Source organism: Scyliorhinus torazame, chromosome 9 (assembly GCF_047496885.1).
Source record: "Scyliorhinus torazame isolate Kashiwa2021f chromosome 9, sScyTor2.1, whole genome shotgun sequence".
NCBI lineage: Eukaryota > Metazoa > Chordata > Chondrichthyes > Carcharhiniformes > Scyliorhinidae > Scyliorhinus > Scyliorhinus torazame.
This window is the reverse complement of record NC_092715.1, coordinates 113,657,387-113,801,565: the sequence shown is the minus strand read 5'-3', so window position 1 is coordinate 113,801,565 and position 144,179 is coordinate 113,657,387.

The window sequence follows — 144,179 nt, the reverse complement described above, 5'->3', positions numbered from 1 at the left end:
GCACAGGCTGAGCGGCTCTTTCGATCATTAAAACAGTGATTTTACATTTTTAAATAAAAACAGAGGGTGCTGCAAATACTCAGCATGTCAGGCAATATTGGCCTCGACAATATCAGTAATCCCTGTGGTTAGTTTATGTTCCATTTCTTGGCCATGTCTTTAAGAATAATTACATCAAGTTTCCTTTGTGGCTTGACTCTGTGCCGATGGGCCTTCAATTTTACATTCAAAGACACAATTGGCTGGATTCTCCATTACAGCGGCTTCATGTGTGGTCTTTTACGACCAATAAATCGCTGCCGGGCCCTCACCGATTCCGGGACCAGTGAGGGGCTCGCACCGGCGCCGGGTGAAACTCCTGCCTCCTGCGCCGAACACGGGCTGGTCCTGGGCCATGTTTGCGTACGGCTGACTACCTGCAGCGGTCTCGCTGTACAACATGGCAAAGAGCATGCGCGGACTCGACCCACCATCCGTGACCCCACAGCCCACCGCCTGGCCACTTCTCACCAGTCCCCGCAGCCCTCTCGGAAGCGCCCACCTCCCCGGCCGAGTGTGGTGGCGCTGGCCACAGACACAGTCCGCAGTCGTCATGCCGGATTCCCGCACGTCTGAGACCGAAGGTGGAATTCTCCGACCCACCGCCGGGTCAGAGAATCGCCGGGGGGTGGCGTGAATCCCACCCCCGCCGGCTGCCGAATTCCCCGGTGCCGGGGTTTTGGCGGGGGCGGGAATGGCACTGCACCGGTCGGGTGCAGTTGGCAGCGGCCCCCCCGGCGATTCTCTGGCTCGCGATGGGATGAGTGGCTGCCCGTTTTAGGCCGGTCCCGCCGGCGTAAATCACAACAGGGGCGTCATTCTCCTACCCCCCGCCGGGTTGGAGAATTGGCGGGGGCTGCCGTGAATCCCGCCCCCGCCGGTTGCCGAAGTCTCCGGTACCGGATATTCGGCGGGGGCGGGAATCGGGCCGCGCCGGTTGGCGGGCCCCCCTGCTGGATTCTCCGGCCCGGATTGGCCGAAGTCCCGCCGATAAATTGCCTGTCCCGCCGGCGTGGATTAAACCACCTTTTGAACGGCGGGACAAGGCGGCGTGGGCGGGCTCCGGGGCGCGGGGCGATCTGGCCCCGGGGTGTGCCCCCACGGTGGCCTGGCCCGTGATCGGGGCCAACCGATCCGCGGGCGGGCCTGTGCCGTGGGGGCACTCTCTCCCTTCCGCCACTGCGCACGCGTGGGAAACTGTCAGCGGCCGCTGATGCTCCCGCGCATGCGCCGCCCCGAGATGTCATTTCCGCGCCAGCTGGCGGGGCAACAAAGGCCGTTTCCGCCAGCTCGTGGGACAGAAATTCCTCCGGCGTCGGCCTAGCCCCTCAATGTTGGGGCTTGGCCCCCAAAGATGCAGAGCATTCCGCATCTTTGGGGCGTCGCGATGCCCGTCTGATTGGCGCCGTTTTGGGCGCCAGTCGGCGGACATCGCGGCGTTTCGGGAGAGTTTTGCCCCAGGTACTTACCAGCGGGACCTGGCTCCACGGGCGGCCTGAAGAGTCCTCGGGGGGGCCGATCTGGCCCCGGGGGGTGCCCCCACGGTGGCCTGGCCCACGATTGGGGCCCACCGATCCGCGGGCGGGCCTGTGTTGTGGGGGCACACTTTCCCTCCGCACCGGCCGCTGTCAACCTCCGCCATGGGCGGAGCAGAGAAGAACCGCCCTGTGATGTGCTGGGAGGACACCAGCACACGCTGGCGCTCCCGTGTATGCGCCAACTCGTGCCAGCCGGCAGAGGCCCTTCGGCGCCAGCCACTCCGTCACCAGCCTAGCCCCTGAAGGTGCAGAGGATTCCGCACCTTTGGGGCGGCCTGACGCCGGAATGGTTCACGCCACTCCTCGGCGCCGGAGTAGCCCAACCCGCCGTTTGCATTTGCCATCCACCTCTGGGAAGAACCTGCTTATTCGGGTTCTGGTTAAGTGGGCTCTGTGTACCACTTTCAGCTGCATTAGGCTTAGCCTTGCGCATATGGAAGTGGAGTTGACCCTGTGCTCCAGAGTCCCCACCCTATTTCAAACCTTAAGTCTTCCTCCCACTTTTCCTTTGATTCATCCTGTGGTATACCTGCCCAACCTATTAGTCGCCCATACAGGTCACTGCAGTTCCCCCTCCCTAGGATGTCCGCGTCCAGAATGTCCTCTAATAGCGATTGTTATGGTGGTCGTGGTTCGTTTTTGTTTCCCTACGTGGGGGGCGCAATTCTCCCAGCCCCGCGCTGGGCCGGAGAATCACCGCAACCGCGCCATGCCAGCCCGATGCCGGCATCTCCGAGGTGCGGAGAATCGGCACCATTTGCGCCGGCGCGTTTGGCGCGGAGCCGGTCGCGGGCCGCTGTACGAGGCCGGGCTGCCGATTCTCCGGCACGGATGTGCCGAGCGGCCGCGCAGAAAAAGCAGAATCCCGCTGGCACCGTCCACACCTGCTCGCTGCCGGCGGGAACGCTGCGCGAAGGGTCGGTGGGGTGGGGGGGGGGTGGGGGCTCCGTCCCCGGTGTCATAATATGCACTCATGCACATCATGAGGTAAAAGCAGGCAGTGACAGACACCCAGGCGAGCCAATCAATGTACAGAACAGAACACGACCAATCACAAGACAGGACACCAGAGGGGGTGTCTGGTATGCAGTCCTCCAGCCTCCTGGCTAGGATTTTGGCCAATATTTTCATGTCCATGTTTAGCAGTGAAATGGGTTTGTAGGATCCACCATAGTATGATCGTGTAATAAGTCCACGGAGTCAGACGTCCCATCACCAGAATTCCTTTTATTTACAAACTCAACAACTGAACAACCATGACCATTCAGTCTGCTATCTACACCGGGAGTGCAGAGGATCTGACACTCGCTGTTATATACACAGAAAGGGGTTCCCTGATTGGGCCACTAATCAGGGAACTCGTATTCTAATTGGCCAATCTCAAAGGCCTGGCCTAAGTCATTACACACCTCCACCCCCCGCCCCCCCCCCCGCCCCGCAATGTCCGAGGAGCCTCCATGGTCCTCGTGCCATGGTTTTTGTGCCATGTTCGGCTCCTCCACTTCAGCCTCCGATGTAGAGGGGGATATAACAGCTAGGCGCCCGTCTTTGCCGATGTGAGCGCCCGCCTCTTTCCTCTGGCGGCAGGGGTACAGCTGCAGCATCATCCACGGTGTCCATATTCGAGTCCGATGTCCTCACCAGTGGTGTCGGAGGGGCGTGAATAGTTTGTCGGGGAGGACTCTCCACGGTCCTTGGTATGCTGGTCTGAGTCAGCTTCAGAGGAGGAAACAAATCGGAGGCCCGCACCTGGTCCAGGTGTTTCCTTATTACATGTTTTCCCACATGTACCTTATACGACACAGGTCCTGTCCTGGCCTTGAGTGTTCCTGCTACCCATGTGGAGCCATTTGCTTTATTTCTAACCCATACATTTTCACCCGTGTTGAACTGCGTTTCTCGGCGAGTGTTGTTGTGGGCCCTGCATTGGGCCTCTTGGTGTCACTCAGTTCTGCCACCTAAATTCGGGAATAGTCGACTCAGTCAGTTTCGGAGTCGTCTGCCCATGAGTAGCTCCGCCGGTGCTATTCCCATTGTGCCTTGTGGGGTTGTTCTGTAGTCAAATAGCCAGTTGGACAGTTTAGTGTCCAATGATGCTGGATGTTTCTTCAACCCGACATTGTTTGGATGCCAAACCATTCGATGCCGGGTGGTATGGTGCCAAATGCCATTCGACTTCATAAATTTTGTGAAGTCCTGGCTGGTGAAAACCGATCCATTATCCGAAACTAACACCTCTGGGATACCATGAGTTGCGAATGAGGTGCGGAGGTTTTCAATGTTAGTTGTTGAATTTACAGAGTTCATTTTTTAGATGTGTAGCCATTTGGAATGGGCGTCCACTATTATAAAAAACATTGAACCCATAAACGGGCCTGCAGATTCGACATGAAGTCACGACCATGGTCTACCCGGCCATTCCCATGGGTGCAGCGGGGCTGCCGGTGGCACCTTCTGCCCTTGTTGGCATTCTTGGCACCGACCTACCAATGCCGCTATGTCTGTGTCCAGGCCCGGCCACCAAACATAGCTTCTGGCCAGCATCTTCATTTTTGAGACTCCAGGGTGCCCCTGATGTAGTTCCGCCAGTATGGCTCGACGGCCTTGACTTGGAACTATTATCGAGCCCCCCATAGCAGGATCCTGTCTTCCACGGTGATCTGCTCTCTTCTGCTCCAGTAAGGGTGGAATTCCGCCTGGACCGGTCTTTCCACCTCCCCAGTTAGCACCATGTGTTTTATTTTTGATAAAACCGGGTCCATAAACAAATGTTTTGCGCAGCCACTGGAAGGGTGTCCAGGAAGTGTAACGTCATTACCGTTTCCTCTATATTGGGTACTAATGGTGGGGTGTCCGGTAATGGCAGCCTGCTTGGTGCATTGCCGTTTGCCATCTGGGTTCCTGGCCAATGCTCCAGTTGATACTGGTACGCCGCCAGTAGTAAGGACCAGCGTTGGATCCGGGGCGAAGCAACTGGTGGTATTGCTTTGTCTTCTTTCCACAAACCCAGCAATAGCTTGTGGTCTGTAATTAGTGAATTTCCGCCCGTACAAGTATTGGTGGCATTTCTTCACCGTGAAGATCTCAGCCAGTCCTACCTTTTCGATTTGGACGTACTTTCGTTCTGCTGCTGCCAGCTTCCTGGAAGCAAACGCGATAGGTCGTTCTTGTCCGTATTGCCCTCTGTGTGCCAAAACTGCATTAACGCCATATGGAGACACGTCGCACGTGAGCACCAACTCTTTCCTGGGGTTGTAGTGTGCCAAGATGTTCTCGGAGGAAAGTTGTTCTTTTATCTTCTTGAAAGCCCTGTCTTGGGGAGCGGACCACTCCCAGGCTTGCCCCTTTAGTAATTGGTGTAGGGGGTCCAAGATGGAAGCTCAGGGGCGCGATTCTCCGACCCCCCACAGGGTCGGAGAATCGTCGGGGACCGGTGTGAATCCCGCCCCCACCGTGTCCAAAATTCTCCACCACCGGAGATTCGGCGGGGACGGGAATCGCGCCGCGCCGGTCGGCGGAAATCCCCCGCCAATTCTCCGGCCCGGATGGGCCGAAGTCCCACCGCTAAAATGCCTGTCCCGCCGGCGTAAATTAAACCACCTACCTTACCGGCGGGGCAAGGTGGCGCGGGCGGGCTCCGGGGTCCTGGGGGGGGGGCTATCTGGCCCCGGGTGTGCCCCCACGGTGGCCTGGCCCGCGATCGGGGCCCACCGATCCGCGGGCGGGCCTGTGCTGTGGGGGCACACTTTTCCTTCCGCCTTCGCCATGGTCTCCACCATGGCGGAGGCGGAAGAGATCCCCTCCACTGCGCATGCGCGGGGATGCCGTGAGCGGCCGCTGACACTCCCGTGCATGCGCCGCACGGCAAAGTCATTTCCGCGCCAGCTGGCGGGGCACCAAAGGCCTTTCCCGCCAGCTGGCGGGGTGGAAGTCAGTCCGGCGCGGGCCTAGCCCCTCAAGGTGAGGGCTCGGCCCCCCAAGGTGCGGAGAATTCCGCCACTCTGGGGCGGCGTGATGCCGGACCGATTCCCGCCGTTTTTGGCGCCGGTCGGCGGACATCGCGCCGATTGCGGAGAATCCCGCCACTGTTCTGTGTGAACTTTCCAGAATATGTCATCAGTCCTAAAAAAGACCTTGGGCGAAATTCTCCGGAAACGGCGCGATGTCCGCCGACTGGCGCCCAAAACGGCGCAAATCAGACGGGCATCGCGCCGCCCCAAAGGTGCGGAATGCCCAACATTGAGGGGCTAGGACGGCGGCAGACGAATGTCCGCCCCGCCAGCTGGCGGAAAAGGCCTTTGGTGTCCCGCCAGCTGGCGCGGAAATGACATCTCCGGGCGGAGCATGCGCGGGAGCGTCAACGGCCGCTGTCAGTTTCCCGCGCATGCGCAGTGGAGAGCCTCTTCCGCCTCCGCCATGGTGGAGACCGTGGCGGAGGCGGAAGGGAAAGAGTGCCCCCACGGCACAGGCCCGCCCGCAGATCGGTGGGCCCCGATCGCGGGCCAGGCCACCGTGGGGGCACCCCCCGGGGCCAGATCGCCCCGTGCCCCCCCCCCCCCAGGACCCCGGAGCCTGCCCGCGTCGCCTTGTCCCGCCGGTAAGGTAGGTGGTTTAATTTACACCGGCGGGACAGGCATTTTAGCGGTGGGACTTCGGCCCATCCGGGCCGGAGAATCGCGGGGGGTGGCCCGCCAACCGGCGCGCCGCGATTCCCGCCCCCGTCGAGTATCCGGTGCCGAAGACTTCGGCAACCGGCGGGGGTGGGATTCACGCCAGCCCCCGGCGATTCTCTGACCCGGCGGGGGGTTGGGGAATCTCGCCCCTTAACTCCTGGATTGTGGTGGGGGCCGGGGCATCTTTAATCGCCCTCACCCAATCCTCCAAAGGGTGTAGCCCTGATTTGTCAACCTTGTACCCCAGATAGGTTACCTGAGTTGCTAGGAGAATACATTTCTCCCTCTTGGCACATGCCTGCTGCTTAAAACCTCCTAAGGACTTCCTCCAGGTTTTGCAGGTGTTCTGCCTTTGTTTTTCCTGTACTGAGGACGTCGTCCAGGTAAATGGCGACTTGTGGTGTCCCTTGCAATATATTCTCCATTGTCCTCTGGAATATCGCACAAGCTGACGATACCCCGAAGGGTAATCTTGTACACTGAAAAAGGCCCTTCAGGGTGTTTATCGTTGAGAATTTTTGGGACTACATCACATATACAGCTTTGAGAATAGGAGTCCTCCAGCCAGCTTCACATACAAATCCTCAATCCGGGGAATTGGGTATTTGTCCAGTTGTGAGTAGCGATTAATAGTTTGTTTGAAATCTCCACAAAGGCAGACCGAGCCGTCCGGCTTAAGGATAGGCACTATGGGTGCCGCCCACTCTGCAAACCGGACCCTTTTTATTATTCCCTCATGCTCTAATCATTTTATTTCCATATCGACTTTCTGCCTTAATGCGAAGGGTACTGGTCAGGCCTTGTAGAATTTTGGGACTGCCTCTGGATCTCCCATGCAATGTCGCCTTTGCTCCCTTTATTGTTCCGAGCCCTTCTCGGACGCTCAGACGGCCATTTTCCAGCTGGAAAATGTTTACCCAATCCAGCTGGATCTCTTTTAGCCAGTTTCGTACCAATGAACTTGGCCCCACACCTTTCACTGCCATTAAAAGCAGCCTAACCAGTTGCTCCCCATGATCGACAGTTAAATGCGATGTGCCCAACACTCAGTGGTTCCCCTGTGTATGTCCTCAGTTTTGCCGAGGTCCTGGTTAGGAATAAGGGTTGGAGTCCAGTGCGAATTTTATTGAATACTGTTTCCCCTATCACTGATGCGGCTGCTCCCGTGTCGACTTCCATCAGTGTGGGACGTCCATTCAACCTTATGGATAGTTTAATGGGTTTTGATTACACCATTGTTACACAATTTAGTTGTTCCTCATCAGAGGTAGGTGGGGCTTCTAGGGTATGCATTCTCCTGTACCCCGGCCTACATGATTTCTCCAAGATGGTGGTTTTGGGCTTCTATTTCTCCTTTCTGGCTCTTATCTCTGGCAACAACTACAATATTTTGCCGGGCAAAAGGCTGCAGGGGCTGCCGTCTCTCTAGACTTAATTTTCCCTTGCTTGGGAGGGCTTCTGCGAGTGGGCCTGGTTAACTTAGTATCCGAGTCATTCCTGAGGGCGGCTATGTAGTTGCCTATCCCCCAGCGGTAGTCCCTTAACTCAGCTTCACTGGTATGAGCGTCTACCTCCATCGGAGTACCCTTTAACTCATGCGCTCCGCTTGCCGCTTTTTCCAAGGACAAAGCCAGCTGCAATGCTTGTTTGCAATCCAGCTCGGCCTCGGCTAACAGATGTTTCTGTATTGCTAAATTATTTATTCCACCTACCAAACGGTCTCGGAGCATCTCATTTAGCGTCAGGCCAAATTCACAAGCCACTGCAAATCGCCTTAATCTTGTTAAAAAGTTTGTAACTGACTCTCCAGTGTCTCGGAATGCTGAGTAAAACCGGTACCTTCGCAGGATCAGAGGTGGCTTAAGGTCATAGTACTCTTTTACTAAATCCGTCAATTCCTGGTAAGTTTTTGTGTCCAGTGCCTCCGGAAAAGTGAGACTGCGCATAATGGCAAAGGCTGCTGGCCCACACGTGGTCAGCAGAATGACCTGTTGCTTTTCGTCTGGAATTATACCGTTTGCTCGAAAGAAGTACTTCATCCGCTCTACATATTGGGCCCGGTCTTCCACTGCAGGGTCAAAAGAGTCCAACTTTCCAAATAAAGGCATTTTGCCTGTCAGTGGCTTACCCTCAATATGCAGCAGCTGCTGACGAGCAGGTTTCTCCAGGTCATTCCGTTTTCCTCATCGCCACTGTAATAAGTCCACGGATGCATAAGTCCCGTCACCAGAATTCCTTTTATTTACAAACCCAACAGCTCAACAACCACGACCATTCAGTCTGCTGTCCACACCGGGAGTGCAGAGGTTCTGACACTCCCTGTTATATACACAGAAAGGGGTTCCCTGATTGGGCAACTAATCAGGGAACTCGTATTCTAATTGGCCAATCTCAAAGGCCTGGCCTAAGTCATTACAGGTAGTATTCAAGATCCAGCTTGGGGCAAGAAAATGGAATCCCACACTAGTATTCTGGAATTAAATAAAGGAAATTACGTAGGCTTGAGAACAGATTTGGCCGTATCGACTGGGCAGGAAGGCTAAAAGGTAGGACAGCTGATGAGCAGTAACAGTTGTTGAAGGAGAAACTCAATTCCTCACAGCTAAAATATATCCCAGTGAGGAAGAAAGGTGGTAAGAGGGGTAAAAACACGACTAAATAAGGAGGGAAATTACAGACCAGTTAGCTCAACATTGGAAAATTGTTAGAATCAATTATCAAGGACCTAATAGCCGGACATTTGGAAAGCTAAAGCGCTAACCATCAGAGTCAGCATAGTTTTAAAAAAAATTTAGAGCACTCAATTCATTTTTCCAATTTAAGGGACAATTTAGCGTGGCCAATTCACCTGGCCTGCACATCTTTGGGTTGTGGGGGCGAAACCCACGCAAACACTGGGAGAATGTGCAAACTCCACATGGACAGTGACTCAGAGCCGGGATCGAACCTGGGACCTCGGTGCCGTGAGACAGCAATGCTAACCACTGCGCCACCGTGTTGCCCTGAGTCAGCATAGTTTTATGCAGGACAAATCGTATTTGACTAATTTGGTTGAATTCTTCGAAGATGTAACAAGCAAAGTGGATAATGGGGATCCAGTAGATGTAGTATATCTGGACTCCGTAAGGCGTTTGATAAGGTGCCACACAGAAGGTTAATTCACAAGGTGAGATCACATGGGATTGGAAGTAACTTATTAGCTTAGACAGAAGACTGGCTGATGGACAGGAGTCAGAGAGTCGTGATAAATGGGAGTTTTTCTGGATGGTAAGGTGTAACTAGTGAAATGTCACAGGGTTCGGTCCTTGAGCCCCAGCTATTTACAATCTATATTAACCACTTTGATACAGGGATAGAAGGTTCTATAGCCAAATTCGCAGATGACACCAAAATAGGTGGGACAGTAAGTTCCAAAAATAGGTGGGAAAGTAAGTTGGAAATAAGGGGCGTCATTCTCCGACCCCCCGCCGGGTTGGAGAATCGCCGGGGGCTGCCGTGAGTCCCCCCCTCCCCTGGTACCCTAGACGTAAGTGTGCAGAAGGTACTCACCCCCTTGCTCCCCTTCAGTGTCCCTGGTGCCTGGTCCCTGCTTTTAGGGGCCAGTAATTTGCCCTTGGGTGACTACATGCTTGAGGGCTGGGGGGGGTGGGTGGGTGGGGGGGGGGGGGGGGGGGGTAATACTGGGAGGCCTCGGCATTCGACTTTAACCTCGTCAATGAAGTTAAAATGAATGCAAATCAGGGGCGAAATTCTTCCAAAACGGCGCCAATCAGACGGGCATCACGCCGCCCCAAAGGTGCGGAATGCTCCGCATCTTTGGGGGCCGAGCCCCACCATTGAGGGGCTAGGCCGACGCCGGAGGAATTTCCGCCCCGCCAGCTGGCGGAAACGGCCTTTGTTGCCCCGCCAGCTGGCGCGGAAATGACAGCTCGGGGCGGCGCATGCGCGGGAGCGTCAGCGGCCGCTGACAGTTGCCCACGCATGCGCAGTGGAGGGAGTCTCTTCCGCCTCCGCCATGGTGGAGACCGTGGCGGAGGTGGAAGGGAAAGAGTACCCCCACGGCACTGGCCCGCCCGCGGATCGGTGGGCCCCGATCGTGGGCCAGGCCACCGTGGGGGCACCCCCCGGAGCCAGATCGCCCCGCGCCCCCCCCCAGGACCCCGGAGCCCGCCCAAGCCGCCTTGTCCCGCCGTTCAAAAGGTGGTTTAATCCACGCCAGCGGGACAGGCAATTTAAGGGCGGGATTTCGGCCCATCCGGGCCGGAGAATCGAGCGGGGGGGCCCGCCAACCGGCGCGGCCCGATTCCCACCCCCGCCGAATATCTGGTGCCATTGACGCCAGCTGAAACGCTCCGGTCTTTACATCTGTGTCAACACTTAGCTGCCGTTTCAGAGAATCCTGCCAGCAAATTTCTATAAAAATCATGGGTGGGATTCTACTCCAGCGTCGGGCCACCCGGAAAGTACGGAATCCTCCGCATCTTCAGGGGCTAGGCCGCCGCCAGCGGGCTTGGCACCGCGCCAGCCGGCGTCAAAGGGCTTGGTGCTGCGCCAACCGGTGTCGAAGGGCCTCCGCCGGCCGGTGCAAGTTGGTGCATGCGCGGGAGCGGCAGCGTGTGCTGGCGTCATCCCAGCACATGCACAGGGCGGTTCGTCTCCGCACCGGCCATGGCAGAAGTTGACAGCAGTTGGAGCGGAGGGAAAGAGTGCCCCCACGGCACAGGCCTGCCCACGGATCAGTGGGCCCCGATCACGGGCCAGGCCATCGTGGAGGCACCCCCGGGGCCAGGTCCCCCCGCCAGTACGGACCTGGTCTAATTTACGCTGGCGTGACCGGCCTAAAATGGGCGGCCGCCCGGCCCATCGCGGGCTGGAGAATCGATGGGGGGGCCGCTGCCAGCAGCCGCAGACCGGCGCAGCGCGATGCCCGCCCCTGCCAAAACCCCAGCGCCGGAGAATTCAGCAGCCTGCGGGGGCGGGATTCACGCAGCCCGGCGGGGGGGGTCAGAGAATACCGCCCAAGCTGCCTTGCATTAGTGAAGTCAGGTAGCTCAAAGTAACCTGACAATAAATTTCACCTTGGATTATATTTTAATAACACAAAATATTAATGAACACTTTAAATCAAAGCATTAAACAGCAGAAAGAAAGCTATCTCTGGTTTAACCAGCAATTGCATTTCATTAGTGTTGGATTAAACCAATGAACAGATCCTGAGATAAATCCTAGTTGCATTGAGAATTTGGAATTTAAACCAGGGCTCAATCTCCATTGGCAATTTTTGGAGATTCACTGGCAGGATCTGCACTTGTCCCAAACAATAAGGATGACTCTCCTAATTTCCCTTTATACCATGGATAACCCAGCTGAGGCTGAGAAATATCTTCTTCTGCTATTATGTAGCCTATTTATACTACTTTGAAAGGAAAGGAAATTATTTCTTCATGTTTTAATTACAAATACAAAGGAGAAATTATTTTTCCAAAAATTTTGAGAAAATAATATTTTGATATCTGTCCCATTTTGAATGTCAGGCATTGTTAAGAATGATCTGACCTAGAGGAGTACCTTGCCTATAAACTGTGATATGTTTGAGAAAGACGAGAGGAGGAACTGTTATCCTAGGGCAAAGTGGATGTACAAAGATCTTATGATCTTTTATTCTGTTTGGTTTGTGAATGTCAGTCTCTTGAGAACCAACTGTTCAGACAGATCTAAGTTTGACAGTGCTTAATAATAAATAGCAGGGGGTACCATCCGACACAACTTTGCAAGTGTTGCGGTTAACTGTGTACTGGAGATCCTTGACAGCTCTTGAAGCATTGCCCTGCCAGATAATTCAATGAAGAAAGATTAAGGAATTATATAGGACCCCATAGGATAGACGGCAAAGAAACAGGCTATTTGGCCCAACCAATCCCTGACAACATTTCTATTCCATTTGCGGCCTCTTGCCATCTTTCTTCATCTAAATCTATCATTATTACCATGCATGGTGCTAATGTATCAACCTCAAGATCAGATTTTTGTCCCCAGGTTGAGTGGTCTCCCGGGTCTGTGAAGCCAACCGTTAAAAACATCTGTCTGTAGGTCAGATTATTGCTCGGGATGGGGGGGGTGGGGACACCCTATTACAGATCTTCTGGGGAGTCTTCCCTCCTTTTCCCTCTTAACCCGCCCCTATGCTTGCTTAAAACTTGTTTTTTCTGATCCTTTTTCCAGTTCTGTCACAAGGTCACAGATCTGAAGCAAGTGTTCCTCTCTCCACAGATTCTGAATCAACTGCTGGAGTATTTTCAACATTTTTGTTTACATTTAATTGTCTAATGGCATCTTCTTCCAGCATTGCAATCATCTTTTTATCCTGTTTCCCACCTCGTAGTTCTTTCACAATTCTTTAAGTTGGGAGCCGTCCCAAGTTCCTTCTTTTGTGAAGGAAATCCCTCCTTAATAGACTTGTCTGTAACTTGGCATGCTTTTCACTGTGCCTCCTGCTTCATTGTGTTAGCCAAGCATAAAGCTGAGCACTGGCGTATGTGCTGAGCTGTCTTGCAAGATCGGATAATTCTGGCTCATCAGTCCTTGGCTGAGTCTCCACCTGGGGGAATGGTACAGCTGGTGCCATGACAGGGAGAGAACCAGCTAAAGATACCAGACGGCATTCTTAACCCAATCTGCTTGCTCCCAGCCCATGAGCCTCCCTCCTATTTCCCTTCCTGCTGCAGAATCTCTGAGCATCTGTTCCTCAGTTTGGCCAGCTGGATATTGCCACATTCAGTACAGCTCCCTTCTTAGTGAGAGAAAGAAAGGGAATGCTGTTGGAAAAGGGGGCTTTCCAATTCTCCATAGTGAGAATGTACGTACTGTGCAAGAAAGTCTGTGAACTCTAGTAACCATAATGCTAATACAGCTTTTTCATTTGATCCAGGCTATGTGGTTCGTGGTGCATTTTTGTGCCACTCTTCACTTGTAAGGAGACAGGAATGTACAGGATTGGAAAAGACCACGGTGCCCTATCAAGTATCCAAAGTTCAAACATATCAGTTCATATTCTCCACCCCTTTCAGTCCATTTTACAACCTCTTAAAATTACGCCTGTCAACAAAAATAACTTGTAACAATTATAGTTGATTCAACTTGGGTCTACAGTGGTGTCTATTCAATTCCTTCACTCCTGCCAGATTCTCTGGTGCAGGTGGATAGAATATCTGATATCCATGAACAAATCACTCGGTTACCATGAAGCCAATTGAGAAGAGTGCTATCCTGATACTTTGCTGGAAGTGATCAAACTAGTTGCAAATACCCATCGTCAGGAGTTTACCACATTCTGTCAAATTCCAGATTTATAACTCGTTTTTAAAAATGTATCTACACTTCCAGCCCCACACTGCACTGCCCAGTTATTTTACCAGTCATCTTAAATCTGTATTGCATGTTTACTAACCTTCTGCCAATGGAAACTGTCTCTCCCTATTTATTCTATCAGAACCCCCTCAAGATTTTGAACACTTCTATTAAATGTTCTCTTAGCTTTCTCTATTCTCAGGGAAATAATCTCAGCTTCTCGAGTTGCTTCATATAACCAAAGTCAAAGGTGTCATTCAAATAAATCTCCTCAGTACCCTCTCTAAGACCCTGATATTTTTCTAAATAATAATACCCAGCATTGGATGCAATACTCTGTTTAGGGCTAACTGATAATTTGTGAAGGTTCATCATAACTTCCTTGCTTTTGTACTCAATGCATCTATTTATAAATGTCAGGGGTACATAACATATTTTTGTAGCTTTATCAAATTGCCCTGCCACCTTGAAAACCTTGGGCGGGATTCTCCACTCCCACGCCGAAGTGGCCGCGCCGTTGTGAACGCCGTCGATGTTCACGACGGCGCGGAATGGCCCCGGTCCCGACCGATTCAGGCCCTGACAGTGGGCCAGGATCGGGGCCGTGTCATCTACATGCGTCAGGCCTTGTCGCCCGCGTAAAAGCGGCGCCGCATAGATGACGCGGCCGGCGCCGCATAACAGGCGTCATCCACGCATGCGCGGTTGCCGTCCTCTCTAAGTCCGACCCGCAAGAAGATGGGGGACGGATCTTGCGGGCCGCGGAAGGAAGGAGGTCCTCCTTCAGAGAGGACGGCCCGACGATTGGTGGGCACCGATCGCGGGCCACCCCACATTCCAGGTAAAGCCCGGTGCAGGATCCCCCCTTGCCCCCACACAGGCCGCCCCCCCAGCGTTCACGCACCGCCCACGACTGCAGCAACCAGGGGCGAAATTCTCCCCAAACGGCGCGATGTCCGCCATTTTCTCCCCAAATTCTCCCCAAAACGGCGCCAATCAGACGGGCATCGCGCCGCCCCAAAGGTGCGGAATGCTCCGCATCTTTGGGGGCCAAGCCCCAACATTGAGGGGCTAGGCCGACCCGGAGGGATTTCCACCCCGCCAGCTGGCGAAAACGGCCTTTGTTGCCCCGCCAGCTGGCGCGGAAATGACATATCGGGGCGGCGCATGCGCGGGAGCGTCAGCGGCTGCTGACAGTTTCCCGCGCATGCGCAGTGCAGGGAGTCTCTTCCGCCTCCGCCATGGTGGAGACCGTGGCGGAGGCGGAAGGAAAAGAGTGCCCCCACGGCACAGGCCCGCCCACGGATCGGTGTGCCCCGATCCCGCCCAGACCACCGTGGGGGCACCCCCCGGGGCCAGATCGCCCCGCGCCCCCCCAGGACCCCGGAGCCCGTCCACGCCGCCTTGTCCCGCCGTTCAAAAGGTGGTTTAATCCACGCCGGCGGGACAGGCAATTTATCGGCGGGATTTCGGCCCATCCGGGCCGGAGAATCCAGCGCGGGGGGCCCGCCAACCGGCGCGGCCCGATTCCCGCCCCCGCCGAATATCCGGTACCGGAGACTTCGGCAACCGGCGGGGGCGGGATTCACGGCAGCCCCCGGCGATTCTCCAACCCGGCGGGGGTCGGAGAATGACGCCCCAGGTGTGGACGGCGCCGGGGGGATACCGTTTTGGCCTGGCCGCTCGGCCCATCCGGGCCTCAGAATAGCGGGGGTGCCGGAGAATCGCAATTTTGGGTGTCTCGGGCGATTCTCCGGCCTGCGGCCCGCGAAACTCGACCGGGCCGTTCCCGCAGCTTGGGAGAATCGCGGGAGGGCGTCGGACCGGCGTCCCCGGAAATTTTGGCGGCCCAGGCGATTCTCCCAACCGGCGTGGGAGTGGAGAATCGCGCCCCTTGTGTATGAGCTGTATGCATTGTATAAGCGTGCCAATGTGGGGAGGGGAATTGTGTGTTACTGCAGATATAGATGGCAATGATACCTAATTCCATTGCTGCAATACCTCCTTTCTCCATGGTCATCTCTGTATGCTCAGAGTACCTGGCATCAAAACATGGATGAACCACAACTTCCTTCAGTGTAATGTTATGAAGGGCATGTTTTTTGACCTTTCGTTTCAACCCATGGATAGCAGTGCAGTCTTGTTAAATAATCTAAAAGTTACCTAATATACTTTTACAATTGCTCACATTTTCTTTCTGGGTCTGGGGAAGGTCGGTAAAAACATTTCAAAGGTTGGATTTTGGGACTTCAAAGAAAAATAGTCCCAAACTTGCTCTTATCATCTACTCAAATTGATCTTTAACTTTGACACAGATTAATTATGCAAACTGATGCATAAAAGATTTAGGGAAGAGTTTCAGACGATGAAATTCAATAACCTCTCCTGTGGTGAATTTGGTGCATAGGGCATTTTAATGACTCAAAGGAGGCTGGCGGTAAACAAACATAGATTTATTTAATCTATTTACAAATGTTCTTATAACACAGCATGTCGTTCCCAGTACAATCCTAGCTGGGAGGACTAACCCAGTTTTGGGCCTGCTTTTTCAAGAGGTGATTCGCCTCCGCCCCCTGTCGAGGAAGCTTGTACTCACGACTCCAACGGGTAGATCAATGCTGGTCTCCCCGTCATCTTCATGGGGTTTTAACAGGCATTCAATCAGGCATGGCAGATGGGGATCGCATTGCCTTCCTGCCTTCACCTTGATTAAATCTGTCGTGTTGGGTGTTCTGATGCACAAATGATCCAACACGGCTGTAGATGGTACAACTCTGTTTTATTGTCTAATCAACAGTTATAAATAACTACTGGCTTGGGTACGTGCTTCACCAGCTAACCTGTGGACCCAGCCCTATCACTATCTTAGTGAGGCACTCAGCACATGGTGTATGTCTGAGTGGCGCGCTGTGAGCTCTGTGCTCTGAGCTATCTCCTGGTAGAATGAGCGGGAACTGTGGTGTTCCCTGTTTTACAGTGCGTGTGCTCTCACTGGTGATTGGCTGTGATGTTATGTGTGTGCTGGTTGGTCCAACTGCCTGTCCATCAGTGTGTGTGTGATTGCACCATGATATGCTGATGTGGATATCATGACCTCCCCCCTTTTCGCAAAGGATATGTGCCTACATGATAATAAATAGAAATGTGTACTGAGTGCATCTGAGTATGTGTGTGCAATATTTACAACATGTACATGAGGCTGAACTATATACAGAGGAAGGTGTCAGGTGCAACAGAACAACGACATTGTACCAATAACAGAACAAATGCAATCAACAAAGGACGAGAGAAAACTTCTGGAACAATGAACGACAAGAAAAAAAAACTTGTTAACAGTACTGTAAAACAATTCAGTGAGTCCAATGTGCTAACAGGCTCATAAGTCAAGTGCTAACAGGGTCATAAGTCAAGTCTCTCAGGTGGGCGATGGATTCGGGTTGACCGTGAGGGTGGCACACCACACATCGCCCGGATCAATGCTGCGCACTGGCAGCGGCTGGTGGTTCCGACTTGGGGACATCCGGTTCTTGTGGATTACCGCAACGCAGAAGGGCTCCCTGTCTTCGGTATCGCTGGTCTGCATACTATCTGGATATGACTCAGTGTAGGGGGGCTGAATCGCCCACACGTCCCTGCGAGGCTGGCAGAATTGTTGGGGGTTGGCAGGTTGAGCTGCTCGACAGCAGGCAGCATAGTGGCCCATCCTGCCACAGCGGAGGCATTGTCGCGCTTTGGCCGGACATTGCCGCTTTAAGTGGGCAGAGCCACAGTTGCCGCACGTCGTGACATCATGGCGTTCGTTGTGCCACCGCGCATGCGTGGTGCGGTCCTGCGTAGAGCGCGCCTGCGCATCACATTCCCCTGCGTCAACGTCCCCTCTTTTGGCACGTACAAGCGCAGGAGGCCTCGGAAAGTGCGCAAAATGGCCGCCCTCGTCCGGGACGCAGGCTGGGAGGAACTCGATCGACTGGACCCGCTCCGCCTCGTGGGACCCGTGCCGTGCCATTTCGGCCGCCTTGATTTGGGACTACCGGCTGGTCGCATTCTCATGGAGGACGCATGTCTCGATGGCAGTCGCCAGGGTGAGACGCTTTATTTTAAGGAGCTGCTGGCGTAGGGTGTCCGAGATGACCCCAAAAACTATCTGGTCCCGTATCATGGAGTCGGAGGTGGCCCCATAGCCGCAGGACTGCGCGATGATTCGGAGGTGTGTTAAGTAAGATTGGAAAGGCTCATCCTTACCCTGCAGGCGCTGCTGGAATAGGTACCTCTCGAAGCTCTCATTGACTTGCACGCTGAAGTATTCATCGAACTTCAGAAGCACCGTCTTATATTTTGTTTTGTCCTCGCCTTCCGCGAATGCCAGGGAGTTATAGATGTGGATGGCGTGTTGCCCCGCCATGGAGAGGAGGATGGCGATCGTCCTGGTGTCCGATGCATTCTCCCTGTCTGTGGCTTCGAGGAAGAGCTGGAAGCGCTGTTTAAACAGCTTCCAGTTTACGCCGAGATTACCAGCGATTCGGAGCGGCTGCGGCGGACTGATGTTTTCCATGGAGCAGGATGGCGGATTTCTGAAAGGGTGCAGGTAGGTCTCACAGTCGCTGGTTTGCACCCAGCACCTGGTACCATGTCGTGTTGGGTGTTCTGATGCACAAATGATCCAACACGGCTGTTGATGGTACAACTCTGTTTTATTGTCTTAACAGCGACAACTGCTAACTGCTGGCTTGGGTACGTGCTTCACCAGCTAACCTGTGGACCCAGCCCTATCACTATCTTAGTGAGACACTCAGCACATGGTCTATGTCTGAGTGGCGTGCTGTGAGCTCTGTGCTCTGAGCTATCTCCTGGTAGAATAAGCGGAAACTGTGGTGTTCCCTGTTTTATCGTGCATGTGCTCTCACTGGTGATTGGCTGCGATGTTGTGTGTGTGCTGGTTGGTCCAACTACCTGTCCATCAGTGTGTGTGTGATTGCACCATGATATGCTGATGTGGGTATCATGACAAAATCTATGGTGGTAAGGCCTCTAGATGGCCTTACTGCCCCATCGCCTTACTTAATGTCTACTTAAGAGCTTCACCGCCATCACTGTTATTAACCCAGGTTTCAGCGGCTCTTGATCCTTGGGAAGGCCCTTCGCTATCCAGTGATGTGCATGAGTGGTACTCAATATGGCGGGCCTTCCTTAAAAAAGGCAACACCGGGTTCTTGCTGGCTCTCTAGCCAGTGGTCAAAACTCCCTCCCCATTGCCTTCATTAAATACCACCCAGAATGTATTGATCCTTCCTCCTGCCTAATCCATTCTCTCACTTTAAGATTAAAAATACCGATGTTGAATTTTTTTTACTGTCTGGGCATTAAGGGTACTGAAACGCAGAAATGAAAATCAGGCCAGGAGAGTGTATAGTGGTAATAGCACCACCTGATTTTCCTTCCATTGATTTAATATGCAATGCATGCAGCCTAATTTTCCTCCACCCATCATGTCCAGAGAATAAAGAGAAAAACCTATTCCATTTGATCTTACTGATATTAGATAGCTGGGAGCAGAGAGATGTAAAAACACTAAGCAGGACAATGGAATGAGTGACAGATTGGGGCTAGTCCGACACAAAGGAATTTGGGGGAATTGGAGACACACAACTTCTGAAGAAAATGTTTGGAAGGCTTTCTTGTGTCAGAGAAATAATTAGTAGCATTATGGTGGGACTTCTGAAGATGCTTAGGTCCATTGTCCCCAAGGTTCCAGCTGGGCCAAAGCTGGGAAATTGCTTACCAATGGCTGGTATTTGGAACAGAATTTGTTCTGTTGAGATTCTTGGAAATGGACATTTTCAAGTGTTGGGAAGGGTGGAGATGACAATTCTTCATCCCATGTCCCCTACATTAAGGCACTGTTTCTGGAAGAGTTCGTTGGCGTCTCCAAATATTCTGGCCCTTGGTGGAACTCCTGCTGCTTGAAAGGTCAATACCTTTAGGAAACAAAAATGAATCTTGAAGGACACAAATTACTGCATTGTGAAAAATTTAGCTTCACATTGGAGTTGAAGATGAGTTTGATGAATTAATGGGAGGCAGTGGCAAATGTAAGCGAACGTCTAATCCAGCGACACTGGTTCAAATGCCACCATAGTGGAATTTAAATTCATTGAATTAAACCTGGAAGTAAAAGCTAGTCTCAATAATAATCACCATTAAACCATTGTTGATTGTCATAAGGTCCTATCTGGTTCACTAATGCTCTTCAGGGAGGGAAGCCTTCTGCCCTTACCTGACCTGGTCTACATGTGATTCCAGACCCACAGCAATCTGGTTAACTCTTAAATGCTCTCTGAAATGGTCCAGCAAGCCACTCAGTTGTAATAAATGGCTACAAACTCATAAAGAAATGTAGCCTGATTGACCACTCAACATAAACTGGGGCATTGGAAATGACAATGTCAAACCCAACCCTGTCGACCCTGCAAAATTCACCTTACTAATATCTAGGGGTTTGTGCCAAAGTTGGGAGTGCTGTCTCACAGACTAGACAAGCAAGTACCTGACATAGTCATACTCACTGAATCATATCTGACAGACAACATCCCATACACCACCATCAGCATCCCTCGATATGTTCTGTCCCACGGGAAGGACAGACCCAGCAGCGGTGGCAACACATCTGGGATCTGGGATGGAGTTGTGGGAGAATCTAGAACTTGGCGTTACTATTTCAAAATAAGAGGCTGCTCATTTAGGACAGAGATTAGGAAAAAAATTCTTGAAGAGGGTTGTGAGTCGTTGAGATTCCCTTCCTCAAAAGGTGGTTAAAAAAGAGCCTTTGAATATCTTTAAGGCAGCTGTAGATAAATTCTTGATAAGCAAGGGGGTGAAAGGCTATTGGAGTTCGGCAGGAATGTGAAGTTGAGGTTAAAATCAGATTGACCATGATCATGTTGAATGGCAGAGCAGGCTCGAGGGGCTGAGTGATACCTTCATACCTGCTTCTAATTGGTATGTTCATATGTATGCAGTGGCATAGCGGTATCGTCACTGGACTAATAATCCAACGACCCAGGTTAATGCTCAGGGGACCATGGCAGACACTGAAATTTGAATTCAATAATAATCTGGAATTGGAAGCCTAATGATGACCATGAAATCACTGTCGATTGTCGTAAAAACCCAACTGATTTACGAATGTCCTTTAGGAAAGGAAATGGGTTGGCTTTACCCGGTCTGGTTACATGTGACTCCAGATCCACAGCAATGTGGTTGACTCTTTTTTAAAAAATATTTTACTGAGGCATTTGAATTTTAAATTTTAACACTACGAATAGCAACACAACCCCAAACCAGCCAACATGGCTATACACTACCAGCACCACAAAAAACAATTCCCACCAGCCTGCTCCACCTTATCCAATTCCCCCTGCGCCCCCCCCCCCCCCACCCCACCCCTCCACCTCCCACCCCACTGCTGACAGCTTAATATTTCCCAAAGAATTCGATAAACGGCTGCCACGCCTGGACAAATCCTTCCACTGAGCCCTTCAAGGTGAACTTTATTTTCTCTAGCCTGAGAAACCCTGCCAGGTTACTCACCCACACCCCCAACTTCAGGGGGTCCGAGTTCCTCCATTCTAGCGAGGCAAAGGCCAAGACATCTGGGCGGGCAGCACGGTAGCATTGTGGTTAGCACAATTACTTCACAGGTCCATGGTCCCAGGTTCGATTCCTGGCTTGGGTCACTGTCTGTGCGGAGTCTGCACGTTCTCCCCTTGAGTGCGTGGGTTTCCTCCGGGTGCTCCGGCTTCCTCCCACAGTCCAAAGATGTGCTGGTTAGGTGGATTGGCAATGCTAAATTGCCCTTGGAGTTGGGTGGGGTTACTGGGTTATGGGGATAGGGTGGAGGTGTAGGCTTCGGTAGGGTGCTCTTTCAAAGAGCCGGTGCAGACTCGATGGGCCGAATGGCCTCCTTCTGCACTGTAAATTCTATGACTATGACTATGACATCGGCCTCTCTCACCCCCTAGACTCCCAGATCTTCTGGCACACCAGAAAACGCCACCTCTGGACTCGAGACAACCCTCACTTTCAAAACCTCCGACATGACGCAGCAAACCTCTGCTGGAAACCCCCAAGCTTTGGACACGCCCAGAACATTTGGACATAGTTTACGGGCCCACCCCCGCCCATCTATCCTTCACCCCCTCAAAAAACCTGTTCATCTGGGGCAGTCATATGTGCCCTGTAGACCACCTTAAACTGAATAAGTCTAAGCCTGGCACACGCGAGGACGCATTAACCCTCCTCAGGGCATCCTTCCACAGCCCAGCTTCCAGCTCACTACCCAACTCTTCCTCCCCCTTATGCTTCACCTCCCCTATCAGGGCTCCCTCCCAGTCCATCAGTTCTGTATAAATTTCCAATACCTTCCCCTCCCCTACCCCTGCTTTTGACACCATCTTATCCTGTAACCCCTGGGGCGGCAGGTGCGGAAAAGTCGATACTTGCCTCCGCACAAAGTCCCTCACCTGCAAATCCCGGAACCCATTTCCACCGTGCAGCTCAAATTCCTCCTCCTACTCTTCCAAGCGTGGAAAGCCGCCATCGAGGAACAAATTCTCAAACCGCTCGATCCCCGCCCGCTGCCATCCCGAAACCCCCCACCCAGCACCTCCGGAACAAACCGGTGATTGTCACATATCTGTGCCCATACCGAGGCCCCGCCTGCCCCATGCGCTGCCGCCACTGTCCCCGCACCCTCGGGGCCACCACCACTTCTGGGCTTGTGGAGTACCTGGCAGGCGAGAACAGCAGAGGGACCGTTAACAGTGCCCCCAAACCCGTGTCCTTACATGAGGTCGCCTCCATCCGCTCCCATACCGACTCTTCCCCAACTACCCATTTCCTGACCATCTCTCTGTTTGCCACCCAGGAGTAATTTATAAAGTTCGGGATCCAAACCATCCCCGCCCCCCGACCCCGCTCTAGCAGCACCTTCTTCACCTGCGGGGTTTTACCCACCCACACAAGTCCTGAAATCACCGCTTTCACCCTCCTAAAAAAAGCCTTGGGAATAAAAATCGGGAGGCTCTGAATCACGAACAAGAACCTCGGGCGGACTGTCATCTTTACCACTTGAACCCTCCTCACCAATGACAACGGGAGTACATCCCACCTCCTAAAGTCTGCCATCATCTGCTCTACCAACCGAGCCAAATTGAATTTCCGCAGCTGCTACCATCCCCGCGCCATCTGAATGCCAAACACCGAAAGCTCCCCCCCCACCACCCTAAACGGAATCTCCCCCATCTCTTCTCCTGCCCCATCGCCTGGTTTGGAAAGACCTCACTCTTCCCCATGTTCAATTAATACCCCGAAAACCGGCGGAATTCCTCAAAGATCCCCATGATCTCCCAATACCTCCCAGCGTGTCCGTAATGTACAGCAACAAATCATCCGTATAAAGCGAGATGCTATGCTCCACCCCACCCCCCCCCCCCCCCGAACTATCCCCTCCAGTCCCTCGTCTCTCTCAACGCCATCATCAGTGGCTCGATAGCCAAGGCAAAGAACAATGGGGTGAGTGGACATTCCTGCCTCGTCCCCTGAGCTCACCTGATTTGTCCGCACACTCGCCATTGGAGCTTGATACAGCAATCGGACCCAATCCACAAATCTCTGTCTAAACCCAAACTGCCCCAGTACCTCCCACAAATATTCCCATTCCTCCCGAACGAAGGCTTTCTCCGCGTCCATGGCAACCACCACTTCCACATCCCATCCCTCAGACGGCATCATTGTCACATTCAATAATCTCCTAATATTGGCCAACAGATGTCTCCCCTTCATGAACCCCTTTTGGTCCTCCCCTATCACCCCTGGCACACAGTCCTCAATTCTCGAGGCCAAGATCTTGGCCAATAACTTGGCGCCCACGTTCAAAAGCCAGATCAGCCTACAGGACCCACACTGCTCCCAATCCTTGTCCCATTTTGGAATCTAGGAGATCGAGGCCTGCGATAAAGATGGGGGGAGCATCCCCCGCTCCTTCGCCTCATTAGACGTCCACACCAGCAAAGGCCCCAGGGCCTCCAAAAACCTTTTATAAAACTCCACTGGGTATGCATCTGGGCCGGGACCTTGCCCGACTGTGTCGCCTCAAGCCCCTCCACCAGCCCAATGGAGGCGCCCAGTCCCTCCACCAGGTCCTCCTCCACCCTCGGGAACTGCAACGCCTCCAAAAACTGCCTCATTCACTCCACCCCAGCTGGGGGTTCCGACTGTAGAAATCCTGAAACATCCCATTCACCCCCACCAGGTCCAAGACCGTGTTCCCCCCACCCCCTGTCTTTCACTTTCCCAATATCCCCCGCTGCCTCCTGTCTCCTCAATTGATGCGGCAGCATCCTGCTCGCCTTATCCCATATTCGCAAAACACCCCCTTCGCTCTCCTCAACTGCCCTACCGCCTTCCCCGTAGATAACAGCCCAAACTCCATCTGCAGTTTCTGCTGCTCTCTCAACAGCCCCTCCTCCGGTTACTCTGGATACCTCTTGTCCACCTGCAAGATCTCCTCCACTAGCCTTTCCATCTCCACCTGCTCCGCCTTCTCTCTGTGTGCCCCTATCAAGATAAACCCACCCCTCAGTACTGCCTTCAGTGCCTCCCACAATGTGGCCGCCGAAACCTTCCCTGTGCCATTCAGCTCTACATATCCCCGAATGGCTTCCCTCATCCGCTCACAACCTCCTCATCCGACAATAGCCCCACATCCAACCTCCACTGCAGGCACTGAATCCCTCCCCTGTTTACCCGCAAGTCCACCCAGTGTGGCACATGGTCCGAAAGAACAATTGCTGAGTACTCCGAACCGACTACTCCTACCAACTGCGTCCTATCCAGCACAAAAAAGTCGATTCGGGAGTACACCCTGTGCACATGGGAGAAAAACAAAATTCCTTCACCCTTGGCCTCTCAACCCTCCACGGTATGTTGGTTGACTCTTAATTGTCCTCAGGAATGGGTAATAAATATTAGCCCAGGCAGCGACACCCGCATCCTATGAACAAATGAAAGAGAAGTCCGGTGTTTTTCCAACGGTGATTACAAACAGATCTAGCAACTCAAGACTGGGCATCCACGCGGTGCTGAGGGCCATCAGCTGCAGCAGAATTGTTGTATTCACCCACAATCTGCAACCTCATGGCCCAACATATCCCCTACTCTACCATTACCATCAAGTCAGGGATCAACCTTTGTTCACTGAAGAGTGCAGAAGGGCATGACCAGGGCAGAACCAGGCTTACTTAAAAATGAGGTATCAACCTCGTGAAGCCATAACATAGGACTACTTGTGTGCCAAGCAGCAAAAGCAACATGCGATAGACAGAGCCAGGAGATCGCACAACCACAGGATCAGATCTAAACTATGTTTCTGTGAATACGAGTGGACAATTAAACAACTACCTAGAGAAGGAGGCTCCACAAATATCCCCATTGTCAATTTTGGAGGAGCCCAGCACATTAGTGCAAAAGAATAGGCATTTACAACCATCTTCAGCCAAACGTACTGAGCAGATGATCCACCTCAGCCTCTTCCTGAGGTTCCCAATATTACAGATGCTGGTCTTCAGCCAATTTGATTCACTCCACATGATATCAGAAATGCTGGAAGCACTGGATACTGCAAAGGCTATGGATTCTGACAACATTTTGGCAGAACTATCTGCACCCCTAGCCAAGCTGTTCAAGTACAGCTACAACACTGGCATCTACCCAGCATTGAGGAAAATTGCTCAAGTATGTCTTACATAAGAACATAAGAACTAGGAGCAGGAGTAGGCCATCTGGCCCCTCGAGCCTGCTCCGCCATTCAATGAGATCATGGCTGATCTTTTGTGGACTCAGCTCCAATTTCCGGCCCGAACACCATAACCCTTAATCCCTTTATTCTTCAAAAAACTATCTATCTTTATCTTAAAAACATTTAATGAAGGAGCCTCTACTGCTTCACTGGGCAAGGAATTCCATAGATTCACAACCCTTTGGGTGAAGAAGTTCCTCCTAAACTCAGTCCTAAATCTACTTCCCCTTATTTTGAGGCTATGCCCCCTAGTTCTGCTTTCACCCGCCAGTGGAAACAACCTGCCCGCATCTATCCCATCTATTCCCTTCATAATTTTATATGTTTCTATAAGATCCCCCCAGGTTCGATTCCGGCTTGGGTCACTGTCTGTGCGGAGTCTGCACATCCTCCCCGTGTGTGCGTGGGTTTCCTCCGGGTGCTCCGGTTTCCTCCCACAGTCCAAAGATGTGCAGGTTAGGTGGATTGGTCATGAAAAATTGCCCTTAGTGTTGGGTGGGATTACTGGGTTATGGGGCTAGGGTGGTGGTGTTGACCTTGGATAGGGTGCTCTTTCCAAGAGCCGGTGCAGACTCGATGGGCCGAATGGCCTCCTTCTGCACTGTAAATTCTATGTATCCTTCTAAATTCCAACGAGTACAGTCCCAGTCTACTCAACCTCACCTCGTAATCCAACCCCTTCAGCTCTGGGATTAACCTAGTGAATCTCCTCTGCACACCCTCCAGTGCCAGTGCGTCCTTTCTCAGGTAAGGAGACCAAAACTGAACACAACACTCCAGGTGTGGCCTCACTAACACCTGAGACAATTGCAGCATAACCTCCCTCGTCTTAAACTCCATCCCTCTAGCAATGAAGGACAAAACTCCATTTGCCTTCCTAATCACCTGTTGCACCTGTAAACCAACTTTTTGCAACTCATGCACTAGCACACCCAGGTCTCTCTGCACAGCAGCATGTTTTAAAATTTTATCATTTAAATAATAATCCCTTTTGCTGATATTCCTACCAAAATGGATAACCTCATATTTGTCAACATTGTATTCCATCTGCCAGACTCTAGCCATTCACTTAACCTATCCAAATCCCTCTGCAGCCTTCCGGTATCCTCTGCACTTTTTGCTTTACCAGTCAACTTAGTGTCGTCTGCAAACATGGACACATTGCACTTGGTCCCCAACACACCCATTATTCCTCACACTTTGCTTTCTATTAATTAACCAATCCTCTATCCATGATACTACTTTACCCTTAATGCCATGCATCTTTATCTTATGCAGCAACCTTTTGTGTGGCACCTTGTCAAAGGCTTTCTGGAATTCCAGATATACCACATCCATTGGCTCCCCATTATCTACCGCACTGGCAATGTCCTCAAAAAATTCCACTAAATTAATTAGGCACAACCTGCCCTTTATGAATCCATGCTGCGTCTGCCCAACGGGACAATTTCCATCCAGATGCCTCACTATTTAGAACATAGAACATTACAGCGCAGTACAGTCCCTTCGGCCCTCGATGTTGCGCCGACCTGTGAAACCAATCTAAAGCCCATATACACTATTCCCTTATCGTCCATATGTTTATCCAATGACAATTTAAATGCCCTTAATGTTGGTGAGTCCACTACTGTTGCAGGCAGGGCATTCCACGCCCTAACTACTCTCTGAGTAAAGAACCTACCTCTGACACCTGTCCTATATCTATCTCACGTCAATTTAAAGCTATGTCCCCTCATGCTAACCATCACCAACCAAGGAAAAAGGCTCTCACTGCCCACCCTATCCAATCCTCTGATCATCTTGTACACCTCAATTAAGTCACCTCTTAACCTTCTTCTCTCTAACGAAAACAGCCTTCAGTCCCTCAGCTTTTCCTCATAAGATCTTCCCTCCATACCAGGCAACATCCTGGTAAATCTCCTCTGCACCCTTTCCAATGCTTCCACATCCTTCCTATAATGCGGCGACCAGAACTGCACGCAATACTCCAAATGCCGCCGCACCAGAGTTTTGTACAGCTGCAACATGACCTCATAGCTCCAAAACTCAATCCCTCTATCAATAAAAGCGAACACACCATATGCCTTCTTAACAACCCTCTCAACCTGGGTGGCAACTTTCAGGGATCTATGTACATGGACACTGAGATCTCTCTGCTCATCCACACTACCAAGAATCTTACCATTATCCCAGTACTCTGTATTCCTGTTACTCCTTCCAAAATGAATCACCTCACACTTTTCTGCATTAAACTCCATTTGCCACGTCTCAGCCCAGCTCTGCAGCTTATCTATGTCCCTCTGTAACCTGCAACATCCTTCCGCACTGTCCAGAACTCCACCGACTTCAGTGTCATCTGCAAATTTACTCACCCATCCTTCTACGCCCTCCTCCAGGTCATTTATAAAAATGACAACAGCAGTGGCCCCAAAACAGATCCTTGTGGTACACCACTAGTAACTGAACTCCAGGCTGAACATTTTGCATCAACCACCACCCTCTGTCTTCTTACAGCTAGCCAATTTCTGATCCAAACTGCTAAATCACCCTGAATCTCATGCCTCCGTATTTTCTGCAATAGCCTACCGTGTGGAACCTTATCAAACGCTTTACTGAAATCCACATACACCACATCAACTGCTTTACCCTCGTCCACCTGTTTGGTCACCTTCTCAAAGAACTCAATGAGGTTCGTGAAGCACGACCTGCCCTTCACAAAATCGTGTTGACTATCCCTAATCAAATTATTCCTTTCTAGATGATTATAAATCCTATCTCTTATAAACCTTTCCAAGACTTTGCCCACAACAGAAGTAAGGCTCACTGGTCTATAGTTACCAGGGTTGTCTCTACTCCCCTTCTTGAACAAGGGGCCAACATTTGCTCTCCTCCAGTCTTCTGGCACTATTCCTGCAGACAAAGATGACTTAAAGATCAAAGCCAAAGGCTCAGCAATCTCCTCCCTAGCTTCCCAGAGAATCCTGGGATAAATCCCATCCGGCCCAGGGGACTTGTCTATATTCACACTTTCCAGAATTGCTAACACCTCCTCCTTATAAACCCCAAGCCCTTCTAGTCTAGTAGCCTGAATCTGAGTATTCTTCTCGACAACATAGTTTTTTTCTAGTGTGAATACTGACAAAAAAGTATTCATTTCGCACCTCGCCTATCTCCTCGGACTCCAAGCACAACTTCCCACTACTGTCCTTGACAGGCCCTACTCTTACCCTAGTCATTCTATTATTCCTGATATACCTATAGAAAGCTTTAGGGTTATCCTTGATCCTACCTGCCAAAGACTTCTCATGTCCCCTCCTGGCTCTCCTTAGCTTTCTCTTTAGGTCCTTCCTAGCTAACTTGGAACTCTCAAGTGCCCTAACTGAACCTTCACACCTCATCTTTACATAAGCCTCCTTCTTCCTCTTGACAAGTGATTCAACTACTTTAGTAAACCACGGTTCCCTCGCTCGACCATTTCCTCCCTGCCTGACAGGTACATACTTATCAAGGACACTCAGTAGCTGTTTCTTGAACAAGTTCCACATTTCAATTGTGCCCACCCCCTGCAGTTTCCTTCCCCATCCTATGCATCCTAAGTCTTGCCTCATCGCATCATAATTGCCTTTTCCCCAGATATAACTCTTGCCCTGCGGTATATACCTATCCCTTTCCATTGCTACAGTAAACGTAACCGAATTGTGCTCACTATCACCAAAGTGCTCACCTACCTCCAAATCTAACACCTCTCCTGGTTCTTGACCCAGTACCAAATCCAATGTGGCCTCGCCTCTTGTTGGCCTATCTACATACTGTGTCAGGAAACCCTCCTGCACACATTGGACAAAAATGGACCCATCTAAAGTACTCGAATTATAGCTTTTCCAGTCAATATTTGGAAAATTAAAGTCCCCCATAACAACTACCCTGTTGCTTTCGCTCCTATCCAGAATCATCTTTGCAATCCTTTCCTCGACATCTCTGGAACTTTTCAGAGGCCTATAGAAAACTCCCAACAGGGTGACCTCTCCTTTCCTGTTTCTAACCTCAGTCCATACTACCTCCGTAGATGAGTCCTCATCAAACGTCCTTTCACCATAATACTGTCCTTGTCTAACAATGCCACACCTGCCCCTCTTTTACCACCTTTCCTGAGCTTGCTGAAATATCTAAACCCCGGAACCTGCAACAACCATTTGTGTCTCTGCTCTATCCATGTCTCCAAAATGGCTACAACATCGAAGTCCCAGGTACCAACCCATGCTGCAAGTTCACCCATCTTATTCCGGATGCTCCTGGCATTGAAGAAGACACACTTTAAACCACCTTCCTGCCTGCCGGTACACTCCTGCAATCTTGAAACCTTACTCATGACCTCATTACTCTCAACCTCCTGTATACTGGAGCTACAATTCAGGTTCCCAACCCCCTGCTGAACTCGTTTAAACCCCCCGAAGAGCATGAGCAAATTTCCCCCCCAGGATATTGGTACCCCTCTGGTCCAGGTGCAGACCATCCCGTTTGTAGAGGTCCCACCTACCCCAGAATGAGCCCCAATTATCCAGGTCTGTGAAACCCTCCCTCCTGCACCATCCCTATAGCCATGTGTTCAACTATTCTCTCTCCCTATTCCTCATCTCGCTAGCACGTGGCATGGGTAATAACCCAGAGATAATAACTCTGTTTGTTCTAGCTCTAAGATTCCACCCTAGCTCCCTGAATTCCTGCCTTACATCCCTATCCCTTTTCCTACCTATGTCATTGGTGCCTATGTGGACCACGACTTTGGGCTGCTCCCCCTCCCCCTTCAGGATCCCGAAAACACGATCCGAGACATCACGGACCCTGGCACCTGGGAGGCAACACACCAACCGCGAGTCTCTCTCGTTCCCACAAAATCTCCTATCTATCCCCCTAACTATGGAGTCTCCAATGACTAATGCTCTACTCCTCTCCCCCCTTCCCTTCTGAGCAACAGGGACAGAGACCTGTACCCCATGGCTTACCCCTGGTAAGTCCCCCCCCCCCCCCCCCACCAGTATCCAAAGCGGTATACCTGTACTGACTGCTTCCTCCCAGCCCCTCTCACCGTCACCCATCTATCTTCATTCTTCGGAGTAACTACATCCCTGAAGCTTCTATCTGTGACCACCTCTGCCTCCCGAATGATCCGAAGTTCATCCAGCTCCAGTTCCCTAACGTGGTTTCTGAGGAGCTGGAGATGGGTGCACTTCTCACAGGTGAAATCAGCAGGGACACTGATGGCGTCCCTCACCTCAAACATTCTGCAGGAGTAACATTGCACTACCTTCCCTGCCATCTCCCCTCGATAACTTGCAGTAAAAACAAGAAAAAGAAAGAGCTTACCTGATATTCACTCAACCTCTTAGGTTAGAGGAGGTGGAAGGGTGGGAGACACCACAAGTGTAGTGTTTCGGGTTCAGCAACTGCCTAACTTATATACAGGTACTACACACCTGCCCAGAGATCCCCACGGCTGACTTCCGTTTTCCTGCTGCTCTGAAACCAAAACAACTCTGAAAAAAAGTTAGTTAAAAACAAAAATTCAGCTTACCCTCCGCTCTCCTTACCAAAAAATCACTCCCCTCTCTGCCTGCTCAGCTGGAAGAATTTCTTACTTGATGATAGATTCCAGCATCTTCCCTACTACCGAAGTTAAGCTAACTGGCCTATAATTACCTGCTTTCTGCCTACCTCCTTTTTTAAACAGTGGTGTCACGTTTGCTAATTTCCAATCCGCCGGGACCACCTCAGAGTCTGGTGAATTTTGGTAAATTATCACTAGTGCATTTGCAATTTCCCTAGCCATCTCTTTTAGTACTCTGGGATGCATTCCATCAGGGCCAGGAGACTTGTCTACCTTTAGCTTAATTCGCTTGCCCATCACTACCTCCTTCGTGATAACAATCATCTCAAGGTCCTCACCTGTCATAACCTTATTTTCATCAGTCACTGGCATGTTATTTGTGTCTTCCACTGTGAAGACCGACCCAAAAAACCTGTTCAGTTCCTCAGCCATTTCCTCACCTCCCATCCCTTCTCATCCTCTAAAGGACCAATATTTACCTAAGCCGCTCTTTTTTGTTTTATATATTTGTAGAAACTTTTACTAACTGTTTTTATATTCTGAGCAAGTTTACTCTTATAATCTATCGTACTCTTCTTTATAGCTTTTTTTAGTAGCTTTCTGTTGCCCCCTAAAGATTTCCCAGTCCTCTCATCTCCCACTAATCTTTGCCACTTTTTTCTTCAATTTGATACTCTCCCTTATTTCCTCAGATATCCACGGTCAATTTTCCCCCTTTCTCCTGTCCTTTCTTTTCGTTGGTATAAACCTTTGCTGAGCACTGTGAAAAATCACTTGGAAGGTTCTCCACTGTTCCTCAACTGTTTCACCATAAAGTCTTTGCTCCCAGTCTACCTCAGCTAGCCCTTCTCTCATCCCATTGTAATCTCCTTTGTTTAAGCACAAAACACTAGAATTTGACTTTACCTTCTCACCCTCCATCTGTATTTGAAATTCCACCATATTGTGATCACTCCTTCCGAGAGGATCCCTAACTATGAGGTCATTAATCAATCCTGTCTCATTACACAGGACCAGATCTAGGACCTCCTGTTCCCTCGTAGGTCCCATTACATACTGTTCGAGGAAACTATCGTGGATTCCTTCTATAAACTCCTCCTCAAGGCTGCCTTGACTGACCTGGTTAAACCAATCGCCATGTAGATTAAAATCCCCCATGATAACTGCTGTACCATTTCTACATGCATCCGTTATTTCTATATTTTTTGCCTGCCCCACCATAATATTACTATTTGGTGGCCTACAGACTACTACTATCAGTGAATTTTTCACCTTACTATTCCTGATTTCCACACAAATGGATTCAACCTTATCCTCCATAGTGTTGCTAACTTTTGGTTGGTTCACTTGGCTCTGTTTTATAACCTTTGCTCTCGAGTCGCCAGGTATCTTTATGATACCGCCACAGGTTCAAGTTCGAGTAATGACCAATAACTCAATACACCGATTGGTAAGATTTAAATCAAAGCACATTTATTATACACAGTAATCGCTACTCATGCACAAATTCTACGTCTAAGCTACTTCCACGACTAACAGGCCTGTACTTAACTTTGGACTGGCCCACCAGGTCAGGGGAACAAATGGCTTTTCGTTCGGTTCTGAGTCTGCGGGATTCGAAGTTGGTACAGATTGATAGCTAGGAGCGCCTATCTTGTAGCAAGCGTTGACTTAAGACTTACGATCTCTTGGCGGCCGTTGGACCGGTCACGGTCAATGTTGGTTCACGTTTCTGGGTGACCCGGTCAAGAAGAAGGGATGATTTGAACTTGGGGGCTTAACTTTATAGTCCCCAGGGGCTTCCCACCTTTTGGAGTGGACCCTGTACCTGGTTCTAGGTGATTGGACTTCGTTCCAATCACTTGGTTCGATTTCTCCAATACTGGAGCGATTCCCTGATCGATGGGCGGTCTTGAAGTGTCCGTTAACCTCTTTTGTGTTTGCTCCTTCTGGCGCCGGGGAGTCTGGCTTAGTTTTGTTTGTCCCAAACGTTGCTATTGTTCCCGGGGATTGCTTATTAGTATGTAGATGGTTGCTACATTATTATGCAGATGACTGCTAGTATCGATGCTGTCTGGGCCTTTGCAGAGTTAAATACACAGCAAACATGCACCTGCTGGTTTCTGCCTGTGTTGGCTGAATTTCCCTTCAGCCTTTGCCGTTCGCCATTTAAAATCAGGACTTGGCCAACTAAGGTGGCTACACTACCTCCTTGTGATCCTAACCCAAAGTGTGAAGGATCACATAACTGCGTTGCTTTCCATTCCCTGACCTGGCGAGCACTCTGCGATGGCCTCTACACTGACCATAACTATGCAAAAATCTTTAACTAACAATTCTGAGGGGCGCTATGTCAACCAGGGACATGCATTACAAAACAAGAAATGGGAACCTCTAACTATCCTTAATAAACTACACTTACTCAAATATTTCATCACACTAACTTCCTCAACCACACAAACAAAATCATTGCAGTATTATACACATTATCCTGGCTTGGCAGTCAAGGATTGTACAATTGCTCATGAACATTTCTTTATTTACAACAAAACGCAAATGAATGCTTTTTATTATAGATCGTGGGGGTCGGGGGTCTGGTTGTATCCGAAAATAGGGGATCTTATTCTATCTACTGGGGTGCGAGCGCGGTAGGCTCTCCTTCTCCATTTTCTCAGACGAATAGTCTGCATGATGCAGCAGAGTATCGCCAATACCAATAGGGATTCTATCACGTAGGACAGGGAGTACCAGGTTATAAACCTGTCACACCAAGATGGTGTGGTGTCGCTTGTGACTGGGCTCTGGGTACTGTGGGGAAGTGAATCATTAACGGCTGGGGGAGGTGAGGCCAGGGGGTTTACGTTCGCGCGCAACCAAATGTCCATTATAACGATGAGCCACGCGGAGGATGTCCTCATGGTTCTTCTTCTTTCACTTCTCTTCTCTTCTCTTCTCTTTTCTCTTCTCTTCTCTTCTCCGGTTCTGGAGTTCTGTGCGATCAAGCATAGTGTCTGTTACTACATTGTGTTAATATCTCATACGATAGCCTGTCTGTCCTTTAGTGCCAATTACTCCCTTTATAATTGGTCACTATGTGTGACTCCCTCATTTTTTTTTCAAAAATCGAATTTCAGGACAAGACACACTTACAAATAATGAACCAGTGCGAGCCGCCTCGCAGACTGTGCGCTTTACCATCCAAATGTTTGAGGATGTAAATAGCAGAGGGTTGGCAACCTAAGGGTTACCCGAAAAAAAAAAAAACTTTTTGAACCAAATTTTCCGAAATGAGGTGCGTATGGGCCGCGACGGGTAAGAGTTGGATGGAGTCCCTGGGTAGGACGGTGACCAATGCCGTGTGTGCCCTACCCGCGCGTAGCTGACCAGAGGGGGGGGGGGGGGTTCCCAGTCAGGGTGGGTCTCCACTGCCTAAGCAACCGACAAGAACGGGCAAGAAATGTAGTCATCGTGGGGGGTTGCCGTATTGGTTCCTTCCTCGAACCAGAAGGCAGTTATGAACGGGGGTCTGTGTATCTGTCAACAGACGAGTTCAGCTGAACTGGCGTCTGGGACATTTACAAGTCTCTGCAGACAAATTCTCAGATGTTTCGGCCGAAAAGGCGTGGGGCCGTGGAAAAATAATAATTTCCAGTCGAACATACAACATTTAACAAAACACTACAAACAACATAAAACATGCTGCAGGTTCCATCAGAAAGGACACCGTTTCTCCCAAGCGGTTCCTTTTAAAACATCATCTGGACACCTCAGTTATCGGTTGCGAACAGGGTCGCAAAGGGTTTCTCGTTTTGGGAGTCAGACTCAAAGTCGTCATCTTCTCCCGGATGCCAAACTCTCAAGTGTATCAGGGCTGATAGGGCTGCATGGTGTGATTTCGGATCGCTCTCATCATTCCGGACGAGTCTGTACGAATGATCTCTGTGCCAATAGGTGGTGTCTAGTTCTGTGGGGACGGAATCGGTCATTGTAGGTCGGTGGTCGGTGGTGGGGTTTGTTTAGGAAAGAGATCGTGAAGGGATCACTCGAATCGTGGTCAGATTCGCTGGGTGTGGGTCCTGTTGCATGGGGATAGTAGGGAGGCGTGCTGTGGCTAGTGTCCGAGTCACAGTCGCTGTCGCTGTTGCTGAAGTCTGTGGGCGTTCCGGGGCAGAGTGTATATTTCGGGCGTGGAGTCGAGGTTGAGTCCGTGGCTGGGCTGGACGTGTTGGGGGAGGGTAGGGTTACGTTGGCTGTGGGCGGGGTGTGGTGTGCTGCGTCGAGCATGACATGGTGTGTGTGGTTAGACTGAGGTCCATATGCCTTCAGCTGGTTGATATGGAACCACGCAGTCTTTCCATTGGGGTACTTTATTTTGTAGATGGAAGGGCTTACTTTGTCCGCAATGGAGTACGGACCCGAGTACTTTGGTGACAGGAATGTGCTGAGGTTGTATACGGAGAGCATGACTTGCTGTCCTACACTGAACTCAGTTGCATGCATTGTCTTATCGAAACAAGCCTTGCTCTGTTTCTTTCTTGTGCCCAATTTCACTGCGGCTACTAGCTGAGCTGTTTTAACATTCGCCACCAATTGTTCTACTGCTTTCTCGTGTGTGAGGGCCGTCAGTTCGGGGCTGGTCAAGTCTAAGCCTAATAAAAATTCTGTGCCTTTCATGGGGCGTCCGGTCATGAGGGTGTGTGGGGTGTAACCTGTAGAATTTGAAGCTGCATTTCGCAAAAACATCAGCGCAAAAGGGAGGACTGAGTCCCAAGTGGTGTTGTTTTGCTGGACCATTTTTCTGAGGGTGGATTTTAGGGTCCGATTCATGCGCTCCACGATACCACTCAACTGGGGGTGGTATGCGATGTGGAATTTTTGGGTAATGCCAAGTATCGTGAGGACGTTCTTCATGACACGTCCCGTAAAATGGGACCCTTGGTCGGATTCAATGCTGCAGGGGAGTCCCCATCTGGTAAAGATGTGGTGGGTTAAAATCTTGGCTGTGGCCTTTGCTGTGTTAGTTCTGGATGGGAATGCTTCCACCCATTTGGTAAACGTGTCTATCACCATTCCTGCAAGGGGGCAATGGTCCTATAAAATCAATCTGGAGGTTAGTCCAGGGGCCATTAACGGGTCGAGTGTGACTGAGCTGAGCCTCCTTGGCATATCTGTCCGGATTATTCTGGGCACAGATAAGACAATTCTCAACGTAGTAAGTAACATCTTCTTTTAAACTCGGCTACCAGCAGAGCTGCCTGAGGTGCGTTGTAGTGGGATCGATTCCCTGATGTCCATGACCGTCATGGAATAAACAAATCAGTTGATTCCTGTCCTGTTCAGGAACCACATAAAGGGTGTCTTTTAACACCACACGGTCATGTGTGGTCAGAGCATTTTTAAACCTCTCATAGGGTGCTGGATAGTTTCCTTTTAAAATCTCCCTGAGATTGCTGTCCTGCTTCTGGGCCTGCACTAAATCCTCTATCTTAGTCTGCGAGACCTGAACTGCATTCACTGGTGCGCTTTCGGGGGGGTGACCAAAAATATCCGTGCCTGGAACCTGCTTTAGCCAGTGCGTTGGCCTTTACATTTCCAGGGGGGGAGGAACGATGGTGACTTCGAACTTTGACTGTACCAAAAATCCTGTTCTGTGCTCTCCCTAAGATGTGATGGAGCAATGGGGCTGAAGGGAGGGGTTTTCCGTCTGCGGAAACAAATCCTCTTGCTTTCTACAGGGGTAGGAATTCTGTAAGGCTGTTGCAGACATAGCGGATGTCCGAGTATATGTCTGCTGGGCTGAGGAAGGAATCTGGGTGTTCCACTATGTATGCGATGGCCGCAGGTTCTGCCGCCTGCGCGCCTAAGTGTCCTGGAAGTTTTATTGCTATTTCTTCTAGGGCGCGTCCCTGCGCGTCCTCGACATAAATACCGCATCCTGTTATGCGCTTCCCTGCTAATATTGTGGAAGATCCATCCACATATATCCTAATGGGTTCGCACATGTCTGTGTGCTTGGGGCTCTGGGTTGAACTACCTATCTTTCCGGGGGGTGTTTTAGCAATAAAGGGGCTTGTGTTGTGGTGAGGAGAGATGATAGCACATTCGTGAGGGGTTCCGGGGTACTGTAAGTTATCGGCTAAGAAAGTGTGAGTCTTTGTCCTTTTAACAGTGATGTCCCGTCCCTGCAAAAGAAGGGTCCATCTAGCTGCTCTAATCTGACTGACTGTACCGTCCTTGAGTCGTCCATCCTGTAAAAGTTGGGTGGGGGTGTGTTCGGTGAGAATTGTGATGGGGTTGAGTCCGGTAATTTACGAAAAATACTGTACTGCCCAGAACACTGCGAGCAGGTGCCTCTCACAGGCTGAAAATCCCTGCTCCACAGCATCTAAAACTCTGGAGGCCTAAGCCACGGGCCTTAACTGTTCGTGCTGTTCCTGGAGGAGCACGGCCGAAAGGGTGCGGTCTGTGGTCGCAACCTCTATCGCGTAAGGGGAAAGCGGGTCTGGAACTTGTAGTCCTATGAGTGCCTGTTTTAAAGAGTCCACAGCATCCGTATGCTGCGGAAGCCATTCCCAGGGGGCTCCTTTCTTCAGAAGGTCTGAGAGGGGTGCTGCCTTGCTGGCGAAACCGTCAATGTGGTTTCGGCAGTAGCCAACCAGTCCTAAAAACGACCGGAGGACTGAAACGTTCTGGGGAAGGGGCAATTTAGCAATCGAGTCAATCCTTTTATGCTCGATCTTGCGTTTACCATGTATGATAATTGTACCCAAATATATCACCTTATCTTCCAAAATCTGGGCCTTTTTGGGGTTAACTTTACAACCAATTGAGTGTAAGAGTTCCAGGAGTTTGGACAGAAGCTCAATGTGCTCTTCCTTGGTGTCTGTCTGCAGTAGTAGGTCGTCTACGTACTGGACCAGACATTCGGGGCGAGAAAATTTGGCTAAACCATTTGCCAGCTGTCGGTGGAAAATGGAGGGGGAGTTGTGGAATCCTTGTGGAAGGCATGTCCACGTGTAATGTTGATTTTTAAAGGTGAAGGCAAATATGTACTGGCACGCCTTTGCCAATGGAATGGACCAGAATCCATTGCTGATGTCCCAAACCGTAAAGAATCGGGAATTGAGTCCCTGCTTGAGCATGGTCTCAGGACTTGTGGCTACTGTGGGGGCTGCTGCGGGGGTGATTTTGTTGAGTTCCCTGTAATCGATGGTCAGTTGCCATGATCCATCGGGCTTTCTCACTGGCCAAATCAGGGCATTATTAGTGGAGGCTACTGATCTAAGTACGCCCTGCTCTAATAAGCTTTCGATTACTTTTGCGATTTCTCCCTCCGCCTCTTGGGGAAATCCGTATTGCTTTTGGGGTCTACAGGGTGCTTGGTGGTGATGTTGCCAATTTGAATGGGTACAGGGTCTGTGATGTGTCCCTGCTGCGAATGGCCTGTAAAGCCGCTGAGGGTGATAGTGGCTGTAGTGGGCCACGTGTCCTTTTGGAACATGGTGGAGGAATTTATTGTGGTGCGGGACCCTTCTGTGTCGCAGAGAAACTCGATGGGCTGTCCCCGTATTTCCGCTGCGACTACCGGTCGTCCGGACCTATCCCAAAGGGTGTCGCAGACCCAACTGGGGGAGCCCGAACATCGTCAGTCCGTTCCGGTCAGGTCCGTCTGATCTGAACAGGTGCTAACACTATGAATGGGCTCTGTCTTATTTCTACTTAGAGTGCCTGTCTGCTGGGCTCTCTGTGGCTTTCGTGGGGCATTGCATTCCCTTGCAAAGTGTCCCAATTGTCCACAGTTGTAACACTCCTGTGACTTTTGTGGGGGGCTGTTCTTTCCTTCATTTATCCATGCGGGGTTCTGGTTTGTTTTAACTGCCTGTATATCTGCGTCGGCCTGCTTTTCTTCTGGATTTTTAACTGCGGGTTTGCTTTGTACAGACTGCTCCCAGGTGCGGGACAATCTTTTTACTACCCATTTTTCATTATGAGCCTCCTCTGAGGGATCATAATTCGCGCATGCTTTCTGTCTTGTTTCTGTGGCATGGGAGATAAGGGTGCGGGCCCATTTGGCCATGTTGTCTGGGGACAAATGGGCGCGGTCTAAGTCTCCAAAAACTGCTGCAAAGTGGATCCACAGGCGTCCAACAAACGCTGTGGGGTGCTCGGTTTTCTTTTGCCTGCATTTATTGAGGCCATCTACGGGGTCACCCCGGTTATACCCAATCGCATCCAGGATCGCGGTATGCATTTCTGCAAGGGTGCTTCCTCCTACATTCTGTGGGTCGGGAAGGGCTGCTACGACCGAAGGGTCTAAACTTAAAACTGTGAGCTTTTCTCTTTTGGAGCTTTCCCTGCGCACATGTTCCCTGAACATATCTCTGCGCTGTTCCATTTAACTCTTCCCAATCAGGGCCGTCTTCCTCATCTAATTTTGCTCCGAAGGTTTCCTGGAATCCTTTTTGGACTGAAAGCAGAGATTGCAGCTCTGCAATCTGCTTCCGGCACTTTGCGTGGTCCAGTGAGCTTTGTCTTTGCTCTGTGGTGGTAGCATGGAGTGCTCTTAACGCTGCCTTCAGGTCACTACACTGCCTCTGCAATGTCTCTGCCTGCTTCTCGGTTTCTTTGCGTACCAGAACTGCACATTGCGTGTCCTGATAGGCCTTTTCATATTGGGACTGGAAGCTGCTTAAGTGCGCCAGACAAGACTGGTGAGTCCACTTGGCATCATCCACCTCTCCGTCTTTTGCTGCCACCTTCCTCCTCAACTCTAAGATCTGCTTTCTACCTCACTTACATCGATCTTGCTCATTCAATGTATGCCTTCTACCTCTCTCCAGAGCGTCCTAATGACCTCCTCTGTGCCTCGCAACTGTGCCAAGCAGGACACGATTGCTATCAGCTTGAAAGTTTTCCCTAAGCTCTTCTTGTGAATCTAGCTCAGGTTCTCCCACCAAGTATGTCCTATACTCCCGGGACCTGATTCCTCATTACTACAGAATTCGCTCCAAAGGGGCCATCCTTTCCCTTTGAGGTACTTCCTGATTTCTTCCTTCCATACGGGACATTGTCCTACTCTACTGCTGCTGGTCGCTGCGACCGCAAATTCCTCTGGGTTCATGAGGCGCTGCATTGTCTGCATTGCTATCTTTCTTGTCCGAATGCTTCTTTTAAATTTGGAACAAGGGAGCTAAGGCGGTGCTGTAAATATGGGTACAGCTTTCGCTAATTTCCGAAGTAAAAACTCCCGACAGTTTTGTCGCAACAAAAAATCTATCAGTTTACCCTATAGCCTTGTTAGTTATGCATGCATACACACACTTCCGAATTATGAGGATTGGTCAGAACTGCTTGAACACTTGTGGTTTTCTGTTCCCAATTGGATCTCTAATTCAAATTTTTGGGTTCTCCCGGAGTGGTTAAGCCACTTCTAGTTCGGGTCCCGTCAGAAAGTCGCCAGTAATATGTTGCTAACTTTTGGTTGGTTCACTTGGCTCTGTTTTATAACCTTTGCTCTCGAGTCGCCAGGTATCTTTGTGATACCGCCACGAGGTTCAAGTCCGAGTAATAACCAATAACTAATACACCGATTAGTAAGATTTAAATCAAAGCACATTTATCACACACAGTAATCGCTACTCATGCACAAATTCTACGTCTAAGCTACTTCTACGACTAACAGGCCTATACTTAACTTCGGACTGGCCCACCAGGTCAGGGGAGCAAATGGCCTTTTGTTCGGGTTCTGAGTCTGCGGGATTCGAAGTTGGTACGGATTGATAGCTAGGAGCGCCTATCTCGTAGCGAGCGTTGACTTAAGACTTATGATCTCTTGGCGGCCGTTGGACCGGTCATGGTCAATGTTGGTTCGCGTTGTTGGGTGACCCGGTCAAGAAGAAGGGACGATTTGAACTTGGGGGCTTAACTTTATAGTCCCCAGGGGCTTTCCGCCTTTCGGGGCGGACCCTGTACCTGGTTCCAGGTGATTGGACTTCGTTCCAATCGCTTGGTTCGATTTCTCCAATACTGGAGCGGTTCCCTGATCGATGGGCGGTCTTGAAGCGTCCGTTAACCTCTTTTGTGTTGGCTCCTGCTGGTGCCGGGGAGTCTGGCTTAGTTTTGTTTATCCCAAATGTTGCTATTGTTCCCGAGGATTAGTTATTAGTATGTAGATGGTTGCTACATTATTATGCAGATGGCTGCTAGTATCGATGCTGTCTGGGCCTTTGCAGAGTTAAATACACAGCAAACATGCACCTGCTGGTTTCTGCCTGTGTTGGCTGAATTTCCCTTCAGCCTTTGCCGTTCGCCATTTTAAATCGGGACTTGGCCAACTCAGGTGGCTACACTAGCACCGATGTCATCCCTTACTATTGCCCGGATGTCATCCTTAAATAACAGAGCTACACCACCTCCCTTACCATCCACTCTGTCCTTCCGTATAGTTTGATACCCTTGGATATTTAACTCCCAGTCTTGACCATCCTTTAACCATGTTTCAGTAATGGCCACTAAATCATAGTCATTCACGATGATTTGCGCCATCATTCACCTTATTCCGAATGCTACGACCATTCAGGTATAGTATACTTATGTCGGCGTTTAACACCTTGATCAGTAACCTCTCCTAAGTTATTTTTCCTCTTAACTTTTCTCCTAATTTTCCTTGTCGTTGAACCCATATCTTCATGTAACAACGTGCACCGTCACTTTCCATTTATGTTTTTGCTTCCCGTTTTATTTCTTTTAGTATTACTGGTCCTATTCACTGAGCTCCCCTCAGTCACTGTACCTTGTACTGTCGCCCGTTTTGATTTTTGACTATGGCTTCTCTGCCTTACACTTTCCCCCTTACTGCCTTTTTTTTCTGTCCCGTTTTACTACCTTCCAACTTCCTGCATCGGTTCCCATCCCCCTGCCACATCATTTTAAACACTCCCCAACCGCTTTAGCAAATAGTCCCCCCTAGAACATCAGTTCCAGTCCTGCCCAGGTGTAACCCGTCCAGTTTGTTCAGGTCCCACCTCCCCCAGAACCGGTCCCAATGCTCCAGGAATCTGAAACTCTCCCCCTGACACCATCCCTTCAGCCACGTATTCATCCTATATATCCTGTCATTTCTACTCTGACTAGCACGTGGCACAGGTAGTAATCCTGAGATCACTACTTTCGAGGTCCGATTTCTTAACTTCCTTCCTAGCTCCCTGTATTCTGCTTTTAGGACCTCATCCCTTTTTTTACCTATGTCATTTGTACCGATGTGTACCACGACCACTGGCTGTTCACCCTCCCCCTCCAGAATGTCCTGTACCCGCTCCGAGACATCCTTGACCCGAGCACCAGGGAGGCCACATACCATCCTGGAGTCTCGTTTGCGGCCACAGAAACGCCTGTCTATTCCCCTTACAATTGAATCCCCTATAATTATTGCACTGTCACACTTATCACCCCTCCCCTCTGCAGCAGACCAATCGTGGTGCCACGAGTTTGTCTGCTGCTGATTTCCCCTGAGAGGCCATTCCCCTCAACAGTATCCAAAATGATATATCTGTTCTGCAGGGGAATGGCCACAGGGATTCCTGCACTACCTGCCTCGCTCTCTTGCTCTGTCTGGAGGTCACCCATTCCCTTCCTGCCTGCGGAGTCTGAGCCTTGCTAATGAAAATGCAAAGATGTCATTTAAAACATGAAGGTCTGATGATAAAACCCAAGGAACATGAGAAAAAGCAGAGTAACAGAAAAGATCCCATAAAAGTAAATGTAATCAAATGCTAAAATGAAATAGCAGAAGGCACTCGAAGGGTTAACTGCAGACACAGTTTAGAAGGCAGACAGCCATTATCACACAGGCCTTGAGATAAGGAAGCAGTTCATGCTGTAACTTAATATCTTAGTTCAAGAGATGCTTATAAAAAAATTAAGTTTTAAGTCAAATAATGAGAATGAGTTTATACCCTTTAATAGAAGTTAATTAGTTTAGCAAGCAATTGATTGGAATTGTCAGAATCTTAAGTTTGAATAACTTGAAACATTTAAGAATACAAGAAAATACAAGGCTTTCAAAAGATAAGGGAATGAAAGGCTGGAATGCCCCAGAATAATTAACAGGAAACCTCCCTGCCAGTAAGCTGGCAAACCAAGGTCAGGTTAACATGAAGGCCCTCTCATGATATTACGAGTACTTGATGTGGAATCACATGGACAGAAAGGGTATTGCGATCAGGAGCAGAAGAAAATACTTTAGAATAATGTCATGTAATCAGCAAAGCTGTTTTAAAGGTGATATATATCCCAGATCGCCCCCAGCCAGGCACTCACTCTCAGCTTGCAGAGCGATTTTGGTACATGGGACTGACAGAATACGAAAGCCGAGCAGAACCGCATGTTGCTAACTTTTCGTTGGTTCAATTGGCTCTGTTTTATCACCTTTGCTCTAGAGTCGCCAGGTATCTTTATGATACCGCCACGAGGTTCAAGTTCAAGTAATGATCAATAACTCAGTACACCAATTAGTAAGATTCAAATCAAAGCACATTTTTTACACACAGTCAAATCTACTCATGCATAAGCTCTCCTTTCTATCACTAACAGGCCAATACTTATCTTCGGACTGGCCCACCAGGTCAGGGGAACAAATGGCCTTTCGTTCGGGTTCTGAGTCTGCGGGATTCAAAAGCTGGTATGGACTGGTAGCTAGGATGCCTATCTCATAGCGAGCGTTGACTTGAGACTTACATTCTTTGGCGGCAGCTGGACAGGTCACTGTCAAGGGTTGGCTCATGCTGCTGAGTGACCCTGTCAAGAAGGACGATTTGAACTTGGGAGCTTTAGTTTATAGTCCCCAGGGGCTTCCCGTCTTTCGGGGCGGACCCCGTACCTGGTTCCAAGTGATTGGACTTTGTTCCAATCGCTTGGTTTGATTTCTCCAATACTGGAGCGGTTTCCTGATCGATGGGCAGTCTTTAGGTGTCCGTTAACCTCTTTTGTGTTGGCTCCTGCTGGCGCGGAGGAGTCTGGCTTGGCTTTGTTTACCTTAAATGTTTCGATTGTTCCCAGGGATCGCTCATTAGTATGTAGATGGCCGCTACATTATTATGCAGATGGTTGCTGGTATCGATGCTGTCTGGGCTTTTGCAGAGTTTAATACACAGTAACTTGCACCTGCTACTTTCTGCCTGTGTTGGCTGAATTTCCCTTCAGCCTTTGCTCTTCTCCATTTTACGTCGGGAATTGTCCAACCCAGGTGGCTACAGCAAAACAACCGGGAGAAAACCAACAGATAAAGAAGAGAGATTGTAAAGGAGGCCCAGGAAGGTCTGATTACCAACCAGGAGAATCCAGAAGCAAGATCTTTTTACTTTTCTGTAAAGACAGTGATTTTATCTTTTAAAAGAAAAAATAATAAAATAACTTAATTTTTAACCTGAAACAGTGGTTATTACAAAAGTCTACTTTACTTACTTGCAATGCGGGACCCAGGATCGATGCTACTAAGTGGTAAGTAGATAAAATTCTTCTATGAAGATATGGGTTATGCCGGGGGATAACTTGAAACACTAGTTTGACCCGAATAGCACCCACCTAAGTCTACATAGGAGTCAGGGAGTGAGAATCTCTGTCCACCATTTAGAATCTCTTGACCCTTGATTGGTAAAAGGGAAACCTAAGAATTCTAAGAATAGTGGTGAGGTTTAAATACAGCCTGCGGTGTGACCACCTCTCTATACTTGCTATCCACGATGCTCTCTGACTCACGGATGCTCCACAGTGCCTCCAGCTCTGAAACTCGAGCTTCCAGGAGCTGTAACCGGTGACACTTCCTGCACACATGCTGACCCTGGGGACTGGAACTGTCCCCAGCTTGCCCCTTGGAGCAAGAGGAGCAGACTACGCCTTGGAGCTGTCCTGCCATGATTTATTCCTTTAAATTAAACTTTTGAAATTAAACTTTAGAAAAATGTTTGTGTCGGATTATATCCAATCTCCTGTATACTATTTAATTAACTTTATCCCTGAGTATTTATCTTGCTTGATCTGACAACAAATTAAATAGTTATATAATTGAAATTAAAAAGCTATTTAATTAAAATTTAAAAAGTTATTTAACTCAACTTAAAAATATTAATTTAAATCAACCCAAAATATTTATTTAAGTGAGATTAAAAAATTAAAAAATAGTAATTCAAATCAACTTTAAAATAGTAGATTAAGTCAAATTTCAAAAATTGTAACTCAAATCAACTTAGAATTAGTAATTTAAATCAAATCAAATTAAAACTAGTAACTCCACAAATATTCAAATTTAGCCCAGTCTGCCTTTCAGCCAATCAGGTCACAGCCACCTGTGACGTCACTCACCGGGTTTTTTTCAATTTTGAAATAAACAAACAGACAAGTAGATGTCCTACCCGTAGTGCAGTGTCCTGCGCAGGTCCGCTCCTCTCTGCTCAGCCCCGAGCCTGGCGCTACCTTTATCCTCTCATCTGCAGCAGTGTCCCGCACAGGTCCGCTCCTCTCTACTCCGGCCCTCCACTCACTGTTTTAAACTGGAAATTCCCAGCTCTCGTCTCACTGTTTTAAACTGGAAACTCCCGGCTCTCCTCTCATTGTTTTAAACACTGAAACACCCGGCTCTCCTCTCACTGTTTTAAACTGTGAAACCCCCGGCCCTCCTCTCACTGTTTTAAACTGGAAACTCCCGGCTCTCCTCTCATTGTTTTAAACACTGAAACTCCCGGCTCTCCTCTCACTGTTTTAAACTGTGAAACCCCCGGCCCTCCTCTCACTGTTTTAAACTGGAAACTCCCGGCTCTCCTCTCATTGTTTTAAACACTGAAACTCCCGGCTCTCCTCTCACTGTTTTAAACTGTGAAACCCCCGGCCCTCCTCTCGCTGTTTTAAACTGTGAAACTCCCGGCTCTCCTCTCACTGTTTTAAACTGTGAAACTCCCGGCTCTCCTCTTCCTGTTTTAAACTGTGAAACCCCCGGCTCTCCTCTCTCTGTTTTAAACACTGAAACACCCGGCTCTCCTCTCGCTGTTTTAAACACTGAAACACCCGGCTCTCCTCTCGCTGTTTTAAACACTGAAACTCCCGGCTCTCCTCTCGCTGTTTTAAACACTGAAACTCCCGGCTCTCCTCTCGCTGTTTTAAACACTGAAACTCCCGGCTCTCCTCTCGCTGTTTTAAACACTGAAACTCCCGGCTCTCCTCTCGCTGTTTTAAACACTGAAACTCCTGGCTCTCCTCTCACTGTTTTAAACACTGAAACTCCCGGCTCTCCTCTCGCTGTTATAAACACTGAAACACCCGGCCCTCCTCTCGCTGTTTTAAACACTGAAACTCCCGGCACTCCTCTCGCTGTTTTAAACACTGAAACTCCCGGCTCTCCTCTCGCTGTTTTAAACACTGAAACTCCCGGCTCTCCTCTCGCTGTTTTAAACACTGAAACCCCCGGCTCTCCTCTCGCTGTTTTAAACACTGAAACTCCCGGCTCTCCTCTCGCTGTTTTAAACACTGAAACTCCCGACTCTCCTCTCGCTGTTTTAAACACTGAAACTCCCGGCTCTCCTCTCACTATTTTAAACACTGAAACACCCGGCTCTCCTCTCGCTGTTTTAAACTGTGAAACTCCCGGCTCTCCTCTCGCTGTTTTAAACACTGAAACTCCCGGCTCTCCTCTCGCTGTTATAAACACTGAAACTCCCGGCTCTCCTCTCGCTGTTTTAAACTGTGAAACTCCCGGCTCTCCTCTCGCTGTTTTAAACACTGAAACTCCCGGCTCTCCTCTCGCTGTTATAAACACTGAAACACCCGGCTCTACTCTCACTGTTTTAAACACTGAAACACCCGGCTGTCCTCTCGCTGTTTTAAACACTGAAACTCCCGGCTCTCCTCTCACTGTTTTAAACACTGAAACTCCCGGCTCTCCTCTCGCTGTTATAAACACTGAAACACCCGGCCCTCCTCTCGCTGTTTTAAACACTGAAACTCCCGGCTCTCCTCTCGCTGTTTTAAACACTGAAACTCCCGGCTCTCCTCTCGCTGTTTTAAACACTGAAACTCCCGGCTCTCCTCTCGCTGTTTTAAACACTGAAACCCCCGGCTCTCCTCTCGCTGTTTTAAACACTGAAACTCCCGGCTCTCCTCTCGCTGTTTTAAACACTGAAACTCCCGACTCTCCTCTCGCTGTTTTAAACACTGAAACTCCCGGCTCTCCTCTCACTATTTTAAACACTGAAACACCCGGCTCTCCTCTCGCTGTTTTAAACTGTGAAACTCCCGGCTCTCCTCTCGCTGTTTTAAACACTGAAACTCCCGGCTCTCCTCTCGCTGTTATAAACACTGAAACTCCCGGCTCTCCTCTCACTGTTTTAAACACTGAAACACCCGGCTCTCCTCTCACTGTTTTAAACACTGAAACTCCCGGCTCTCCTCTCGCTGTTTTAAACACTGAAACTCCCGGCTCTCCTCTCGCTGTTTTAAACACTGAAACACACGGCTCTCCTCTCACTATTTTAAACACTGAAACCTCCGGCTCTCCTCTCGCTGTTTTAAACACTGAAACCCCCGGCTCTCCTCTCGCTGTTTTAAACACTGAAACCCCCGGCTCTCCTCTCGCTGTTTTAAACACTGAAACTCCCGGCTCTCCTCTCGCTGTTTGAAACACTGAAACTCCCGGCTCTCCTCTCGCTGTTTTAAACTGTGAAACCCCCGGCTCTCCTCTCGCTGTTTTAAACACTGAAACTCCCGGCTCTCCTCTCGCTGTTTTAAACACTGAAACTCCCGGCTCTCCTCTCGCTGTTTTAAACACTGAAATTCCCGGCTCTCCTCTCGCTGTTTTAAACACTGAAACTCCCGGCTCTCCTCTCACTGTTTTAAACACTGAAACCCCCGGCTCTCCTCTCGCTGTTTTAAACACTGAAACTCCCGGCTCTCCTCTCACTGTTTTAAACTGTGAAACCCCCTGCTCTCCTCTCGCTGTTTTAAACACTGAAACTCCCGGCTCTCCTCTCGCTGTTTTAAACACTGAAACTCCCGGCTCTCCTCTCGCTGTTTTAAACACTGAAATTCCCGGCTCTCCTCTCGCTGTTTTAAACACTGAAACTCCCGGCTCTCCTCTCATTGTTTTAAACACTGAAACACCCGGCTCTCCTCTCACTGTTTTAAACTGTGAAACCCCCGGCCCTCCTCTCACTGTTTTAAACTGGAAACTCCCGGCTCTCCTCTCATTGTTTTAAACACTGAAACTCCCGGCTCTCCTCTCACTGTTTTAAACTGTGAAACCCCCGGCCCTCCTCTCACTGTTTTAAACTGGAAACTCCCGGCTCTCCTCTCATTGTTTTAAACACTGAAACTCCCGGCTCTCCTCTCACTGTTTTAAACTGTGAAACCCCCGGCCCTCCTCTCGCTGTTTTAAACTGTGAAACTCCCGGCTCTCCTCTCACTGTTTTAAACTGTGAAACTCCCGGCTCTCCTCTTCCTGTTTTAAACTGTGAAACCCCCGGCTCTCCTCTCTCTGTTTTAAACACTGAAACACCCGGCTCTCCTCTCGCTGTTTTAAACACTGAAACACCCGGCTCTCCTCTCGCTGTTTTAAACACTGAAACTCCCGGCTCTCCTCTCGCTGTTTTAAACACTGAAACTCCCGGCTCTCCTCTCGCTGTTTTAAACACTGAAACTCCCGGCTCTCCTCTCGCTGTTTTAAACACTGAAACTCCCGGCTCTCCTCTCGCTGTTTTAAACACTGAAACTCCTGGCTCTCCTCTCACTGTTTTAAACACTGAAACTCCCGGCTCTCCTCTCGCTGTTATAAACACTGAAACACCCGGCCCTCCTCTCGCTGTTTTAAACACTGAAACTCCCGGCACTCCTCTCGCTGTTTTAAACACTGAAACTCCCGGCTCTCCTCTCGCTGTTTTAAACACTGAAACTCCCGGCTCTCCTCTCGCTGTTTTAAACACTGAAACCCCCGGCTCTCCTCTCGCTGTTTTAAACACTGAAACTCCCGGCTCTCCTCTCGCTGTTTTAAACACTGAAACTCCCGACTCTCCTCTCGCTGTTTTAAACACTGAAACTCCCGGCTCTCCTCTCACTATTTTAAACACTGAAACACCCGGCTCTCCTCTCGCTGTTTTAAACTGTGAAACTCCCGGCTCTCCTCTCGCTGTTTTAAACACTGAAACTCCCGGCTCTCCTCTCGCTGTTATAAACACTGAAACTCCCGGCTCTCCTCTCGCTGTTTTAAACTGTGAAACTCCCGGCTCTCCTCTCGCTGTTTTAAACACTGAAACTCCCGGCTCTCCTCTCGCTGTTATAAACACTGAAACACCCGGCTCTACTCTCACTGTTTTAAACACTGAAACACCCGGCTGTCCTCTCGCTGTTTTAAACACTGAAACTCCCGGCTCTCCTCTCACTGTTTTAAACACTGAAACTCCCGGCTCTCCTCTCGCTGTTATAAACACTGAAACACCCGGCCCTCCTCTCGCTGTTTTAAACACTGAAACTCCCGGCTCTCCTCTCGCTGTTTTAAACACTGAAACTCCCGGCTCTCCTCTCGCTGTTTTAAACACTGAAACTCCCGGCTCTCCTCTCGCTGTTTTAAACACTAAACCCCCGGCTCTCCTCTCGCTGTTTTAAACACTGAAACTCCCGGCTCTCCTCTCGCTGTTTTAAACACTGAAACTCCCGACTCTCCTCTCGCTGTTTTAAACACTGAAACTCCCGGCTCTCCTCTCACTATTTTAAACACTGAAACACCCGGCTCTCCTCTCGCTGTTTTAAACTGTGAAACTCCCGGCTCTCCTCTCGCTGTTTTAAACACTGAAACTCCCGGCTCTCCTCTCGCTGTTATAAACACTGAAACTCCCGGCTCTCCTCTCACTGTTTTAAACACTGAAACACCCGGCTCTCCTCTCACTGTTTTAAACACTGAAACTCCCGGCTCTCCTCTCGCTGTTTTAAACACTGAAACTCCCGGCTCTCCTCTCGCTGTTTTAAACACTGAAACACACGGCTCTCCTCTCACTATTTTAAACACTGAAACCTCCGGCTCTCCTCTCGCTGTTTTAAACACTGAAACCCCCGGCTCTCCTCTCGCTGTTTTAAACACTGAAACCCCCGGCTCTCCTCTCGCTGTTTTAAACACTGAAACTCCCGGCTCTCCTCTCGCTGTTTGAAACACTGAAACTCCCGGCTCTCCTCTCGCTGTTTTAAACTGTGAAACCCCCGGCTCTCCTCTCGCTGTTTTAAACACTGAAACTCCCGGCTCTCCTCTCGCTGTTTTAAACACTGAAACTCCCGGCTCTCCTCTCGCTGTTTTAAACACTGAAATTCCCGGCTCTCCTCTCGCTGTTTTAAACACTGAAACTCCCGGCTCTCCTCTCACTGTTTTAAACACTGAAACCCCCGGCTCTCCTCTCGCTGTTTTAAACACTGAAACTCCCGGCTCTCCTCTCACTGTTTTAAACTGTGAAACCCCCTGCTCTCCTCTCGCTGTTTTAAACACTGAAACTCCCGGCTCTCCTCTCGCTGTTTTAAACACTGAAACTCCCGGCTCTCCTCTCGCTGTTTTAAACACTGAAATTCCCGGCTCTCCTCTCGCTGTTTTAAACACTGAAACTCCCGGCTCTCCTCTCACTGTTTTAAACACTGAAACTCCCGGCTCTCCTCTCACTGTTTCAAACACTGAAACCCCCGGCTCTCCTCTCGCTGTTTTAAACACTGAAACTCCCGGCTCTCCTCTCACTGTTTCAAACACTGAAACCCCCGGCTCTCCTCTCGCTGTTTTAAACACTGAAACCCCCGGCTCTCCTCTCGCTGTTTTAAACACTGAAACCCCCGGCCCCCCTCTCGCTGTTTTAAACACTGAAACTCCCGGCTCTCCTCTCACTGTTTTAAACACTGAAACCCCCGGCTCTCCTCTCGCTGTTTTAAACACTGAAACCCCCGGCCCCCCTCTCGCTGTTTTAAACACTGAAACTCCCGGCTCTCCTCTCACTGTTTTAAACACTGAAACTCCCGGCTCTCCTCTCGCTGTTTTAAACACTGAAACTCCCGGCTCTCCTCTCGCTGTTTTAAACTGTGAAACTCCCGGCTCTCCTCTCGCTGTTTTAAACACTGAAACTCCCGGCTCTCCTCTCGCTGTTTTAAACACTGAAACTCCCGGCTCTCCTCTCGCTGTTTTAAACACTGAAACTCCCGGCTCTCCTCTCGCTGTTTGAAACACTGAAACTCCCGGCTCTCCTCTCGCTGTTTTAAACACTGAAACTCCCTGCTCTCCTCTCGCTGTTTTAAACACTGAAACCCCCGGCCCTCCTCTCGCTGTTTTAAACACTGAAACACCCGGCTCTCCTCTCGCTGTTTTAAACACTGAAACCCCCGGCTCTCCTCTCGCTGTTTTAAACACTGAAACTCCAGGCTCTCCTCTCGCTGTTTTAAACACTGAAACACCCGGCTCTCCTCTCGCTGTTTTAAACACTGAACCTCCCCGCTCTCCTCTCGCTGTTTTAAACACTGAAACTCCCGGCTCTCCTCTCTCTGTTTTAAACACTGAAACTCCCGGGCTCTCCTCTCGCTGTTTTAAACACTGAAACTCCCGGCTCTCCTCTCGCTGTTTTAAACACTGAAACTCCCGGCTCTCCTCTCGCTGTTTTAAACACTGAAACTCCCGGCCCTCCTCTTGCTGTTTTAAACTGTGAAACCCCCGGCTCTCCTCTCACTGTTTCAAACACTGAAACCCCAGGCTCTCCTCTCGCTGTTTTAAACACTGAAACTCCCGGCTCTCCTCTCACTGTTTCAAACACTGAAACCCCAGGCTCTCCTCTCGCTGTTTTAAACACTGAACCTCCCCGCTCTCCTCTCTCTGTTTTAAACACTGAAACTCCCGGGCTCTCCTCTCGCTGTTTTAAACACTGAAACTCCCGGCCCTCCTCTCGCTGTTTTAAACACTGAAACCCCCGGCCCTCCTCTCTCTGTTTTAAACTGTGAAACCCCCGGCTCTCCTCTCGCTGTTTTAAACACTGAAACTCCCGGCTCTCCTCTCTCTGTTTTAAACACCGAAACTCCCGGCTCTCCTCTCGCTGTTTTAAACACTGAAACTCCCGGCTCTCCTCTCTCTGTTTTAAACACCGAAACTCCCGGCTCTCCTCTCGCTGTTTTAAACACTGAAACTCCCGGCTCTCCTCTCGCTGTTTTAAACACTGAAACTCCCGGCCCTCCTCTTGCTGTTTTAAACTGTGAAACTCCCGGCTCTCCTCTCGCTGTTTTAAACACTGAAACTCCCGGCTCTCCTCTCGCTGTTTTAAACACTGAAACTCCCGGCTCTCCTCTCGCTGTTTTAAACACTGAAACTCCCGGCTCTCCTCTCACTGTTTGAAACACTGAAACTCCCGGCCCTCCTCTTGCTGTTTTAAACACTGAAACCCCCGGCTCTCCTCTCACTGTTTTAAACACTGAAACCCCAGGCTCTCCTCTCGCTGTTTTAAACACTGAAACTCCCGGCCCTCCTCTCGCTGTTTTAAACACTGAAACTCCCGGCTCTCCTCTCACTGTTTTAAACACTGAAACTCCCGGCTCTCCTCTCGCTGTTTTAAACACTGAAACTCCCGGCCCTCCTCTCGCTGTTTTAAACACTGAAACTCCCGGCTCTCCTCTTGCTGTTTTAAACTGTGAAACCCCCGGCTCTCCTCTCGCTGTTTTAAACACTGAAACACCCGGCTCTCCTCTCACTGTTTTAAACACTGAAACCCCCGGCTCTCCTCTCGCTGTTTTAAACACTGAAACTCCAGGCTCTCCTCTCGCTGTTTTAAACACTGAAACACCCGGCTCTCCTCTCGCTGTTTTAAACACTGAACCTCCCCGCTCTCCTCTCGCTGTTTTAAACACTGAAACTCCCGGCTCTCCTCTCTCTGTTTTAAACACTGAAACTCCCGGGCTCTCCTCTCGCTGTTTTAAACACTGAAACTCCCGGCTCTCCTCTCGCTGTTTTAAACACTGAAACTCCCGGCTCTCCTCTCGCTGTTTTAAACACTGAAACTCCCGGCCCTCCTCTTGCTGTTTTAAACTGTGAAACCCCCGGCTCTCCTCTCACTGTTTCAAACACTGAAACCCCAGGCTCTCCTCTCGCTGTTTTAAACACTGAAACTCCCGGCTCTCCTCTCACTGTTTCAAACACTGAAACCCCAGGCTCTCCTCTCGCTGTTTTAAACACTGAACCTCCCCGCTCTCCTCTCTCTGTTTTAAACACTGAAACTCCCGGGCTCTCCTCTCGCTGTTTTAAACACTGAAACTCCCGGCCCTCCTCTCGCTGTTTTAAACACTGAAACCCCCGGCCCTCCTCTCTCTGTTTTAAACTGTGAAACCCCCGGCTCTCCTCTCGCTGTTTTAAACACTGAAACTCCCGGCTCTCCTCTCTCTGTTTTAAACACCGAAACTCCCGGCTCTCCTCTCGCTGTTTTAAACACTGAAACTCCCGGCTCTCCTCTCTCTGTTTTAAACACCGAAACTCCCGGCTCTCCTCTCGCTGTTTTAAACACTGAAACTCCCGGCTCTCCTCTCGCTGTTTTAAACACTGAAACTCCCGGCCCTCCTCTTGCTGTTTTAAACTGTGAAACTCCCGGCTCTCCTCTCGCTGTTTTAAACACTGAAACTCCCGGCTCTCCTCTCGCTGTTTTAAACACTGAAACTCCCGGCTCTCCTCTCGCTGTTTTAAACACTGAAACTCCCGGCTCTCCTCTCACTGTTTGAAACACTGAAACTCCCGGCCCTCCTCTTGCTGTTTTAAACACTGAAACCCCCGGCTCTCCTCTCACTGTTTTAAACACTGAAACCCCAGGCTCTCCTCTCGCTGTTTTAAACACTGAAACTCCCGGCCCTCCTCTCGCTGTTTTAAACACTGAAACTCCCGGCTCTCCTCTCACTGTTTTAAACACTGAAACTCCCGGCTCTCCTCTCGCTGTTTTAAACACTGAAACTCCCGGCCCTCCTCTCGCTGTTTTAAACACTGAAACTCCCGGCTCTCCTCTTGCTGTTTTAAACTGTGAAACCCCCGGCTCTCCTCTCGCTGTTTTAAACACTGAAACACCCGGCTCTCCTCTCACTGTTTTAAACACTGAAACCCCCGGCTCTCCTCTCGCTGTTTTAAACACTGAAACTCCCGGCTCCCCTCTCACTGTTTGAAACACTGAAACTCCCGGCCCTCCTCTTGCTGTTTTAAACACTGAAACCCCCGGCTCTCCTCTCGCTGTTTTAAACACTGAAACCCCAGGCTCTCCTCTCGCTGTTTTAAACACTGAAACTCCCGGCCCTCCTCTCGCTGTTTTAAACACTGAAACTCCCGGCTCTCCTCTTGCTGTTTTAAACTGTGAAACCCCCGGCTCTCCTCTTGCTGTTTTAAACACTGAAACACCCGGCCCTCCCAGGCCTGTGCCGCGCGGCTGCCCTCCCAACCAGGGGGCTACCCTGCTATTCCTGCGGCCAGCACCAGCACCCCAGGCAGTGCTGCCCGGCTCGGATCGTGAAATGCAGCGACTGTGGTAAAAAGGGACACTTCGCCAAAGTTTGTCTGGCCAGGTCCAAATACTCCAAGTCGCAGGCCCGACTCTCAGACTCACAGGCCCGCAGATCCCGCAGTGTGGCTGCGTGCCTGCCGGCTCCGCCCCCTCCGGGCGTGTCATCCGCCTCGTGTTGTCCGTGGGGCAGCCATCTTCAAGCCCGCACACCATGTGCGACTCATGGGGGCCGCCATCTTGGCCACCGTCTCCCACGCGGCCCGCCACGTGCGACTCATGAAGGCCGCCATCTTGGATGCCATCTTCCTTGCCGCCCAACATGTGCGACCGATGGGGGCCGCCACCTTGGCCGCCATCTGTAACGCCGCACGACATCTTGGGACCACCCCATCACCTCCGACCACGCCGGCTACCCGCAACACAGCGTGGTCACCCTCGCCCAGTCACGACCAAAACACCTCCGGAGCTCCATGATGACCGTCCGGGTCAATGGATACAAAACGCCTTGCCTGCTCGACTCCGGGAGCACGGAGAGCTTCATTCACCCAGACACGGTAAGGCGCTGCTCGCTCCAAATCTTCCCTGCACTTCAAATAATCTCCCTCGCTTCTGGATCGCACTCAGTGCAGATCCGCGGGTACACTGCCGCAAACATTGCAATACAGGGCGCCGAGTACGCCAATTTTAAACTATATGTATTCCCCGACCTCTGCACACCTCTCCTGTTGGGACTGGACTTCCAGTGCAACCTCAGGAGCCTAACCCTGAAGTTCGGCGGGTCCCTACCCTCACTCACCGTATGTAGCCTCGCGACCCTGAAGGTCAACTCTCCCCGTTCTTCGCAAATCTCACCGCCGACTGTAAGCCAGTTGCCACCAGAAGCAGGGGGGTACAGCATCCAGGACAGGACTTTTACCAGGTCCGATTTCCAGCGACTCTTGCGGGAAGGGATCATCGAGGCCAGCAATAGCCCCTGGAGAGCTCAGGTGGTTGTCGTCAGGACCGGGGAAAAGAACTGGCTGGTTGTAGACTACAGCCATACCATAAACCGGTACACGCACCTCGACGCGTACTCCCTTCCCCGGATAGCAGACATGGTTAATCAGATCGCACACTACCGGGTGTTCTCCACGGTGGATCTGAAGTCTGCATACCACCAGTTCCCAATCCACCCGGAGGACTGCCACTACATGGCCTTTGAGGCAGACGGCCGCCTCTTCCACTTCCTCCTGGTTCCCTTCGGCGTCACAAACGGGGTCTCGGTCTTCCAAAGAACGATGGACTGAATGGTGGACCAGTATGGGATGCGGGCCACATTTCCGTACTTGGACAACGTCATGATCTGCGGTCACGACCAGCAGGACCACGACGCCAACTTCCAGAAATTTCTCCAAACCGCCCAAGCCCTCAACCTCACTTATAACAAGGAGAAATGCGTTTTCGGCACAACCAGACTCGCCATCCTCGGCTATGTCGTGGAAAATGGAGTCCTGGGACCCGACCTCGACCGTATGCGCCCCCTCCTGTAACTCCCCTCCCCCAAGACCCTAAATATGTGCCTCGGGTTCTTTTCCTATTACGCCCAGTGGGTCCCCAACTATGCAAACAAAGCCCGCCCACTGATCAAGGCTACCATCTTCCCACTGGCGGCTGAGGCCCGCCAGGCCTTCAGCCGCATCAAGGCAGATATTGCCAAAGCCGCGATGCGCGCGGTGGACGAATCCGTCCCCTTCCAGGTGGAGAGCGACGTGTCAGAAGTCGCCCTCGCCGCTATCCTCAATCAGGCAGGCAGGCCAGTAGCATTTTTTTCCTGTACCCTCAACGCCTCCGAAATTCGTCACTCCTCAGTCGAAAAAGAAGCCCAAGCCATCGTGGAAGCTGTGCGGCACTGGAGGCACTACCTCGCTGGTAGGAGGTTTACCCTCGTCACCGACCAACGGTCGGTAGCCTTCATGTTTGATAATACACAGCGGGGCAAGATCAAGAACGATAAGATCTTGAGGTGGAGGATCAAACTCTCCACCTATAATTACGATATGGTGTATCGTCCTGGGAAGCTCAACGAGCCCCCAGATGCCCTGTCCCACGGCACGTGCGCCAGCGCGCAAGATGACCGACTCCGGGCCATCCACGATGACCTCTGCCACCCGGGAGTCACCCGGCTTCTCCACTACATCAAGGCCCGCAACCTGCCCTACTCCCCCGAGGAAGTCAGCGCCATGACTAGGGACTGCCAAATCTGCACGGAGTGCAAGCCGCACTTTTATCGACCGGATAAGGCCCAGCTGGTGAAGGCAAACCGGCCCTATGAGGGCCTCAGTATCGACTTCAAAGGGCCCCTCCCCTCTTCAAATCGCAACACGTATTTCCTCAACATCGTTGACGAGTTCTCCTGCTGCCCCTTTGCAATCCCCTGCCCCGACATGACCGCGGCCACCGTCATTAATGCCCTACATTGTGTCTTCACCTTGTTCGGTTTCCCCACTTACGTCCACAGTGACCGGGGCTGCTCGTTTATGAGCAAGGAACTGCGTCAGTACCTGCTCGGTAAGGGCATCGCCTCTAGCAGGACTACCAGTTATAACCCCAGGGGAAACGGGCAGGTGGAGAGGGAGAACGCGACGGTCGGGAAGGCCGTCCTCCTGGCCCTACGTTCTAGGAATCTCCCCGTTTCCCACTGGCAGGAGGTCCTCCCCGACGCACTCCACTCCATTAGGTCCCTCCTTTGCACGGCCACGATCGAGACCCCTCATGACCGCCTGTTTGTTTCCCCAGGAAATCCACCTCCGGGGTCTCGCTTCCATCCTGAATGAAGACACCGGGGCCCGTCCTACTCCGCAAACACGTCAGGAGCCATAAGTCCGACCTCCTGGTCGAGAGGATCCAGCCCCTTCACACCAACCCCGACGGCCGAGAGGATATGGTTTCCCCCAGGATCTGACACCCGCAGGTTCCACTACCACTGCCACCCCAATCTACCTCCCTAAACCTACGCCGACCCAGGCCCCCGCCCCTACATGGCACCCGCACCCCCTCCTGTCCTCCCTCCCCCTCCACCGACCCACAGGAACGAAGCTCCAGAAGACACGCACCCGGAGTCCACGTCTGTGCCCACACCGGCGACTTCACCACCCATGCCCGCAAGGATGAGTTCGACGCCCAGGCCAGCTGTGATACCAGAGCTCCGGCGATCAGAGCGCACGATCAGGGCGCCGGACAGACTGGACCTGTGAACCCTTCACCCCCGACGGATTTCAATTTTTTAACAGGGTGTGAATGTGGTGAACGTATTGTACTAACCATTCGCCATGTATTACACTGCATCACGCTGTTGCCCATGTGAGCTCCACCTATGGACCATTGTACGACATTACATGGAATGTATCATGTTGGTGCCCTTGTGGGTTCCGCCCCTTGAGGGGCGGTATAAAGAGCAGCAGCCCTGTAGGGGGCTCTCACTAGCAGAGCAGTCGCAGGCAGGCACTGTTCTAGTTGATTAAACCCACTGTTCACTTCAACTCTCTGTCCCGCGTGAATTGATGGTCGCATCACTCCCGGCCCTCCTCTCGCTGTTTTAAACACTGAAACTCCCTGTAGCGCACAAAGACTCCGTGAGACGAATAGAGTGAAGTCGATGAGGCTTTATTAAGCGTGTCTGTTCCCCCGCAGCTCGATAGTAAACTGGCCTGCGGGGGAAGACTCCGGCTTCTTATACTCCGCCTTCAGGGTGGAGCTTGAGGTCAACGGCCAACCAGGACCCGGGATCTCTCAGCCAATGACATTAGGGCTTCCAGTCCCACATGACCCCCAATACATACTACCACATTCACCCCTTGTCAAAAATGAACCCGGCGGGGTGATGCTTCGTATGGTGGTAAGGGTTTACAGGGCTGGTCCTGGGAGGACAAAACATTCACATGGCGATACAGTATTGGACCAGTTCGTCCTGTTGCAACTATTTACAGAGGGTACAGGAAGAAAAGCAAAATGTTCTTGTGAACAGTCCATATTTGTTTTACATCGACGCCACGAGTCGGTCGGGCGGTCTGGTCGTCCGTGTCGATCGCCTCGGCCCCGGCGGTGGTGGTGGTGCTTGTACCAGTGTTGTCGCCTCCAGGAGCCGTACGGTTTCAGCTGTTGGTGCAAAGGGGAGGGGGACCGATCCTCCTGGGAAGGGGGCGGTCGCGGGGTGCGGCGGTGGCAGGAAGGGGGGGGGGTTGGGTTGATGGTGTCGGGGGGGTGTGCGTGTTGCCGGCGGGCGCCAGATCCCGCAGGGAGACCGTGTCCTGTCGGCCGTCGGGGTACTCCACGTAGGCGTACTGGGGGTTTGCGTGGAGGAGGTGAACCCTTTCGACCAACGGGTCTGCCTTATGTGCCCGCACATGCTTTCGGAGCAGGATGGGTCCTGGGGCCGCCAGCCAGGTCGGCAGCGACGTTCCAGAGGAGGATCTCCTAGGGAAGACAAGGAGACGCTCATGGGGCGTTTGATTAGTGCTCGTACATAATAACGACCGGATGGAATGGAGAGCGTCCGGGAGGACCTCCTGCCACCGTGAAACTGGGAGATCCCTGGACCGTAGGGCCAGTAGGACGGCCTTCCAGACCGTGCCGTTCTCCCTTTCTACTTGCCCGTTCCCCCGGGGGTTGTAGCTGGTCGTCCTGCTTGAGGCTATGCCCTTGCTGAGCAGGAACTGGCGCAGCTTGTCACTCATGAAAGAGGACCCCCTGTCGCTGTGGACGTATGCGGGGTAACCGAACAGTGTGAAGATGCTGTTCAGGGCTTTAATGATTGTGGCCGCGGTCATGTCAGAACAGGGGATGGCAAAAGGGAAGCGGGAGTATTCGTCCACTACGTTAAGAAAATATGCGTTGCGGTCGGTGGAGGGGAGGGGCCCTTTGAAATCGAGACTGAGGCGCTCGAAGGGGCGGGAAGCCTTAATCAGGTGCGCTCCATCTGGCCTGAAAAAATGCGGCTTGCATTCCGCGCAGATGTGGCAGTCCCTTGTGACTGTACGGACCTCCTCTAAGGAGTATGGGAGATTGCGGGACTTGATGAAGTGGTAAAACCGAGTGACCCCCGGGTGGCAGAGGTCCTCGTGGAGGGTTTGAAGGCGGTTAATTTGTGCGTTGGCACATGTGCCGCGGGATAGGGCATCGGATGGCTCGTTCAGCTTTCCGGGACGATACAAGATCTCGTAGTTGAAGGTGGAGAGCTCGATCCTCCACCTTAAGATCTTGTCGTTTTTGATTTTGCCCCGCAGTGCATTATCAAACATGAAGGCGACCGACCGTTGGTCGGTGAGGAGAGTGAATCTCCTGCCGGCCAGGTAATGCCTCCAATGTCGCACAGCTTCCACTATGGCTTGGGCTTCCTTTTCCACTGAGGAGTGGCGGATTTCTGAGGCGTGGAGGGTCCGGAAGAAAAAGGCTACGGGTCTGCCCGCTTGGTTAAGGGTGGCCGCTAGAGCTACGTCGGAGGCGTCGCTCTCGACCTGGAAGGGGAGGGACTCGTCGATGGCACACATCGTGGCCTTTGCGATATCCGCTTTGATGCGGCTGAAGGCCTGGCAAGCCTCTGTCGACAGAGGGAAGGTCGTGGTCTGTATTAGGGGGCGGGCCTTGTCTGCGTACTGGGGGACCCACTGGGCGTAGTACGAAAAGAACCCCAAGCAGCGTTTCAGGGCTTTTGGACAGTGCGGGAGGGGAATTTCCATGAGTGCGTGCATACGTTCGGGGTCGGGGCCTATTATCCCATTGCGTACTATGTAGCCCAGAATGGCTAGCCGGTAGGTGCTAAAAACGCACTTGTCCTCGTTGTACGTGAGGTTCAAGGCTTTGGCGGTCTGGAGGAATTTCTGGAGGTTGGCGTCGTGGTCCTGCTGATCGTGGCCGCAGATGGTTACATTGTCGAGATACGGGAACGTGGCCTGCAACCCATGTTGATCAACCATTCGGTCCATCTCCCGTTGGAAGACCGAGACCCCGTTTGTGACGCCAAGAGGGACCCGTAGGAAATGGTATAATCGCCCGTCTGCCTCGAAGGCTGTGTACTTGCGGTCACTTGGGCGGATGGGGAGCTGATGGTAGGCGGACTTGAGGTCCACGGTGTAGAAGACTTTATATTGGGCAATCCGATCGACCATGTCGGATATGCGGGGGAGAGGGTACGCGTCTAGTTGTGTGTACCTGTTGATGGTCTGGCTATAGTCAATGACCATCCTTTGTTTCTCCCCTGTCTTCACTACTACCACCTGCGCTCTCCAGGGACTATTGCTGGCCTGGATTATGCCCTCCTTTAGTAGCCGCTGGACTTCGGACCGAATGAAGGTCCGGTCCTGGGCGTTGTACCGTCTGCTCCTAGTGGCGACGGGTTTGCAATCCGGGGTGAGGTTCGTAAACAAGGACGGGGGTTGCACTTTGAGGGTTGCGAGGCCGCAGATAGTGAGTGGGGGTATGGGGCCGCCGAATTTGAACGTAAGGCTCTGTAGATTACATTGGAAATCTAATCCCAGCAAGATGGGGGCACAGAGTTGGGGAAGGACGTTAAGTTTGTAGTTTTTGAACTCCCTCCCCTGCACCGTTAGGGTAACTATGCAGAATCCCTGGATCTGTACGGAGTGGGATCCTGCAGCTAGGCAAATCTTTTGTGCGCTGGGATAGGTGGTCAAGGAACAGCGTCTTACCGTGTCGGGGTGTATAAAGCTTTCCGTGCTCCCGGAGTCGACTAGGCATGGCGTCTCGTGGCCGTTTATTAGGACCGTTGTCGTCGTCGTCTGGAGTGTCCGGGGCCGAGCCTGATCGAGCGTAATCGAAGCGAGCCGTGGTTGTAGTAGTGGAGTGGGGTCCGTTGTTGCCGTCCAAGATGGCGTCGGGGATGAACAAAATGGCCGCCCCATACATCGCACGTGGCTGGGAGGTCACAAGATGGCGGCGGGGGTGGACAAAATGGCCGCCCCCATGCGTCGTACAGGTCTGGGGCGGTCCAAGATGGCGGCACCCCTCCTCCCCTCGTGGTGGTCGGGACCCAAAATGGCGGCGTCTGCGGGTCGCACATCGGCGCCCCTCCTCCCCTCGTGGTGGTCGGGACCCAAAATGGCGGCGTCTGCGGGTTGCACATGGTGTGCTGGGGGGGCTGGGGAGCGCTAGGACCGCGAGCGCTAGGACCGCGCGGAGCTCCGTCACCGCGAGCGCTAGGACCGCGAGCGCTAGGACCACGCGGAGCTCCCTCACCGGGGACAGCGGTGGTCGGGGCCCAAGTCGGCGGCGCCGGCGGGTCAGGCGTGGGGCCGCGAGCGGAAGGACCGCGCGGAGCTCCCTCACCGGGGACAGCGGTGGTCGGGGTCCAAGTAGGTGGCGCCGGCGGGTCAGGCGTGGGGCGCGGGACGGGGGTTAGGGTGGCGTTAGGGACGCGAAAAACTCCCTCCTCTCCGTGGAGAGTGTTGGCCGGGACCCAAAGCGGTAGCACCGGCGGCGGGTCATACATGGGCTGCGGGGAGGGGGGTTGGGGGGCGTAGGCGGCGGGCAGGGCTCCCAGTTCTCCCGGGACAGCGGTGGTCGGGACCCAGAGCGGCTGCGCCTGCGGGTCGTACATGGCGTGCTGGGGGGGTTGGGGCGCATAGACTGCTTGCAGGGCTCCCTGTGCTGCCAGGACGGCGGCGACCTCGCGGGACTGGCACACAACCGCATAATGGCCCTTTTTCCCGCAGCTTTTGCAGATGGCTGCGCGGGCCGGACAGCGCTGTCGGGGGTGTTTCGCCTGGCCGCAGAAATAACAGCGGGTGACCCCGGTGCGACTCGGCGTTTGGACCGCGCAAGCCTGTGGGGTGTCCGGGGGGGGGTCGGGGGTTTGCCGCGACGGGTACGTACGGAGCCCAATGGCCTGCCGCGCGGTCGGGGCCGTAGGCGCGGGTATTACGCGCGGCCACGTCTAGGGAGGCTGCTAGGGCCCGTGCCTCTGAGAGTCCTAGCGACTCTTTTTCTAGAAGTCTTTGGCGGATTTGGGAGACAGACACGCTTAAGAAATTGTAGCGCACAAAGACTCCGTGAGACGAATAGAGTGAAGTCGATGAGGCTTTATTAAGCGTGTCTGTTCCCCCGCAGCTCGATAGTAAACTGGCCTGCGGGGGAAGACTCCGGCTTCTTCTCCTCCGCTTTCAGGGCGGAGCTTGAGGTCAACGGCCAACCAGGACCCGGGATCTGTCAGCCAATGACATTAGGGCTTCCAGTCCCACATGACCCCCAAAACATACTACCACACTCCCGGCTCTCCTCTCGCTGTTTTAAACTGTGAAACTCCCGGCACTCCTCTCGCTGTTTTAAGCACTGAAACCCCCGGCCCTCCTCTCGCTGTTTGAAACACTGAAACTCCCGGCTCTCCTCTCACTGTTTGAAACACTGAAACTCCCGGCTCTCCTCTCGCTGTTTTAAGCACTGAAACCCCCGGCTCTCCTCTCGCTGTTTGAAACACTGAAACTCCCGGCTCTCCTCTCACTGTTTGAAACACTGAAACTCCTGGCTCTCCTCTCGCTGTTTTAAACACTGAAACTCCCGGCTCTCCTCTCGCTTTTTAAACTGTGAAACTCCCGGCTTTCCTCTCGCTGTTTAAACACTGAAACTCCCGGCTCTCCTCTCACTGTTTTAAACTGTGAAACTCCCGGCTCTCCTCTCGCTGTTTTAAACACTGAAACTCCTAGCTCTCCTCTCGCTGTTTTAAACACTCAAACTCCCGGCTCTCCTCTCGCTGTTTTAAACTGTGAAACTCCCGGCTCTCCTCTCGCTGTTTTAAACACTGAAACTCCCGGCTCTCCTCTCGCTGTTTTAAACACTGAAACCCCAGGCTCTCCTCTCGCTGTTTGAAACACTGAAACTCCCGGCTCTCCTCTCGCTGTTTTAAACTGTGAAACTCCCGGCTCCCCTCTCGCTGTTTTAAACACTGAAACCCCAGGCTCTCCTCTCACTGTTTTAAACACTGAAATCCCCGGCTCTCCTCTCACTGTTTTAAACACTGAAACTCCCGGCTCTCCTCTCACTGTTTTAAACACTGAAACTCCCGGCTCTCCTCTCGCTGTTTTAAACTGTGAAACTCCCGGCTCTCCTCTCGCTGTTTTAAACACTGAAACACCCGGCCCTCCTCTCGCTGTTTTAAACACTGAAACCCCCGGCTCTCCTCTCACTGTTTTAAACTGTGAAACTCCCGGCTCCCCTCTCGCTGTTTTAAACACTGAAACTCCCGGGCTCTCCTCTCGCTGTTTTAAAGACTGAAACTCCCGGCTCTCCTCTCGCTGTTTTAAACTGTGAAACTCCCGGCTCCCCTCTCACTGTTTCAAACACTGAAACCCCCGGCTCACCTCTCACTGCTTTAAACACTGAAACTCCCGGCTCTCCTCTCGCTTTTTTAAACACTGAAACTCCCGGTTCTCCTCTCGCTGTTTTAAACTGTGAAACTCCCGGCCCCCCTCTCGCTGTTTTAAACACTGAAACCCCAGGCTCTCCTCTCATTGTTTTAAACACTGAAACCCCCGGCTCTACTCTCGCTGTTTTAAACACTGAAACTCCCGGCTCTCCTATCTGTTTAAAACACTGAAACTCCAGGCTCTCCTCTCGCTGTTTTAAACACTGAAACTCCCGGCCCTCCTCTCGCTGTTTTAAACACTGAAACTCCCGGCTCTCCTCTCACTGTTTGAAACACTTAAACTCCCGGCTCTCCTCTCTGTTTTAAACACTGAAACTCCCGGCCCTCCTCTCGCTGTTTTAAACACTGAAACTCCCGGCTCTCCTCACACTGTTTTAAACACTGAAACCCCCGGCCCTCCTCTCGCTGTTTTAAACACTTAAACTCCCGGCTCTCCTCTCTGTTTTAAACACTGAAACTCCCGACTCTCCTCTCACTGTTTTAGTCACTGAAACTCCCGGCTCTCCTCTCGCTGTTTTAAACACTGAAACTCCCGGCTCTCCTCTCGCTGTTTTAAACACTGAAACCCCCGCCTCTCCTGTCACTGTTTAAAACACTGAAATCCCAGGCTCTCCTCTCGCTGTTTTAAACACTGAAACCCCCGCCTCTCCTCTCGCTGTTTTAAACACTGAAACTCCAGGCTCTCTTCGCGCTGTTTTAAACACTGAAACTCCCGGCTCTCCTCTCGCTGTTTTAAACACTGAAACTCCCGGCTCTCCTCTCGCTGTTTTAAACACTGAAACTCCAGGCTCTCTTCGCGCTGTTTTAAACACTGAAACTCCTGGCCCTCCTCTCACTGTTTTAAACACTGAAACCCCCGGCTCTCCACTCGCTGTTTTAAACACTGAAACCCCCGGCTCTCCACTCGCTGTTTTAAACACTGAAACCCCCGGCTGTCCTCTCGCTGTTTTAAACACTGAAACTCCCGGCCCTCCTCTCACTGTTTTAAACACTGAAACCCCCGGCTCTCCTCTCGCTGTTTTAAACACTGAAACTCCCGGCTCTCCTCTCTCTGTTTTAAACACTGAAACTCCCGGCTCTCCTCTCACTGTTTTAAACACTGAAACTCCCGGCCCTCCTCTCACTGTTTTAAACACTGAAACCCCCGGCTCTCCTCTCGCTGTTTTAAACACTGAAACCCCCGGCTCTCCTCTCACTGTTTTAAACACTGAAACCCCCGGCTCTCCTCTCACTGTTTTAAACACTGAAACTCCAGGCTCTCCTCGCGCTGTTTTAAACACTGAAACTCCCGGCCCTCCTCTCACTGTTTTAAACACTGAAACCCCCGGCTCTCCTCTCGCTGTTTTAAACACTGAAACTCCCGGCTCTCCTCTCGCTGTTTTAAACACTGAAACTCCCAGCTCGCCTCTCGCTGTTTTAAACACTGAAACTCCCGGCTCTCCTCTCGCTGTTTCAAACACTGAAACCCCCGGCTCTCCTCTCGCTGTTTTAAACACTGAAACTCCCGTGCTCTCCTCTCGCTGTTTTATACACTGAAACTCCCGGCTCTCCTCTCACTGTTTAAACACTGAAACTCCCGGCTCTCCTCTCGCTGTTTTAACACTGAAACACCCGGCTCTCCTGTCACTGTTTTAAACACTGAAACGCCCGGCTCTCCTCTCACTGTTTTAAACACTGAAACCCCCGGCTCTCCTCTCGCTGTTTTAAACACTGAAACTCCCGGCCCTCCTCTCGCTGTTTTAAACACTGAAACACCCGGCTCTCCTCTCACTGTTTTAAACACTGAAACACCCGGCTCCCCTCTCGCTGTTTTAAACACTGAAACTCCCGGCTCTCCTCTCGCTGTTTTAAACACTGAAACTCCCGGCCCTCCTCTCGCTGTTTTAAACACTGAAACACCCGGCTCTCCTCTCACTGTTTTAAACACTGAAACACCCGGCTCCCCTCTCGCTGTTTTAAACACTGAAACTCCCGGCTCTCCTCTCGCTGTTTTAAACACTGAAACACCCGGCTCTCCTCTCACTGTTTTAAACACTGAAACACCCGGCTCTCCTCTCACTGTTTTAAACACTGAAACGACCGGCTCTCCTCTCGCTGTTTTAAACACTGAAACCCCCGCCTCTCCTGTCACTGTTTTAAACACTGAAACTCCCGGCTCTCCTCTCGCTGTTTTAAACACTGAAACTCCCGGCTCTCCTCTTGCTGTTTTAAACACTGAAACTCCCGGCTCTCGTCTCATTGTTTTAAACACTGAAACTCCCGGCTCTCCTCTCGCTGTTTTAAACACTGAAACTCCCGGCTCTCCACTCACTGTTTTAAACACTGAAACCCCCGGCTCTCCTCGCGCTGTTTTAAACACTGAAACTCCCGGCTCTCCTCTCGCTGTTTTAAACACTGAAACTCCCGGCCCTCCTCTCGCTGTTTTAAACACTGAAACACCCGGCCCTCCTCTCGCTGTTTTAAACACTGAAACTCCCGGCTCTCCTCTCGCTATTTTAAACACTGAAACTCCCGGCTCTCCTCTCGCTGTTTTAAACACTGAAACTCCCGGCTCTCCTCTCGCTGTTATAAACACTGAAACACCCGGCCCTCCTCTCGCTGTTTTAAACACTGAAACTCCCGGCTCTCCTCTCGCTGTTTTAAACACTGAAACTCCCGGCTCTCCTCTCACTGTTTTAAACACTGAAACTTCCGCCCCTCCTCTCGCTGTTTCAAACACTGAAACTCCCGGCTCTCCTCTCGCTGTTATAAACACTGAAACACCCGGCCCTCCACTCACTGTTTTAAACACTGAAACACCCGGCCCTCCTCTCGCTGTTTTAAACACTGAAACTCCCGGCTCTCCTCTCGCTGTTTTAAACACTGAAACAGCCGGCTCTCCACTCACTGTTTTAAACACTGAAACTTCCAGCTCTCCTCTCGCTATTTTAAACACTGAAACACCCGGCCCTCCTCTCGCTGTTTTAAACACTGAAACTCCCGGCTCTCCTCTCGCTGTTATAAACACTGAAACCCCCGGCCCTCCTCTCGCTGTTTTAAACACTGAAACCCGAAGGCTCTCCTCTCGCTGTTTTAAACACTGAAACCCCAGGCTCTCCTCTCACTGTTTGAAACACTGAAACCCCCGGCTCTCCTCTCGCTGTTTTAAACACTGAAACTCCCGGCTCACCTCTCGCTGTTTTAAACACTGAAACTCCCGGCTCTCCTCTCACTGTTTTAAACACTGAAACTCCCGGCTCTCCTCTCTCTGTTTTAAACACTGAAACTCCCGGCTCTCCGCTCACTGTTTTAAACACTGAAACTCCCGGCTCTCCTCTCACTGTTTTAAACACTGAAACTCCCGGTTCTCCTCTCGCTGTTTTAAACACTGAAACTCCCGGCTCTCCTCTCGCTGTTTTAAACACTGAAACTCCCGGCTCTCCTCTCGCTGTTTTAAACACTGAAACTCCCGGCTCTCCTCTCGCTGTTTTAAACACTGAAACTCCTGGCTCTCCTCTCACTGTTTTAAACACTGAAACTCCCGGCTCTCCTCTCGCTGTTATAAACACTGAAACCCCCGGCTCTCCTCTCGCTGTTTTAAACACTGAAACTCCCGGCTCTCCACTCACTGTTTTAAACACTGAAACACCCGGCCCTCCTCTCGCTGTTTTAAACACTGAAACTCCCGGCTCTCCTCTCGCTGTTTTAAACACTGAAACCCCCGCCTCTCCTGTCACTGTTTTAAACACTGAAACTCCCGACTCTCCTCTTGCTGTTTTAAACACTGAAACCCCCGGCTCTCCTCGCGCTGTTTTAAACACTGAAACTCCCGGCCCTCCTCTCGCTGTTTTAAACACTGAAACTCCCGGCTCTCCTCTCGCTGTTTTAAACACTGAAACACCCGGCCCTCCTCTCGCTGTTTTAAACACTGAAACTCCCGGCCCTCCTCTCGCTGTTTTAAACACTGAAACTCCCGGCCCTCCTCTCGCTGTTTTAAACACTGAAACTCCCGGCCCTCCTCTCGCTGTTTTAAACACTGAAACACCCGGCCCTCCTCTCGCTGTTTTAAACACTGAAACTCCCGGCTCTCCTCTCGCTGTTTTAAACACTGAAACTCCCGGCTCTCCTCTCGCTGTTTTAAACACTGAAACTCCCGGCTCTCCACTCACTGTTTTAAACACTGAAACACCCGGCCCTCCTCTCGCTGTTTTAAACACTGAAACTCCCGGCTCTCCTCTCGCTGTTTTAAACACTGAAACTCCCGGCTCTCCTCTCGCTGTTTTAAATACGGAAACTCCCGGCTCTCCTCTCGCTATTTTAAACACTGAAACTCCCGGCTCTCCTCTCGCTGTTTTAAACACTGAAACTCCCGGCTCTCCTCTCGCTGTTATAAACACTGAAACACCCGGCCCTCCTCTCGCTGTTTTAAACACTGAAACTCCCGGCTCTCCTCTCGCTGTTTTAAACACTGAAACTCCCGGCTCTCCTCTCACTGTTTTAAACACTGAAACACCCGGCCCTCCTCTCGCTGTTTCAAACACTGAAACTCCCGGCTCTCCTCTCGCTGTTATAAACACTGAAACACCCGGCCCTCCACTCACTGTTTTAAACACTGAAACACCCGGCCCTCCTCTCGCTGTTTTAAACACTGAAACTCCCGGCTCTCCTCTCGCTGTTTTAAACACTGAAACAGCCGGCTCTCCACTCACTGTTTTAAACACTGAAACTTCCAGCTCTCCTCTCGCTATTTTAAACACTGAAACACCCGGCCCTCCTCTCGCTGTTTTAAACACTGAAACTCCCGGCTCTCCTCTCGCTGTTATAAACACTGAAACCCCCGGCCCTCCTCTCGCTGTTTTAAACACTGAAACCCGAAGGCTCTCCTCTCGCTGTTTTAAACACTGAAACCCCAGGCTCTCCTCTCACTGTTTGAAACACTGAAACCCCCGGCTCTCCTCTCGCTGTTTTAAACACTGAAACTCCCGGCTCACCTCTCGCTGTTTTAAACACTGAAACTCCCGGCTCTCCTCTCACTGTTTTAAACACTGAAACTCCCGGCTCTCCTCTCTCTGTTTTAAACACTGAAACTCCCGGCTCTCCGCTCACTGTTTTAAACACTGAAACTCCCGGCTCTCCTCTCACTGTTTTAAACACTGAAACTCCCGGCTCTCCTCTCGCTGTTTTAAACACTGAAACACCCGGGCTCTCCTCTCATTGTTTTAAACACTGAAACTCCCGGCTCTCCTCTCGCTGTTTTAAACACTGAAACTCCCGGCTCTCCTCTCACTGTTTTAAACACTGAAACTCCCGGTTCTCCTCTCGCTGTTTTAAACACTGAAACTCCCGGCTCTCCTCTCGCTGTTTTAAACACTGAAACTCCCGGCTCTCCTCTCGCTGTTTTAAACACTGAAACTCCCGGCTCTCCTCTCGCTGTTTTAAACACTGAAACTCCTGGCTCTCCTCTCACTGTTTTAAACACTGAAACTCCCGGCTCTCCTCTCGCTGTTATAAACACTGAAACACCCGGCCCTCCTCTCGCTGTTTTAAACACTGAAACTCCCGGCTCTCCTCTCGCTGTTTTAAACACAGAAACTCCCGGCTCTCCTCTCGCTGTTTTAAACACTGAAACTCCCGGCTCTCCTCTCGCTGTTTTAAACACTGAAACCCCCGGCTCTCCTCTCGCTGTTTTAAACACTGAAACTCCCGGCTCTCCTCTCGCTGTTTTAAACACTGAAACTCCCGACTCTCCTCTCGCTGTTTTAAACACTGAAACTCCCGGCTCTCCTCTCACTATTTTAAACACTGAAACACCCGGCTCTCCTCTCGCTGTTTTAAACTGTGAAACTCCCGGCTCTCCTCTCGCTGTTTTAAACACTGAAACTCCCGGCTCTCCTCTCGCTGTTATAAACACTGAAACTCCCGGCTCTACTCTCACTGTTTTAAACACTGAAACACCCGGCTGTCCTCTCGCTGTTTTAAACACTGAAACTCCCGGCTCTCCTCTCACTGTTTTAAACACTGAAACTCCCGGCTCTCCTCTCGCTGTTATAAACACTGAAACACCCGGCCCTCCTCTCGCTGTTTTAAACACTGAAACTCCCGGCTCTCCTCTCGCTGTTTTAAACACTGAAACTCCCGGCTCTCCTCTCGCTGTTTTAAACACTGAAACTCCCGGCTCTCCTCTCGCTGTTTTAAACACTGAAACCCCCGGCTCTCCTCTCGCTGTTTTAAACACTGAAACTCCCGGCTCTCCTCTCGCTGTTTTAAACACTGAAACTCCCGACTCTCCTCTCGCTGTTTTAAACACTGAAACTCCCGGCTCTCCTCTCACTATTTTAAACACTGAAACACCCGGCTCTCCTCTCGCTGTTTTAAACTGTGAAACTCCCGGCTCTCCTCTCGCTGTTTTAAACACTGAAACTCCCGGCTCTCCTCTCGCTGTTATAAACACTGAAACTCCCGGCTCTCCTCTCACTGTTTTAAACACTGAAACACCCGGCTCTCCTCTCACTGTTTTAAACACTGAAACTCCCGGCTCTCCTCTCGCTGTTTTAAACACTGAAACTCCCGGCTCTCCTCTCGCTGTTTTAAACACTGAAACACACGGCTCTCCTCTCACTATTTTAAACACTGAAACCTCCGGCTCTCCTCTCGCTGTTTTAAACACTGAAACCCCCGGCTCTCCTCTCGCTGTTTTAAACACTGAAACCCCCGGCTCTCCTCTCGCTGTTTTAAACACTGAAACTCCCGGCTCTCCTCTCGCTGTTTGAAACACTGAAACTCCCGGCTCTCCTCTCGCTGTTTAAAACTGTGAAACCCCCGGCTCTCCTCTCGCTGTTTTAAACACTGAAACTCCCGGCTCTCCTCTCGCTGTTTTAAACACTGAAACTCCCGGCTCTCCTCTCGCTGTTTTAAACACTGAAACTCCCGGCTCTCCTCTCGCTGTTTTAAACACTGAAACAGCCGGCTCTCCACTCACTGTTTTAAACACTGAAACTTCCAGCTCTCCTCTCGCTATTTTAAACACTGAAACACCCGGCCCTCCTCTCGCTGTTTTAAACACTGAAACTCCCGGCTCTCCTCTCGCTGTTATAAACACTGAAACCCCCGGCCCTCCTCTCGCTGTTTTAAACACTGAAACCCGAAGGCTCTCCTCTCGCTGTTTTAAACACTGAAACCCCAGGCTCTCCTCTCACTGTTTGAAACACTGAAACCCCCGGCTCTCCTCTCGCTGTTTTAAACACTGAAACTCCCGGCTCACCTCTCGCTGTTTTAAACACTGAAACTCCCGGCTCTCCTCTCACTGTTTTAAACACTGAAACTCCCGGCTCTCCTCTCTCTGTTTTAAACACTGAAACTCCCGGCTCTCCGCTCACTGTTTTAAACACTGAAACTCCCGGCTCTCCTCTCACTGTTTTAAACACTGAAACTCCCGGCTCTCCTCTCGCTGTTTTAAACACTGAAACACCCGGGCTCTCCTCTCATTGTTTTAAACACTGAAACTCCCGGCTCTCCTCTCGCTGTTTTAAACACTGAAACTCCCGGCTCTCCTCTCACTGTTTTAAACACTGAAACTCCCGGTTCTCCTCTCGCTGTTTTAAACACTGAAACTCCCGGCTCTCCTCTCGCTGTTTTAAACACTGAAACTCCCGGCTCTCCTCTCGCTGTTTTAAACACTGAAACTCCCGGCTCTCCTCTCGCTGTTTTAAACACTGAAACTCCTGGCTCTCCTCTCACTGTTTTAAACACTGAAACTCCCGGCTCTCCTCTCGCTGTTATAAACACTGAAACACCCGGCCCTCCTCTCGCTGTTTTAAACACTGAAACTCCCGGCTCTCCTCTCGCTGTTTTAAACACTGAAACTCCCGGCTCTCCTCTCGCTGTTTTAAACACTGAAACTCCCGGCTCTCCTCTCGCTGTTTTAAACACTGAAACCCCCGGCTCTCCTCTCGCTGTTTTAAACACTGAAACTCCCGGCTCTCCTCTCGCTGTTTTAAACACTGAAACTCCCGACTCTCCTCTCGCTGTTTTAAACACTGAAACTCCCGGCTCTCCTCTCACTATTTTAAACACTGAAACACCCGGCTCTCCTCTCGCTGTTTTAAACTGTGAAACTCCCGGCTCTCCTCTCGCTGTTTTAAACACTGAAACTCCCGGCTCTCCTCTCGCTGTTATAAACACTGAAACTCCCGGCTCTACTCTCACTGTTTTAAACACTGAAACACCCGGCTGTCCTCTCGCTGTTTTAAACACTGAAACTCCCGGCTCTCCTCTCACTGTTTTAAACACTGAAACTCCCGGCTCTCCTCTCGCTGTTATAAACACTGAAACACCCGGCCCTCCTCTCGCTGTTTTAAACACTGAAACTCCCGGCTCTCCTCTCGCTGTTTTAAACACTGAAACTCCCGGCTCTCCTCTCGCTGTTTTAAACACTGAAACTCCCGGCTCTCCTCTCGCTGTTTTAAACACTGAAACCCCCGGCTCTCCTCTCGCTGTTTTAAACACTGAAACTCCCGGCTCTCCTCTCGCTGTTTTAAACACTGAAACTCCCGACTCTCCTCTCGCTGTTTTAAACACTGAAACTCCCGGCTCTCCTCTCACTATTTTAAACACTGAAACACCCGGCTCTCCTCTCGCTGTTTTAAACTGTGAAACTCCCGGCTCTCCTCTCGCTGTTTTAAACACTGAAACTCCCGGCTCTCCTCTCGCTGTTATAAACACTGAAACTCCCGGCTCTCCTCTCACTGTTTTAAACACTGAAACACCCGGCTCTCCTCTCACTGTTTTAAACACTGAAACTCCCGGCTCTCCTCTCGCTGTTTTAAACACTGAAACTCCCGGCTCTCCTCTCGCTGTTTTAAACACTGAAACACACGGCTCTCCTCTCACTATTTTAAACACTGAAACCTCCGGCTCTCCTCTCGCTGTTTTAAACACTGAAACCCCCGGCTCTCCTCTCGCTGTTTTAAACACTGAAACCCCCGGCTCTCCTCTCGCTGTTTTAAACACTGAAACTCCCGGCTCTCCTCTCGCTGTTTGAAACACTGAAACTCCCGGCTCTCCTCTCGCTGTTTAAAACTGTGAAACCCCCGGCTCTCCTCTCGCTGTTTTAAACACTGAAACTCCCGGCTCTCCTCTCGCTGTTTTAAACACTGAAACTCCCGGCTCTCCTCTCGCTGTTTTAAACACTGAAATTCCCGGCTCTCCTCTCGCTGTTTTAAACACTGAAACTCCCGGCTCTCCTCTCACTGTTTTAAACACTGAAACCCCCGGCTCTCCTCTCGCTGTTTTAAACACTGAAACTCCCGGCTCTCCTCTCACTGTTTTAAACTGTGAAACCCCCTGCTCTCCTCTCGCTGTTTTAAACACTGAAACTCCCGGCTCTCCTCTCGCTGTTTTAAACACTGAAACTCCCGGCTCTCCTCTCGCTGTTTTAAACACTGAAATTCCCGGCTCTCCTCTCGCTGTTTTAAACACTGAAACTCCCGGCTCTCCTCTCACTGTTTTAAACACTGAAACTCCCGGCTCTCCTCTCACTGTTTCAAACACTGAAACCCCCGGCTCTCCTCTCGCTGTTTTAAACACTGAAACTCCCGGCTCTCCTCTCACTGTTTCAAACACTGAAACCCCCGGCTCTCCTCTCGCTGTTTTAAACACTGAAACCCCCGGCTCTCCTCTCGCTGTTTTAAACACTGAAACCCCCGGCCCCCCTCTCGCTGTTTTAAACACTGAAACTCCCGGCTCTCCTCTCACTGTTTTAAACACTGAAACCCCCGGCTCTCCTCTCGCTGTTTTAAACACTGAAACCCCCGGCCCCCCTCTCGCTGTTTTAAACACTGAAACTCCCGGCTCTCCTCTCACTGTTTTAAACACTGAAACTCCCGGCTCTCCTCTCGCTGTTTTAAACACTGAAACTCCCGGCTCTCCTCTCGCTGTTTTAAACTGTGAAACTCCCGGCTCTCCTCTCGCTGTTTTAAACACTGAAACTCCCGGCTCTCCTCTCGCTGTTTTAAACACTGAAACTCCCGGCTCTCCTCTCGCTGTTTTAAACACTGAAACTCCCGGCTCTCCTCTCGCTGTTTGAAACACTGAAACTCCCGGCTCTCCTCTCGCTGTTTTAAACACTGAAACTCCCTGCTCTCCTCTCGCTGTTTTAAACACTGAAACCCCCGGCCCTCCTCTCGCTGTTTTAAACACTGAAACACCCGGCTCTCCTCTCGCTGTTTTAAACACTGAAACCCCCGGCTCTCCTCTCGCTGTTTTAAACACTGAAACTCCAGGCTCTCCTCTCGCTGTTTTAAACACTGAAACACCCGGCTCTCCTCTCGCTGTTTTAAACACTGAACCTCCCCGCTCTCCTCTCGCTGTTTTAAACACTGAAACTCCCGGCTCTCCTCTCTCTGTTTTAAACACTGAAACTCCCGGGCTCTCCTCTCGCTGTTTTAAACACTGAAACTCCCGGCTCTCCTCTCGCTGTTTTAAACACTGAAACTCCCGGCTCTCCTCTCGCTGTTTTAAACACTGAAACTCCCGGCCCTCCTCTTGCTGTTTTAAACTGTGAAACCCCCGGCTCTCCTCTCACTGTTTCAAACACTGAAACCCCAGGCTCTCCTCTCGCTGTTTTAAACACTGAAACTCCCGGCTCTCCTCTCACTGTTTCAAACACTGAAACCCCAGGCTCTCCTCTCGCTGTTTTAAACACTGAACCTCCCCGCTCTCCTCTCGCTGTTTTATACACTGAAACTCCCGGCTCTCCTCTCTCTGTTTTAAACACTGAAACTCCCGGGCTCTCCTCTCGCTGTTTTAAACACTGAAACTCCCGGCCCTCCTCTCGCTGTTTTAAACACTGAAACCCCCGGCCCTCCTCTCTCTGTTTTAAACTGTGAAACCCCCGGCTCTCCTCTCGCTGTTTTAAACACTGAAACTCCCGGCTCTCCTCTCTCTGTTTTAAACACCGAAACTCCCGGCTCTCCTCTCGCTGTTTTAAACACTGAAACTCCCGGCTCTCCTCTCTCTGTTTTAAACACCGAAACTCCCGGCTCTCCTCTCGCTGTTTTAAACACTGAAACTCCCGGCTCTCCTCTCGCTGTTTTAAACACTGAAACTCCCGGCCCTCCTCTTGCTGTTTTAAACTGTGAAACTCCCGGCTCTCCTCTCGCTGTTTTAAACACTGAAACTCCCGGCTCTCCTCTCGCTGTTTTAAACACTGAAACTCCCGGCTCTCCTCTCGCTGTTTTAAACACTGAAACTCCCGGCTCTCCTCTCACTGTTTGAAACACTGAAACTCCCGGCCCTCCTCTTGCTGTTTTAAACACTGAAACCCCCGGCTCTCCTCTCGCTGTTTTAAACACTGAAACCCCAGGCTCTCCTCTCGCTGTTTTAAACACTGAAACTCCCGGCCCTCCTCTCGCTGTTTTAAACACTGAAACTCCCGGCTCTCCTCTCACTGTTTTAAACACTGAAACTCCCGGCTCTCCTCTCGCTGTTTTAAACACTGAAACTCCCGGCCCTCCTCTCGCTGTTTTAAACACTGAAACTCCCGGCTCTCCTCTTGCTGTTTTAAACTGTGAAACCCCCGGCTCTCCTCTCGCTGTTTTAAACACTGAAACACCCGGCTCTCCTCTCACTGTTTTAAACACTGAAACCCCCGGCTCTCCTCTCGCTGTTTTAAACACTGAAACTCCCGGCTCCCCTCTCACTGTTTGAAACACTGAAACTCCCGGCCCTCCTCTTGCTGTTTTAAACACTGAAACCCCCGGCTCTCCTCTCGCTGTTTTAAACACTGAAACCCCAGGCTCTCCTCTCGCTGTTTTAAACACTGAAACTCCCGGCCCTCCTCTCGCTGTTTTAAACACTGAAACTCCCGGCTCTCCTCTTGCTGTTTTAAACTGTGAAACCCCCGGCTCTCCTCTTGCTGTTTTAAACACTGAAACACCCGGCCCTCCCAGGCCTGTGCCGCGCGGCTGCCCTCCCAACCAGGGGGCTACCCTGCTATTCCTGCGGCCAGCACCAGCACCCCAGGCAGTGCTGCCCGGCTCGGATCGTGAAATGCAGCGACTGTGGTAAAAAGGGACACTTCGCCAAAGTTTGTCTGGCCAGGTCCAAATACTCCAAGTCGCAGGCCCGACTCTCAGACTCACAGGCCCGCAGATCCCGCAGTGTGGCTGCGTGCCTGCCGGCTCCGCCCCCTCCGGGCGCGTCATCCGCCTCGTGTTGTCCGTGGGGCAGCCATCTTCAAGCCCGCACACCATGTGCGACTCATGGGGGCCGCCATCTTGGCCACCGTCTCCCACGCGGCCCGCCACGTGCGACTCATGAGGGCCGCCATCTTGGATGCCATCTTCCTTGCCGCCCCACATGTGCGACCGATGGGGGCCGCCACCTTGGCCGCCATCTGTAACGCCGCACGACATCTTGGGACCACCCCATCACCTCCGACCACGCCGGCTACCCGCAACACAGCGTGGTCACCCTCGCCCAGTCACGACCAAAACACCTCCGGAGCTCCATGATGACCGTCCGGGTCAATGGATACAAAACGCCTTGCCTGCTCGACTCCGGGAGCACGGAGAGCTTCATTCACCCAGACACGGTAAGGCGCTGCTCGCTCCAAATCTTCCCTGCACTTCAAATAATCTCCCTCGCTTCTGGATCGCACTCAGTGCAGATCCGCGGGTACACTGCCGCAAACATTGCAATACAGGGCGCCGAGTACGCCAATTTTAAACTATATGTATTCCCCGACCTCTGCACACCTCTCCTGTTGGGACTGGACTTCCAGTGCAACCTCAGGAGCCTAACCCTGAAGTTCGGCGGGTCCCTACCCTCACTCACCGTATGTAGCCTCGCGACCCTGAAGGTCAACTCTCCCCGTTCTTCGCAAATCTCACCGCCGACTGTAAGCCAGTCGCCACCAGAAGCAGGGGGGTACAGCATCCAGGACAGGACTTTTACCAGGTCCGATTTCCAGCGACTCTTGCGGGAAGGGATCATCGAGGCCAGCAATAGCCCCTGGAGAGCTCAGGTGGTTGTCGTCAGGACCGGGGAAAAGAACTGGCTGGTTGTAGACTACAGCCATACCATAAACCGGTACACGCACCTCGACGCGTACTCCCTTCCCCGGATAGCAGACATGGTTAATCAGATCGCACACTACCGGGTGTTCTCCACGGTGGATCTGAAGTCTGCATACCACCAGTTCCCAATCCACCCGGAGGACTGCCACTACATGGCCTTTGAGGCAGACGGCCGCCTCTTCCACTTCCTCCTGGTTCCCTTCGGCGTCACAAACGGGGTCTCGGTCTTCCAAAGAACGATGGACTGAATGGTGGACCAGTATGGGATGCGGGCCACATTTCCGTACTTGGACAACGTCATGATCTGCGGTCACGACCAGCAGGACCACGACGCCAACTTCCAGAAATTTCTCCAAACCGCCCAAGCCCTCAACCTCACTTATAACAAGGAGAAATGCGTTTTCGGCACAACCAGACTCGCCATCCTCGGCTATGTCGTGGAAAATGGAGTCCTGGGACCCGACCTCGACCGTATGCGCCCCCTCCTGTAACTCCCCTCCCCCAAGACCCTAAATATGTGCCTCGGGTTCTTTTCCTATTACGCCCAGTGGGTCCCCAACTATGCAAACAAAGCCCGCCCACTGATCAAGGCTACCATCTTCCCACTGGCGGCTGAGGCCCGCCAGGCCTTCAGCCGCATCAAGGCAGATATTGCCAAAGCCGCGATGCGCGCGGTGGACGAATCCGTCCCCTTCCAGGTGGAGAGCGACGTGTCAGAAGTCGCCCTCGCCGCTATCCTCAATCAGGCAGGCAGGCCAGTAGCATTTTTTTCCTGTACCCTCAACGCCTCCGAAATTCGTCACTCCTCAGTCGAAAAAGAAGCCCAAGCCATCGTGGAAGCTGTGCGGCACTGGAGGCACTACCTCGCTGGTAGGAGGTTTACCCTCGTCACCGACCAACGGTCGGTAGCCTTCATGTTTGATAATACACAGCGGGGCAAGATCAAGAACGATAAGATCTTGAGGTGGAGGATCAAACTCTCCACCTATAATTACGATATGGTGTATCGTCCTGGGAAGCTCAACGAGCCCCCAGATGCCCTGTCCCACGGCACGTGCGCCAACGCGCAAGATGACCGACTCCGGGCCATCCACGATGACCTCTGCCACCCGGGAGTCACCCGGCTTCTCCACTACATCAAGGCCCGCAACCTGCCCTACTCCCCCGAGGAAGTCAGCGCCATGACTAGGGACTGCCAAATCTGCACGGAGTGCAAGCCGCACTTTTATCGACCGGATAAGGCCCAGCTGGTGAAGGCAAACCGGCCCTATGAGGGCCTCAGTATCGACTTCAAAGGGCCCCTCCCCTCTTCAAATCGCAACACGTATTTCCTCAACATCGTTGACGAGTTCTCCTGCTGCCCCTTTGCAATCCCCTGCCCCGACATGACCGCGGCCACCGTCATTAATGCCCTACATTGTGTCTTCACCTTGTTCGGTTTCCCCACTTACGTCCACAGTGACCGGGGCTGCTCGTTTATGAGCAAGGAACTGCGTCAGTACCTGCTCGGTAAGGGCATCGCCTCTAGCAGGACTACCAGTTATAACCCCAGGGGAAACGGGCAGGTGGAGAGGGAGAACGCGACGGTCGGGAAGGCCGTCCTCCTGGCCCTACGTTCTAGGAATCTCCCCGTTTCCCACTGGCAGGAGGTCCTCCCCGACGCACTCCACTCCATTAGGTCCCTCCTTTGCACGGCCACGATCGAGACCCCTCATGACCGCCTGTTTGTTTCCCCAGGAAATCCACCTCCGGGGTCTCGCTTCCATCCTGAATGAAGACACCGGGGCCCGTCCTACTCCGCAAACACGTCAGGAGCCATAAGTCCGACCTCCTGGTCGAGAGGATCCAGCCCCTTCACACCAACCCCGACGGCCGAGAGGATATGGTTTCCCCCAGGATCTGACACCCGCAGGTTCCACTACCACTGCCACCCCAATCTACCTCCCTAAACCTACGCCGACCCAGGCCCCCGCCCCTACATGGCACCCGCACCCCCTCCTGTCCTCCCTCCCCCTCCACCGACCCACAGGAACGAAGCTCCAGAAGACACGCACCCGGAGTCCACGTCTGTGCCCACACCGGCGACTTCACCACCCATGCCCGCAAGGATGAGTTCGACGCCCAGGCCAGCTGTGATACCAGAGCTCCGGCGATCAGAGCGCACGATCAGGGCGCCGGACAGACTGGACCTGTGAACCCTTCACCCCCGACGGATTTCAATTTTTTAACAGGGTGTGAATGTGGTGAACGTATTGTACTAACCATTCGCCATGTATTACACTGCATCACGCTGTTGCCCATGTGAGCTCCACCTATGGACCATTGTACGACATTACATGGAATGTATCATGTTGGTGCCCTTGTGGGTTCCGCCCCTTGAGGGGCGGTATAAAGAGCAGCAGCCCTGTAGGGGGCTCTCACTAGCAGAGCAGTCGCAGGCAGGCACTGTTCTAGTTGATTAAACCCACTGTTCACTTCAACTCTCTGTCCCGCGTGAATTGATGGTCGCATCACTCCCGGCCCTCCTCTCGCTGTTTTAAACACTGAAACTCCCTGTAGCGCACAAAGACTCCGTGAGACGAATAGAGTGAAGTCGATGAGGCTTTATTAAGCGTGTCTGTTCCCCCGCAGCTCGATAGTAAACTGGCCTGCGGGGGAAGACTCCGGCTTCTTATACTCCGCCTTCAGGGTGGAGCTTGAGGTCAACGGCCAACCAGGACCCGGGATCTCTCAGCCAATGACATTAGGGCTTCCAGTCCCACATGACCCCCAATACATACTACCACATTCACCCCTTGTCAAAAATGAACCCGGCGGGGTGATGCTTCGTATGGTGGTAAGGGTTTACAGGGCTGGTCCTGGGAGGACAAAACATTCACATGGCGATACAGTATTGGACCAGTTCGTCCTGTTGCAACTATTTACAGAGGGTACAGGAAGAAAAGCAAAATGTTCTTGTGAACAGTCCATATTTGTTTTACATCGACGCCACGAGTCGGTCGGGCGGTCTGGTCGTCCGTGTCGATCGCCTCGGCCCCGGCGGTGGTGGTGGTGCTTGTACCAGTGTTGTCGCCTCCAGGAGCCGTACGGTTTCAGCTGTTGGTGCAAAGGGGAGGGGGACCGATCCTCCTGGGAAGGGGGCGGTCGCGGGGTGCGGCGGTGGCAGGAAGGGGGGGGGGTTGGGTTGATGGTGTCGGGGGGGTGTGCGTGTTGCCGGCGGGCGCCAGATCCCGCAGGGAGACCGTGTCCTGTCGGCCGTCGGGGTACTCCACGTAGGCGTACTGGGGGTTTGCGTGGAGGAGGTGAACCCTTTCGACCAACGGGTCTGCCTTATGTGCCCGCACATGCTTTCGGAGCAGGATGGGTCCTGGGGCCGCCAGCCAGGTCGGCAGCGACGTTCCAGAGGAGGATCTCCTAGGGAAGACAAGGAGACGCTCATGGGGCGTTTGATTAGTGCTCGTACATAATAACGACCGGATGGAATGGAGAGCGTCCGGGAGGACCTCCTGCCACCGTGAAACTGGGAGATCCCTGGACCGTAGGGCCAGTAGGACGGCCTTCCAGACCGTGCCATTCTCCCTTTCTACTTGCCCGTTCCCCCGGGGGTTGTAGCTGGTCGTCCTGCTTGAGGCTATGCCCTTGCTGAGCAGGAACTGGCGCAGCTTGTCACTCATGAAAGAGGACCCCCTGTCGCTGTGGACGTATGCGGGGTAACCGAACAGTGTGAAGATGCTGTTCAGGGCTTTAATGATTGTGGCCGCGGTCATGTCAGAACAGGGGATGGCAAAAGGGAAGCGGGAGTATTCGTCCACTACGTTAAGAAAATATGCGTTGCGGTCGGTGGAGGGGAGGGGCCCTTTGAAATCGAGACTGAGGCGCTCGAAGGGGCGGGAAGCCTTAATCAGGTGCGCTCCATCTGGCCTGAAAAAATGCGGCTTGCATTCCGCGCAGATGTGGCAGTCCCTTGTGACTGTACGGACCTCCTCTAAGGAGTATGGGAGATTGCGGGACTTGATGAAGTGGTAAAACCGAGTGACCCCCGGGTGGCAGAGGTCCTCGTGGAGGGTTTGAAGGCGGTTAATTTGTGCGTTGGCACATGTGCCGCGGGATAGGGCATCGGATGGCTCGTTCAGCTTTCCGGGACGATACAAGATCTCGTAGTTGAAGGTGGAGAGCTCGATCCTCCACCTTAAGATCTTGTCGTTTTTGATTTTGCCCCGCAGTGCATTATCGAACATGAAGGCGACCGACCGTTGGTCGGTGAGGAGAGTGAATCTCCTGCCGGCCAGGTAATGCCTCCAATGTCGCACAGCTTCCACTATGGCTTGGGCTTCCTTTTCCACTGAGGAGTGGCGGATTTCTGAGGCGTGGAGGGTCCGGAAGAAAAAGGCTACGGGTCTGCCCGCTTGGTTAAGGGTGGCCGCTAGAGCTACGTCGGAGGCGTCGCTCTCGACCTGGAAGGGGAGGGACTCGTCGATGGCACACATCGTGGCCTTTGCGATATCCGCTTTGATGCGGCTGAAGGCCTGGCAAGCCTCTGTCGACAGAGGGAAGGTCGTGGTCTGTATTAGGGGGCGGGCCTTGTCTGCGTACTGGGGGACCCACTGGGCGTAGTACGAAAAGAACCCCAAGCAGCGTTTCAGGGCTTTTGGACAGTGCGGGAGGGGAATTTCCATGAGTGCGTGCATACGTTCGGGGTCGGGGCCTATTATCCCATTGCGTACTATGTAGCCCAGAATGGCTAGCCGGTAGGTGCTAAAAACGCACTTGTCCTCGTTGTACGTGAGGTTCAAGGCTTTGGCGGTCTGGAGGAATTTCTGGAGGTTGGCGTCGTGGTCCTGCTGATCGTGGCCGCAGATGGTTACATTGTCGAGATACGGGAACGTGGCCTGCAACCCATGTTGATCAACCATTCGGTCCATCTCCCGTTGGAAGACCGAGACCCCGTTTGTGACGCCAAGAGGGACCCGTAGGAAATGGTATAATCGCCCGTCTGCCTCGAAGGCTGTGTACTTGCGGTCACTTGGGCGGATGGGGAGCTGATGGTAGGCGGACTTGAGGTCCACGGTGTAGAAGACTTTATATTGGGCAATCCGATCGACCATGTCGGATATGCGGGGGAGAGGGTACGCGTCTAGTTGTGTGTACCTGTTGATGGTCTGGCTATAGTCAATGACCATCCTTTGTTTCTCCCCTGTCTTCACTACTACCACCTGCGCTCTCCAGGGACTATTGCTGGCCTGGATTATGCCCTCCTTTAGTAGCCGCTGGACTTCGGACCGAATGAAGGTCCGGTCCTGGGCGTTGTACCGTCTGCTCCTAGTGGCGACGGGTTTGCAATCCGGGGTGAGGTTCGTAAACAAGGACGGGGGTTGCACTTTGAGGGTTGCGAGGCCGCAGATAGTGAGTGGGGGTATGGGGCCGCCGAATTTGAACGTAAGGCTCTGTAGATTACATTGGAAATCTAATCCCAGCAAGATGGGGGCACAGAGTTGGGGAAGGACGTTAAGTTTGTAGTTTTTGAACTCCCTCCCCTGCACCGTTAGGGTAACTATGCAGAATCCCTGGATCTGTACGGAGTGGGATCCTGCAGCTAGGCAAATCTTTTGTGCGCTGGGATAGGTGGTCAAGGAACAGCGTCTTACCGTGTCGGGGTGTATAAAGCTTTCCGTGCTCCCGGAGTCGACTAGGCATGGCGTCTCGTGGCCGTTTATTAGGACCGTTGTCGTCGTCGTCTGGAGTGTCCGGGGCCGAGCCTGATCGAGCGTAATCGAAGCGAGCCGTGGTTGTAGTAGTGGAGTGGGGTCCGTTGTTGCCGTCCAAGATGGCGTCGGGGATGAACAAAATGGCCGCCCCATACATCGCACGTGGCTGGGAGGTCACAAGATGGCGGCGGGGGTGGACAAAATGGCCGCCCCCATGCGTCGTACAGGTCTGGGGCGGTCCAAGATGGCGGCACCCCTCCTCCCCTCGTGGTGGTCGGGACCCAAAATGGCGGCGTCTGCGGGTCGCACATCGGCGCCCCTCCTCCCCTCGTGGTGGTCGGGACCCAAAATGGCGGCGTCTGCGGGTTGCACATGGTGTGCTGGGGGGGCTGGGGAGCGCTAGGACCGCGAGCGCTAGGACCGCGCGGAGCTCCGTCACCGCGAGCGCTAGGACCGCGAGCGCTAGGACCACGCGGAGCTCCCTCACCGGGGACAGCGGTGGTCGGGGCCCAAGTCGGCGGCGCCGGCGGGTCAGGCGTGGGGCCGCGAGCGGAAGGACCGCGCGGAGCTCCCTCACCGGGGACAGCGGTGGTCGGGGTCCAAGTAGGTGGCGCCGGCGGGTCAGGCGTGGGGCGCGGGACGGGGGTTAGGGTGGCGTTAGGGACGCGAAAAACTCCCTCCTCTCCGTGGAGAGTGTTGGCCGGGACCCAAAGCGGTAGCACCGGCGGCGGGTCATACATGGGCTGCGGGGAGGGGGGTTGGGGGGCGTAGGCGGCGGGCAGGGCTCCCAGTTCTCCCGGGACAGCGGTGGTCGGGACCCAGAGCGGCTGCGCCTGCGGGTCGTACATGGCGTGCTGGGGGGGTTGGGGCGCATAGACTGCTTGCAGGTCTCCCTGTGCTGCCAGGACGGCGGCGACCTCGCGGGACTGGCACACAACCGCATAATGGCCCTTTTTCCCGCAGCTTTTGCAGATGGCTGCGCGGGCCGGACAGCGCTGTCGGGGGTGTTTCGCCTGGCCGCAGAAATAACAGCGGGTGACCCCGGTGCGACTCGGCGTTTGGACCGCGCAAGCCTGTGGGGTGTCCGGGGGGGGGTCGGGGGTTTGCCGCGACGGGTACGTACGGAGCCCAATGGCCTGCCGCGCGGTCGGGGCCGTAGGCGCGGGTATTACGCGCGGCCACGTCTAGGGAGGCTGCTAGGGCCCGTGCCTCTGAGAGTCCTAGCGACTCTTTTTCTAGAAGTCTTTGGCGGATTTGGGAGACAGACACGCTTAAGAAATTGTAGCGCACAAAGACTCCGTGAGACGAATAGAGTGAAGTCGATGAGGCTTTATTAAGCGTGTCTGTTCCCCCGCAGCTCGATAGTAAACTGGCCTGCGGGGGAAGACTCCGGCTTCTTCTCCTCCGCTTTCAGGGCGGAGCTTGAGGTCAACGGCCAACCAGGACCCGGGATCTGTCAGCCAATGACATTAGGGCTTCCAGTCCCACATGACCCCCAAAACATACTACCACACTCCCGGCTCTCCTCTCGCTGTTTTAAACTGTGAAACTCCCGGCACTCCTCTCGCTGTTTTAAGCACTGAAACCCCCGGCCCTCCTCTCGCTGTTTGAAACACTGAAACTCCCGGCTCTCCTCTCACTGTTTGAAACACTGAAACTCCCGGCTCTCCTCTCGCTGTTTTAAGCACTGAAACCCCCGGCTCTCCTCTCGCTGTTTGAAACACTGAAACTCCCGGCTCTCCTCTCACTGTTTGAAACACTGAAACTCCTGGCTCTCCTCTCGCTGTTTTAAACACTGAAACTCCCGGCTCTCCTCTCGCTTTTTAAACTGTGAAACTCCCGGCTTTCCTCTCGCTGTTTAAACACTGAAACTCCCGGCTCTCCTCTCACTGTTTTAAACTGTGAAACTCCCGGCTCTCCTCTCGCTGTTTTAAACACTGAAACTCCTAGCTCTCCTCTCGCTGTTTTAAACACTCAAACTCCCGGCTCTCCTCTCGCTGTTTTAAACTGTGAAACTCCCGGCTCTCCTCTCGCTGTTTTAAACACTGAAACTCCCGGCTCTCCTCTCGCTGTTTTAAACACTGAAACCCCAGGCTCTCCTCTCGCTGTTTGAAACACTGAAACTCCCGGCTCTCCTCTCGCTGTTTTAAACTGTGAAACTCCCGGCTCCCCTCTCGCTGTTTTAAACACTGAAACCCCAGGCTCTCCTCTCACTGTTTTAAACACTGAAATCCCCGGCTCTCCTCTCACTGTTTTAAACACTGAAACTCCCGGCTCTCCTCTCACTGTTTTAAACACTGAAACTCCCGGCTCTCCTCTCGCTGTTTTAAACTGTGAAACTCCCGGCTCTCCTCTCGCTGTTTTAAACACTGAAACACCCGGCCCTCCTCTCGCTGTTTTAAACACTGAAACCCCCGGCTCTCCTCTCACTGTTTTAAACTGTGAAACTCCCGGTTCCCTCTCGCTGTTTTAAACACTGAAACTCCCGGGCTCTCCTCTCGCTGTTTTAAACACTGAAACTCCCGGCTCTCCTCTCGCTGTTTTAAACTGTGAAACTCCCGGCTCCCCTCTCACTGTTTCAAACACTGAAACCCCCGGCTCACCTCTCACTGCTTTAAACACTGAAACTCCCGGCTCTCCTCTCGCTTTTTTAAACACTGAAACTCCCGGTTCTCCTCTCGCTGTTTTAAACTGTGAAACTCCCGGCCCCCCTCTCGCTGTTTTAAACACTGAAACCCCAGGCTCTCCTCTCATTGTTTTAAACACTGAAACCCCCGGCTCTACTCTCGCTGTTTTAAACACTGAAACTCCCGGCTCTCCTATCTGTTTAAAACACTGAAACTCCAGGCTCTCCTCTCGCTGTTTTAAACACTGAAACTCCCGGCCCTCCTCTCGCTGTTTTAAACACTGAAACTCCCGGCTCTCCTCTCACTGTTTGAAACACTTAAACTCCCGGCTCTCCTCTCTGTTTTAAACACTGAAACTCCCGGCCCTCCTCTCGCTGTTTTAAACACTGAAACTCCCGGCTCTCCTCACACTGTTTTAAACACTGAAACCCCCGGCCCTCCTCTCGCTGTTTTAAACACTTAAACTCCCGGCTCTCCTCTCTGTTTTAAACACTGAAACTCCCGACTCTCCTCTCACTGTTTTAGTCACTGAAACTCCCGGCTCTCCTCTCGCTGTTTTAAACACTGAAACTCCCGGCTCTCCTCTCGCTGTTTTAAACACTGAAACTCCCGGCTCTCCTCTCGCTGTTTTAAACACTGAAACCCCAGGCTCTCCTCTCACTGTTTTAAACACTGAAATTCCCGGCTCTCCTCTCGCTGTTATAAACACTGAAACTCCAGGCTCTCCTCTCGCTGTTTTAAACACTGAAACTCCTGGCCCTCCTCTCGCTGTTTTAAACACTGAAACTCCCGGCTCTCCTCTCACTGTTTGAAACACTTAAACTCCCGGCTCTCCTCTCTGTTTTAAACACTGAAACTCCCGGCTCTCCTCTCGCTGTTTTAAACACTGAAACCCCCGGCTCTCCTCTCGCTGTTTTAAACACTGAAACTCCCGGCTCTCCTGTCACTGTTTAAAACACTGAAACTCCCGGCTCCCCTCTCGCTGTTTTAAACTGTGAAACTCCCGGCTCTCCTCTCACTGTTTTAAACACTGAAACTCCCGGCTCTCCTCTCACTGTTTGAAACACTTAAACTCCCGGCTCTCCTCTCTGTTTTAAACACTGAAACTCCCGGCTCTCCTCTCGCTGTTTTAAACACTGAAACTCCCGGCTCTCCTCTCACTGTTTGAAACACTTAAACTCCCGGCTCTCCTCTCGCTGTTTTAAACACTGAAACTCCCGGCTCTCCTCTCACTGTTTTAAACACTGAAACTCCCGGCTCTCCTCTCGCTGTTTTAAACACTGAAACACCCGGCCCTCCTCTCGCTGTTTTAAACACTGAAACTCCCGGCTCTCCTCACGCTGTTTTAAACACTGAAACCCCCGGCCCTCCTCTCGCTGTTTTAAACACTTAAACTCCCGGCTCTCCTCTCTGTTTTAAACACTGAAACTCCCGGCTCTCCTCTCACTGTTTTAGTCACTGAAACTCCCGGCTCTCCTCTCGCTGTTTTAAACACTGAAACTCCCGGGCTCTCCTCTCGCTGTTTTAAACACTGAAACCCCCGCCTCTCCTGTCACTGTTTAAAACACTGAAACTCCAGGCTCTCTTCGCGCTGTTTTAAACACTGAAACCCCAGGCTCTCCTCTCGCTGTTTTAAACACTGAAACCCCAGGCTCTCCTCTCGCTGTTTTAAACACTGAAACTCCAGGCTCTCTTCGCGCTGTTTTAAACACTGAAACTCCTGGCCCTCCTCTCACTGTTTTAAACACTGAAACCCCCGGCTCTCCACTCGCTGTTTTAAACACTGAAACCCCCGGCTGTCCTCTCGCTGTTTTAAACACTGAAATCCCAGGCTCTCCTGTCACTGTTTAAAACACTGAAACTCCAGGCTCTCCTCTCTCTGTTTTAAACACTGAAACTCCCGGCTCTCCTCTCACTGTTTTAAACACTGAAACTCCCGGCCCTCCTCTCACTGTTTTAAACACTGAAACCCCCGGCTCTCCTCTCGCTGTTTTAAACACTGAAACCCCCGGCTCTCCTCTCACTGTTTTAAACACTGAAACCCCCGGCTCTCCTCTCACTGTTTTAAACACTGAAACTCCAGGCTCTCCTCGCGCTGTTTTAAACACTGAAACTCCCGGCCCTCCTCTCACTGTTTTAAACACTGAAACCCCCGGCTCTCCTCTCGCTGTTTTAAACACTGAAACTCCCGGCTCTCCTCTCGCTGTTTTAAACACTGAAACTCCCAGCTCGCCTCTCGCTGTTTTAAACACTGAAACTCCCGGCTCTCCTCTCGCTGTTTCAAACACTGAAACCCCCGGCTCTCCTCTCGCTGTTTTAAACACTGAAACTCCCGTGCTCTCCTCTCGCTGTTTTATACACTGAAACTCCCGGCTCTCCTCTCACTGTTTTAAACACTGAAACTCCCGGCTCTCCTCTCGCTGTTTTAACACTGAAACACCCGGCTCTCCTGTCACTGTTTTAAACACTGAAACGCCCGGCTCTCCTCTCACTGTTTTAAACACTGAAACCCCCGGCTCTCCTCTCGCTGTTTTAAACACTGAAACTCCCGGCCCTCCTCTCGCTGTTTTAAACACTGAAACACCCGGCTCTCCTCTCACTGTTTTAAACACTGAAACACCCGGCTCCCCTCTCGCTGTTTTAAACACTGAAACTCCCGGCTCTCCTCTCGCTGTTTTAAACACTGAAACTCCCGGCCCTCCTCTCGCTGTTTTAAACACTGAAACACCCGGCTCTCCTCTCACTGTTTTAAACACTGAAACACCCGGCTCTCCTCTCGCTGTTTTAAACACTGAAACTCCCGGCTCTCCTCTCACTGTTTTAGTCACTGAAACTCCCGGCTCTCCTCTCGCTGTTTTAAACACTGAAACTCCCGGGCTCTCCTCTCGCTGTTTTAAACACTGAAACCCCCGCCTCTCCTGTCACTGTTTAAAACACTGAAACTCCAGGCTCTCTTCGCGCTGTTTTAAACACTGAAACCCCAGGCTCTCCTCTCGCTGTTTTAAACACTGAAACCCCAGGCTCTCCTCTCGCTGTTTTAAACACTGAAACTCCAGGCTCTCTTCGCGCTGTTTTAAACACTGAAACTCCTGGCCCTCCTCTCACTGTTTTAAACACTGAAACCCCCGGCTCTCCACTCGCTGTTTTAAACACTGAAACCCCCGGCTGTCCTCTCGCTGTTTTAAACACTGAAATCCCAGGCTCTCCTGTCACTGTTTAAAACACTGAAACTCCAGGCTCTCCTCTCTCTGTTTTAAACACTGAAACTCCCGGCTCTCCTCTCACTGTTTTAAACACTGAAACTCCCGGCCCTCCTCTCACTGTTTTAAACACTGAAACCCCCGGCTCTCCTCTCGCTGTTTTAAACACTGAAACCCCCGGCTCTCCTCTCACTGTTTTAAACACTGAAACCCCCGGCTCTCCTCTCACTGTTTTAAACACTGAAACTCCAGGCTCTCCTCGCGCTGTTTTAAACACTGAAACTCCCGGCCCTCCTCTCACTGTTTTAAACACTGAAACCCCCGGCTCTCCTCTCGCTGTTTTAAACACTGAAACTCCCGGCTCTCCTCTCGCTGTTTTAAACACTGAAACTCCCAGCTCGCCTCTCGCTGTTTTAAACACTGAAACTCCCGGCTCTCCTCTCGCTGTTTCAAACACTGAAACCCCCGGCTCTCCTCTCGCTGTTTTAAACACTGAAACTCCCGTGCTCTCCTCTCGCTGTTTTATACACTGAAACTCCCGGCTCTCCTCTCACTGTTTTAAACACTGAAACTCCCGGCTCTCCTCTCGCTGTTTTAACACTGAAACACCCGGCTCTCCTGTCACTGTTTTAAACACTGAAACGCCCGGCTCTCCTCTCACTGTTTTAAACACTGAAACCCCCGGCTCTCCTCTCGCTGTTTTAAACACTGAAACTCCCGGCCCTCCTCTCGCTGTTTTAAACACTGAAACACCCGGCTCTCCTCTCACTGTTTTAAACACTGAAACACCCGGCTCCCCTCTCGCTGTTTTAAACACTGAAACTCCCGGCTCTCCTCTCGCTGTTTTAAACACTGAAACTCCCGGCCCTCCTCTCGCTGTTTTAAACACTGAAACACCCGGCTCTCCTCTCACTGTTTTAAACACTGAAACACCCGGCTCCCCTCTCGCTGTTTTAAACACTGAAACTCCCGGCTCTCCTCTCGCTGTTTTAAACACTGAAACACCCGGCTCTCCTCTCACTGTTTTAAACACTGAAACACCCGGCTCTCCTCTCACTGTTTTAAACACTGAAACGACCGGCTCTCCTCTCGCTGTTTTAAACACTGAAACCCCCGCCTCTCCTGTCACTGTTTTAAACACTGAAACTCCCGGCTCTCCTCTCGCTGTTTTAAACACTGAAACTCCCGGCTCTCCTCTTGCTGTTTTAAACACTGAAACTCCCGGCTCTCGTCTCATTGTTTTAAACACTGAAACTCCCGGCTCTCCTCTCGCTGTTTTAAACACTGAAACTCCCGGCTCTCCACTCACTGTTTTAAACACTGAAACCCCCGGCTCTCCTCGCGCTGTTTTAAACACTGAAACTCCCGGCTCTCCTCTCGCTGTTTTAAACACTGAAACTCCCGGCCCTCCTCTCGCTGTTTTAAACACTGAAACACCCGGCCCTCCTCTCGCTGTTTTAAACACTGAAACTCCCGGCTCTCCTCTCGCTATTTTAAACACTGAAACTCCCGGCTCTCCTCTCGCTGTTTTAAACACTGACACTCCCGGCTCTCCTCTCGCTGTTATAAACACTGAAACACCCGGCCCTCCTCTCGCTGTTTTAAACACTGAAACTCCCGGCTCTCCTCTCGCTGTTTTAAACACTGAAACTCCCGGCTCTCCTCTCACTGTTTTAAACACTGAAACTTCCGCCCCTCCTCTCGCTGTTTCAAACACTGAAACTCCCGGCTCTCCTCTCGCTGTTATAAACACTGAAACACCCGGCCCTCCACTCACTGTTTTAAACACTGAAACACCCGGCCCTCCTCTCGCTGTTTTAAACACTGAAACTCCCGGCTCTCCTCTCGCTGTTTTAAACACTGAAACAGCCGGCTCTCCACTCACTGTTTTAAACACTGAAACTTCCAGCTCTCCTCTCGCTATTTTAAACACTGAAACACCCGGCCCTCCTCTCGCTGTTTTAAACACTGAAACTCCCGGCTCTCCTCTCGCTGTTATAAACACTGAAACCCCCGGCCCTCCTCTCGCTGTTTTAAACACTGAAACCCGAAGGCTCTCCTCTCGCTGTTTTAAACACTGAAACCCCAGGCTCTCCTCTCACTGTTTGAAACACTGAAACCCCCGGCTCTCCTCTCGCTGTTTTAAACACTGAAACTCCCGGCTCACCTCTCGCTGTTTTAAACACTGAAACTCCCGGCTCTCCTCTCACTGTTTTAAACACTGAAACTCCCGGCTCTCCTCTCTCTGTTTTAAACACTGAAACTCCCGGCTCTCCGCTCGCTGTTTTAAACACTGAAACTCCCGGCTCTCCTCTCACTGTTTTAAACACTGAAACTCCCGGCTCTCCTCTCTCTGTTTTAAACACTGAAACTCCCGGCTCTCCGCTCGCTGTTTTAAACACTGAAACTCCCGGCTCTCCTCTCACTGTTTTAAACACTGAAACTCCCGGCTCTCCTCTCTCTGTTTTAAACACTGAAACTCCCGGCTCTCCTCTCACTGTTTTAAACACTGAAACTCCCGGCTCTCCTCTCACTGTTTTAAACACTGAAACTCCCGGTTCTCCTCTCGCTGTTTTAAACACTGAAACTCCCGGCTCTCCTCTCGCTGTTTTAAACACTGAAACTCCCGGCTCTCCTCTCGCTGTTTTAAACACTGAAACTCCCGGCTCTCCTCTCGCTGTTTTAAACACTGAAACTCCTGGCTCTCCTCTCACTGTTTTAAACACTGAAACTCCCGGCTCTCCTCTCGCTGTTATAAACACTGAAACCCCCGGCTCTCCTCTCGCTGTTTTAAACACTGAAACTCCCGGCTCTCCACTCACTGTTTTAAACACTGAAACACCCGGCCCTCCTCTCGCTGTTTTAAACACTGAAACTCCCGGCTCTCCTCTCGCTGTTTTAAACACTGAAACCCCCGCCTCTCCTGTCACTGTTTTAAACACTGAAACTCCCGACTCTCCTCTTGCTGTTTTAAACACTGAAACCCCCGGCTCTCCTCGCGCTGTTTTAAAAACTGAAACTCCCGGCCCTCCTCTCGGTGTTTTAAACACTGAAACTCCCGGCTCTCCTCTCGCTGTTTTAAACACTGAAACACCCGGCCCTCCTCTCGCTGTTTTAAACACTGAAACTCCCGGCCCTCCTCTCGCTGTTTTAAACACTGAAACTCCCGGCCCTCCTCTCGCTGTTTTAAACACTGAAACTCCCGGCCCTCCTCTCGCTGTTTTAAACACTGAAACACCCGGCCCTCCTCTCGCTGTTTTAAACACTGAAACTCCCGGCTCTCCTCTCGCTGTTTTAAACACTGAAACTCCCGGCTCTCCTCTCGCTGTTTTAAATACGGAAACTCCCGGCTCTCCTCTCGCTATTTTAAACACTGAAACTCCCGGCTCTCCTCTCGCTGTTTTAAACACTGAAACTCCCGGCTCTCCTCTCGCTGTTATAAACACTGAAACACCCGGCCCTCCTCTCGCTGTTTTAAACACTGAAACTCCCGGCTCTCCTCTCGCTGTTTTAAACACTGAAACTCCCGGCTCTCCTCTCACTGTTTTAAACACTGAAACACCCGGCCCTCCTCTCGCTGTTTCAAACACTGAAACTCCCGGCTCTCCTCTCGCTGTTATAAACACTGAAACACCCGGCCCTCCACTCACTGTTTTAAACACTGAAACACCCGGCCCTCCTCTCGCTGTTTTAAACACTGAAACTCCCGGCTCTCCTCTCGCTGTTTTAAACACTGAAACAGCCGGCTCTCCACTCACTGTTTTAAACACTGAAACTTCCAGCTCTCCTCTCGCTATTTTAAACACTGAAACACCCGGCCCTCCTCTCGCTGTTTTAAACACTGAAACTCCCGGCTCTCCTCTCGCTGTTATAAACACTGAAACCCCCGGCCCTCCTCTCGCTGTTTTAAACACTGAAACCCGAAGGCTCTCCTCTCGCTGTTTTAAACACTGAAACCCCAGGCTCTCCTCTCACTGTTTGAAACACTGAAACCCCCGGCTCTCCTCTCGCTGTTTTAAACACTGAAACTCCCGGCTCACCTCTCGCTGTTTTAAACACTGAAACTCCCGGCTCTCCTCTCACTGTTTTAAACACTGAAACTCCCGGCTCTCCTCTCTCTGTTTTAAACACTGAAACTCCCGGCTCTCCGCTCACTGTTTTAAACACTGAAACTCCCGGCTCTCCTCTCACTGTTTTAAACACTGAAACTCCCGGCTCTCCTCTCGCTGTTTTAAACACTGAAACACCCGGGCTCTCCTCTCACTGTTTTAAACACTGAAACTCCCGGCTCTCCTCTCGCTGTTTTAAACACTGAAACTCCCGGCTCTCCTCTCACTGTTTTAAACACTGAAACTCCCGGTTCTCCTCTCGCTGTTTTAAACACTGAAACTCCCGGCTCTCCTCTCGCTGTTTTAAACACTGAAACTCCCGGCTCTCCTCTCGCTATTTTAAACACTGAAACTCCCGGCTCTCCTCTCGCTGTTTTAAACACTGAAACTCCTGGCTCTCCTCTCACTGTTTTAAACACTGAAACTCCCGGCTCTCCTCTCGCTGTTATAAACACTGAAACACCCGGCCCTCCTCTCGCTGTTTTAAACACTGAAACTCCCGGCTCTCCTCTCGCTGTTTTAAACACTGAAACTCCCGGCTCTCCTCTCGCTGTTTTAAACACTGAAACTCCCGGCTCTCCTCTCGCTGTTTTAAACACTGAAACCCCCGGCTCTCCTCTCGCTGTTTTAAACACTGAAACTCCCGGCTCTCCTCTCGCTGTTTTAAACACTGAAACTCCCGACTCTCCTCTCGCTGTTTTAAACACTGAAACTCCCGGCTCTCCTCTCACTATTTTAAACACTGAAACACCCGGCTCTCCTCTCGCTGTTTTAAACTGTGAAACTCCCGGCTCTCCTCTCGCTGTTTTAAACACTGAAACTCCCGGCTCTCCTCTCGCTGTTATAAACACTGAAACTCCCGGCTCTACTCTCACTGTTTTAAACACTGAAACACCCGGCTGTCCTCTCGCTGTTTTAAACACTGAAACTCCCGGCTCTCCTCTCACTGTTTTAAACACTGAAACTCCCGGCTCTCCTCTCGCTGTTATAAACACTGAAACACCCGGCCCTCCTCTCGCTGTTTTAAACACTGAAACTCCCGGCTCTCCTCTCGCTGTTTTAAACACTGAAACTCCCGGCTCTCCTCTCGCTGTTTTAAACACTGAAACTCCCGGCTCTCCTCTCGCTGTTTTAAACACTGAAACCCCCGGCTCTCCTCTCGCTGTTTTAAACACTGAAACTCCCGGCTCTCCTCTCGCTGTTTTAAACACTGAAACTCCCGACTCTCCTCTCGCTGTTTTAAACACTGAAACTCCCGGCTCTCCTCTCACTATTTTAAACACTGAAACACCCGGCTCTCCTCTCGCTGTTTTAAACTGTGAAACTCCCGGCTCTCCTCTCGCTGTTTTAAACACTGAAACTCCCGGCTCTCCTCTCGCTGTTATAAACACTGAAACTCCCGGCTCTCCTCTCACTGTTTTAAACACTGAAACACCCGGCTCTCCTCTCACTGTTTTAAACACTGAAACTCCCGGCTCTCCTCTCGCTGTTTTAAACACTGAAACTCCCGGCTCTCCTCTCGCTGTTTTAAACACTGAAACACACGGCTCTCCTCTCACTATTTTAAACACTGAAACCTCCGGCTCTCCTCTCGCTGTTTTAAACACTGAAACCCCCGGCTCTCCTCTCGCTGTTTTAAACACTGAAACCCCCGGCTCTCCTCTCGCTGTTTTAAACACTGAAACTCCCGGCTCTCCTCTCGCTGTTTGAAACACTGAAACTCCCGGCTCTCCTCTCGCTGTTTTAAACTGTGAAACCCCCGGCTCTCCTCTCGCTGTTTTAAACACTGAAACTCCCGGCTCTCCTCTCGCTGTTTTAAACACTGAAACTCCCGGCTCTCCTCTCGCTGTTTTAAACACTGAAATTCCCGGCTCTCCTCTCGCTGTTTTAAACACTGAAACTCCCGGCTCTCCTCTCACTGTTTTAAACACTGAAACCCCCGGCTCTCCTCTCGCTGTTTTAAACACTGAAACTCCCGGCTCTCCTCTCACTGTTTTAAACTGTGAAACCCCCTGCTCTCCTCTCGCTGTTTTAAACACTGAAACTCCCGGCTCTCCTCTCGCTGTTTTAAACACTGAAACTCCCGGCTCTCCTCTCGCTGTTTTAAACACTGAAATTCCCGGCTCTCCTCTCGCTGTTTTAAACACTGAAACTCCCGGCTCTCCTCTCACTGTTTTAAACACTGAAACTCCCGGCTCTCCTCTCACTGTTTCAAACACTGAAACCCCCGGCTCTCCTCTCGCTGTTTTAAACACTGAAACTCCCGGCTCTCCTCTCACTGTTTCAAACACTGAAACCCCCGGCTCTCCTCTCGCTGTTTTAAACACTGAAACCCCCGGCTCTCCTCTCGCTGTTTTAAACACTGAAACCCCCGGCCCCCCTCTCGCTGTTTTAAACACTGAAACTCCCGGCTCTCCTCTCACTGTTTTAAACACTGAAACCCCCGGCTCTCCTCTCGCTGTTTTAAACACTGAAACCCCCGGCCCCCCTCTCGCTGTTTTAAACACTGAAACTCCCGGCTCTCCTCTCACTGTTTTAAACACTGAAACTCCCGGCTCTCCTCTCGCTGTTTTAAACACTGAAACTCCCGGCTCTCCTCTCGCTGTTTTAAACTGTGAAACTCCCGGCTCTCCTCTCGCTGTTTTAAACACTGAAACTCCCGGCTCTCCTCTCGCTGTTTTAAACACTGAAACTCCCGGCTCTCCTCTCGCTGTTTTAAACACTGAAACTCCCGGCTCTCCTCTCGCTGTTTGAAACACTGAAACTCCCGGCTCTCCTCTCGCTGTTTTAAACACTGAAACTCCCTGCTCTCCTCTCGCTGTTTTAAACACTGAAACCCCCGGCCCTCCTCTCGCTGTTTTAAACACTGAAACACCCGGCTCTCCTCTCGCTGTTTTAAACACTGAAACCCCCGGCTCTCCTCTCGCTGTTTTAAACACTGAAACTCCAGGCTCTCCTCTCGCTGTTTTAAACACTGAAACACCCGGCTCTCCTCTCGCTGTTTTAAACACTGAACCTCCCCGCTCTCCTCTCGCTGTTTTAAACACTGAAACTCCCGGCTCTCCTCTCTCTGTTTTAAACACTGAAACTCCCGGGCTCTCCTCTCGCTGTTTTAAACACTGAAACTCCCGGCTCTCCTCTCGCTGTTTTAAACACTGAAACTCCCGGCTCTCCTCTCGCTGTTTTAAACACTGAAACTCCCGGCCCTCCTCTTGCTGTTTTAAACTGTGAAACCCCCGGCTCTCCTCTCACTGTTTCAAACACTGAAACCCCAGGCTCTCCTCTCGCTGTTTTAAACACTGAAACTCCCGGCTCTCCTCTCACTGTTTCAAACACTGAAACCCCAGGCTCTCCTCTCGCTGTTTTAAACACTGAACCTCCCCGCTCTCCTCTCGCTGTTTTAAACACTGAAACTCCCGGCTCTCCTCTCTCTGTTTTAAACACTGAAACTCCCGGGCTCTCCTCTCGCTGTTTTAAACACTGAAACTCCCGGCCCTCCTCTCGCTGTTTTAAACACTGAAACCCCCGGCCCTCCTCTCTCTGTTTTAAACTGTGAAACCCCCGGCTCTCCTCTCGCTGTTTTAAACACTGAAACTCCCGGCTCTCCTCTCTCTGTTTTAAACACCGAAACTCCCGGCTCTCCTCTCGCTGTTTTAAACACTGAAACTCCCGGCTCTCCTCTCTCTGTTTTAAACACCGAAACTCCCGGCTCTCCTCTCGCTGTTTTAAACACTGAAACTCCCGGCTCTCCTCTCGCTGTTTTAAACACTGAAACTCCCGGCCCTCCTCTTGCTGTTTTAAACTGTGAAACTCCCGGCTCTCCTCTCGCTGTTTTAAACACTGAAACTCCCGGCTCTCCTCTCGCTGTTTTAAACACTGAAACTCCCGGCTCTCCTCTCGCTGTTTTAAACACTGAAACTCCCGGCTCTCCTCTCACTGTTTGAAACACTGAAACTCCCGGCCCTCCTCTTGCTGTTTTAAACACTGAAACCCCCGGCTCTCCTCTCGCTGTTTTAAACACTGAAACCCCAGGCTCTCCTCTCGCTGTTTTAAACACTGAAACTCCCGGCCCTCCTCTCGCTGTTTTAAACACTGAAACTCCCGGCTCTCCTCTCACTGTTTTAAACACTGAAACTCCCGGCTCTCCTCTCGCTGTTTTAAACACTGAAACTCCCGGCCCTCCTCTCGCTGTTTTAAACACTGAAACTCCTGGCTCTCCTCTTGCTGTTTTAAACTGTGAAACCCCCGGCTCTCCTCTCGCTGTTTTAAACACTGAAACACCCGGCTCTCCTCTCACTGTTTTAAACACTGAAACCCCCGGCTCTCCTCTCGCTGTTTTAAACACTGAAACTCCCGGCTCCCCTCTCACTGTTTGAAACACTGAAACTCCCGGCCCTCCTCTTGCTGTTTTAAACACTGAAACCCCCGGCTCTCCTCTCGCTGTTTTAAACACTGAAACCCCAGGCTCTCCTCTCGCTGTTTTAAACACTGAAACTCCCGGCCCTCCTCTCGCTGTTTTAAACACTGAATCTCCCGGCTCTCCTCTTGCTGTTTTAAACTGTGAAACCCCCGGCTCTCCTCTTGCTGTTTTAAACACTGAAACACCCGGCCCTCCCAGGCCTGTTCCGCGCGGCTGCCCTCCCAACCGGGGGCTACCCTGCTATTCCTGCGGCCAGCACCAGCACCCCAGGCAGTGCTGCCCGGCTCGGATCGTGAAATGCAGCGACTGTGGTAAAAAGGGACACTTCGCCAAAGTTTGTCTGGCCAGGTCCAAATACTCCAAGTCGCAGGCCCGACTCTCAGACTCACAGGCCCGCAGATCCCGCAGTGTGGCTGCGTGCCTGCCGGCTCCGCCCCCTCCGGGCGCGTCATCCGCCTCGTGTTGTCCGTGGGGCAGCCATCTTCAAGCCCGCACACCATGTGCGACTCATGGGGGCCGCCATCTTGGCCACCGTCTCCCACGCGGCCCGCCACGTGCGACTCATGAGGGCCGCCATCTTGGATGCCATCTTCCTTGCCGCCCAACATGTGCGACCGATGGGGGCCGCCACCTTGGCCGCCATCTGTAACGCCGCACGACATCTTGGGACCACCCCATCACCTCCGACCACGCCGGCTACCCGCAACACAGCGTGGTCACCCTCGCCCAGTCACGACCAAAACACCTCCGGAGCTCCATGATGACCGTCCGGGTCAATGGATACAAAACGCCTTGCCTGCTCGACTCCGGGAGCACGGAGAGCTTCATTCACCCAGACACGGTAAGGCGCTGCTCGCTCCAAATCTTCCCTGCACTTCAAATAATCTCCCTCGCTTCTGGATCGCACTCAGTGCAGATCCGCGGGTACACTGCCGCAAACATTGCAATACAGGGCGCCGAGTACGCCAATTTTAAACTATATGTATTCCCCGACCTCTGCACACCTCTCCTGTTGGGACTGGACTTCCAGTGCAACCTCAGGAGCCTAACCCTGAAGTTCGGCGGGTCCCTACCCTCACTCACCGTATGTAGCCTCGCGACCCTGAAGGTCAACTCTCCCCGTTCTTCGCAAATCTCACCGCCGACTGTAAGCCAGTCGCCACCAGAAGCAGGGGGGTACAGCATCCAGGACAGGACTTTTACCAGGTCCGATTTCCAGCGACTCTTGCGGGAAGGGATCATCGAGGCCAGCAATAGCCCCTGGAGAGCTCAGGTGGTTGTCGTCAGGACCGGGGAAAAGAACTGGCTGGTTGTAGACTACAGCCATACCATAAACCGGTACACGCACCTCGACGCGTACTCCCTTCCCCGGATAGCAGACATGGTTAATCAGATCGCACACTACCGGGTGTTCTCCACGGTGGATCTGAAGTCTGCATACCACCAGTTCCCAATCCACCCGGAGGACTGCCACTACATGGCCTTTGAGGCAGACGGCCGCCTCTTCCACTTCCTCCTGGTTCCCTTCGGCGTCACAAACGGGGTCTCGGTCTTCCAAAGAACGATGGACTGAATGGTGGACCAGTATGGGATGCGGGCCACATTTCCGTACTTGGACAACGTCATGATCTGCGGTCACGACCAGCAGGACCACGACGCCAACTTCCAGAAATTTCTCCAAACCGCCCAAGCCCTCAACCTCACTTATAACAAGGAGAAATGCGTTTTCGGCACAACCAGACTCGCCATCCTCGGCTATGTCGTGGAAAATGGAGTCCTGGGACCCGACCTCGACCGTATGCGCCCCCTCCTGTAACTCCCCTCCCCCAAGACCCTAAATATGTGCCTCGGGTTCTTTTCCTATTACGCCCAGTGGGTCCCCAACTATGCAAACAAAGCCCGCCCACTGATCAAGGCTACCATCTTCCCACTGGCGGCTGAGGCCCGCCAGGCCTTCAGCCGCATCAAGGCAGATATTGCCAAAGCCGCGATGCGCGCGGTGGACGAATCCGTCCCCTTCCAGGTGGAGAGCGACGTGTCAGAAGTCGCCCTCGCCGCTATCCTCAATCAGGCAGGCAGGCCAGTAGCATTTTTTTCCTGTACCCTCAACGCCTCCGGAATTCGTCACTCCTCAGTCGAAAAAGAAGCCCAAGCCATCGTGGAAGCTGTGCGGCACTGGAGGCACTACCTCGCTGGTAGGAGGTTTACCCTCGTCACCGACCAACGGTCGGTAGCCTTCATGTTTGATAATACACAGCGGGGCAAGATCAAGAACGATAAGATCTTGAGGTGGAGGATCAAACTCTCCACCTATAATTACGATATGGTGTATCGTCCTGGGAAGCTCAACGAGCCCCCAGATGCCCTGTCCCACGGCACGTGCGCCAGCGCGCAAGATGACCGACTCCGGGCCATCCACGATGACCTCTGCCACCCGGGAGTCACCCGGCTTCTCCACTACATCAAGGCCCGCAACCTGCCCTACTCCCCCGAGGAAGTCAGCGCCATGACTAGGGACTGCCAAATCTGCACGGAGTGCAAGCCGCACTTTTATCGACCGGATAAGGCCCAGCTGGTGAAGGCAAACCGGCCCTATGAGGGCCTCAGTATCGACTTCAAAGGGCCCCTCCCCTCTTCAAATCGCAACACGTATTTCCTCAACATCGTTGACGAGTTCTCCTGCTGCCCCTTTGCAATCCCCTGCCCCGACATGACCGCGGCCACCGTCATTAATGCCCTACATTGTGTCTTCACCTTGTTCGGTTTCCCCACTTACGTCCACAGTGACCGGGGCTGCTCGTTTATGAGCAAGGAACTGCGTCAGTACCTGCTCGGTAAGGGCATCGCCTCTAGCAGGACTACCAGTTATAACCCCAGGGGAAACGGGCAGGTGGAGAGGGAGAACGCGACGGTCGGGAAGGCCGTCCTCCTGGCCCTACGTTCTAGGAATCTCCCCGTTTCCCACTGGCAGGAGGTCCTCCCCGACGCACTCCACTCCATTAGGTCCCTCCTTTGCACGGCCACGATCGAGACCCCTCATGACCGCCTGTTTGTTTCCCCAGGAAATCCACCTCCGGGGTCTCGCTTCCATCCTGAATGAAGACACCGGGGCCCGTCCTACTCCGCAAACACGTCAGGAGCCATAAGTCCGACCTCCTGGTCGAGAGGATCCAGCCCCTTCACACCAACCCCGACGGCCGAGAGGATATGGTTTCCCCCAGGATCTGACACCCGCAGGTTCCACTACCACTGCCACCCCAATCTACCTCCCTAAACCTACGCCGACCCAGGCCCCCGCCCCTACATGGCACCCGCACCCCCTCCTGTCCTCCCTCCCCCTCCACCGACCCACAGGAACGAAGCTCCAGAAGACACGCACCCGGAGTCCACGTCTGTGCCCACACCGGCGACTTCACCACCCATGCCCGCAAGGATGAGTTCGACGCCCAGGCCAGCTGTGATACCAGAGCTCCGGCGATCAGAGCGCACGATCAGGGCGCCGGACAGACTGGACCTGTGAACCCTTCACCCCCGACGGATTTCAATTTTTTAACAGGGTGTGAATGTGGTGAACGTATTGTACTAACCATTCGCCATGTATTACACTGCATCACGCTGTTGCCCATGTGAGCTCCACCTATGGACCATTGTACGACATTACATGGAATGTATCATGTTGGTGCCCTTGTGGGTTCCGCCCCTTGAGGGGCGGTATAAAGAGCAGCAGCCCTGTAGGGGGCTCTCACTAGCAGAGCAGTCGCAGGCAGGCACTGTTCTAGTTGATTAAACCCACTGTTCACTTCAACTCTCTGTCCCGCGTGAATTGATGGTCGCATCACTCCCGGCCCTCCTCTCGCTGTTTTAAACACTGAAACTCCCTGTAGCGCACAAAGACTCCGTGAGACGAATAGAGTGAAGTCGATGAGGCTTTATTAAGCGTGTCTGTTCCCCCGCAGCTCGATAGTAAACTGGCCTGCGGGGGAAGACTCCGGCTTCTTATACTCCGTCTTCAGGGTGGAGCTTGAGGTCAACGGCCAACCAGGACCCGGGATCTCTCAGCCAATGACATTAGGGCTTCCAGTCCCACATGACCCCCAATACATACTACCACATTCACCCCTTGTCAAAAATGAACCCGGCGGGGTGATGCTTCGTATGGTGGTAAGGGTTTACAGGGCTGGTCCTGGGAGGACAAAACATTCACATGGCGATACAGTATTGGACCAGTTCGTCCTGTTGCAACTATTTACAGAGGGTACAGGAAGAAAAGCAAAATGTTCTTGTGAACAGTCCATATTTGTTTTACATCGACGCCACGAGTCGGTCGGGCGGTCTGGTCGTCCGTGTCGATCGCCTCGGCCCCGGCGGTGGTGGTGGTGCTTGTACCAGTGTTGTCGCCTCCAGGAGCCGTACGGTTTCAGCTGTTGGTGCAAAGGGGAGGGGGACCGATCCTCCTGGGAAGGGGGCGGTCGCGGGGTGCGGCGGTGGCAGGAAGGGGGGGGGGTTGGGTTGATGGTGTCGGGGGGGTGTGCGTGTTGCCGGCGGGCGCCAGATCCCGCAGGGAGACCGTGTCCTGTCGGCCGTCGGGGTACTCCACGTAGGCGTACTGGGGGTTTGCGTGGAGGAGGTGAACCCTTTCGACCAACGGGTCTGCCTTATGTGCCCGCACATGCTTTCGGAGCAGGATGGGTCCTGGGGCCGCCAGCCAGGTCGGCAGCGACGTTCCAGAGGAGGATCTCCTAGGGAAGACAAGGAGACGCTCATGGGGCGTTTGATTAGTGCTCGTACATAATAACGACCGGATGGAATGGAGAGCGTCCGGGAGGACCTCCTGCCACCGTGAAACTGGGAGATCCCTGGACCGTAGGGCCAGTAGGACGGCCTTCCAGACCGTGCCGTTCTCCCTTTCTACTTGCCCGTTCCCCCGGGGGTTGTAGCTGGTCGTCCTGCTTGAGGCTATGCCCTTGCTGAGCAGGAACTGGCGCAGCTTGTCACTCATGAAAGAGGACCCCCTGTCGCTGTGGACGTATGCGGGGTAACCGAACAGTGTGAAGATGCTGTTCAGGGCTTTAATGATTGTGGCCGCGGTCATGTCAGAACAGGGGATGGCAAAAGGGAAGCGGGAGTATTCGTCCACTACGTTAAGAAAATATGCGTTGCGGTCGGTGGAGGGGAGGGGCCCTTTGAAATCGAGACTGAGGCGCTCGAAGGGGCGGGAAGCCTTAATCAGGTGCGCTCCATCTGGCCTGAAAAAATGCGGCTTGCATTCCGCGCAGATGTGGCAGTCCCTTGTGACTGTACGGACCTCCTCTAAGGAGTATGGGAGATTGCGGGACTTGATGAAGTGGTAAAACCGAGTGACCCCCGGGTGGCAGAGGTCCTCGTGGAGGGTTTGAAGGCGGTTAATTTGTGCGTTGGCACATGTGCCGCGGGATAGGGCATCGGATGGCTCGTTCAGCTTTCCGGGACGATACAAGATCTCGTAGTTGAAGGTGGAGAGCTCGATCCTCCACCTTAAGATCTTGTCGTTTTTGATTTTGCCCCGCAGTGCATTATCGAACATGAAGGCGACCGACCGTTGGTCGGTGAGGAGAGTGAATCTCCTGCCGGCCAGGTAATGCCTCCAATGTCGCACAGCTTCCACTATGGCTTGGGCTTCCTTTTCCACTGAGGAGTGGCGGATTTCTGAGGCGTGGAGGGTCCGGAAGAAAAAGGCTACGGGTCTGCCCGCTTGGTTAAGGGTGGCCGCTAGAGCTACGTCGGAGGCGTCGCTCTCGACCTGGAAGGGGAGGGACTCGTCGATGGCACACATCGTGGCCTTTGCGATATCCGCTTTGATGCGGCTGAAGGCCTGGCAAGCCTCTGTCGACAGAGGGAAGGTCGTGGTCTGTATTAGGGGGCGGGCCTTGTCTGCGTACTGGGGGACCCACTGGGTGTAGTACGAAAAGAACCCCAAGCAGCGTTTCAGGGCTTTTGGGCAGTGCGGGAGGGGAATTTCCATGAGTGCGTGCATACGTTCGGGGTCGGGGCCTATTATCCCATTGCGTACTATGTAGCCCAGAATGGCTAGCCGGTAGGTGCTAAAAACGCACTTGTCCTCGTTGTACGTGAGGTTCAAGGCTTTGGCGGTCTGGAGGAATTTCTGGAGGTTGGCGTCGTGGTCCTGCTGATCGTGGCCGCAGATGGTTACATTGTCGAGATACGGGAACGTGGCCTGCAACCCATGTTGATCAACCATTCGGTCCATCTCCCGTTGGAAGACCGAGACCCCGTTTGTGACGCCAAGAGGGACCCGTAGGAAATGGTATAATCGCCCGTCTGCCTCGAAGGCTGTGTACTTGCGGTCACTTGGGCGGATGGGGAGCTGATGGTAGGCGGACTTGAGGTCCACGGTGTAGAAGACTTTATATTGGGCAATCCGATCGACCATGTCGGATATGCGGGGGAGAGGGTACGCGTCTAGTTGTGTGTACCTGTTGATGGTCTGGCTATAGTCAATGACCATCCTTTGTTTCTCCCCTGTCTTCACTACTACCACCTGCGCTCTCCAGGGACTATTGCTGGCCTGGATTATGCCCTCCTTTAGTAGCCGCTGGACTTCGGACCGAATGAAGGTCCGGTCCTGGGCGTTGTACCGTCTGCTCCTAGTGGCGACGGGTTTGCAATCCGGGGTGAGGTTCGTAAACAAGGACGGGGGTTGCACTTTGAGGGTTGCGAGGCCGCAGATAGTGAGTGGGGGTATGGGGCCGCCGAATTTGAACGTAAGGCTCTGTAGATTACATTGGAAATCTAATCCCAGCAAGATGGGGGCACAGAGTTGGGGAAGGACGTTAAGTTTGTAGTTTTTGAACTCCCTCCCCTGCACCGTTAGGGTAACTATGCAGAATCCCTGGATCTGTACGGAGTGGGATCCTGCAGCTAGGCAAATCTTTTGTGCGCTGGGATAGGTGGTCAAGGAACAGCGTCTTACCGTGTCGGGGTGTATAAAGCTTTCCGTGCTCCCGGAGTCGACTAGGCATGGCGTCTCGTGGCCGTTTATTAGGACCGTTGTCGTCGTCGTCTGGAGTGTCCGGGGCCGAGCCTGATCGAGCGTAATCGAAGCGAGCCGTGGTTGTAGTAGTGGAGTGGGGTCCGTTGTTGCCGTCCAAGATGGCGTCGGGGATGAACAAAATGGCCGCCCCATACATCGCACGTGGCTGGGAGGTCACAAGATGGCGGCGGGGGTGGACAAAATGGCCGCCCCCATGCGTCGTACAGGTCTGGGGCGGTCCAAGATGGCGGCACCCCTCCTCCCCTCGTGGTGGTCGGGACCCAAAATGGCGGCGTCTGCGGGTCGCACATCGGCGCCCCTCCTCCCCTCGTGGTGGTCGGGACCCAAAATGGCGGCGTCTGCGGGTTGCACATGGTGTGCTGGGGGGGCTGGGGAGCGCTAGGACCGCGAGCGCTAGGACCGCGCGGAGCTCCGTCACCGCGAGCGCTAGGACCGCGAGCGCTAGGACCACGCGGAGCTCCCTCACCGGGGACAGCGGTGGTCGGGGCCCAAGTCGGCGGCGCCGGCGGGTCAGGCGTGGGGCCGCGAGCGGAAGGACCGCGCGGAGCTCCCTCACCGGGGACAGCGGTGGTCGGGGTCCAAGTAGGTGGCGCCGGCGGGTCAGGCGTGGGGCGCGGGACGGGGGTTAGGGTGGCGTTAGGGACGCGAAAAACTCCCTCCTCTCCGTGGAGAGTGTTGGCCGGGACCCAAAGCGGTAGCGCCGGCGGCGGGTCATACATGGGCTGCGGGGAGGCGGGTTGGGGGGCGTAGGCGGCGGGCAGGGCTCCCAGTTCTCCCGGGACCGCGGTGGTCGGGACCCAGAGCGGCTGCGCCTGCGGGTCGTACATGGCGTGCTGGGGGGGTTGGGGCGCATAGACTGCTTGCAGGGCTCCCTGTGCTGCCAGGACGGCGGCGACCTCGCGGGACTGGCACACAACCGCATAATGGCCCTTTTTCCCGCAGCTTTTGCAGATGGCTGCGCGGGCCGGACAGCGCTGTCGGGGGTGTTTCGCCTGGCCGCAGAAATAACAGCGGGTGACCCCGGTGCGACTCGGCGTTTGGACCGCGCAAGCCTGTGGGGTGTCCGGGGGGGGGTTGGGGGTTTGCCGCGACGGGTACGTACGGAGCCCAATGGCCTGCCACGCGGTCGGGGCCGTAGGCGCGGGTATTACGCGCGGCCACGTCTAGGGAGGCTGCTAGGGCCCGTGCCTCTGAGAGTCCTAGCGACTCTTTTTCTAGAAGTCTTTGGCGGATTTGGGAGACAGACACGCTTAAGAAATTGTAGCGCACAAAGACTCCGTGAGACGAATAGAGTGAAGTCGATGAGGCTTTATTAAGCGTGTCTGTTCCCCCGCAGCTCGATAGTAAACTGGCCTGCGGGGGAAGACTCCGGCTTCTTCTCCTCCGCTTTCAGGGCGGAGCTTGAGGTCAACGGCCAACCAGGACCCGGGATCTGTCAGCCAATGACATTAGGGCTTCCAGTCCCACATGACCCCCAAAACATACTACCACACTCCCGGCTCTCCTCTCGCTGTTTTAAACTGTGAAACTCCCGGCACTCCTCTCGCTGTTTTAAGCACTGAAACCCCCGGCCCTCCTCTCGCTGTTTGAAACACTGAAACTCCCGGCTCTCCTCTCACTGTTTGAAACACTGAAACTCCCGGCTCTCCTCTCGCTGTTTTAAGCACTGAAACCCCCGGCTCTCCTCTCGCTGTTTGAAACACTGAAACTCCCGGCTCTCCTCTCACTGTTTGAAACACTGAAACTCCTGGCTCTCCTCTCGCTGTTTTAAACACTGAAACTCCCGGCTCTCCTCTCGCTTTTTAAACTGTGAAACTCCCGGCTTTCCTCTCGCTGTTTAAACACTGAAACTCCCGGCTCTCCTCTCACTGTTTTAAACTGTGAAACTCCCGGCTCTCCTCTCGCTGTTTAAAACACTGAAACTCCTAGCTCTCCTCTCGCTGTTTTAAACACTCAAACTCCCGGCTCTCCTCTCGCTGTTTTAAACAGTGAAACTCCCGGCTCTCCTCTCGCTGTTTTAAACACTGAAACTCCCGGCTCTCCTCTCGCTGTTTTAAACACTGAAACCCCAGGCTCTCCTCTCGCTGTTTGAAACACTGAAACTCCCGGCTCTCCTCTCGCTGTTTTAAACTGTGAAACTCCCGGCTCCCCTCTCGCTGTTTTAAACACTGAAACCCCAGGCTCTCCTCTCACTGTTTTAAACACTGAAACCCCCGGCTCTCCTCTCACTGTTTTAAACACTGAAACTCCCGGCTCTCCTCTCACTGTTTTAAACACTGAAACTCCCGGCTCTCCTCTCGCTGTTTTAAACTGTGAAACTCCCGGCTCTCCTTTCGCTGTTTTAAACACTGAAACACCCGGCCCTCCTCTCGCTGTTTTAAACACTGAAACCCCCGGCTCTCCTCTCACTGTTTTAAACTGTGAAACTCCCGGCTCCCCTCTCGCTGTTTTAAACACTGAAACTCCCGGGCTCTCCTCTCGCTGTTTTAAACACTGAAACTCCCGGCTCTCCTCTCGCTGTTTTAAACTGTGAAACTCCCGGCTCCCCTCTCACTGTTTCAAACACTGAAACCCCGGGCTCACCTCTCACTGCTTTAAACACTGAAACTCCCGGCTCTCCTCTCGCTTTTTTAAACACTGAAACTCCCGGTTCTCCTCTCGCTGTTTTAAACTGTGAAACTCCCGGCCCCCCTCTCGCTGTTTTAAACACTGAAACCCCAGGCTCTCCTCTCATTGTTTTAAACACTGAAACCCCCGGCTCTACTCTCGCTGTTTTAAACACTGAAACTCCCGGCTCTCCTATCTGTTTAAAACACTGAAACTCCAGGCTCTCCTCTCGCTGTTTTAAACACTGAAACTCCCGGCCCTCCTCTCGCTGTTTTAAACACTGAAACTCCCGGCCCTCCTCTCGCTGTTTTAAACACTGAAACTCCCGGCTCTCCTCTCACTGTTTTAAACACTGAAACCCCCGGCCCTCCTCTCGCTGTTTTAAACACTTAAACTCCCGGCTCTCCTCTCTGTTTTAAACACTGAAACTCCCGACTCTCCTCTCACTGTTTTAGTCACTGAAACTCCCGGCTCTCCTCTCGCTGTTTTAAACACTGAAACTCCCGGCTCTCCTCTCGCTGTTTTAAACTGTGAAACTCCCGGCTCCCCTCTCACTGTTTCAAACACTGAAACCCCGGGCTCACCTCTCACTGCTTTAAACACTGAAACTCCCGGCTCTCCTCTCGCTTTTTTAAACACTGAAACTCCCGGTTCTCCTCTCGCTGTTTTAAACTGTGAAACTCCCGGCCCCCCTCTCGCTGTTTTAAACACTGAAACCCCAGGCTCTCCTCTCATTGTTTTAAACACTGAAACCCCCGGCTCTACTCTCGCTGTTTTAAACACTGAAACTCCCGGCTCTCCTATCTGTTTAAAACACTGAAACTCCAGGCTCTCCTCTCGCTGTTTTAAACACTGAAACTCCCGGCCCTCCTCTCGCTGTTTTAAACACTGAAACTCCCGGCCCTCCTCTCGCTGTTTTAAACACTGAAACTCCCGGCTCTCCTCTCACTGTTTTAAACACTGAAACCCCCGGCCCTCCTCTCGCTGTTTTAAACACTTAAACTCCCGGCTCTCCTCTCTGTTTTAAACACTGAAACTCCCGACTCTCCTCTCACTGTTTTAGTCACTGAAACTCCCGGCTCTCCTCTCGCTGTTTTAAACACTGAAACTCCCGGCTCTCCTGTCGCTGTTTTAAACACTGAAACCCCCGCCTCTCCTCTCGCTGTTTTAAACTGTGAAACCCCCGGCTCTCCTCTCGCTGTTTTAAACACTTAAACTCCCGGCTCTCCTCTCTGTTTTAAACACTTAAACTCCCGGCTCTCCTCTCTGTTTTAAACACTGAAACTCCCGACTCTCCTCTCACTGTTTTAGTCACTGAAACTCCCGGCTCTCCTCTCGCTGTTTTAAACACTGAAACTCCAGGCTCTCCTCTCACTGTTTTAAACACTGAAACTCCCGGCTCTCCTCTCGCTGTTTTAAACACTGAAACTCCCGGCTCTCCTCTCGCTGTTTTAAACACTGAAACTCCCGGCTCTCCTCTCGCTGTTTTAAACACTGAAACTCCCGGCTCTCCTCTCGCTGTTTTAAACACTGAAACTCCCGGCTCTCCTCTCGCTGTTTTAAACACTGAAACCCCCGGCTCTCCTCTCACTGTTTTAAACACTGAAACTCCCGGCTCTCCTCTCGCTGTTTTAAACACTGAAACTCCCGGCTCTCCTGTCACTGTTTTAAACACTGAAACCCCCGCCTCTCCTCTCGCTGTTTTAAACACTGAAACTCCCGGCTCTCCTCTCGCTGTTTTAAACACTGAAACCCCCGCCTCTCCTCTCGCTGTTTTAAACACTGAAACCCCCGCCTCTCCTCTCACTGTTTTAAACACTGAAACCCCCGGCCCTCCACTCACTGTTTTAAACACTGAAACCCCCGCCTCTCCTCTCGCTGTTTTAAACACTGAAACTCCCGGCTCTCCTCTCACTGTTTTAAACACTGAAACTCCCGGCCCTCCTCTCACTGTTTTAAACACTGAAACCCCCGGCTCTCCACTCGCTGTTTTAAACACTGAAACCCCCGGCTGTCCTCTCGCTGTTTTAAACACTGAAATCCCAGGCTCTCCTGTCACTGTTTAAAACACTGAAACTCCAGGCTCTCCTCTCTCTGTTTTAAACACTGAAACTCCCGGCTCTCCTCTCACTGTTTTAAACACTGAAACTCCCGGCCCTCCTCTCACTGTTTTAAACACTGAAACCCCCGGCTCTCCTCTCGCTGTTTTAAACACTGAAACCCCCGGCTCTCCTCTCACTGTTTTAAACACTGAAACCCCCGGCTCTCCTCTCACTGTTTTAAACACTGAAACTCCAGGCTCTCCTCGCGCTGTTTTAAACACTGAAACTCCCGGCCCTCCTCTCACTGTTTTAAACACTGAAACCCCCGGCTCTCCTCTCGCTGTTTTAAACACTGAAACTCCCGGCTCTCCTCTCGCTGTTTTAAACACTGAAACTCCCAGCTCGCCTCTCGCTGTTTTAAACACTGAAACTCCCGGCTCTCCTCTCGCTGTTTCAAACACTGAAACCCCCGGCTCTCCTCTCGCTGTTTTAAACACTGAAACTCCCGTGCTCTCCTCTCGCTGTTTTATACACTGAAACTCCCGGCTCTCCTCTCACTGTTTTAAAAACTGAAACTCCCGGCTCTCCTCTCGCTGTTTTAACACTGAAACACCCGGCTCTCCTGTCACTGTTTTAAACACTGAAACGCCCGGCTCTCCTCTCACTGTTTTAAACACTGAAACCCCCGGCTCTCCTCTCGCTGTTTTAAACACTGAAACTCCCGGCCCTCCTCTCGCTGTTTTAAACACTGAAACACCCGGCTCTCCTCTCACTGTTTTAAACACTGAAACACCCGGCTCCCCTCTCGCTGTTTTAAACACTGAAACTCCCGGCTCTCCTCTCGCTGTTTTAAACACTGAAACTCCCGGCCCTCCTCTCGCTGTTTTAAACACTGAAAAACCCGGCTCTCCTCTCACTGTTTTAAACACTGAAACACCCGGCTCCCCTCTCGCTGTTTTAAACACTGAAACTCCCGGCTCTCCTCTCGCTGTTTTAAACACTGAAACACCCGGCTCTCCTCTCACTGTTTTAAACACTGAAACACCCGGCTCTCCTCTCACTGTTTTAAACACTGAAACGACCGGCTCTCCTCTCGCTGTTTTAAACACTGAAACCCCCGCCTCTCCTGTCACTGTTTTAAACACTGAAACTCCCGGCTCTCCTCTCGCTGTTTTAAACACTGAAACTCCCGGCTCTCCTCTTGCTGTTTTAAACACTGAAACTCCCGGCTCTCGTCTCATTGTTTTAAACACTGAAACTCCCGGCTCTCCTCTCGCTGTTTTAAACACTGAAACTCCCGGCTCTCCACTCACTGTTTTAAACACTGAAACCCCCGGCTCTCCTCGCGCTGTTTTAAACACTGAAACTCCCGGCTCTCCTCTCGCTGTTTTAAACACTGAAACTCCCGGCCCTCCTCTCGCTGTTTTAAACACTGAAACACCCGGCCCTCCTCTCGCTGTTTTAAACACTGAAACTCCCGGCTCTCCTCTCGCTATTTTAAACACTGAAACTCCCGGCTCTCCTCTCGCTGTTTTAAACACTGAAACTCCCGGCTCTCCTCTCGCTGTTATAAACACTGAAACACCCGGCCCTCCTCTCGCTGTTTTAAACACTGAAACTCCCGGCTCTCCTCTCGCTGTTTTAAACACTGAAACTCCCGGCTCTCCTCTCACTGTTTTAAACACTGAAACTTCCGCCCCTCCTCTCGCTGTTTCAAACACTGAAACTCCCGGCTCTCCTCTCGCTGTTATAAACACTGAAACACCCGGCCCTCCACTCACTGTTTTAAACACTGAAACACCCGGCCCTCCTCTCGCTGTTTTAAACACTGAAACTCCCGGCTCTCCTCTCGCTGTTTTAAACACTGAAACAGCCGGCTCTCCACTCACTGTTTTAAACACTGAAACTTCCAGCTCTCCTCTCGCTATTTTAAACACTGAAACACCCGGCCCTCCTCTCGCTGTTTTAAACACTGAAACTCCCGGCTCTCCTCTCGCTGTTATAAACACTGAAACCCCCGGCCCTCCTCTCGCTGTTTTAAACACTGAAACCCGAAGGCTCTCCTCTCGCTGTTTTAAACACTGAAACCCCAGGCTCTCCTCTCACTGTTTGAAACACTGAAACCCCCGGCTCTCCTCTCGCTGTTTTAAACACTGAAACTCCCGGCTCACCTCTCGCTGTTTTAAACACTGAAACTCCCGGCTCTCCTCTCACTGTTTTAAACACTGAAACTCCCGGCTCTCCTCTCTCTGTTTTAAACACTGAAACTCCCGGCTCTCCGCTCACTGTTTTAAACACTGAAACTCCCGGCTCTCCTCTCACTGTTTTAAACACTGAAACTCCCGGTTCTCCTCTCGCTGTTTTAAACACTGAAACTCCCGGCTCTCCTCTCGCTGTTTTAAACACTGAAACTCCCGGCTCTCCTCTCGCTGTTTTAAACACTGAAACTCCCGGCTCTCCTCTCGCTGTTTTAAACACTGAAACTCCTGGCTCTCCTCTCACTGTTTTAAACACTGAAACTCCCGGCTCTCCTCTCGCTGTTATAAACACTGAAACACCCGGCCCTCCTCTCGCTGTTTTAAACACTGAAACTCCCGGCTCTCCTCTCGCTGTTTTAAACACTGAAACTCCCGGCTCTCCTCTCGCTGTTTTAAACACTGAAACCCCCGGCTCTCCTCTCGCTGTTTTAAACACTGAAACTCCCGGCTCTCCTCTCGCTGTTTTAAACACTGAAACCCCAGGCTCTCCTCTCACTGTTTGAAACACTGAAATCCCCGGCTCTCCTCTCGCTGTTTTAAACACTGAAACTCCCGGCTCACCTCTCGCTGTTTTAAACACTGAAACTCCCGGCTCTCCTCTCACTGTTTTAAACACTGAAACTCCCGGCTCTCCTCTCTCTGTTTTAAACACTGAAACTCCCGGCTCTCCGCTCACTGTTTTAAACACTGAAACTCCCGGCTCTCCTCTCACTGTTTTAAACACTGAAACTCCCGGCTCTCCTCTCGCTGTTTTAAACACTGAAACTCCCGGCTCTCCTCTCGCTGTTTTAAACACTGAAACTCCCGGCTCTCCTCTCGCTGTTTTAAACACTGAAACTCCCGGCTCTCCTCTCGCTGTTTTAAACACTGAAACTCCCGGCTCTCCTCTCGCTGTTTTAAACACTGAAACTCCCGGCTCTCCTCTCGCTGTTTTAAACACTGAAACTCCTGGCTCTCCTCTCACTGTTTTAAACACTGAAACTCCCGGCTCTCCTCTCGCTGTTATAAACACTGAAACACCCGGCCCTCCTCTCGCTGTTTTAAACACTGAAACTCCCGGCTCTCCTCTCGCTGTTTTAAACACTGAAACTCCCGGCTCTCCTCTCGCTGTTTTAAACACTGAAACTCCCGGCTTTCCTCTCGCTGTTTTAAACACTGAAACTCCCGGCTCTCCTCTCGCTGTTTTAAACACTGAAACTCCTGGCTCTCCTCTCACTGTTTTAAACACTGAAACTCCCGGCTCTCCTCTCGCTGTTATAAACACTGAAACTCCCGGCCCTCCTCTCGCTGTTTTAAACACTGAAACTCCCGGCTCTCCTCTCGCTGTTTTAAACACTGAAACTCCCGGCTCTCCTCTCGCTGTTTTAAACACTGAAACCCCCGGCTCTCCTCTCGCTGTTTTAAACACTGAAACTCCCGGCTCTCCTCTCGCTGTTTTAAACACTGAAACTCCCGACTCTCCTCTCGCTGTTTTAAACACTGAAACTCCCGGCTCTCCTCTCACTATTTTAAACACTGAAACACCCGGCTCTCCTCTCGCTGTTTTAAACTGTGAAACTCCCGGCTCTCCTCTCGCTGTTTTAAACACTGAAACTCCCGGCTCTCCTCTCGCTGTTATAAACACTGAAACTCCCGGCTCTCCTCTCACTGTTTTAAACACTGAAACACCCGGCTCTCCTCTCGCTGTTTTAAACACTGAAACTCCCGGCTCTCCTCTCACTGTTTTAAACACTGAAACTCCCGGCTCTCCTCTCACTATTTTAAACTGTGAAACTCCCGGCTCTCCTCTCGCTGTTTTAAACTGTGAAACTCCCGGCTCTCCTCTCGCTGTTTTAAACACTGAAACTCCCGGCTCTCCTCTCGCTGTTTTAAACACTGAAACACACGGCTCTCCTCTCACTATTTTAAACACTGAAACCCCCGGCTCTCCTCTCGCTGTTTTAAACACTGAAACCCCCGGCTCTCCTCTCGCTGTTTTAAACACTGAAACCCCCGGCTCTCCTCTCGCTGTTATAAACACTGAAACACCCGGCCCTCCTCTCGCTGTTTTAAACACTGAAACTCCCGGCTCTCCTCTCGCTGTTTTAAACACTGAAACTCCCGGCTCTCCTCTCGCTGTTTTAAACACTGAAACACACGGCTCTCCTCTCACTATTTTAAACACTGAAACCCCCGGCTCTCCTCTCGCTGTTTTAAACACTGAAACCCCCGGCTCTCCTCTCGCTGTTTTAAACACTGAAACCCCCGGCTCTCCTCTCGCTGTTATAAACACTGAAACACCCGGCCCTCCTCTCGGTGTTTTAAACACTGAAACTCCCGGCTCTCCTCTCGCTGTTTTAAACACTGAAACTCCCGGCTTTCCTCTCACTGTTTTAAACACTGAAACTCCCGGCTCTCCTCTCGCTGTTTTAAACACTGAAACTCCCGGCTCTCCTCTCGCTGTTTTAAACACTGAAACTCCCGGCTCTCCTCTCGCTGTTTTAAACACTGAAACTCCCGGCTTTCCTCTCGCTGTTTTAAACACTGAAACTCCCGGCTCTCCTCTCGCTGTTTTAAACACTGAAACTCCTGGCTCTCCTCTCACTGTTTTAAACACTGAAACTCCCGGCTCTCCTCTCGCTGTTATAAACACTGAAACTCCCGGCCCTCCTCTCGCTGTTTTAAACACTGAAACTCCCGGCTCTCCTCTCGCTGTTTTAAACACTGAAACTCCCGGCTCTCCTCTCGCTGTTTTAAACACTGAAACCCCCGGCTCTCCTCTCGCTGTTTTAAACACTGAAACTCCCGGCTCTCCTGTCGCTGTTTTAAACACTGAAACTCCCGACTCTCCTCTCGCTGTTTTAAACACTGAAACTCCCGGCTCTCCTCTCACTATTTTAAACACTGAAACACCCGGCTCTCCTCTCGCTGTTTTAAACTGTGAAACTCCCGGCTCTCCTCTCGCTGTTTTAAACACTGAAACTCCCGGCTCTCCTCTCGCTGTTATAAACACTGAAACTCCCGGCTCTCCTCTCACTGTTTTAAACACTGAAACACCCGGCTCTCCTCTCGCTGTTTTAAACACTGAAACTCCCGGCTCTCCTCTCACTGTTTTAAACACTGAAACTCCCGGCTCTCCTCTCACTATTTTAAACTGTGAAACTCCCGGCTCTCCTCTCGCTGTTTTAAACTGTGAAACTCCCGGCTCTCCTCTCGCTGTTTTAAACACTGAAACTCCCGGCTCTCCTCTCGCTGTTTTAAACACTGAAACACACGGCTCTCCTCTCACTATTTTAAACACTGAAACCCCCGGCTCTCCTCTCGCTGTTTTAAACACTGAAACCCCCGGCTCTCCTCTCGCTGTTTTAAACACTGAAACCCCCGGCTCTCCTCTCGCTGTTTTAAACACTGAAACTCCCGGCTCTCCTCTCGCTGTTTGAAACACTGAAACTCCCGGCTCTCCTCTCGCTGTTTTAAACTGTGAAACCCCCGGCTCTCCTCTCGCTGTTTTAAACACTGAAACTCCCGGCTCTCCTCTCGCTGTTTTAAACACTGAAACTCCCGGCTCTCCTCTCGCTGTTTTAAACACTGAAATTCCCGGCTCTCCTCTCGCTGTTTTAAACACTGAAACTCCCGGCTCTCCTCTCACTGTTTTAAACACTGAAACTCCCGGCTCTCCTCTCGCTGTTTTAAACACTGAAACTCCCGGCTCTCCTCTCACTGTTTTAAACTGTGAAACCCCCTGCTCTCCTCTCGCTGTTTTAAACACTGAAACTCCCGGCTCTCCTCTCGCTGTTTTAAACACTGAAACTCCCGGCTCTCCTCTCGCTGTTTTAAACACTGAAATTCCCGGCTCTCCTCTCGCTGTTTTAAACACTGAAACTCCCGGCTCTCCTCTCGCTGTTTTAAACACTTAAACTCCCGGCTCTCCACTCGCTGTTTTATACACTGAAACTCCCGGCTCTCCTCTCACTGTTTCAAACACTGAAACCCCCGGCTCTCCTCTCGCTGTTTTAAACACTGAAACTCCCGGCTCTCCTCTCACTGTTTCAAACACTGAAACCCCCGGCTCTCCTCTCGCTGTTTTAAACACTGAAACCCCCGGCTCTCCTCTCGCTGTTTTAAACACTGAAACCCCCGGCCCCCCTCTCGCTGTTTTAAACACTGAAACTCCCGGCTCTCCTCTCACTGTTTTAAACACTGAAACCCCCGGCTCTCCTCTCGCTGTTTTAAACACTGAAACCCCCGGCCCCCCTCTCGCTGTTTTAAACACTGAAACTCCCGGCTCTCCTCTCACTGTTTTAAACACTGAAACTCCCGGCTCTCCTCTCGCTGTTTTAAACACTGAAACTCCCGGCTCTCCTCTCGCTGTTTTAAACTGTGAAACTCCCGGCTCTCCTCTCGCTGTTTTAAACACTGAAACTCCCGGCTCTCCTCTCGCTGTTTTAAACACTGAAACTCCCGGCTCTCCTCTCGCTGTTTTAAACACTGAAACTCCCGGCTCTCCTCTCGCTGTTTGAAACACTGAAACTCCCGGCTCTCCTCTCGCTGTTTTAAACACTGAAACTCCCTGCTCTCCTCTCGCTGTTTTAAACACTGAAACCCCCGGCCCTCCTCTCGCTGTTTTAAACACTGAAACACCCGGCTCTCCTCTCGCTGTTTTAAACACTGAAACCCCCGGCTCTCCTCTCGCTGTTTTAAACACTGAAACTCCAGGCTCTCCTCTCGCTGTTTTAAACACTGAAACACCCGGCTCTCCTCTCGCTGTTTCAAACACTGAAACACCCGGCTCTCCACTCGCTGTTTTAAACACTGAAACTCCCGGCCCTCCTCTCGCTGTTTTAAACACTGAAACACCCGGCTGTCCTCTCGCTGTTTTAAACACTGAAACTCCCGGCTCTCCTCTCGCTGTTTTAAACTGTGAAACTCCCGGCTCCCCTCTCACTGTTTTAAACACTGAAACTCCCGGCCCTCCTCTCTCTGTTTTAAACACTGAAACTCCCGGCTCTCCTCTCGCTGTTTTAAACACTAAAACTCCCGGCTCTCCTCTCGCTGTTTTAAACACTGAAACCCCCGGCTCTCCTCTCACTGTTTTAAACACTGAAACTCCCGGCTCTCCTCTCGCTGTTTTAAACACTGAAACTCCCGGCTCCCCCTCGCTGTTTTAAACACTGAAACTCCCGGCTCTCCGCTCACTGTTTTAAACACTGGACAGCCGGCTCTCCTCTCGCTGTTTTAAACACTGAAACTCCCGGCTCTCCTCTCGCTGTTTTAAACACTGCACAAAAAGCGTCCTGTTCACAAAAAGTGTGATAAACCCAATTATCCAATGACTGCCTCATCAGTCTACTTACAATCATCAACAAAATGACAATGATGTCGGCAGTGCTAAAAAATTATACTTCCTCAGCAATAATTTGCTCAATAATGTTTAATTTGTGTTCTGCCAGGGCCACCTAGTTCATGATCTCATTACAGCCTTAGTTCAAAAACGGACAAAGGAACTGAAAACAAGAGGTGAGGTGAGCGTGAATGCCCTTGATATCAAGGCAGGTTTTGAGTCCTAGGCACACTGGAGTTAATGGGAATCAACGGGAAAATGCTCCAACTGTGTGGAGTCAGCAAAAAAGAAGATGAATGTATTATTGGAGGTTAATCATCTCTCTGACAATCTGGAGCTGGAAGATCTGGGCTAAAGTATGAATAAACTTAGAATTTACAATGTTTAAAGTGAAACCTAATCATCTAATTGGTTTTCAACACCAGCTTTATGCAATGCATGGGATATTAATCACAACTAAGAACTGATGTTAATTAAAATTAAAAATAGTAATATCAACATCCTGAAACCTTTAGCAACTATTGGAAGCATTTACATATTTCTATTTAATAAGTTTGTTGATTTAACTGCTCCCTATAGGCTTAATGAACTAAATGGTACCACTGGAATCTCACCACAGTCATTATGCTTTTGCCTTAATGAGGTACAAAATTTTACATTTTAATTGTCCACATTTGTGGTGGTGTGATTTGGACAATGGAAAGGTTGTGCAAAAAGAAATCTTATTTTTTCCCCTTTTAATGGAGGGATTTGAGGGAAACATTTCCCTCCCCCTAATTCTGCCTATGAAGACCTTGTGAAGCCAGACATTTCCTCTGGCCAAGAAAGCAGCTGACTAGGTGATCTAATGTGCTGCCGTTCCTAATACTACTCTATAATAATAATAATAATGTTTATTGTCCCAGGTAGGCTTATAGTAACACTGCAATGAAGTTACTGTGAAAAGTCACTAGTCGCCACCCGTTCGGGTACACAGAGGGAGAATTCAGAATGTCCAAATGATGTAATAGCACGTCTTCTCGGACCTGTGGGAGGAAACCCACGCAGACACGGGAAAACATGCAGACTCCGCACAGACAGTGACCCAAACTGGGAATCTAACCTGGCACCCTGGCGCTGTGAAGCAACTGTGCTAACCACTGTGCTACCATGCTGCTTTAACCAGGTGAATTACCCACTCGCATCTTGATGATAAATCTCCAGATTAGATTTCTCTAATATTTACACTGGCCCGTAACTTTCGTTGAATCTTCTTGCGTACGAAGATCATACGTCACATATGCACGGTGGGACTATGCAGAAGTTCTGATGCAAGGACAAGTTCAAACTTCCATTCCAGTATTTTTGAAGTCCTTTGCTGCCAGTGCTGCGCTGAAGCAGCTGAATGTGAAATCTCGGGGCAGCAGCAACCTAGGCCGCTTGCCCAATGTTAGGTAGGTTTTTACACTTGTTTATTTGCACTTTTCCTTTCCTGTCCTGATTCATTGAGCAGAGGCAGGAGATATTGGAAAGCACTTTTTTTCCATGGGTTAATCTTTTATAATAGTGTTTATAAATATATTTAAAATGCACCCAAAGTGAAAGAAAGATATTTATATTTTTTTAAGCTTTGGTTTGTCATCAGGTTGTTAATTCCATTAAAAATTACTTTAGGATATAAAGTGAGTTTGGAGTCACAGAAAGTGAAAGAAAGATTTTTTTAAACTTTGGGTTGTCATAAGTCCATGTTTAAGTCCATGAAAGAGAAACTTCCGGTGGCAACCATGAGCTAATCGGTCGCACACAAGGTGGTTCCTGCTTGGGGGATTCAGTTTTGACCCTTTTTACCCGGTTAATGGGCGCTTTGTTTGTAAAAAGTGCAAAATAATTGGAGGGAATTGGTTTCTCCTCAAAAGTGGAATGTCGGCGGGTTACAAACACGGAAAAAGTTGAGATAAGCCTTGGCTCAAGAGGTTGGAGTGTGGCACAGCAACTGAGAGCATGGTGGAGTTGGGAGTGTCGTCCCTGCCTACCCCACTTCCCATGGAGCAGTTGATGGAATTGATCAAGGGGTGTTTCAACACCATCAGCAAGAGATGCACATGAGCTGGTCCATGGTGTTTGAGGGAGCAAAAGCCCCTCTTTGTGGAACTTTGGAACGGGTGGAGAAGCATTTGGATTTGCATGGTGCGGCGATCCAAAATGTGGAAAGGGCAGTATCTGATCACAGCGACTAGATGGTGTTGTTGGAGGCTGAGGTGGCGATGCCGGGAGAGGCCTGCAAGTGTTGAAGGCAAAGGTGGATGATCAGGAGAACTGGCACAGGCGGCAGATCCTAAAAATCTTAGGACTGTCGGAGGGGGTGGAGGGAACGAGTGCCACGGACTACATGTCGAGGATGTTCACGAAGCTTGCCGAGGAGGAGATCATCGACAAGGCCCTGGAGGTGGATCAGGCCCACCAATCGCTCCAACAGAGGCCGAGAACTGGGGTGCCACCACAGTGGGTGATCATCCGGATGCACAAGTTTCAGGAAAAGAGGATTCTGAGGTGGATGAAGTTGATCTCTGACTGTCGCTGGGATCTGGATCTACCAGGGCATTTGGGGCCGACTTGGTCAAACGGCAGGTGGATGGCCAAAGTGGTGCTCTTTCGAAGCAAGTTCCGTTTTGGGGTATTATACCCGGTTAAACTCTGGTTGACTTTCAAGGGTAAAGAACATTATTTTATGATGGAGAAGGTGAATGACTTTGTAAAGGAGTGTGGGCTGATGGGAATCTTTTTGTCTTGATATGTATATACAAGTTTTGTATATGTGTTATGTTGTATTTTGCACATGTTAGTTTTTCTTTTGCTTTGGTTAATGAGGGAATGGCTTCAGGTTTTGGGTTTCTTTCTCCTTCTGGAGTGGGAGGCGGCACTTAGGGGTAGAAGTGGATTCTGGTGGGAGGGGTCTGGGTTGGGGCTTTCCGAAGGGCGAAGGTAGGGGAAGCAGAGTAGTGGAGGGGTGGTTTGAGTGATTGATGGTTCTTTGTGTAGATCTCCAGGTGGGAATTGCCATGCAAGTAGGGATGCCAGTAAGTGGAAGCAGTGTGGGGAAGCAGGTAGCTAGCAGGGGGGAATGGTTGGGTAGGAGGCGGGAGATTGGATGGGGGCCAGTTGGAGGGGCAGTGCCAAGGAGAGAGGAAGGAGGTGTTTGGGTGGATAGGAACGGTGGGAGGGCAGCGATGGAGGGAGGAGAATGGACTGATGATGGGATGACATTGCGGCTGGGTGGAGGAGAGTATGGAGGTGGTGGCCATTTTGGGTGGGCCCAACCATGGGGGAGCTTGTAGGTAGGGAGAGTTTCGGGTAAGGTTGGGATGGTGGACCTTAATAGAGAGGGGGTTCAGAAACCCTTGATGAGGATAGTGACTTGGAACGTGCAGGGGCTCAACATTCCAGTTAAACGGTCTCCGGTGTTCGGACATTTGAAACGTTGAAAGGCAGATGTGGTCTTCCTTCAGGAGACACGCCTGCGGGTGAAAGAACAGACGAGGTTAAGAAAGGGATGGGTGGTGCAGATGTCCGCTCGTGGTTTGACACCAAGTTGAGGGGAGTTGTGATTCTGTTTAGTTAAAGGGTGGTGTTTGTGGTGGCCAGTGAAGTGCGCGACCCAGATGGGAGGTTCGTGATGGTGAATGGGGTCTTGGTGGGGGCGTTGGTTGTGTTAGTGATTGTTTATGCCCCCTCATTAATTTTCTCTGGTGTTGTCACCAACCCTCCCCCATCCCTCACCTGCACAATCTCCATGTGGCTGTCTGTCATCTCAACTGATGGGCTAGCAGTCAACTGGCCTTCTCCCCATACTCATAAAGCACTCCCCTTGAGCGCCAAAGCTGACCCGCTGCCTTCCCTGTCGTCATTCGATTAAAAGAGACCAAGATTGGTGGATACCATTGTGAAAGTGAACCGACAGTACACGGTGGCCCCGACTAGGGAGCTTCAGGTAGAATGGAAGAAGCTACAGGGGGGGTTTAATCTATGACGACAGGGAAGGCAGCGGGTCAGCTTCAGCACTCAAGGGGAGTGCTTTATGAGTATGGGGAGAAGGCCAGTTGACTGCTGGCCCATCAGTTGAGATGACAGACAGTCACATGGAGATTGTGCAGGTGAGGGATGGGGGAGGGTTGGTGACAACACCAGAGAAAATTAACGAGGCACTTAAGGCCTTCTACTTCTACCCCATGGGTCTGTATATGTCTGAGCCCCAAGGAGAGGTGCGGAGCATTTCTTAGACAGGTTGGTATTCCCGGAGTTGGAGGGAGGGAAGGGACAGGGATTTGTGATGCCATTGAGATTGCAGGAGAAGGGGCAGCATGGTGGTGCAGTGGTTAGCACTGGGACTGCGGCACTGAGGAGCCGGGTTCGAATCCCGGCCCTGGGTCACTGTCCGTGTAGAGTTTGTACATTCTCCCCGTGTCTGCGTGGGTTTCATCCCCACAACCCAAAGATGTGCAAGATAGGTGGATTGGACATGCTAAATTGCCCCTTAATTGGAAAAATAATAATTGGGTACTTTTTTTTTTTTTAAAAAGAGATTGCAGGAGATAATGGAGTGTATGGAGTCGGGGTAGGCACCAGGGCTTTCCGGTTGAATTTTATAAACAGTTTTATGGCAAAGTTGCCTCCCATCTTCTGGGGATGTATAATAATTTGTTGGCACGGGAGGGGGAATTGCAGGCATTAATGTCTTTGATCCCGAAAAGGATAAGGTCCCAGCAGAGTCCAATATGATTCCAGTGGGTCATATAGGTCCATCTCCCTGTGAACACCAACGTGAAGCTGCTGGCTAAGGTTCTGCCGTGGCAGATGGAGGGGTGCATGCTGGAGTTGGTCTCTGAGGAACAGACAGGTTTTGTTAAGGGGTGGCGGTTGTTGAGCAAAATTAGGAGACTGCTGAATGTGGTAATTACTCTGTCTAGGGGTAAAGCGCCAGATGTTATTATATCAATAAACGTGGAGAAGGTTTGACCGAGTAGAATGGGGTTACTAGTTTGAGATCTTGGGGCAGTTTGGCTTTGGGCTAATGTTCATTTTGTGGGTACATTTTCTTTATGCCATCTCACGGCAAGCGTGAGGATGAACATGGTGAGCCCAGTCATGGTGTCATTCCTCAAGACATGGAACCAGCTGATACGGCACTTCGGAGTAGGGGGTATGTCGGTACTGGCCCCAATATAGGGAAATCATAGGTCCACACCAGCAGGGATAAACGCAATGTACAGGAGTTGGCATAGGGAAGGCGTAGAGCTGGTAAGGGATTGATTCCTCGAAAGGACATTTGCGAGGCTGGAAGAGTTGCAGGAGAAGTTCCAGCTGCTGAGGCACATACAGGTGTGGGATTTTGTAAGTAAGGAGCTCCTCTTGTTTCCTCAGCTACCAAAGTATACTTTGCTGAATAAATTGCTGACTCAGGATGAGCTGGGGAAGAGAAAATTGCGGAAATTTATGGGTGGTTGTTGGAAACGAGAGGGCAGCAGTGGAGGAGGTGAGACGAAATGTGGGGAAGTACTAGGGTTAGAACTTGCAGGGGCGGGGCTGGTGGGGGGGGGAGTCGGTGATCTGGAGTGAAATCATGCACTGGGTGAATTTGACATGAGCCTGGTACAGTTTAAGGTGGTGCACAAGGCTCAGATGACTCAAACTCGCATGAGTGGATTCTTCTCTGAGGTTGAGGATAAATATGCGAGGTACGCAAGAGGGCCTGTGAATCGTGTTCATATGTTTTGGTCTTGCCCGATGTTGGGGGGATTCTGGGCATTGAGTTTCGAGACACTGTCAGAAATTGTGGGAGTGAGGATGGCGCCGCGGTGATTGGTGCCGATTTTCGGTGTTTCTGAGTTGCCGGAACTACTGGAGGGGAAGGGGGCTGATGTTGTGGCCTTTGCCACTCTGATTGTCCAGCAGCAGATCCTACTGGGATGGAGGTTGGCGGCACCACCAAAGGTGTAGGCGTGGTTGGGGGATCTGGCAGAGTTCTTACAACAGGAAAAGATAAGTTCACTCTTAGATGGTCAGAAGAAGGATTTTACGTAAGATGGAGGCTCTTTCTGTCGCTATTTCAGAGATCTATTTGTCACCGGCCGGGGGAGGGCGGGGTGGGGGGGGGGAGGGGTTGTTGGGAAGGGGTATTGTGTCAGTTAGGGGGAGAAAAGGGGAAAATGACAAACTGTTTGCACCTTGGCTGTATCTTTTGTTGATTGTTTCATTTATTGGTTGTGTTTGGAATAAAATACATATTTTTCAAATTCCATTAAAGCAACTATAATGGTCAGAGTGGGTTTGAAGTGTATATAATCTTGGGCGATCACTCACTAATGAGATTGATTGTCCACCTAAGAAAATCTGTGTTAGTGGTCATGGGTTCTGTGGGTTCTTGCTTGACTGATGATCTCGATCCTAGAGGCGCATCTTAGACCACATTCTTAGCAGGTGTTTCCGGAATGTGCGATCGATCCCTGGATTCTATGTCACGGGTATTCCTTTCTCAGGCTCCTCTTCCAAGCCTCCACTTGAGTTTTGGGTGTCCTTGAAAAATTGTGTCCCTTCAATCAGGAGGGTCCTCCATGTTGGTCTCTTCTGAGCAAGGATCTCTTAGGCATTGACATCTATGTTGCATTCCCTGAGGTAAGTTTTGAGGGTGTTGACTGGTAATATGTTGTATTCTTTGACTTTTCTTCCAGAATGACCCGATGTAGTGTTGAAAAAGAATATACAAATCAAAAGATTTAAACAAAACTAATTTATTATTACACTACTAATTAAATGAAGTTTGCACATACTACTGAGTTATAGATGATAACAAATGATATTGAATCTGTACTACAGCATTCAATATTCTATCTAACTATTAACTACACTGTGACTTGACCTTGTGCTACATATCTCTAATCAACTTTCACTCTGCTTTCTGTGTTCCCTTCAGCTTTTCCCAGAATCCTTTGAGAGGCTATCTTAAATGCAGTGAATTAGTAACACCCTCTAGTGTTTTATTTGCACATAGATGCAATCATTAACCCTTCACTATCCTGACTTACGTATCATTACATCCCCCTTTTTATAGACATTTCTTTTCTATTATTAAAAGGAAGAAATGATATGTATATGAAATTAACATAAAAATAATAATAAACAAATAGTCCAACTGTGATGATTCACAAATTGAGTCTGTCCGGTTTCCTTCTAATCCTGGATGATCTTCTCAAACCAAGAAGAGGAGTGTCAGAAGTTTTTAATGTCTTCCGTGAGACTTCAATAATATTGCAAGATGTCAAAGTGTTGTGAAAGAGACTTCCATGCATTTGAAGATCAGGAAAAATCTTGTTAGGTGATTGAATATTTAAAAGTGTGCTTCGATTTCACCGAACAATTGAACCTTCATTCGTTTGAATGATATAGGAGAGTGGTGCTGCTTGACGAATTACTTTAGCAATAGCAGACCATCCTCCATCAGGATTGTGAATCCTAACTTGATCACCTGGATTCAGTGGTTCCAGTGTTGTCGCATGTTGATTGTAGTATTTCTCTTGAATACGTTGTTGATGTTGCATCTTTTGAATGACTGGCTGATGATCTGGATCAGGAAGCCTAATGAGTTGTTCTTAATTCTCTGTCCATCAACAGTTGAGCAGGAGATAAACCCGTTGCAAGAGGAGTTGCTCTGTAGTTGAGTAAAGCTAGGTTCACGTCAGCATAAGAATCAAAGGATTTATGTAAAAGTTGCTTCACTATGTGAGCCCCTTTCTCAACTTTTCCGTTCGATTGTGGACAGAGAGAACATGAAGTCATGTCAGCAAAATTATATGCTTTGGCAAATTCTGTCCATTCATAACTATCAAAACATGGTCCATTATCAGTCATGACTGTGCACGGAATACCATGTCTAGCAAAAATTTATTTTGTAGCCTTGATGACGGATTTAACAGTCAAGTCAGACAACTTGATAACTTCAAGATAATTTGAAAAGTAGTCTATGATTAACATGTAATTACAACCATTGAAATGAAACAATTTATTCCTACTTTTGACCATGGATTCTTCTCCAATTCATGCAGTAGAGGGTTTTCTTTGCATTGAGCAGGTTGGTGTTTCTGACATGTTTCACAATCAAGAATAAGATTGGTTATGTCCTTGTTGATGCCTGGCCAATGTACTGCTTGTCTCGCTCTTCTTTTGCATTTCTCTATGCCTAGATGACCTTCATGTATCTGTCGTTGAATCATGGGTCTAAGTCAGATAGGAATCACTATACGATCGAGACGGAGTAATAATCCATCCACAACTCTGCGTTCAGCTTGTACATTTCTGTATTTGGAACAGTGTCCTTTAGGCCAACCATTGTTTAAATTGGTCTATGACATGTTGTAACATTGGGTCTTTGGTGGTCTCAACTTTGATGAGTTTCAGTTTGTCGTCTGAGGCAGGTAAGGTTTCAGCTCGAAGCTGCTCTTGAGCTTCAATGTGCTGAACAAACTCTGGTGGTCGTTTTTTTGAGTTGATAGAATGAGATAACGCATCAGCAAGTATCAAATCCTTGCCTGGAGTATAGATAAGTCGAAAGTTGTATCGTTGTGACTTCATAAGGGTACGCTGTAATCCCGGTGTCATGTCATTCAAACCCATGTGAATAAGTGGTCGGTGATCAGTCTCGACCATGAATGTAGGTAAGCCATATACATAGGTGTGAAATTTGAGAGTTTCAGTTAGTAAGCCTAAACATTCCTTTGCTATCGTTCAGTAGGTGTCATTGCTCTTGAAGCATCAGAAACTGGTGTCCACAAAGAATTGTCATCTCTTTTAGAAGAACTGCTCCAATTCCACTTTGACTTTCATCCATTGAGATTTTTGTTTCTCTGTCGGGCACAAAGAACGTAAAACAGGTCCAATAATCAATTGTGACTTCAGATCCATCCATTCAGTTTGAAGAGCATCAGTCCATGAAAATGTCATAGACTTTTTGATGAGATGTCGCAACGCTGTAGTTTTGGAGGAGAGGTTTGGAATGAACTATTTAAGAAAGTTTTATAACACCTAGGAATCTCAACACTGCTTTCTTCTCCTCTGGGGCTGTCATATTCTGTATGGCAGCAACCTTGTCATCGTCAGGTCGCACACCATGTTCCGAAATGCCAGGACCTTTAAAGTTGAGATACCAAAATCGCATTTGGCGCTGTTTAGTTTTCAACCAAATTTGTGTATCTGTTGGAAGACTTGCAATAGCCTTGCATTGTGCTCTTCACCTGTAGATGACCAGTCAATGATATCATCCACGCAAACCGGTACTCCATCAATATCTTCAGTCATTTGTTCCATCACATAATGAAATGTCTCCGATGCTGAAATAATACCAAATGGCATTCTGTTGAAACAGTATTGAGTAAACCGTATGTTGAACATACACAATTTCTTGCTTGTGTCATAAGAACATAAGAACATAAGAACTAGGAGCAGGAGTAGGCCATCTGGCCCCTCGAGCCTGCTCCACCATTCAATGAGATCATGGCTGATCTTTTGTGGACTCAGCTCCACTTTCCGGCCCGAACACCATACCCTTATCTAACTGCATTTGCCAAAATCCTCTGGAAGAATCTAGTTTGGAATTTTTTTTAGCATTCGCCATTTCGCTGCCGATTTCTTCACGCTTTGGTATTGAATAGTGTTCACACTTTATATTTTTATTGAGATCTTTTGGATCTATCCAAATCCTTAATTCCCCAGAATGTTTCTTTACGCACACCATTGAACTGACCCAGTCAGTCGGTGCTGTTATCTTGGATATTGTGACAAGTTTTTGCATACGTGCAAGTTCTTGCTTTAATCTTTCACAAAGCAGGGCAGAAACTCTTCTAGGAGGGTGTACCACTGGCTTAGCATCTGGCTTCAATTGAATTTTATGTTTAAAGGGAGTAAAGAGTACCCATGCCTTCAAAGACATGAGGAAAGCAATCAAGAATTCCTTGTATGTCTTCCTGAACAGGTGGAATAGGTGAACATATGCTATAAATGCTTTGAACTAGGTGCAGATCCTGACAGGCTTGCGCACCTAAGAGAGAAGATCTGTTTGATTCAACAATCTCAAATCTTAGTGATATGGTAGTGCCGTGATTTGTCACCAATAAATAGCACGATCCCAATGAGGTGATTGAGCTGCCATTATAATCACGCAATTGACAATCGGTTTTCTTGAATTTAGGAGGTTGCCTTAGTTGCGAAAGATCATTCTTGTTGATCAAATTCATGGAAGCTCCTGTATCAAGTTTGAAAATGATTTCAGAATCATTTACTTGAAGCGTTGTGTTCCATTCAGATTCCGTGTTAATAGATTGCACTATTTGAGGAGGACATGAAACATCTGTGGTAGCACCACATTTTTCAATAATACCTACACAGAAGGAATCTTCTAAGCAGTAGGCATCAAGATCATTGGCAATTAGCATTCTGATAAGCTTCTTCTGCTGTGTCTACACTTCTTACATTCATATGTGCCTGAGGTATTTTTGCAGATTTTAACTGTGTTGCTTTAAGTGAAGTTCTGCATTGCACAGCAAAGTGGTTGAGTTTGCCATATTGTGAGCAAGTTTTTTCCCGTGCAGGACATTTATTGTGTGGGTGGGAGTGTCCACAGCGTCCACACTTCATGAAGTTCATGTTGTCACGTGTACAGTGCCTTCGCGCATGCGTAGATCGGTCTTCTACCGTCTTGCATCTTTTTGCAAAGTGCGCATGTGTAGGTCGGGAATGCGCGTGTGCAACAAGGCTGCCGTCCGAAATGCACATTTTTCTGAACTGCACCACAGCTCCAACGCATTTGATCTCGAGGCTCGTTTTCCGCCCTTTTCTTTTTCCAGAATCTCAGCATACTGACTCTCAGACAATTCATGCATTCAACACATTTCAATACCATTTTCAAGCTTGAGAGCTTTCTGTCTCAGCAAATACTCCCTGAGCTTATCATGTGCAATTCCAAAGACAATTTGGTCTCTGATCATAGAATCAGATAGGATGGAGAAATTACATGTTTGAGCTTTGCATTTGAAATCAGTCATGAAGCAATCAATCGACTCCCCATTTTTTTGCATTCTTTTCTTAAAGACAGATCTCTCATATGTTTCATTAATTTGTATCCTGCGATACTGATTAAATTTTTCTCTGACAACATCATATTTATTTTATCATAGAATTTATCATAGAATTTACAGTGCAGAAGGAAGCCATTCGGCCCATTGAGTCTGCACCGACCCTTGGAAAGAGCACCCTGCCCAAGCCCACACATCCACCCTAACCCCACATCTCCACCCTATCCCTGTAACCCCAGCTAATCTTTTTTGGACACTAAGGGCAATTCAGCATAGCCAATCCACCTAACCTGCCCATCTTTGGACTCTGGGAGGAAACCGGAGCACCCGGAGGAAACCCACACAGACACGGGGAGAACGTGTAGACTCCGCACAGACAGTGACCCAAGCCGGGAATCGAACCTGGGACCCTGGAGCTGTGAAGCAGCTGTGCTAATCACTGTGCTACCATGCTGCCCACATGAGGCATCTTTGTCCATTGTCCGTTGCAAATTGAAATGAGTTATATAGTTCTGTGACTTGTGGACCAGACCAGCCATCATTAGGCATAATGCTAGTTTTCGATCATTACTCATATTATTTAAATCAGATGCAGATAGATATAGCTGAAACTATTGTTTGAACACTCACCAGTTAACATCTAGTTTACCAGATATCCTGAGCTGTCGTAGAGATTGAACTTTCTCCATGAGTCTGGGATTCTTCAGTGTTTTACAGTAACAGTTCTGTAAGCAATCTGTTCTTCAAAGTCTGAGACGTGTGCTAGTTTTTTTCTGTTAGCGAGCTTCTAACTAATCTATCCAAATAACTTCAGCAGTAACCTGGTACCATATTATATTACCATGACTGATAATATGTTGTTTTCTTTGTCTTTTCTTCTAGAATTACCCAATGTTGTGTTGACAAAGAACATACCAATCAAAAGATTGAAGCAAAACTAATTTACTATTGCACTACTAATTAAATGAAGTTCGCACACTCCACTGAGTTACAGATGATAACAAATGATATTGAATCTGTCCTACAGTATTCAATATTCTATCTAACTAATAACTACACAATGACTTGACCTCGTGCTATATTTCCATGTTCCCTTCAGCTTCTCTCAGAATTCCTTGAGAGGCTGTCTAAAATAGTGATTTAGTAACGCCCTCTCGTGTTTCATTTGCACATAGATGTAATTATTAACCCTTCACTATCCTGACTATATACATATCATTACAGGTGTCTTTGAAGCACTTCCTTTGCCCTACTCTTGCTTTGGAGCCTTCCTTGAGCTGGGCGAAAAAGATTTGCCCCGGCAGTCAGGACTCTGGCACCCTAAGCACACGGACGGCCCAGTGGAGTTGGTTTCGGGTGATCATAGCCTCAATGCTGGTCTTCGGGCGGTCATGGCCTCTTGGCTCCTTCAAGAACATTGATGTTAGTGCACCTGTCCTGCCAGCTGACGTGGAGCTAAAGTACATTTGGATTTTGCAATGTATTTTAAGCTGTGTTGTTTGAGGATCTCCCAGTTGATCCTTACAAGCCTCCGTGATTACTTCAAATGCTTCAGCAAAGGTTAATGCCTTAGTTGATGTGTACAAGCCTTGAGTAAGGTAATATGAATGATCTCTCTGGCAGTTATTGCCGAATCCAGTGCAGATTCAAAATCTGGGGTGGGATTCTCCCCTACGCGGCGGGGCGGAGGGTCCTGGTGCCAAAGAGTTTGGCGCTGGGCCGCCCCAAAGGTGCGGAATCCTTCGCACCTTCAGGGGCTAGGCTGGCCCTGGAGTGATGTGTGCCACGCCGGCCGGCGCGGAAGGGGCTTGGCACCACGCCAACCGGCGCCGAAGGGCCTCCGCCGGCCGGCGCGAGTTGGCTCATGCACGGGAGCGCCCGCGTGTGCTGGCGCCATCCCAGTGCACGCGCAGGGGGCATTCATCTCCGCGTCGGCCATGGTGGAGGAATAGCAGCTGCCGCAGAGGAATAGAGTGCCCCCATGGCACAGGCCCGCCCGCGGATCGGTGGGCCCCGATCGCGGGCCAGGCCACCGTGGGAGCACCTCCCGGGGCCAGATCCCCCCGGGCCACCCCGAGGACCCCGGAGGCCGCCTGCGCAGCCAGGTCCCGCCGGTAAGTACCTACTCTAATTTACGCCGGCGGACAACGGGCGGCCACTCAGCCCATCGCGGGTCGGAGAATCGGCGGTGGGTGCCGCTGTCAGCGGCCGCCGACCGCCAAATCCCCGGTGCCCGAGAGTTCGGCAGCCGGCGGGGGCGGGATTCACACTGCCCCCTGCCGTTAGGGCAGCACGGTAGCATTGTGGATAGCACAATTGCTTCACAGCTCCAGGGTCCCAGGTTCGATTCCGGCTTGGGTCACTGTCTGTGCGGAGTCTGCACATCCTCCCTGTGTGCGCGTGGGTTTCCTCCGGGTGCTCCGGTTTCCTCCCACAGTCCAAAGATGTGCAGGTTAAGTGGATTGGCCATGATAAATTGCCCTTAAGTGTCCAAAATTGCCCTTAGTGTTGGGTGGGGTTACTGGGTTATGGGGATAGGGTGGAGGTGTTGACCTTGGGTAGGGTGCTCTTTCCAAGAGCTGGTGCAGACTCGATGGGCCGAATGGCCTCCTTCTGCACTGTAAATTCTATGATAATCTATGATGATTCTCTGACCTGGCGGGGGGTTGGAGAATCCCGCCCCTGGGGTCAGGCGACATGTCTGCCTGTGAGGATGCAAATCAATTACCCACCACTGAGAATGTACAGGCACAGGACATTATATGAAGTGGTATCAAAGGAGATGTGACCAGGAGACTGCGCTTCAACAAGGAAACAATGAGACACCTTTGTGAAATTTATGAAGGAAGACCTGAAGCCGAACTCTAACTGCTGCACTGCCTTAATAGTGAAGGTGAAACTCATGACAGTTGTAGTGTTCTGTGCATTGCACAACTTTTCTCTTCAACATGGACTGAGGATTCACCCGGAAGATGATTTGCCACCAGAAATGGAGGAACTGGAGGAGGGCAATATGGAGACTGATGAGGACATGCCTCCTCGTGCAGGCGAGGAAGCCCAAGCTCCAGGTGACGCAAGGACAGTTCGAGATCGTCTGGCAGTTGCTGCTTTAGGACATTGAACCTTCCCTCCAGCCTTCCCCTCCCTGTCTCCTTCTCTTCCCCTTCCCCCACCCCTCCCCTCCTCTCCCCTCCCACCCCTCACTTCCCTATCACATTCTGTGATAGTAAAGAAAAATATTTTATTGATTGTTGTGTTAAAAGTCAAACAATATATTTTAATGCAAGCAATTGGGCAAAGTTAGGTAGTTATTAAACAAAATGTCACACTGCAGCTGAAATGTTAACATCGTATCAAAAGTTTGTGTTGAGAACATTATATTTGTTAATAAATGTTATCCATTAAATTTCACAAATTGCTGCAAATGTCTTATTCAAACATCATAACATAGCATTGAAGCATTAGTTAATTATAACTGAATAACATATTTGAAGTAAACAAGGCAGCAAACTATCAATGTTGAACACCAATCAAAATAAAATACAACAACATAAAATAATTCAGCTGCCGCCGGAATTGGGAAATGCGATTGGGTGGACAATTGGTACTGACACCAAAATCGCAATTCTTGGGTGCGTCAAGTGCAGCATCAATGCGTTCAACGCTGCACGTACAGTGAATGGCGTTTACATATCATTAGTGGGCCTGACCCGGTATTCTCCGGGGCCTCCGCGATTCCCCGCCTCTACTGGGGGAAATTCCCGATGGCAAGGTTCACTTGTGTTTTTAAAAGTTGAGAAACAGGCGCCGTGGCTGATGAAGGAGAGAGAGGAGGTAGGACACAGAGAGGCACAACCATGGGCTGCCGGTCTTGACACTGGCCAGGCTGGCTGGGGTGGGTACCCTGCCGGGGCTGTGGAGGGTGGGCACCAGGGGACTGGGGTGGTGTCCAAGCACGGACTGACGTTGCCGCGGCCTGTAAGGCAGCCATCTTGCTGCACACCCCACTGACCACCCACCTTGGCCTTGGCTCTGCAGAGTGACACTGGCCATATAGGCTCTCCCACCCCAGCGCCCAAGACCCCCCTCCCCCACCCCACCAGCTCCATAGCCCACCATCAGTCATACCACCGCCCCCAACCAGCCACCACCCGCCGGTGGTGCATCACCTTGTCCCCCCAAGCACAATGCTCACAGTAGCCCCAACACGGGGGCGCCAGACAGGGGCCGCAGAGCATATGGCTGGCATGGGCATCAGCAGCCAACGGTACCTCTGGCAGCAGGGTTGGGTGCCAGGGCCAAAGGCCCCCACAGTGACTTGCACCAACGGGGTCAGGGGTGTTGGAGCGGGGGCGCGGGGAATGCAGGCTCCGCAGTTCTAACCGGGGCCACCATGTAGCCCATTGAACCTGGTTGAACATGGGGGTATGCATAACACATGGAACATTACAGCGCAGTACAGGCTCTTCGGCCCTGTAGACAAAGATGACTTAAAGATCAAAGCCAAAGGCTCAGCAATCTCCTCCCTAGCTTCCAGAGAAGCCTAGGATAAATCGCATCCAGCCCAGGGGACTTATCTATTTTCACACTTTCCAGAATTGCTAACTCCTCCTCCTTATGAACCTCAAGCCCGTCTAGTCTAGTAGCCTGTATCTCAGTATTCTCCTCGACAACATTGTCCTTTTCCTGTGTGAATACTGATGAAAAATATTCATTTAGCACCTCTCCTATCTCCTCGGACTCCACGCACAACTTCCCACTACTGTCCTTGACTGGCCCTACTCTTACCCTCGTCATCCTTTTATTCCTGACATACCTATAGAAAGCTTTAGGGTTATCCTTGATCCTACCTGCCAAAGACTTCTCATTTCCCCTCCTGGCTCTTCTTAGCTCACTCTTTAGGTCCTTCCGAGCTAACTTGTAACTCTCGAGCGCCCTAACTGAACCTTCATGTCTCATCTTTACATAAGCCTCCTGGTTCCTCTTGACAAGTGTTTTGACTGCTTTAGTAAACCACGGTTCCCTTGTTCGACCACTTCCTCCCTGCCTGACAGGTACATACTTATCAAGGACACGCAGTAGCTGTTCCTTGAACAAGCTCCACATTTCCATTGTGACCATCCCCTGCAGTTTTCCTCTCCATCCTATGCATCCTAAGTCTTGCCTCATCGCATCATAATTGCCTTTCCCCCAGATATAACTCTTGCCCTGTGGTATATACCTATCCCTTTCCATCACTAAAGTAAACGTAATCGAATTGTGGTCACTATCACCAAAGTCCTCACCTACCTCCAAATCTAACACCTGTCCTGGTTCATTACCCAGTACCAAATCCAATATGAAGATTGCAACGTGCTAACATGTCGGCATTGCAGACAATGGATATTGGAATTCAACCAGCAATGGTGTCCCTCCTCCTAGACGCCGCAGCCCTGAGGGATGCACTGCACCTGTACGAGCTGGAGCTGCTCGAGGATGAGGAAGCTGCAGCAGTGGAGTCTGCCCCCAAGGAACAGTAGGCAGCCGCTGAGGATGGAGATCCAGCCGCCAAACAGGCCAAGGAGGAGGCGCCGCATGAGGCCTCTTGTGTATCAACAGCGCTTGTCATTCGAGGAAATGTCGGACATGGCATGCCATTGAAGACTCTAGCTGAGCAGCGGGACAGTGTGACATATCTGCCAGATCATGCTGCACCCGGCACTGTGGGGTAATGGGGGAGGACACCTACTTCAGGTGACCGTCAAGGTGACGGTCACCCTGGAACTTTACGCCACAGGCTCCTTCCATGGGCACTGTGGTGATATGCCTGTGCACAGTTCTGTAGATAGTTAGCAATGCGATCGCCAACAAGCTGGTGGTGTCAGAGATACACCACCTGACTTTAGATACTGGGTAGTTGGTAGTAGGACGTACGAGAGGATAGTCGCAGTCAGAGTAGCTCGAGGATAATTCATGAATTCATTTAGTAGCCTTTGTCTGTATAGTAATCTGTTAGCCATCTTTCCACGTGTTCATTAATAAATCATCTTTCCAGTAAAACAAATGGATGTTCTGTGTACATCATTGCAATGGCCACATCACAGAACACAACATGGTACCAGGCGTCAAGATTTAAAGATAACAACAGAGAAGACGAGGCGAAATAAGCTGCAGAATGAAAAGAGAAGATTCTTCCGTCGACTTGGTGAACTACAACCATCTGCAACTCAACAAATGACAGTCAAGTTAAAGATGGAAGGTTTAAAGGCACCCCACAAGCTTCAAGTCTCGGGTAATGTAGATGAAAATTGGCGTGTGTTCAGCAACAATTTAGATTCTGTGTTTCAGCCCTTGGCCTGCAGGCACAGCCTGACAAGAGGTGTATTGCATTGCTGCTCACGGTAGCAGGTTCTCAAGCAATCGAAATGTAAAATACTTTTGCTTTTGACAGCGAAGAGGAAAGCAAGAGCTACGATGAGGTGATAAAGTACTTCAACTGGCATTGGTCTCCGAAGAAAAACAAAACACTTGAACGTTAGATATTTCGTACGCGTTGCCAAAAAGCAGGTTAATCTTTTGATAGCTTTGCAACCAACTTGAGGCTGAAGGTCCAGTCCTGCAATTTCAGTAATCTAAAGTCATCAATGATCTGTGACCAAATTATGTTTGGCATATCGAACGATAAACTCCGTGAGAGATTGTTATGGGAAGAAGACCCTAAATTAGAAAATGCGATTAAGATTTACCATGCAAGTGAGCTGGCTGTTCATCAAATCAGTACACTAAACTTGAAACATTCTGGCGTCAATATTGAAGAAGATGCCAGCACCATCAGCACTGTGACACAGTTCAATAAAAATGTGGTTTCAATGCAGGCGACCATTTTAAGTTGCCGTCCGGATCCACCATTTTATGCTAGAGATGTGAGAATCGTCATGGCCCACGGCAATGTCCAGCATATGGAAAAGTATGTTCCAAGTGTGGTTGTACAAATCATTTTGTGAAACAATGTGCTGGATTCTTCAAATCTGGGGCTATGTCCCCATGCCGGCGTGGGAATGGTGGTGTTTTACTCCAGAGAAAATGCCGTAAAACGGCCAACGATTCCTTGTTTTGCTGGGGGCTAGAATGCTGGCAGCGTAGAATGCCCAGATCTAGCTGCCGATACGGCCGGGTGAATTGCCGGGTCCGTGGCCGCGCATGCACACATCAGCGGCCTGCAGCGGCCGCGCTATGCTACATGGTGATAGCCGTTCGCAGACCCGGCCCGCAAAATAGTCCCGCACGCCCCGGATCACCCGCCCACAGTGCCCCCAGCCCCTGTCATAGTCCCCCCTGCCTGCGGGTCGGTCCTCCCCTGACTGTGGCGGTGCTGGCCTGAGTCCGCAGTCGCCACGCCGAGTTCCCGAAAGATGAGACTACATGTGTCCCGCGCCGTCGGAAACACGGCCGGTCGGGGCCGGAGCATGGGGGGGGGGGCTCAGGTAATGTTCTGAGGCCGTCGATACGTGGCACGACTTTGCTGCTTTGGAGAGGGCAGAGCATCGCAAAAGTAGCACTGCCCCCGATTTCATCGGGAACTATGATTCTCTGACCGATCGCCGAATGCGATTTTCGGCGTCGGCGATCGGAGAATCCAGTCCAATGGTTTTCGAGTCCTAAAGTGGACCAAACAGGGTCAGTCAATGCAATTGATAAGATGCCCCTTAAAGTATTATTTTTCGTTGATCTGATTTCAACCAAGGACACGATGTGTCTGAACATGAAAACTAAAGAAGTCTGACTGACCAGTTGTGACAATAGTGATAGAACAAAGAACAAAGAAATGTACAGCACAGAAACAGGCCCTTCGGCCCTCCAAGCCCGTGCCGACCATGCTGCCCGACTAAACTACAATCTTCTACACTTCCTGGGTCCGTATCCCTCTATTCCCATCCTATTCATGTATTTGTCAAGATGCCCCTTAAATGTCACTATCGTCCCTGCTTCCACCACCTCCTCCGGTAGCGAGTTCCAGGCACCCACTACCCTCTGTGTAAAAAACTTGCCTCGTACATCTACTCTAAACCTTGCCCCTCTCACCTTAAACCTATGCCCCCTAGTAATTGACCCCTCTACCCTGGGAAAAAGCCTCTGATTATCCATTCTGTCTATGCCCCACATAATTTTGTAGACCTCGATCAGGTCGCCCCTCAACCTCCGTCGTTCCAGTGAGAACAAACTGAGTTTCTTTAGCCGCTCCTCATAGCTAATGCCCTCTATACCGGGCAACATTCTGGTAAATCTCTTCTGCACCCTCTCTAAAGCCTCCACATCCTTCTGGTAGTGTGGCGACCAGAATTGAACACTATACTCCAAGTGTGGCCTAACTAAGGTTCTATACAGCTGCAACATGACTTGCCAATTCTTATACTCAATGCCCCGGCCAATGAAGGCAAGCATGCCGTATGCCTTCTTGACTACCTTCTCCACCTGTGTTGCCCCTTTCAGTGACCTGTGGACCTGTACACCTAGATCTCTCTGACTTTCAATACTCTTGAGGATTCTACCATTCACTGTATGTTCCCTACCTGCATTAGACCTTCCAAAATGCATTACCTCATATTTGTCCGGATTAAACTCCATCTGCCATCTCTCCGCCCAAGTCTCCAAACAATCTAAATCCTGTTGTATCCTCTGAAAGTCCTCATCGCTATCCGCAATTCCACTAACCTTTGTGTCGTCTGCAATCTTACTAATCAGACCAGTTACATTTTCCTCCAAATCATTTATATATACTACAAACAGCAAAGGTCCCAGCACTGATCCCTGCGGAACACCACTGGTCACAGCCCTCCAATTAGAAAAGCATCCTTCCATTGCTACTCTCTGCCTTCTATGACCTAGCCAGTTCTGTATCCACCTTGCCAGCTCACCCCTGATCCCGTGTGACTTCACCTTTTGTACTAGTCTACCATGAGGGACCTTGTCAAAGGCCTTACTGAAGTCCATATAGACAACATCCACTGCCCTACCTGCATCAATCATCTTTGTGACCTCCTCAAAAAACTCTATCAAGTTAGTGAGACACGACCTCCCCTTCACAAAACCATGCTGCCTCTCACTAATACGTCCATTTGCTTCCAAATGGGAGTAGATCCTGTCTCGAAGAATTCTCTCCAGTAATTTCCCTACCACTGAAGTAAGGCTCACCGGCCTGTAGTTCCCTGGATTATCCTTGCTGCCCTTCTTAAACAGTGGAACAACATCGGATATTCTCCAGTCCTCCGGGACATCACCTGAAGACAGTGAGGATCCAAAGATTTCTGTCAAGGCCTCAGCAATTTCCCCTCCAGCCTCCTTCAGTATTCTGGGGTAGATCCCATCAGGCCCTGGGGACTTGTCTACCTTAATATTTTTTAAGACGCCCAACACCTCGTCTTTTTGGATCTCAATGTGACCCAGGCTATCTACGCACCCTTCTCCAGACTCAACATCTACCAATTCCTTTTCTTTGGTGAATACTGATGCAAAGTATTCATTTAGTACCCCGCCCATTTCCTATGGCTCCACACATAGATTCCCTTGCCTATTCTTCAGTGGGCCAACCCTTTCCCTGGCTACCCTCTTGCTTTTTATGTACGTGTAAAAAGCCTTGGGATTTTCCTTAACCCTATTTGCCAATGACTTTTCGTGACCCCTTCTAGCCCTCCTGACTCCTTGCTTAAGTTCCTTCCTACTTTCCTTATATTCCACACAGGCTTCGTCTGTTCCCAGCCGTTTAGCCCTGACAAATGTCTCCTTTTTCTTTTTGACGAGGCCTACAATATCTCTCGTTATCCAAGGTTCCCGAAAATTGCCGTATTTATCCTTCTTCCTCACAGGAACATGCCGGTCCTGAATTCCTTTCAACTGACACTTGAAAGTCTCCCACATGTCAGATGTTGATTTGCCCTCAAATATCCGCCCCCAATCTAGGTTCTTCAGTTCCCGCCTAATATTGTTATAATTAGCCTTCCCCCAATTTAGCACATTCACCCTAGGACCACTCTTATCCTTGTCCACCAGCACCTTAAAACTTACTGAATTGTGGTCACTGTTCCCGAAATGCTCCCCTACTGAAACTTCTACCACCTGGCCAGGCTCATTCCCCAATACCAGGTCCAGTACCGCCACTTCCCTAGTTGGACTGTCTACATATTGTTTTAAGAAACCCTCCTGGATGCTCCTTACAAACTCTGCCCCATCTAAGCCCCTGGCACTAAGTGAGTCCCAGTCAATATTGGGGAAGTTGAAGTCTCGCATCACCACAACCCTGTTGTTTTTACTCTTTTCCAAAATCTGTCTACCTATCTGCTCCTCTATCTCCCGCTGGCTGTTGGGAGGCCTGTAGTAAACCCCCAACATTGTGACTGCACCCTTCTTATTCCTGATCTCCACCCATATAGCCTCACTGCCCTCTGAGGTGTCCCCCCGTAGTACAGCTGTGATATCCTCCCTAACCAGTAGCGCAACTCCGCCACCCCTTTTACATCCCCCTCTATCCCACCTGAAACATCTAAATCCTGGAACGTTTAGCTGCCAATCCTGCCCTTCCCTCAACCAGGTCTCTGTAATGGCAACAACATCATAGTTCCAAGTACTAATCCAAGCTCTAAGTTAATCTGCCTTACCCATAATACTTCTTGCATTAAAACATATGCACTTCAGGCCACCAGACCCGCTGTGTTCAGCAACTTCTCCCTGTCTGCTCTGCCTCAGAGCCACACTGTCCCTAATCCCTAGTTCTCCCTCAATGCTCTCACCTTCTGACCTATTGCTCCCGTGCCCACTCCTCTGCCATACTAATTTAAACCCTCCTGTGTGACACTAGCAAACCTCGCGGCCAGGATATTTATGCCTCTCCAGTTTAGATGCAACCCGTCCTTCTTATATAGGTCACACCTCCCTCTGAAGAGCTCCCCGTGGTCCAGATAACGGAAACCTTCCCTCCTACGCCAGCTGTTTAGCCACGTGTTTAGCTGCTCTATCTTCCTATTTCTAGCCTCACTGGCATGTGGCACAGGGAGTAGTCCCGAAATTACAACCCTGGAGGTCCTGTCTTTTAACTTTCTGCCTAGCTCCCTGAACTCCTGCTGCGGGACCTCATGCCCCTTCCTGCCTATGTCATTAGTACCAATATGTACAATGACCTCTGCCGTTTGCCCTCCCCCTTCAGGATGCCCTCTACCTGTTCGGAAACATCCTGGACCCTGGCACCAGGGAGGCAACATACCAGCCTGGAGTCTCTTTCCCGTCCACAGAAGCATCTATCTGTGCCCCTTACTATAGATTCCCCTATTACTATTGCTCTTCTGCGCTTTGAGCCTCCCTTCTGAACATCAGAGCCAGCCGTGGTTGTTTTCCCCTGATAGGCTATCCCCCCCCGACAGTATCCAAAGGGGTATACCTGTTCGAGAGGGGGACAACCACAGGGGATTCCTGCACTGACTGCTTGCCCTTTCTGGTGGTCACCCATTTCTCTGCCTGCACCTTGGGTGTGACCACATTTATATAACAGCTATCTGTGACGCTTTCCACCACCTGCATACTCCTAAGTGCATCCAATTGCTGCTCCAACCGAACCATGTGGTCTGTGAGGAGCTCCAGTTGGGTGCACTTTCTGCAGATTAAGCCATCCGGGACGCTGGAAGCCTCCCGGACCTACCACGTCTCACAGTCAGAGCACTGCACCCATCTAACTGACATTGCGTCAATTAATTAGTAAATTAAAATTAAAAGTTAACATTTTTTTAAAAACGTTACTGTTAACTATCTGTTTCCTAGCACTAGATTTCTACTATAAATGTGAAAGCTAAATATAGTACTCTCCGATCTCTGGCTTAGATACTCCTCTAAATTATAATTAAGTAATTATGTTTAACTAGTTCCCAATGCTTAATTTTTTTAATTTAGTGTAGATTCCCACCCAGCCACTCAGGTCACAGCTTTTCTGTGACTTCAGTTCCCCCCCTCCCACACACACAATTTGAAAAGGTAATAAAAGTAAAAATGAGTAAAAATCACTTACTTACCTTCTGAGGGTCTCAGATGTTCTCAGGTTCTCTCCCTGCTGATTAAAAGTTACAGACCAGAAGAAAGAGAGAGAACAAAACAGTAGGGAAAAAGCACCTTCTCCCACTCTTCACCGAATTACCTCATGCACCAAATTACCAAATTCTCACTCTGTCTGTGTCTCACTCACTCAGGATGTGTCTCCTTGACCAGCACAACGATGATGAAGCTGATACCATCGAAAACAAATGGACAACTCCAGTGATGCTGAATGACACATTAATAAAATGCAACCTCGACACCTCAGTCTGTCCGATCTGCGCAGGCTGTGGGTTCAGCCGAAAGTCGTCAATCAACCGAGATTGCCGATACACTACAGTGGGAAGGAGATTGAGATTCTGCGTGTATGTGAACTCAAAGCATGGGTACACAATAGAAGTCACATCACACCATTTTCCATTGTGGACACGGAACGTGAGCCCATCCTAGAGTTGGATCCTTAACCTAGTGGAGCGGCTGTACGTCCCACACAGCGAGGCGACAGGAGATTACTGCAACTCGCAACGAGATATAGTGGCGCAGTTATCCGATGAGATACAAGTGATAGTGAAAGTGGAGGATGATCAACCCGAGGCAGAGATGGAGGATCCAAAGGGAACTCCAGAGTTCTGGTTAGCGCTCTTCAACAATTAAGGATTTGCTCAGTGACATGATACAGGAGCATGATGAACCTATCCTGAAGCATCTACAAGATGTTGCCATAAATTTCTCATACCCGGGACACGCACTGAGCTTTACTTTGGAGTTCAAGTTTGAACCGAATGAATACTTCACAAATGAAGTACTCAGAAAAACTTTCCAGATGGAGTCGCGGCCTGATGGGTCAAACTTCTTCATGTTTGCAATCACGGGGTGCACAGGGTGCCACATCGACTGGGTGGCACAGTAGCATAGAGATTAGCAATGTTGCTTCACAACATCAGGCTCCCAGGTTCAATTCCTGACTTGGGTCACTGTCTTGCAGAGTCTGCACGTTCTCCCCGTGTCTGCGAGGGTTTCCTCCGGGTGCTCCAGTTTCCTCCCACAAGTTCCAAAAGACGTGCTCTTCGGTAATTTGGACATTCTGAATTCTCCCTCTCTGTACCCGAAGAGGCGCCAGATGCGGCGACTAGGGGCTTTTCACAGTAACTTCATTGCTGTGTTAATGTAAGCCTACTTGTGACAATAAAGATTATCATTATTATTATTAGAAAGGAAAAAATGTCACACTGAAAACCATTGAAACGAAGCAGACAAATAAGGGTCGGGATACTTGTAAAACAAGTACGAAAACTGTACTAAATGACTCCTTCAATTTCTTCACTCTTCTTGAGATTCCACAGTATGGAGTGTTAGGTGGGAGCTCTGTAGCAAGACTCGCTACTGACTTGGAATCGGTAATTGTTTACATGAACAAATTAGTCCACAAGCAGTGTTATGCTTCACAGAAGACGCTATTGCAGCCGATGATGATGATTATGAAAATGCTGACTGCGATGATGATCATTACGACGATGAAAACTATGACATCCATAATTACGATCAAGAAAGTGAAGTCTCAGATGATGAGTCAGACGGGGACAACCATGACAAACCGGTGGTTTGGCGCGAGTGACGAGGTGATAACAAGGGACGCCCAGTCTGCGAAGACACCGATAAGGGTGAAACCTCTGAAATGGTGTGTGCCGAGGCTGAAGATGAGACTGCAGTAGCAGACACATCAGATGGGAGCAACTCAGCTGTGAACAGACTGATAACTGAAGACATCATACCAATTCTGGAGAAACTTGCTCCAGAAACTGGCTCGAGAGGCATACGGTGAATCATCCCAGGTCCACGAAATGCTTCCCAATACTCAAGGCCACTTCACCAAAAGATATGCTAGAGGAGCAAATGGTTGTATCTGTGTACAGCTCTACAATGACAGACGAAACTTATATCATCCTACCACATGAGGGTGAGCAAAAGATGACCTATACATCATCATATCGAGTGACGATGAGCCATCAATTGGGGCTCAAACATAGGATGAATTAGCAGCACTTAACGCTGGGGACGTGGATCCAGCCCAGACACCAGAATGTGAGGCTCTGCAGCCTGCTCCTGAAGGTACAGACTTGACCACGACCGCACAGTCCCTCATAGGTATGCTGACACTGGACGTCTCAACGGACGAACTATGAGCAACTACTCGCATAGCACAGTCCAGTGGCATGGCGGGTGCTACCAAAGAAAAAAATTAAAAGAGGCGCAGTCACAGGATCCTTCCCACAAAAAAGAAGAGGAAGAGAAGGAGAGTGGAGGATACTGTGGGTCCCACCTGTGGTACTAAACAAGAAGACATCACCAATGTGGCCGACAGGCCAGAATGTACACGACAACGCAGCAAGAAGCATTGCGCTAGGAAATGAAAGTACCTCGTGATGCAAGCAAGGCCAGCAAGGAAACCAGTCTTCAGGATGCATTGCATCAGAAGGATAAACAAGGTGAGAAGACAAAAAAAATCTGTAAGAAAACTGCTATTCTGGAAGCAAAAGGGACGTTGGAAAGCTGATCAATGGGGCGATGCTGTCATCGATGTACAATAAGCTGTGCACCAGGGACACATTCATAGAATCATAGAATCATAGAAGTTTACAGCATGGAAACAGGCCCTTCGGCCCAACCAGTCCATGCCGCCCAGTTTTTTACCATTAAGCTAGTCCCAGTTGCCCGCACTTGGCCCATAACCCTCTATACCCATCTTACCCATGTAACCATCTAAATGCTTTTTGAAAGACACAATTGTACCCGCTTCTACTACTACCTCTGGCAGCCCATTCCAGACACTCACTACCCTCTGAGTGAAGAAATTGCCCCTCTGGGCCCTTCTGAATCTCTCCCCTCTCACCTTAAACCTATGCCCTCTAGTTTTAGACTCCCCTACCTTTGGGAAAAGATGTTGACTATCTACCTTATCTATGCCCCTCATTATTTTATAGACCTCTATAAGATCACCCCTCAGCCTCCTACGCTCCAGGGAAAAAAGTCCCAGTCTATCCAGCCTCTCCTTATAACTCAAACCATCAAGTCCCGGCAACATCCTAGTAAATCTTTTCTGCACTCTTTCTAGTTTAATAATATCCTTTCTATAATAGGGTGACCAGAACTACACACAGTATTCCAAGTGTGGCCGTACCAATGTCTTGTACAACTTCAACAAGACGTCCCAACTCCTATATTCAATGTTCTGACCAATGAAACCAAGCATGCCGAATGCCTTCTTCACCACCCTGTCCACCTGCGACTCCACCTTCAAGGAGCTATGAACCTGTACTCCTAGATCTCTTTGTTCTATAACTCTCCCCAACGCCATACCATTAACTGAGTAGGTCCTGGCCTGATTCGATCTGCCAAAATGCATCACCTCACATTTATCTAAATTAAACTCCATCTGCCATTCGTCGGCCCACTGGCCTAATTGATCAAGATCCCGTTGCAATCCTAGATAACCTTCTTCACTATCCACTGTGCCACCAATCTTGGTGTCATCTGCAAACTTACTAACCATGCCTCCTAAATTCTCATCCAAATCATTAATATAAATCACAAATAACAGTGGACCCAGCACCGATCCCTGAGGCACACCACTGGTCACAGGCCTCCAGTTTGAAAAACAACCCTCTACAACCCCCCTCTGCCTTCTGTCGTCCAGCCAATTTTGAATCCAATTGGCAACCTCACCCTGGATCCCGTGAGCTTTAACCTTCTGCAACAACCTACCATGCGGTACCTTGTCAAAGGCTTTGCTAAAGTCCATGTAGACAACGTCTACTGCACTACCCTCATCTACCTTCTTGGTCACTCCCTCAAAAAACTCAATCAAATTTGTGAGACATGATTTTCCACGCACAAAGCCATGCTGACTGCCCCGAATCAGTCCTTGCCTCTCTAAATGCTTGTAGATCCTGTCTCTCAGAATACCTTCTAGCAACTTACCTACTACAGACGTTAGGCTCACCGGTCTGTAGTTCCCAGGCTTTTCCCTGCTGCCCTTCTTAAACAAGGGCACAACATTCGCCACTCTCCAATCTTCAGACACCTCACCTGTGGCTGCCGATGATTCAAATATCTCGGTTAGGGGACCCGCAATTTCCTCCCTAGCCTCCCACAACATCCTGGGATACATTTCATCAGGTCCCGGGGATTTATCTACCTTGATGCGCTTTAAGACTTCCAGCACCTCCTCCTCTGTAATATGCACACTTCTCAAGACATCACTATTTATTTCCCTTAGTTTCCTAACATCCATGCCTTTCTCCACCGTGAATACCGATGAGAAATATTCATTCAGGATCTCACCCAACTCTTGTGGCTCTGCACATAGATGCCCTTGTTGATCCTTAAGAGGCCCTACTCTGTCCCTAGTTACTCTTTTCCCCTTTATGTATCTGTAGAATCGCTTTGGATTCTCCCTTGCATTATTTGCCAAAGCAATTTCATGTCCCCTTTTTGCCCTCCTGATTTCCCTCTTAACTCTATTTCGACAATCTCTATACTCTTCAAGGGATCTACTTGATCCCAGTTGCTTATGTACGTCATATGCCTCCTTCTTCTTTTTGACCAGAGTCTCAATATCTCGAGTCATCCAGGGTTCCCTACTTCTACCAGCCTTGCC